The sequence below is a fragment of the Vigna umbellata genome, chromosome 3 (genome assembly GCF_029865625.1).
Source record: "Vigna umbellata cultivar VRB3 chromosome 3, Vumbellata_1.0, whole genome shotgun sequence".
Lineage (NCBI taxonomy): Eukaryota > Viridiplantae > Streptophyta > Magnoliopsida > Fabales > Fabaceae > Vigna > Vigna umbellata.
In genome coordinates, this window is record NC_142167.1 from 8218497 (window position 1) to 8362675 (window position 144179).

The window sequence follows — 144179 nt, forward strand, 5'->3', positions numbered from 1 at the left end:
TTTGAATAGAATTTGATATTAATATTTTAATGAGTTAGATTTATATTTTAATAGTGTTGGATTTATCAAGTAAAAATGAAAATTTTTACTTGATTTGTTTATTTATTTTTGAGTCACTTTTATTGAATCACTCAGGTAAATTTATGCAATTTACATTTCTTATTGTTACAAATCTATGTAATATATTTGTAAAAGTAATATTAATTTTGGATAAATATTTTTAGCCAAACTTCAGTTCTCTCATAAGATTATTAAAGGCCGAAAGCCCGTTAATAGGTGAATCAGAAAAAGTGATTTTAGATTGAGCTAAAAACACTTTTTGAACATGAGAAGAAGTGGATGGAGGTTGGATCTTATTGTATTTTTCACTCACATGTTTCTTAGTGTGTTTCACTTTTCCTTTACTTCCTTGATTATTATCCATACTAATATATTAATTATTATTATTACTATTCATATGTTTGGTAAATAATTAATATTAATGCTCATGTATATCAAGTCTTATTGTTATTTATATATATTAAGTAAAATTAACAGAATAATACCAATTTAACTTGGTATTTACTTGAATTTCACTATTTTTTTAAAAAAAATTCTCGAACTAAAATTTTGATTATACTATAAATTTCACTCTATTATTAGTTAAATCATTTTCTATCCTGTGTCTTTCAGATCCTTTTCTCTCTATTAATGGTAGAGCTAACAAGCAGTGATCAAGTTTGTTGTATAGACATAAAGGGTATTGGAAGCTTGAGTGTAGAACTTGTGTAAGAAACTTTAATGTGACTACTTTCTTATCAATTTAATCAACAAAACTTTATCATAAAATTCTAATAATTGAGTAGTAGGTTATTTATCCTTAAATGCATATATATATATTTGAAATAAAACGTCATTAAGCTTGTAATATATATTTGTTAAAGTGTTAATACATGGTCATCACATTTATAAAACAATAATGTATAGGTTAACTAGTGCAAAATAAATTAATGCATAAAATTTCATTAATGCACAGATAAAACATTTTTCTTATCCCATCAAAGTCACAAATTCTTTGTTTTACCTCATTAAAGACATCATCAAAAAAACTAGTAAGTGAAATTCTAAGACTCCAAAAATCTTTTATACCTAACAACTTGTTACTTTTACCTCTCTCATCTTTTTTCTCTCTTTTATTTATCTTAAAGTTATATTTAACTCAAGTTAACTCAACAACTCAAATACCAATCCTATTTATTTTATACCTCACCTTCATGAAACACGCGTATACAACATTAAACATACCTTTACATGATTTATGTAACATCACAATCAATAGAATTAACATTATTACATGATCAATCACATATTTAATAAAACTAAAACAATCAAATATAATGCATACATGAAACTATTATACTTATCCAATTATAACTATAATAGTAAGATATACAAGAAAAGGAAAATCCAACAATCTCTTTTGCACTTAAGAACAAAGTAAAGTAAGAAGTTTGTGTATATATATATATATATATATATATATATATATATATATATATATATATATATATATATATATATATATATATATATATATATATATATATATATATATATATATATATATGGGTTAAATATGTTTTTAGTCTCTCAACTATCAAGCGTTTTTATTTTTAGTTCCTCTCCTAAACTTTGGTACACTTTGATCCTTGTCCTTAAAGAAATTGTAATTTTTCGTCCTTCATGACTAACCGTGTTAATTTTTTCCTGACGTCGCTAATGGTGTGCCACATGGAAGGACAATTCAATTTTTTTATAACTCTAATTAAAATTAAAAGAAAAACCATTAAATTAAAAGGGTCAAAACTGGAATTCTTTTTTTCTTTGGGTTTTCTGGAAACTCTTTTCTTCCCCATCTCCAATGAGCCTAGTCAAAACTTGATAATACTTTTCTCCTCTCCTTCCCTCCCAGTTTCTTTGCAAGAATCCTCTTATCGTCATTATCTTCACCGTCTTCAAGATTTTTTCGTTTGATTGTTGTTTTCCTGTTAAACTCATGAGATCTCTAGGTGTTCACTGATGGTAGGGATGTTGTAGACATGGCAACAGTGACAAGAGAAAATCTTAACAGGCTTTTCATGTACATAGATATAAGTTTCCTTTGATCATTTCACACTCTCTTTTTGACACTTATAATACTCATGTAAGATGAGTGGTTTTAATCAGTATCTGGTGTTGGAGGGGCAGTTCCTTTCAATTTAGTAACATAAACTCCGAATGTCATTTGGTAAATTTAGTCCATAGATATAGTCGCAGTGTTGCTTCCCACGTCTTGCAAAAAAGTTTCCAGCCCTCTGTGGGTTGGTGCGGAAGATGAGTATGTGCTCATTTGTCTTTGTATATCCTCTACATATTCAATTGCTTGTTCAGAAGAGGTCTGTTTCTATATTATGTGTCTCAGAACAGTACATTTTCCATGGATCCCACCTAAATGCCTATTTAGCTTTGAATAGAGCAAAATCAGTATCTATAATGTGATTCAATTCTCTTCAGTATTATTGTACCAACGCATCATTTAATTCATTCATTCCACCATTAATTGCATTTTGTTTGAAACTATAAAATCATGAGAGAAAGGCTTGTCAGATCCACAAATTTTTTTGTAATTTTCAGAAATAAAAACTAATAGATAATAAAGAGTTTGTTAAAAAAGTGTGTTCAAAAGCAAGAAATTTCCACGAAATTTCAACCAAACTGCTCTTCTGATTCATAGCAGCTTCCTTGCAACAAGTTGTTTTTTTTATATTGTAATCATAAGAGGATTCTTGCAACCAATTCGAGAAAAGGAGAAACATTTTTTGCAACCAATTCCAGTATCCAATTCGAGAAAAGGCGAAACCTTTTCTGCAACCACTTCCAGTAACCAACATGAAGAAGAGAATGATGATAAGAGGATTCTTGTAGAAGCTGGGAAGGAGAGGGGAAAAGTATTACCAAGTGTTGACCATAGCTGATTGGAGATAGCTTATTGGAGATGGAGAAGAAAAGAGTACCCTTGAAGGAAGAAAAAAAGAATTCTAGTTTTGACCCTTTTAATTTAATGTTATTCCTTTTAATTTTAATTAGAGTCATAAAACAAAATTTGAATTGGCCTTCGACGTGGCATATCGTTAGCCATGTCAGGAAAAAATTAATACCGTTAATCATGGAGGACAAAAAATTGCAATTTCCTTAAGAACAAGGATCAAAGTGTACCAAAGTTTGGGAGAAGGACAAAAAATAAAAACGCATGATAATTGAGGGACTAAAAACATATTTAACCCTATACATACATACATATATATATACTATATATACATATATATATACACATATATATATACTACATACATATATATATATATATATATATATATATATATATATATATATATATATACATATATATATATACATACATATATACATACATATATACATACATATATATATACATACATATATACATACATATACATACATATATATATACATACATATATACATACATACATATATACATACATATATACATACATATATACATACATACATACATACATATATACATACATACATACATACATACATACATACATACATACATACATACATACATACATACATACATACATACATACATGCATACATACATATATACATACATGCATACATACATATATGCATACATATATACATACATACATACATATATAGATATATATATACATATATACATATACATATATATATACATATATATATATACATATATATATATATATATATATATACATATATACATATATATATACATATATACATATATATATACATATATACATATATATATACATAATATATATACATATATACATATATATATATATACATATATATATACATATATACATATATACATATACATATACATATATACATATACATATATACATATATACATATATACATATATACATATATACATATATACATATATACATACATATACATATATACATACATATACATATATACATACATATACATATATACATACATATACATATATACATACATATACATATATACATACATATACATATATACATACATATACATATATACATACATATATATATATATATATAATATATATATATATAAAGAAATCCTAATCTAATTCTTTGCTTAATCTCCACCACCTAAAAACTGATCTAAAGAAAGTTCCTCGTCTGTTCACATAAAAAATATGATCATTGCAAACTAGAGAACAAGCAATCACAAACTCAAAGAAAAAGATAAGCTAATGTTATCAAAGAATAAACATATAATCATTTACAAACATCAACTTATAATTTAATTATCAACAATTGACAATATTCATGCATATTTCACTATTTAACCGTAGATTGTCATCCAAATACATGTATTGATATCAAACTAGAGGGGCTATACCATGGAGGTGGAGCAACAACAACTCATTCCTCAACAATTACCACACTCAGAGGTTAATCCTTCAAGCATTAATAGCCAAAACAATTGACCATAAGACTAAGGATATCTTGCTACTCTCCACAACATAACTATCATTCTCTTCTTGAGACTGGAAGTTATTAAGAGCGTCAGAATAATCCTTAATTATTAGCATCCTATATCAATACATACACTTATACGCAACCATCTTAGGAATTTCTCCTTGAAACATCTTAAGAATTTCTCATTGAAATTCTTATAACATTTTATACATATCCTAAGCACACACAAGTCATTCCATACCCAATTTAAATCATAAGTCATACATAAAATATCGATTTTACCTTCACTACAATGCCAGTATAATAATGTAAACCTTCACACATAATATCTCAACAAACATCCTTTAAAGAGTGCACTAAGAACAGTTACATGGAACCTATATGCCAAAACAAAGAATTTAAAGACCTTAAAAGCAAGAAAATGTCAAAAAGGAAAGAACCAGTCAAAGCACATGGCGTTGAGCGGCACATCCCTACCATTGAGTGCCATTCTTCTCATAAATTTAACGCTTGAGCACCACCTGCGTGCAGCTAAGCGCCAAACCTACCGCCGATCATCATTACACAATTCAATCTAAATGGACTCTATACTTTCCTGAATGATCAAAGTAAGATCCTAAGCATGAAATTGATTTGAAAGAAGGTTTTCAACTAAAAAAGGGATACTAACTTGATCACTTGTTCAAGAATTTAGTTCATTAAATAAAATAACTACTCCAAATCACCACTAAACAAATTTCGTACATTTCAAAACATATTTTATGAACTAAGTGGCTAACATGTCTTAATTGACTCCAAATAAACACCAAAACCCAAGTTCCCTCCCAAAACACATTCCACTAGAATTTCACTTGTTAAAACCCCAATTTAGATAGAAAAACACTCCAAGACCTCCCTCTCTACTTCTCCAAAATTTACAACAACTTTTAACCCAATATGCACTTAAACATAATCATTCAAGTGATCAAAACACTTAGCATTCAGTCATTCAAAACCATATTTTTCTAATTTCAAATAACACGCATTCACATCCAATTAAAGCAATCATGCTATCCTATCATGAAATTCTTCAGCAGTTATATACAAACTATCTTCATAACTCAATCAATTATCTCAATTAACGCACACTAGTTCATATTTACAGTTCATATAAGTTTTATAAACAAACATATAACTTCCTTTACCTGTTGCAAACTCTAATCGCTCTACTAGACCAAAACTAGTCCTTCAACTCATAGAACTCTAATATATACCTTCATACATCGAAAACATGATTAGGGTATTAAAACCACTTATCAACAAGGGACATACTAGAAAACTGAAAAGGCACATGCAACATTAATGCTCACATGCATGAAGGAAGCGTACAACTCAAGAAAAGAGTAAAAACTATCTTACTCTTTTAAGAAAATCGATCGAACAGAGGTACTTTTTGATCTTCAAAAAAATAACTCAAGAGTTACAACTTGAAGAGAGAAGGAAGAGAATACTTTATGAATAAGTTCTAAAAAGATGACACGTGTTTTAAGTAACGAGACTTCTTAACAAAATTTCTATTTATACCTTTTGTTTTTAATATTAAAATAACATGATCTCATTATTTAAAATACTTTATCAACTCTTAAAAACTATTTTCTAGCTTCTTATATTATAAGGTTTGGACTTATAGTAAACTTAAGGCGTAATTGCATATTTTATTATTTAAATTTGTTTATACATTATTAATGACAAATCTTAATCAATAATTAAAGATAAAATTTAAAAATTTGTTATTCATTTCCTAAATTTTTAATTAGAACTGATATTTTTATATAAAAACATCTAAAAAAGACTATGAAAAATGAAAAATAACGAGGAAAATGTTAAAAATTTTATCATTTGTAATTAGGAATGAAACATTAGGTTCTGAATTGATTTCATTCAATATGTGGGTTTTGAAATCCATTTAAGTTAAATTTAATCAAACTTATTATTTCAAACATCCAAAATAGCCCGATAATTTTTCATAATTTACTATTAAAATTGATTTAAACAAATTTGATTACTAATGAATTAATTTGGCTCTACTAAATTTGGTCCATCTCAAATATTTTATTTTTTCTTAAAAGGATCGTATTTGCATTTTATTTAAACATATTAATGAACTATTACTATTATGTTTGTATGCCTTATAAAAGTAAAAAAAATGTAATATTCAAATTATATATATTATATAATATATATATATATATTAATTAGTTCTTAAAATATAAAATTATTTTATTATTGTTATATTTAAAATCTATTTTTCACCTTTATAAATTAAAAAAAAAACATGTAAATAGTTTTTTCTACTTAAACTTTGACTAACTAATTTACAAGGAAAAAAAATATGACATTATGTGTTTAAGAATAAAAATGTAAAATTAAAGTAAGATCTCGTGTAAATAATTTGTAATTTGTTAGATATCTAACCAAATTTTTAATGGTAAAAAGAATTTTTGTACCTAAACAACTTTTTAAATTGAAAATTTTAAGAGATAAGCATAGGTTTATCCTAAATTAAAAAAAAAAATCCTAGAAAAAGAAATATTACGTGGTCAAAATGGTTACGTACTTCCAATTCGCATTATTTATTTATGATACCTAAACCTTTATTAATGTACGTGTTATAAAAGAACTCAATTATTAGAATGTTTGAGATGTTATTGCTTTTGAGCCACACACGAGTTTATATTTGCACTTTGAATAACTAGAAAATAATAAATATTTTAAGCTAAATTTTATGTTTTGAGAAAACTAAAACAATATAGTAATGAATATTTTTTATTTAACTAAATTGGTTTTGATGGATTTATCTGTTTTTAATTGATAATTTTTAAGTTAATTTTATATTTTTTTAACCTCTTATTTGACTGAGTTTCTGATTTATAGGTCCTATTTTTTTCTATATTAACGAGATACAACATTGTCTACCACTAATAATAAATTTTATATAGGATAAAAAACATGATAAATTAATATGTAAAAATATAAAAAAAGTTTAGTAAAAATCGTTTAGTTATTCTTTAGTCTCTCTTTTCATTAAAAAATGTATAGTTGGTCCTTTTTTTTAGTGAATTTGAACTTATTTTTTTAAATTAATGCAATTTGGTTATAGTAGTTTGTAAAAAGTTAATGTAATTTGGTATTTTTGGTTAAATTTTTTGAAATCGATAAATGATTTTCTATCAATATTAACATTCATGTTATTTTCACGAACAAAACAAATTATTTTTATTAATAATTTTAATTTTTATGAAAAATCCTATCCATTTCAAAAAATTAATGAAAAAGACTAAATTGTATTAATTTTTCACAAATAAATATCAATTTATATCAATTTTTACAAATCAAAATCAAACTAAGAGTTACTGAGGATCATCTTACAATTTTTGAACAAAAACAAGAATTGAATGACTAATTAAACCTAAAAAAAAATATGTTCATAATAATTGACAAAATAAGTTATTCCTATAGTTTCCTTATTAAGTATTTGTTTTATTTACCTTAAAAATATTTATTATTTTACAAATATACTTACTCAAATTAATACGGACATTTCTTCCTGCACCCCTCTTTTTTCTTCTTATACACTCTATCTTTTAAAATCACACTTTTGTCCTTAGTGCATTAAAAACACTAATTTGATTCTTTCTCCCATCTTCTCCTTTCGCTGATCCTATATCCTTGCACCCATCTTCACCTTTCATATCCCAAGGAAACAAAAACACGCAAAACGTAGAAGAAAGAATGAGGAGTGTCCCCTGATTCTGTTCTGCGTGCAGAACAAAAAGATGGAGAATTTGTAGAAATTTATAAAATTCGTTTTAACCCAAACAGGAAATCAAAACTAATTGAATAAAAAAAGAAGGGAGGGTTTCGTGGGAGCTTTCAATGTTTTGAAAGATGAAGATGGTAATGTGGTTCTCTATGTGTGTTAAAATGGAGGGTGTGAAAAGAAGAAGAGGACGAAGGTTGTTGATGATGGTATAGGAGAAAGATAAGGGTAAATTTTAAAAGTTAGGGGTGCAAGAATAACAAATTGGGGTGCAGGAAGAAACAATCTTGTTGATACTATTTCTAAATTTTATGAAGTTTTTCACCAAATTAATTAGTTATTAAATTGTTCTCTTCCATTCAATTGATGTTAAAATTGTTTAAAAGTGTCATATATTAAAATCTAAATTTGTTACATTTGTCAAATTTTAAGACATTTTCTATTTTAGAGCATCTTTTATTTTAACATACGTGACACCTTGATAGTTGAATATAACCCAAATTCTGTTATGTAACAAACTCATATTTTAACACATTGATATTAATAACAATTTAATAAAAAAAATTTACATTGATATTGTTCCGTACAAAATATGGACCGAGCGGTTATTGAATAAGGCCGATCGGTCTATCCGCCATTGGTCAACCTGGTCAAATGGTTTGGGCCGTAATTGGGACTACAACGCTAATAAGCTACTTCAAATGGTAATTGGACCAACGCTTAAGTGGTTACTGGGCCAATAGTTTAGTGGATGATAAAATAATTAAAGATATCTGGTTAAAGATATTTGATAAACCAAATACAAAATATTTGGTTGAAGATATTGATAAAACCGTTTATGAGTAACTAACTGGATCTCTAAGTATAGTTGTTTTTATTTGATCTATGAAACACTTATAAATAAATTAACAGGGCCAAAAGCCAGGTACGTTCCACCTACGCATTATTCACTCTCCACTACTCTCAAATACTCAAACAATGATAATCATTTACTAAATATTCAACCAAGAGCCGAGGCTCTTCAACAAAACGCCTAACTTGAGCGTCAGAGTGTCAGAGTGCCTTTTGCAGGTACATCCCCCTCCTGGAGCACGAAGGCAACCGATCAGTCAAAGACCAATGTGACCGAACAGTCCAGACTAAAGAAAGGCGAGCGGCTCAGGCAATCCAAGCGTTCGAAGGCGAGGAAGACACGTCAGAACAGGTTAGTTTCTCGGTCCCGTAAAATCCTATTGAAACATTTTATCGCCCACCGTGGGGTCAGGGGCATCCCTTATAACCACAAGGAACTAGACAAGGATACAGTCTCACCATCAACGTCAACAACCTTCTACGACTTTACAGATAATTCTTTTGATATAGATTCATTTTATTATTTAATTTAAATATCTTAATTCAATATTATAATATTGTTCAAGATTTATTAATGCACTCACCACTTAGCCAAATTTGGCATCAAGTGTTCAACCATGCAACAGCTTGACCATTCGGCCTCATTAACTTTTAGTCATCCGGCTTCACAATGCAGGTGACAGGACCATGCAGACCAATCGTCTAAGAGGAGGGCAAAAACCGAGCGGTGATAAAAGTTCTAAACGAACTGTCACTCTCGTCAGCAAAACCCAGGGGCGTTATGTGAAAAACACTTGGTTCAAGTCGAGCGGTGATAAAAGTTCTAAACGAACTATCACTCTCGTCAGCAAAACCCATGGGCGTTATGTGAAAAACACCTGGTTCAAACTGAGCGGTGATAAAATTTCTAAATGAACTGTCACTCTCGTAAACAAAACCTAGGAGCGTTATGTGAAAAACACCTGGTCCAAACCGAGCGGTGATGAAAGTTCTAAACGAACTGTCAGTCGTAAACAAAACCTAGGGGCGTTATGTGAAAATCACCTGGTCCAAACCGAGTAGTGATAAAAGTTCTAAACGAACTGTCACTCTCATAAACATAACCCAGGGACGTTATGTGAAAAACACCTGGTCCAAACTGAGCTGTGGGAAACGTTCTAAATGAACGCTCACTCTCGTCCAAGCCAAACGGTAAAGCCCGTTCCCTAGGAAGAACTCCTAGGTCAAAGTCAAAACAAAGAGGTAAAGCCCTCTTGCTAGGAAGTTCTCCAAGAACTCCTAGCGCAAAGTCGAACGGTAAAGCACGTTCTCTAGGAAGAACTCCTACGTCAAAGCTGAACGGTCATTCACACCACAATCACTCAAAAACCCTAGATGGTAGGAGCGAGTGAGACGATCATTATTGATCATTTGCAACCGAACGGTCTTAATTACATGGTATAAGCATCTACTTTCTTTTGCTTCTAATTCAATTATTTTTCCTCCTTGGTACAAGTAAAGAGCAAATACAGCCTCCTAGGAAGCCGAACGGTAAAGCTCGTTCTCTAGGAAGAACTCATACGTCAAAGCCGAACGGTCATTCATACCACAATCACTCAGCAACCCTGGATGGTAGGAGTGAGTGGGACAATCATTATGGACCATTCGCAACCGAACGGTCTTGATTACATGGTATAACCATCTACTTTCTTTTGCTTCTAATTCAATTATTTTTCCTCCTTGGTACAGGTAAACAACAAATACAACCTCCCTCAAACTCATAAGTCCTATAGTTAATCAAGGCTAAAGCCGACCAATTACACTCGGACTTGGGGGCATGATGTACCTTATGAAATATGGACCGAGCGATTATTGAATAAGGTCGATTGGTCTATCCGCCATTGGTCAGCCTGGTCAAATGGTTTGGGCTGTAATTGGGCCTACAACGCTAATAAGCTACTTGAAATGGTAATTGGGTCAGCGCTTAAGTGGTTACTGGGCCAATAGTCCAGTGGATGATAAAATAATTAAAGATATCTGGTTAAAGATATTTGATAAACCAAATAGAAAATATTTGGTTGAAGATATTGATAAAGCCGTTTATGGGTAACTAACCGGATCTCCAGGTAAGGTTGTTTTTATTTGATCTATGAAACACTTATAAATACATTGACAGGGCTAAAAGCCAGCTACGTTGCACGTACGCATTATTCACTCTCCACTACTCTTAAATACTTAAACAATGATAATCATTCACTAAATATTCAACCAAGAGCTGAGGCTCTTCAACAACACGCCTAACTTTTCTTAAGATTTTGGCGCCAAATAGGTGTATGCATTAACTCCCAAAATTCGTATTTCATAATCGGATATGAAAATCTAATGAATAAAAGATCGGATATCAAAATTCAATTACCTTTATTGGATAATAATCGAATTTTGAGATCCGATTTTTTACCTCTCGCATTTCCATATTCAAAGCATAATTTTTTTCTCTTTCACATTTCCTTATCCGACAGAGGATACATGTTTTCTTAAGGTTTGTTTATTTTTAATGTTTAGATGTATTATATTATTTTAAAATCTAAAAGTTTATTAAATTATTTTAAAATGTTTAATTATATTATTTACAAATGTTTAATTAGATAATTTTAAAATGTTTAATTATGTCAGACCTAGGAAAAACCCCACCCAACCCCACCTGTCTAATCTCATTAAAAACGCACCCAAAACCCCTCTGAGCGGACGCCAGGTGTCAACCAGCGAAGTTTCGAAAATCAGATAGTGGAAGGCAGGTGTCAGCAGGAGAGCGGACGTCCGTTTGGATGGGGGAAAACAAAAGTGATTTTCTGAAAACTCGTACCCACTCTCTTCTGCATGCACCTTCTCCTTTCCAAACTCTGACTTTCCATTTCTCCTTCTTCTCTCTAGAAAACCCTCCCTTCTCTCTACGTTAACTCACATTTTCTCTGCTCCGATCAACGTTCAGGCACCATGGAAGCATTCCTGGTGTCCCAAGCTTCATCTTGAACCGAACAAGTTTCAAGTTTGAGCTGGTAAGTTTTCTCCCTTAGTCGTTCGTTCTTTTGTTTCATGCAAAACCAAGTTCTGGTTGCATGCAGGGGTGTAGTCTAAGTTATTTGGATGTTGTTGGTTTAGTTGGAAGAGCAAAGTGATCGTTGAGGGTAGAAAGTTGTAGTCGGGCAAACCAAGAACCTACATTTAGGACTTTCAATCACGTATCCAGGTAAGGGGAGCTTATTAATTTAATTTATTGACTATATGATGCATGAATGTTCGCTGTTTTGATTTTTATGATAAATGAAGGTGATATGTTATGATGCATGAAACGTATGAGATTTCTGTGATTTGGTGATATAAGATATGATTAATTGAATATGGTATGAATATAAATGTGTGAGACTATATGTTAAGAACTAAAACATAATAATATTGATTCTGATAAGAAATTTCCCTTACGAGTGTATACGTACGTTACTGAACAGTCCTCGACCGTTCGGTTTCCTAGTAAAATTGAATTGGTAGTGGATTCTTTCATTTGGGAAGGATTCTAGTTGAGGACGAACGTCCGCACTTCGGAGTACTGTGTATGAGCGTTCGGCCAAACACAGTTGGGCATTACCGTTCGGTTATAGATCTAAGAATATAAGTGATTGTATATTTTGTTGTTCGTAAGCACTACTTCAATAGTATCTTACTATATTTATCAAAACGTTTATTATAAGTTCATTAGTGCTCGGTCTTACACCAAGCGCTCATGCTGAGTAGTGCTTGGTCGTACACCAGGTACTCGTCCTATCACTTTAAGCTAAATTTCTTGATATGAGCGTTCTTTCAGGCCCTTTAGGGTTCGCTCACTGTAGTGACCAGTATTAAACTCAAATAAACAAAGTATTCACAAACGTTTGGTTTCTTCATATAAGACAATTCTAAGTCTTATCTTTCGTGTCTTGAAATATTCCTATTCATTGATTTCATCCTAGAGTCTACGTCTTTGGTTTGTTCTCTTTACGTTCTGAGTGAATTATCAAGAGTCTGTTTATTTAAATTGACTCAACTTGAAATGGACGTTCGCCCCATTTTCCTTGGAATCTATTACTATACTCACTATCTTTTCTTATTATTCGATGTCAACCCTTGGTCTTAATCCATTCTCAAATTTGGAGATCTCTCAGTCTCGTTCTATGTGTTCGGCCTAGTTTTACATTCGGTTTGAACGTTCGTTAATTGTAATCCTTATGAATCTTTGAACGAGGTGATTAAATGAGATATGTATTAGTGAGCGATGAAGAAAATGTGATATTGAAATGTTATGGTTTATGGACGAGCGCTTCGGGGAGGAACGACTCATGTATGAATATTGGAATTGGTAAAGTATGACTGTGACCATGCTAATGCTGGCTGTTCATCCTGATGTTTCGTGGGTACTCGTCCTCACGTAGAGGAGGGTAGGTCATGTGTGGAAACGACAGGAGGTCCCGTCCTTAGGGGTACTTTGGATGAATAGGACTAACCTTGGGTGGTAGCTGATGAGAGTATTCCAATTACTACATCACCCGGGTGCACGAACGCCTGTAGCTACACAGAGTTCATACAGTCCGGACGGTCGGTCTAGTGATAGGCGTTGAAATGATAATTATGTTGAAATGTTCTTGTGTTGGATTGTTTAACGTATATGTTGAATCATGAATTAAATTACATAAGCTTACCCTGTGTTTTCCTTGTGTTGTCTGGTCTTGTACGTTCGTGTTGTCGTTGCAATGATCATCCGTGTGGATGTGAGCAGAAGGAGACGCGCTACTAGAAGAGGCGCTGGAAGAAGGAAATTTGGAGGAAGAGAATCTCGTAGAAGTTGAAGTTAAGGCCGAACCGTAGAACGTTCGGTTAGTAGTATAGTTTAGTTAGTTCCAGGTGTTGTTCGATCACGTTTTCTTTTGGTACGAATGACCGTTCGGTAAACCCTTTTGTAAACCGTTCGGTCTAGTCTTGTCTATTTTGTGCAGTTAAGTTTTTAGCTCTATGTAAGGCCGTTCGGCCAAGTTTGTACGCTTGATTAGTGTAAGACTGAACTGATATATTACTAATTGTAATTATTTCTAATGTATGGTTTATTACTGTATTTTTTGGATGTTACAAATTAATTATTTATAATGTAAAAGTTTGTTTTTTTAAAATGTCATATTATATTTTTTTTTAAATTTAAAAGTTTGATTATTTTGAATGTAAAGTTTATTAGATTATTTTAAAATGTTTTATTATATTATTTTTAAATGTTTAATTAGATAATTTGTCCGAATTTATTTAATTTATTTAAAAAATATTTTTTTAAAAAATTAATATGAAAAATTTAAAATATTTTTTAGGTAGTGTTAATTATTTTTATTTTAGTGTTTTTTTAAGTATATTAGATTATTTATATAATTTTAATTTATTGTATTAGTTTATGATTTTATAATTTAATTATAAATTATTAATTTATTCTATAATATAATATTTGTATAGGTTTATTAGAATATTTTTAATTTTTTTTATTATATTATTTCTAAATGTTTAATTAGATAATTTGTATGAGTTTATTTAATTTATTAAAAAAATAAATTTATTTAAAATTGGTAAATTTATTTAAAATTGATATGAAAATTTCAAAATATTTTTTCGGTAGTCTTAAGTATTATTATTTTGGATTTTTTTAAGTATATCTGATTATTTATAAATATTTAATTTATTGTATTAGTTTGTGATTTTATAATTTAATTATAAATGATTAATTATTCTATTAGTTTTTATTTTATTTAATTTAATTTTTTTATAAAATAAATTGTATGACATTTTTTAATTTATTAAAAATAAATTGGTATTTAAAATTGATATGATAAATTTAAATAATATTTTAAGTAGTTTTAAGTTTATTAAAAAACTATAAAAAGTTAGACTATACAACCAAAAGAAGCTGGTATGAGGATTTATCTGGAGAAAGATGGAGAAAATGAAGGAGGGGAAAAAGCTAGAGAAAGCAAAGAGAGACTTCCAAGAGATGTTCTCCCTACACCTCTAAGAATTCTTCTTGCACCTCTAAATTTACCATATTATCCTTCTGAATGTTGCACAATTTACAAAAAGAATGAAAGAATCTTTTACTGAGATTATTTTTCAAAAATTAAAAGCCAAACCTTACACCCCAAAACCCATTCTCAGTCGTGTCTCAAATTTTCCCCTCCACCTTCAACTCCTACACTCGCTCTCTTGCTTTGTTGCTGCTTTGTGTCTCTCTTCTTCTCTCGTCGCTTTGTGTCTCCCTTCTTGTGTCGCTACACCTCTTTGTGTCTCAGTCGCGCTCTGCATTGAGGTTGGTGCTTTCGAACTACAACAAAATCATAACTGACATTCGAAATGTGATGGACCCTTAATCGACGTTTGAATGCGGATAAGGGTCGCCAGCGTTCGAACACCGATTAAGGTTCAGTCGTACTTCAAACTACGATGACCCTTAACCAGCGTTTGAACGTCGATGACCCCTTAACTGCAGTTCGAACGTCGGTTAAGGGTGTTCCAATGTTTTAACCTCAAACATACTCTTGAGATCCGAAACAGAAATAAAAGTACAAGAAAAAATTTCTAAGAAGGAGAAAACTAAATCAAAGAATCTGGTCAAATATTCTTTTCGTTTTATTAAAAATTAACGGCATTTTATAGGAGGGCATTATGGGTATTTAAGAAAATTTTGGAGGTTAGGATGAAACCCTTGGAGGTGAGTAGGGATGGAAAAAAAATCTGCGGACACGACTATCTGCGGGTAAAATTCACGATGGATAGTTACTATCCACGGATATTTACTATCTGAGGGTAACGGATAGCGAGTATTTTAACACCCGCTTCTAAATGGGTCAGGTACGGGTAGTATACTACCCGACCCGCGACTATCCGTTACCCGCAAAAAATAATAAAAAAGTTAATTTATATATTTTTTAATTAAATTTAATTAAAAATAAAATAAAATAATCTTTTATTAGGTTAAATTTAATTAAAATTAAATTTTAATTTATATTATATTATATATATTTTTGTAATTTTATTTAAATTTTATTTTTAAAATGTAGAAAATATTTTTTTTGCGGCTATCCACGGGTTTTAAAATACCCACGGGTATTTTGAAAACGGATACCCACGCGGGTAGCGGGTCGAGTAGCGGATACAATTTTATCTAGCGGGTTGGGTTGCGGGTAGGCAGTATCTATGCCCGACCGGACCCGTTGCCATCCTTAGAGGTGAGGGTGAAACACCAAAATTTTGATGAGGTGGTTGATGGGTCTATGATTCTATTTTGTCATCCTTGCTATTTATCGTTGAATAATTGAAAAAAAAATTCAAAACAACTAGTAGTTATGACTTGATGTTGATTTTCAAAAAATCGTGTTTATATTAGTGTTGTCAAAATGGGCCACCCGACCCGACCTTGGGTTGGCTCATAGTTGGTCACTTAATGAGCCAACCCAACTCGGCTCATTTATTAGCGAGCCAGAAAAATTTGAACTTGGCCCGAACCATCACAGGTTGGTGGGTAAACGGGTTGGCTCACTCGCTCATTTATTTACAATTCTTTTAAAAAAAAAATTACAAACTTTCTGTAATTAAAATCTAAAGAAATTTCACTCCCAAAAAATGATGTTAAATTGAAGAAAATTCAAAATAATAATAAAAAGTACAATACAATGCAAATGTCATTGTCGTAACTAGAATTGCAACGGGACGACGAACCAAAAAAAGACGGGTTTGGAAAAGATATTTTGGAGTCGCCACCATAGTTTATTGTGGAAAACTATGAAAAAACCATAAAGAAAGACACGATCTATGAAAACGAGATTCTAGGTTCGGGAGTCGTTACGCGTAGCGAAGGTATTAGCACCCTACAACGCCTGCCCGAAGGCAGTACCCTTAATTAAATACGCGATTGTGATGTAGTTTTCAAAATGTTTAATTGTCCCAAAAAAAGACACTCTAAAGGAACAAAATATATTTTTTAGTTTTTTGGGCCCGACAATGATTGACCTTGCTTCTAGGTATTCTCATTTAAAATGAGAAATCAGGGTTACATAGTTCTTTTTAACTCCAGATAATCTTTATTTACCAATCCGGACGAAATTATGTATTGACAGTCATCCAAAAACAAACACAAAAAATATACAAATAAGTTTCTTATATTCATCATTTTTTGTGTTCCTTATCCATTTACAATATTAGAATCTTGAATGGATAAATCCACAATATTTTTCTCTCTTGAATCATCTTCTTCTTTGTCCCCATCTACAATTCAATAAAAAAAAGTGTTAATTCATAGTACTAATAATAATGCTACCTATTAATTCAAAACCATGTAACCAATTTTAAGTTGAAATGAGCGCCTCAACATTCTATGGAAGAATGGAGGAACGATATTTGGTTAACACACAAGAACCAAGACTAAAGGCAGACTTACTAGCAACTATTGTGATTGGAATGCTAAGAATGTCACAAGCCATCTTAGATAAGTTTGGATATCGATCTTGACGATCCCTCCAATAACTTAATACATCCAACTTATCAAAAAATTTTGGATTAAGATTCCCTTCATCTAAATAAAGGTTCAATTTAGGCCTTCCAATGTCATTAACATGTTGGCTCAAATAATCCACATATTCCTAAAACATCATGAAACATATTTAATATGTCATTCATCATAAGTAAAAAATAAAATAAAATAAGTTGAGAACTAAAAACTTACATCAAAAGCATCCATCACCGGCTCATCATTAGTAAAAGAAGGTTGTTGTGTTGGAAGGGAAACTTGAGAACTTGAAGTGTTTGACTCAATTGAATTTAATTTGACATATTCTTCAAACAACTTATACATGTTATCCTTTAAAAATTTAATCTTTTCTTCACAAGTAAAAGGATTAATCTTTCTATTGCTCACTCAAATTTTATGCAACACCTCATTGGCACTAGCATTGTCTAATGTGATAGAAAAAAATCTTCCTATCTATTTCCCAATCAAGCAACAAAGCAAAATTTTTTTGTGCCAAATCATGACCAGTATGTTGAGATTCCATTTTACAAAAGGCAATAAACCTACTATTCAAGTTCCAATCAGCGTCAACAAAATGAGCAATCAAACAGATAAACCCTTCTTGATTTATTGAAGTCCAACAATCAGATGTTAAACAAATTCTATGAGATTTATGCATTGCAAGTTTGACCCTCTCTTTGTGTTCATGAAATTTCTTTGAAATATTAGAAACAATTGTATTCCTACTTGGAACTTTTACATTTGGATTTAGATATACAAGTAATTCTTTAATCCACTTATATTCAACAAAATTATATGGAAGCCCATGTTGAATAATAGCCATTGAAATAAGGTCATTTACAACTTTATGGTCAATTTCCCTAGATCTTAATTTCCTAGCATGATCAATTACCATTTTCTCCACATTATTGTATTTTAATTTCTTTAGGATCAAACACTTTGACAAATGATGCAACATTGATGAGGTCCCTATTTTTGATCCATGAGCAACATACTCTACACCACATCCATTGCACTTTGCCTTTTCTTTACCATCTTTAATACCAATTTTCGTAAAATGATCCTAAACTTTTGAAGTACTTATCCTAGGTCTCTTACTTTCTCTACCCAAATCCTTATGATACGTTGTTGTTGAAGCTATCAAATTAATATTACTTTTCAAGGCAACTTCAATATTGCCAAGTCAGTAGTCAAGAAAGTAGATATGGTTAAAGCAACTGTGAGTCGTCTCCCAACAAATACAGGATTGCTTTTCAATATTTGAATCTTATGAATGCTATGCAATGCTCAAGAATGACAGTAAGAAACTATACTAATGGAATTAATGTTTGAAGAACAAAGAAGAAACTTAGAAATAATTATGATGAAATAGGCTAATTCCACTACTTTTCCAAGATAGATTCATCATTGGTTATCCACAAATAATTCTTCAATTGATTATTGTTCAAGTTTCAAACAAATTAAAGTACATTCTTAATTAATTTGAGGGCGATCAAAGAAAGATGGTACTTTGAGATTTTGTACTGACTACAAGGCATTGAATGTTGTCACAATCAAAGACAGATTTCCTATCCCAACTGTGGAGGATCTACTCGATGAATTATTTGGTGCTAAATTCTTCTCTAAGTTGGATCTTTGATCAGGCTATCACCAAATCTTGGTCCATCCTGTTGACAGATTCAAAACTACCTTTAAAACCCATCAAGGTCACTATGAATGGCTTGTCATGCCATTTGGATTAACAAATGCACCAACAACTTTTCAAGCTCTCATGAATGACATATTCCAAGGCTTTCTAAGGAAATTTGTATTGATTTTTTTTATGACATTCTCGTATATAGCCCTTCTTGGTCTGCTCATCTTGGTCACTTGAAAACAGTTTTGCACATCTTGAAAGAAAACCAATTATATGCCAAATTATCCAAATGCTCTTTTGGTCTCTCTCAAGTGGATTGCTTAGGCCACATTAGCAAGGTTCAAGCTGTTTTATAGTGGCCATGCCCTCAAAACACAAAACAATTGAGAGGATTCCTTGGTCTAACAAGCTATTACAAACGCTTTATAAAAGGGTATGCTACAATAGCTCACCCTTTGATAAATCTCCTTAAAAAGGATAATTTTCAATGGACATCACTTGTAACTCAAGCTTTTGAGGCCTTGAAACAAGCAATCACCACAGCTCCTATACTAGCACTACCAGATTTCACCAAACCCTTTGTTTTGGAGACTGATGCATCCGGTTTGGGGATTGGTGCAGTTTTGAGTCAAGACAAGCATCATATAGCCTTCTTTTCCAAAAAATTATCTTTTAGGATGCAACACAAATCTGCTTATACGAGGGAGTTTTATGAAGTCACAGAAGCCATTGTCAAATTCAGACATTATTTGCTTGCTCACAAGTTCATCATTCGAACTGATAAAAAAAGCCTCAAAAGTTTAATGGATCAATCCCTCCAAACCCCTGAGCAACAGGCACGCCTGCACAAATTTTTGGGATATGATTTCACCATTAAATACAAACCAGGGAAAGATAATCAGGCCGCAGATGCCTTGCCCAGATCCTTCTCTATGGCATGGTCCAATAGAGAGACTACTTTGATGTCCAAAATTCAGAACGCAACACAACTTGATCCTCATCTTCAAGCTGTTATACAAGCCTGTGCAATAGGGAAACCACCTAATATTAATTACTCATACTCTGATGGACTTTTACATTGGAAGCACATAGTGGTAATTCCTAGAGATGAAGAAATCATACAATTGTTGCTCAAGGAATACCATAGTCCAAAATTAGAGGGTCATGCTAGAATAACTAGAACTATGGCTCGACTGTCTTCCCAGTTTTATTGGCCTGACATGCTCAAGGATATTACTCAGTATGTCCAAGAATGCCTTATTTGCCAAAAAGCTAAATCTGCCATCACCCTTCTAGTAGGGTTACTACACCCACTACCAATTCCAAATCAAGTTTGGGAGGATATAGCTATGGAATTCATTACGAGTCTTCCACCTTCCAATGGGTATACCGTAATCATGGTTTTCATTGACCGATTATCTAAGTATGCTCACCTTGCTCCCCTGAAAGCGGATTATACTAGTAAGATAGTGCAAAAATTGTTCATCCACATGGTTGTCAAACTGCATGAGTTCCCTAGAGCTATCGTTTCTGACAAAGATAAAATCTTCATTAGTCAATTTTGGCAACATCTCTTCAAGTTGAGTGGCACAACATTGAACATGTCTACGGCTTACCACCCGCAATCCGATGGCCAATCAGAAGCACTAAATAAATGTATAGAGATGTATATAAGGTGCTTTACTTTTGATAATCCTAAGACCTGGACTAGACTGTTAACATGAGCAAAGTTTTGGTATAACTCAACATTTCACAGCAATCCACAAACAACACCATTTAAGGTGGTGTATGACCGAAATCCACTGACCATCATGAAATATACAATGGATCCTAAAGATCCACCATCAGTCCAAGAGCTCTCAGGGGAAAGGGACAGGGCTTTGGCTCAATTGAAGAGGCAACTTCTTAAAGCACAAAAAAAGATGAAGAAATATGCAGATAACAAATGCATGCATAAAGAACTGAAGGTGGGCGATTTGGTTTTGATTAAACTCCAACCATAGAGACAGAATTTCATTGCCTTGAGAAAAAACTAGAAACTAAGACTGAGATATTTTGGTCCATTCCCAATCATAGCTTGAATTGGCTCAGTGGCCTATAAACTGTTATTGCCTGAAACGGCTAAAATCCACCCAATCTTCCATATATCTCAGTTAAAAGAATGCAAGGGTCCCCATGACATTGTCTATGTTCCCCCTCCCATTGACGACACTACCCGAGGGTCCTTTGTTGATGTCACAAGCTATCCTTCATAAACGAGACATACTCCGCAGGTCCAACCACATTTCTCAAGTCTTAGTCCACTGGACTGTGATTATCTGAAATAGAAGCCGCATGGGAAGACCTTAAAGAGTTTGTCCAAGCTTACCCTGACTTTAACCTTGAGTATAAGGTTAATGTTGATGGGAAGGGTATTGTAACGAGCGAGAATAAATTGGCCACTACAGGGGTAGAATGGAAAATGGAAATGGAGAATAAAGATGAGTCACATGGCCACATGGCACCTTCTGCAGAAGGTAGTGGCAGACAAAGACACGTGAGGGAGAGAAAGGAGAATACACGGTTGAGGGATTTTCTGTGGGAAAAGGATGGTTACAAAAAGGGGAATTAGTTAACAATTGAGGGGAGGCAATGATTGAGAATTCTTTCTCTCTCTCTATAGACGTATTCCTTCGTTGTTGAGAGCTTTTTAGTATTGTAGCTTTTGTTTTGTACACTGTGATACCATTTGAACTCACAGTCAGGAATAATACTTGAATAAACCAAAAAGCATCAGTTTGATTCATGTTTCTGATCTGTTGGCCTTTCATAAGTCATTATCTTTGTTTGCTACAGAACAATCCTCAATCCCAACAGTACAAGCATGTACAATAATTCTATATTATATGCAAAAGGAAGAAATGCCAAACCAACCTGAATGTAGTTGAGCACATCAACTATTGCAACCCTTGATCCTCCTTCTTATTGTCTCATAAACCACAAATAAATATTTCCTGAAATCAGAACATCTCGCAGCAAAAATATAAACGCATGGTCAAGACCCCAAACACAAGAGCGAAGCATATACTAGACACACGAATAATTATGCTGCAACTACAACTCGAAAACTAGAACCAACAAAAGTTTTGATTCACAACACAAAAGAAAATATATATAACGATACCTACTTGTAGTTGCACAACCAATCGACATACATGAAAGATGAGATAAGCAACAACACGATGAATATCACTAAAAATGAGGTCAAATAATGGAGTCAAAACAATTCCAACAATCAATAAGAAAACATTAGTTAAAAAAAGAGAACCAATACTCAACAAAATCAACAAAAAATTAATAGTTTAAACTGTAACACAATTTCCCAAATGCAAAGATATCAAAAGCAGCTCCAACTTGTTCAAATAATGTATACTCAAATTGTTTAACTAAAATGAACAAACTTTGATACAAGCATGTCAGAACAGGAAAAAAACCATTACACATCTTCAAATCCCCTACAATAGCTCTCGTAACGGACAAAGAAAACCATAACAAATAACAAATTCGTAAACCCCTATTTTCGTCATTATAGGGTTTTCGAAAAAAAAAAGAAAGAGAAGTGAGAAAACAAAAATGTTGAGAAAAGAGAAGAAAAAAGGAAGGGTGTTTTACCTGCTCCTTGAAGACTTTTAGTGAAGTGAGAGTGAGAGCACCATGAAGTGAGAGCACCATGAAGTGAGAGCAGAGTACCACGGTGAAGAGAGTATTTTATTTTTTAGGGTTTCATAAATAAAATAATAAAAAAAATAAAATTAGGTAGGTGGGTTGGTTGGCCAACTTGGCTCACCACGAGTTCAATCTAGATGAGCCAGATTTAAACGAGTCAGGTTGAAATCTGACCCGCATACAAAACTTTAAATTTTCAAACCCAACCCGACTTGAATTCATGGTGGGCCAAGTTGGCCTGCGGTTGTGACCCATTTTGACAACTCTAGTTTATATATTTTAAATTTGCACTAACATTGTTATTTATATTAAAAATTTATAATTTATAATTAATTAATGTGGATGAAATATTATAATATTTGTAATTTTTACTTATATTAAATTTTATAATTTTTTAAGTTAATTAACGTACTATATTCATAATTTCTTTCTTATATAAGTTTATAGAAATTCCAATTCCACTATTGTTTTGGGTATAGGGTTGAAGTCCCTTACTCAAAGCACTCCAGGTTTTCCTGAAGACCAGACGAGCTCCCTTACTCAAAGTACTTGTGAGGCTAGATGGCTGGATGGTTGACGCCAAATTTGGCTAAGTCCCTATGAGGTCGGATAACCGAGCAGTTGAGGCCAAATTTGGCTAAGTCACTGTGAGGCCGCATGGCCGAGCAGTTGAGGCCAGATGACCGGATAGTTGATGCCAAATTTGGCTAAGTCCTTGTGAGGCTGGATTGCCGAATAGTTGATGCCAAATTTGGCTAAGAAATTGTGAGGCCAGATGACCGAGCAGTTGAGGCTGGATGACCAGATAGTTGATGCCAAATTTGGCTAAGTCACTGTGAGGCCACATGGCTGAGCAATTATGGACGGATTGTTGATACCAAATTTGGTTAAGTACCTGAGGCCAGATGGTCGAACGGTTGAATGATCGACTTCCTGAGGTCGAAAGGTTGACGTCCTTTAGAGCACCACTCACTGGTTCTTTATGGCTACAATTGGGGATACTCACTCGGTCCCACGGTGGTCGCCAAAATGTTTCGGGTATAGGGTTGAAGTCCCTTACTCAAAGCACTTTAGGTTTTCTTGAAGACCGGATGGGCTCCCTAGTTGTCCTCCATCCTCCAAGTTACGTTGTTCGCTCTCCCTTCTCCTTGTCCAAGCCAAGTGGACGGGTACCTATCAAATGCACTCCGACACTCAAGTTAGTAATATAACCGAACGGTTAGCTATGTAAGTGATGCATATAATGTGCATCGTATCATAAAGTCATACCTGATACTTTTATTTATACTATTGTGATGTGTATTTACCTTTCGCTGGCTTAATGACGGTCTAATCAAACCTTAATCTGAATAAAGGGATTAATGAGTCATTACCAGTTGGCACGACCTAGATGGACGGCCATGAGAGGACGTTCTGGGAGGACGGTGGACCACCTAGGAGGTCGACGTAGAAGGACGACTATGAGAGAACTGTACAAGAAGACTGATGGGGAAAGACAAAAAAAAAATAACAATTTGGCAAAGAGTAATAACGCAACGGAAATTCAATCCCCCTTCTTGCGAGAATCTGTGAGGAGCACCGAACAAATAGAACAAAAATAGAATCCAAAGCACAAAGAGACACCAACAATTTTTTAACGTTAAAAACTCCTCAATGCAAGGGTAAAAAACCACGAGTCGTCCAGACCAAAGAAAAATTCACTATGATCAATAATAGGGTACAAAAGGGTCTCCAATAATAACACCAAATGGTGTGTTCAATAAGCCAATTTAAATAAGCACAAATGCTTACAAATGAGAACCAAGATGAAAAATCTCCAAAACAGGGCTGCAGGTGCGTGACCTATTTCTCCCAATCTAGATCTCCAATTGACGATCCGAACGGTCAGAATGAAGAACCATATGTCTGGAACCTACTGTCCAAAAATAAGCTCGATCCAACAATGAATGACTTCACAGCGACGAAAACACCAATGCAAGTTTAAGGTTATGCGGGAATAACTCTTTCTCTTCCTTTTTCTCTCACTTGGCTTTTGCCTCTCTTCAAATGACTCTAATGTGCCCTACTAATCTGACCCATCTCTATTTGACCTAGTGAGACATAAAGGTCCACATTATTTGGGCCTATTCTCCACATAGGAAGGGAGCCCAATAACCCAACAAAATCTCCCCCTCACGACTATGTGGAGATATCCTCCAAACCGGCAATCTCACAACAAACTTCAAACTTTCCTCTTGGCAATGCCTTGGTCATCATATCAGCACCATTATCATCTGTATGAACTTTAGCTAATTCCAACAACATAGCATACAAAACATCACGTATCCAATGATACCTCACATCTATATGTTTGGATTTATAATGAAAAGTTTGATTCTTACCAAGATGAATAGCACTTTGACTGTCATAAAACAACAAGTATTTCTCCTGCACAAAACCAAGCTCTTGCAAGAATTTCTTCACCCATAAGAACTCCTTACATGCTCCAGTAAGTGCAATGAATTCTGCCTCAGTAGTAGACAATGCTACACACTTTTGCAACTTTGATTGCGAAGCTAAGGCTCCCCCTACAAAATGAATCAAATAGCTTGAAGTAGACTTTCTGGAATCAATGTCTCCAGCCATATTTGAATCTGAGTAACCCACCAAAGTAGGCTTATCACCTCCAAAACAAAGCCTCAAACCACTAGTACCACGAAGATACCTCAAAATCCATTTCACAGCATTCCAATGCTCTCTACCTGGATTGACAAAAATCTACTGACTGTACCAACAACATGTGCAATATCAGGCCTTGTACATACCATTTCATACATCAAACTATCCACCGCAGAAGCATAAGGAACTTTGCTCATATCCATCTTCTCACCTTCATTTGAAGGACTTTGTTTAACACTCAACTTAAAATGAGTAGCAAGAGGAGTACTTACAACTTTAGCATTTTTCATTTGGAATCTTTGCAACACCTTTTGAATGTAGTGCTCCTGTGATAGCCAAAGTTTCTTCTCTTTTCTATCACGAGTGATACTTATACCAAGAATCTTCTTAACAGCTCCCGTGCTTTCATGGCAAATGACTTGCCCAGTTGCTTCTTCAACCTGTCAATTTTGGATACATCTTTCCCAACAATAAGCATGTCATCAACATATAACAACAGTATAATGAAATCATTCTCATAAAATTTTCTGACAAAAACACAATGGTCAGAAGTAGTCTTCTTGTAGCCTTGCTCACACATAACTGACTCAAACTTCTTATACCACTGTCTCGGAGCCTGCTTCAAACCATATAGGCTTTTTCGTAGCCTATACACATAGTTTTCCTTGCCTTCAACAAAAAAACCATCTGGTTGCTTCATGTAAATCTCTTCCTCCAAATCACCATGAAGGAAAGTTGTCTTCAATCCATCTGCTCAATCTCCAAATCTAGAGTAGCAGCTAAACTTAACACAGTTCTGATGGATGTCATCCTCACCACAGGTGAGAAAATCTCATTGAAGTCAACACCCTTTCTTTGTCTGAAGCCTTTCACCACTAATCTGGCTTTATATCTGGTAGATGTAGAATTGTTCTCTTGCTTCACCCTGAAAATCCACATGTTCTCTAAGGCTTTCTTACCCTTAGGTAACTTCACCAAGTCATAAGTGTGATTATCATGCAGAGATTTCATCTCATCCTGTATTGCATCCAACCACTTTTGCTTTTCTTCACTTTCAATGGCCTCCTCATAACATTCAGGTTCTCCGTCATCGGTCAACATCACATATCATTGGTAGAGTACTTCTTAGAAGGTTGTTTTGGCATGTCAGATCTTTTGGGTTGAGCTTCTGGTAACTCAGGTACATCACTAAGATTCTCATCTAGTGACACATCATGTTCCTCTTCATCAACATTATCAATAGGAACATCCAAGCTATCTTTAACCTGCTGATTATCAATATCACCATGTTGTTCATCATCGTGAACATCAATATCCAAATCATTAATAGACAACCGAATTGGATCAACATAGCCACATTACCATCTTCCTTAGGTGTAAACTTCTCCACCTTATCAATATCTTCAATGGTTTGATCTTCCATGAATTGCACATCACAACTTCTAATAACTTTCTTTTCAACGGGGTCATACAACTTGTAGCCAAATTCATCCTAACCAAAACCAATGAAGATGCATTGCCTTGTCTTCACATTCAACTTGGATCTTTCATCCTTTGGAACATGAACAAATGCTTTACAACCGAAGACACGCAAATGATCATAAGTAACATTCTTGCCAAACCAAAACTTGTCTGGAACCTCAGAGTTCAAAGCAACTGCAGGACTTTGATTAATAACATGCACTGCTGTAAACAATGCCTCACCCCAAAAATGTTTAGGCAATTTTGCTTCAGAAAGCATACACCTAACTCTTTCAATCAATGTCATGTTCATCCTCTCTGCTAAACCATTCAACTAAGGAGTTTTGGGAGGAGTCTTCTCATGTGCAATACCATACTGTCTACAATAAGCATCAAATGGTCCACAATATTCACCACCATTGTCAGTACGAATGCGCTTCAGCTTCTTGCCTGACTGCCTCTCAACCAAAGCATGAAATTCTTTAAACTTGTCCAACACTTGGTCATTTCTCTGTAAAGCATAAACCCAAAGCTTCCTGGAACAATCATCAATAAAATTAACAAAGTAAAGTGCACCACTAAAATACTTTACCTTCAATGGGCCAAAAACATCATAATGCACCAATTCAAGCAACTCTGACTTCCTGGAAGGAGGATGCTTCTTGAAGGATACTCTGGTTTGTTTACCAGCCATGCAGTGAGAACATTTCTCCAACTCTACACTCTTCAATCCTAAGAGAACATCCTTTTTAACTAACCAGTTAAGTCCTTTTTCACTGATATGCCCAAGCCTTCTGTGTCACAAAGATGACTCCATATACACGACATTCACACTATCTTTAGCAGCCAAAGCTTTTTTCCAGTAAAGCTTAGAGTTTTCCTCCCCTTTAGCCACAATAGTGTTACCTTTGGTGAGCTTCCACTTTCCAGAACCAAAGTGGTTATCAAATCCACCATCATCAAGTACCTGCACAAAAATCAAGTTAAAGCAAACATCTGGAGCATGTTTAACTCCTCTAAGCAACAACTGCATCCCCATGTTGGTTTGCAAGTGAACATCACCAACACCAATAACCTTAGACACTCCATCATTACCCATCTTCAATACTCCAAAATCACCAGGTGTATAAGATGTGAAGAACCCGTAACATGCAGTGTAGCACCATTATCAATTATCCACATGCTCTCATCAGATACAAATAAGGTCACCACATGTAGTAGTAGTAGTAACACGATCACCATCATCAATATCTTTTTTTCTTTGCTTACCCTTTTTGTCTTTGCTCTCTTTCTTCAACAAAAAATAGTTCTTCTTTATATGCCCTATTTTGTGACAATAGTGACACTCCGCATTCTTGTACCGAGACTTGGACTTGCTCATGCTTTTATCTCTACCACTATTTTGTTCTTTCTTCTGGCTTCTCCCCTTATTCACTGTAATAAGAACTTCTGAATGAGATGAAGTACCCTGTGTCTTCCTTCTCATCTCCTCATTAAGAGCACCACTATTTGCCATTTGCAAAGAAATATCACCATTAGGGGTAGCACTTATCATGAAAACCCGAAATATCTCCCACGAATCCGGTAAAGAGTTTAATAGGAATAAGCCCAATAGATCATCATCAAATTTTATACCCACTCCTGCTAATTGATCATAGCGTCCTTTAAATTCACTCAAGTGATTTGAAACAGGATTTCCTTCCTTGTACTTCAACTCCACAAAATTTTTCAACAAGTAGAATTTATTAGTTCCTAACTTAGAGGCATACAAGGACTCAAGCTTATCCCATAGGCTTCTCGCATTGTGTCTCATTAGCAACAAAATTATAAACATGATCATCAACAAACTGCCTGATAAATTCACATACCTGTTGATGTTCAAAATCCCATTTTTCATCTTACTTGGATTTCGGCTTATTGGAAGAAAAAACAGGAAGATGCAAATTTTTCACAAATAGCAAATTCTTCATCTTGCCTTTCCATAGGTGATAATTTCTCCATTCAGAGGAATCAATTTTGTATGTGCCTCCATCATTCACGCAAACTAAACAGTCCCTTAACCAAAGAGCTCTAATGCCACTCTGATGGGGAAAGACCAAAAAAAAAAAAACAATTTGGCAAAGAGTAATAACGCAGCGGAAATTCAATCCCCTTTCTTGCGAGAATCTGTGAGGAGCACCAAACAAAGAGAACAAAAATAGAATCCAAAGCACAAAGAGACACCAACAATTTTTAACGTAGAAAACCCCTCAATGCAAGGGTAAAAAACCACTAGTCGTTCAGACTAAAGAAAAATCCATTATGATCAATAATAGGGTACAAAAGAGTCTCCAATAATAACACCAAATGATGTGTTCAATAAGCCAATTTAAATAAGCACAAATGCTTACAAATGAGAACCAAGAAGATGAAAAATCTCCAAAACAGGGCTGCAGGTGCGGGATCAATTTCTCCCAATCTAGACATCCGATTGACGATCCGAACGGTCAGAATGAAGAACCATATGTCTGGAACCTACTATCCAAAACTCAGCTCGATCCAACGGTGAATGACTTCACAGCGACGAAAACACCAGTTTATGTTTAGGGTTATGCGGAAATGACTTTCTCTGTTTTTTTTCTCTTACTTGGTTTTTGCCTCTCTTCAAATGACTCTAATGTGCCCTACTAATCTGACCCATCTCTATTTGACCTAGTGAGACATAAAGGTCCACATTATTTGGACTTATTCTCTACATAGAAAGGAAGCCTAATAACCCAACAAAGACGACCATATAAGAGGATCATTTGTGAGGATCGTACTACCAAGAGTAAGGACCGTATGTACAACTATAAATAGATTAATTTATTGTATATAAATAAATATAAACATGATCTTATACATTGTTTTGATGAGATTGAATGGAATAAGATTTAAAGTTGAGCCTGTAACACAAATCTAAAGGGCTCAAGAAATGTGTAACAGTCTACATTAACTGACTAAAGACAAGAAAAAGAAAATTTGAATTGGTCAACATTTTCATGTCAGTGACTCTGGTGCTGTGCCTCTGATGCTCAATATTTTTGCACAGTAAATGATAAAATTTTAGTTCTATACATTAAATTTTATACTTTATGGAAATGGTTTGAATTCTCTAACGAAATCTGGTAATGTTGCATTTTTTAGCTATCAAGCCTCAAAGTGTTCATCTTCTGTCTTCTTTAATTCTTCCTTTCATTGTTTAATTACGTCTGTTCTTCCTCATGATTCTTAAATATAAAAAATATTCTTTAACACACCTATTTTTATATTTATTTAATATTATCTATTTTTACTTTTTATTCTGTATTCTTTAAAAAAATACAAAAAATTATATTTTTATAATTATTTTATCTTTATATTCTATATCAAATAAATGTAAAATGTTAAAGCATCAATACTCTTCTTAAATGATGAGAAATTTATGAAAAAATGAACAATATTTATGTCAAGAGGAAGAAAAAGAAAACAATATAATAGAATTCAGACAAAATTAAATGTGATCATAATAAAATTTCAGACTTCAAAATAAACAAATACAATAATCCATTTTAGTGATACAATAATAGAATTGTAAACTTCAAAATAAATAATATCTTATATGTATAATCAATGCTATCTCATAGAACTTGTTAGCTTCGAGATATCAATCCTAAGTCTCTTTACCATTTTAATTTTTGAACTTCTCTTAAAAGGTCTTGATCTCAGCTCAAATAAATTTTCTTCTTCAATATTCACAAGGGTAGGGAAAGTTGGGGGTGGAAGCCTAATGGATCTCAATAAAACAATGGTATTCTCCCAAAAAAGTATTGGATATCTTTCCAACCTCAGACTTCTTAATCTTTCTTTCAATTCCTTAAAACATTAGCTGGCAAATCCCTATGATTTACAATGCTGCCATCTTTCAACTTAAGCTTGAATTGGATATCACCTTTCAAATTGCAATACTTGAAAATGTCTTCTTGCAAAATAGGGACAAATTTCCCACAATGGCTTCAAACCCAAAAGAATCTTTCTACCCTTCACATGTCAAATGTTGGAATTTCAGAAGAAAAACCTGGCTGGTTTTGGAATCTTACAAAATTGTGTCTGAACTTGTTCAACAATCTTATTTCTGGTGTGTTGCCAAACTTATCATCAAAAGCATATGATCTTCCTCAGTTTGATTTGAGTTCTAATCAATTGAATGGTCCATAACAATGTTGTTGGAGAAATTCCTACTATTAGTTCATCGTTTTTTAGGTATTATAGTTGTTGAAATGAAATTACTTAATAAAAAAACAACCTTGTTTCTCTCAAAACAAAACAGCACGCCGTTGCCGGGGATCGAACCCGGGTCACCCGCGTGACAGGCGGGAATACTCACCACTATACTACAACGACTTGGTTGATTATGATTTGTCAACACAAAATATTATAACTGATAATTAAATTTTGTAATTTTAGGTCAAATTTATTTAAAGTTTTAATCATTCATCAAAATTCTTGTATGCTTAAAAGTAATCTTTTTAGTCCTTACACATACAATTTTTATCCTCTGACTAAAAGAGGCTTATAAAGTGAATATGTATATAATAAATTAATTACACGGATAAAACAAGCAATTGATCGTTATTTTTCGTTAGTTAAATGAAGAAAATATGTATAAATTACATAAATATATAGCATAATTTTAGTTTCTTATTTATTAGTTGGAAGGCAAATGATGAATGAAGAATATTGGATATTGGCAAGTTTTTTCCACAAGAGGGAATGACTTTTGTGTTCTCAACCAAACAATTATTCTCTCAACACCAATAACTTGGTCAAACATTGCTTAAATATGGTATTAGGGTTTTATCTTGACTATGTCTAGAAAATACTTTATTGGAAGATTGCAATAACCAAAAATGAAATTAAAATTATGACATAAAAAATGTGAATATAGAGATTATGTACCACATTCACTTTCATCCTTTAATCATGCCTGACAAAAAGACCTAATTAATCAATAAACTCCAATTGCAAAAAATGAATACTCATGAAAATGGTTTTTAAATTCAGCCATAGAAGATTTGTAAAATGGGTAATTCAATTTTTCATGGATTGAAAGAGAGAGGCTTTCACAATATTATTCTTTGCAAATTTGGCAAAATTTGGATTAGAACTTGTAGGCACAACAATATATTATATTATCATTATTATACATTTTATTATCATATTTTTATTTTCATATATCCCACTAATCCATTAAATACACAATGATACTGTATAAAAAGAAGTATACCCAAAAAAGTGATGTGTTTAAAAAGAAGGAAACAATATAAAAAAACACAATTTTACAAGTGGTAACAAAAAATTTGTTTTAATTTTTTGTGCACTTTTCTTTGATAAAGAGAGAAAAAGAAGACGACAAAATCTAGTAACAAAAAAAAATTACATACGCACGAAGCTTATGTCTGAAGAATTCTTTTTTATTTATTTAAATACATCTTAACATATTCATAAAATATGTACAAATAAAAAATAAAATATTGTAATTCAAGATGCGAAATAATTTTGAATGATAAAATCTATCAAATAATAGCAGTTGAGTGATAAAATATATAATCATTTTTTTACGTTGACTCTCTTGTGTGGTTAACGCTGTAACAGCAATTAAGTTATATTAAGACAATGTTTGAATTATTGTTAACTAACATACGTATGTATGTACCACCTCTCAAACAAATTTCCAAATCTCGTAATAAAGTTTCATAATGAGAAAGATAAATCAACATCTCCAACATTTTTATTATAATAACAAAGAATATACAAAAAATAAACAAAAAATAAAAAATAATATGTAAATTCTTATACAAAATATTCTTAGAATGTTTAATTTACAATCTAAAACAACATTATTTTTCTTGTCTTTTTTAATGAATAAAAATGGATCTCTTATTAACACACCTAAACTTAATTTTATTAAAAATAGAAATATAAATAAATGAATACAAGTTTTATTCTTTAAGTTAATTTTATAAAATTGAATTAAATTAAAAATTTTACATTATAATATATTAATTTATTTTAATAAAATTTATCAAACATATACAGTATTTATTATCAAATTGCTCATAAATATCTATTTCTCAACATAAAAAAGTTATATACACATAGCTTCTGAATCAGTATTAGTACACTAAGTTAAACTTAAAATTCTACTTTTTTTTTTACTGTTTAAGTAATTAATACTTTAAAAAATATTATGCATAGCTAAACTCTAAATGCTATGTTGAAATATAACTGAAAGTAATGAATGACTGGCCCCATTTCATTCTAGAACAGTACATGTTAGACGTATTTTTCTTCTACTTTTGTTCAACTCATTCATAGTCAAAGTCTTTTTTTTGTCAAATTATTAGTTATTCAGTTCTTAGAAAATAAGAGTGAAGAACACGTAGAAACAGAGGCAAACTTTAACTTTATAAATCTACAAAATCTATGCCAATAAACAGCATTTCAAAATCTAATAATTATTACTTTGTTACATCACACACACACGCACACTTGAGAATTGCAATCTTTGGTAGCAAACTGTTTCATCATGAGTTATGACAGACACTGGTTTAGTTTCATGTTTGGTTTATTTCTGTCATGTGCTGTGAATGTTCTGCTTGCTCAAAATTTGCCATACAAAGCTGTGAATCTAGGAAACTGGTTGGTTGCAGAGGGGTGGATGCAAGAACCGTCTCTCTTTGATGGAATTATCAACAAAGATCTCTTGGTATAATTTTAATTTATGATCCCACAGAAGAACCCCATCATGTTCTTTCCTAGATCATTCTGCATAAAAAATCTTAAAGTTTGCAAATTAAGAGAAAAAGTTGAATGATATCAGATCATGGTACCCTTTTTCTTTTTGTTTAATCTTTGAGGTAATGGAAGAGTTTTTGATATTTCAGGATGGAACTCAGGTGCAACTGAAGTCCACAAAGTTTAACAAGTATCTGGCTTCTGAAGGTGGAGGTGGAGCTGATGTTGTAGCCAACCGTGATTCAGCTTCTGGTTGGGAAACGTTCAAGGTAGATTTTCGACTTCAACTTCATCAGGATTCATCACAATCTTTTGATGTGCATTAGGAATCACATTCACTTGTTCTATGCAGCTGTGGAGGGTGAGTGACTCATCCTTCAACTTGAGAGTGTTCAACAAGAAATTTGTGGGGCTGGAAAATCATGAGGGTGGAAACAAAATTGTAGCAGTTTCAGACTCACCCAGCACACCAGAAACATTTGAGATTGCAAGGGATCTTAATGACCCTTTCAGAATCAGAATCAAAGCATCAAATGGCAAGTTTCTACAGGTACATGTTACTCATTGCAAATACACTGACAAGTAATTCTTAATATTTGGAAACCTTAAAAATTGTGCATTTTTGTATGTTAAGGTTCAATCCGAGACATCAGTGACTGCAGATTATGAAGGCACAAATTGGGATGAAAAAGATCCATCAGTGTTTCGTATGAATATTGTACCAGACACCACTTTACAAGGGGAGTACCAACTCACTAATGGTTATGGTCCTGACAGAGCTCCTCAAGTCATGAGGGTGAGAAATTTTGAATCTTTTGATAACAAATCATCATGAACATGCCTCAATTCATGAACTGTTAGCATTCCAAAAGACTATATTTTCATTCTTACGGAACTCAAGCTGTGTAATCTGGTGTTGTAGGACCACTGGAGCACATACATAACTGAAGATGATTTCAGATTCATGTCAGAAAAGGGCTTAAATGCAGTGAGAATACCTGTTGGGTGGTGGATAGCTAAAGATCCAAACCCCCCTAAGCCTTTTGTCGGAGGATCATTAGCAGCATTGGACAATGCTTTCATTTGGGCACAGTAAGTCTGCCAGTTTAATGTTGTAACAGATAAAATATGAAGCATTTAATTCAGCTTCGATCCACACCAGTTTTTCATCACTTACCAATAATCCAGTCTTCATGACTTGCAGAAACCATGGAATGAAAGTGATCATAGACTTACATGCAGCTGAAGGTTCACAGAATGGCAATGACCACAGTGCCTCAAGAGATGGATATACAGAATGGGGAGAATCATACATACCAAACACAGTTCAAGTCATAGAATTCTTAGCAGAAAGGTTCTTTTTTTATACTTTTTAAACACCCAATCANTCTCCTTTTGAAAAAACAGACCACAACCACTTCACACCAACATGCTAAGCTCCTTTTGAGTTGTTCACTCACTCTACCAAGCTATCAAGGCTATCCATACTATTTGGACTATCCATCCAGCTACTCGGGCTTCGTACCAAGCTATCAACATACTTTATCGAGCTCTTTACATGCTTTATTGAGCTATTTGAGTTGTTCGTTTACTCGCTCAATTCCTCCTTGACCTTCATCTTCCAATCCATAACTCGAGCATATTTGTCACACCATTTCCAAATTTGTTGCTTAACAAGCTTACCTTAGGCTCCACTGAGCTCTCTACATTCTCCTCTAAGCTCTCTACATGCTCCTTTAAGCTATACGAGTTGTCCAAGAACCTCTCTAGGATATCCAATTGTCTGGTCGGCTTATCCATATTGCTTAATTGTTCTACCGAGTTCATCGTACTACTTAGATCTCTTGCTAAGTTCTTCATATCCTCCACCTTGTCGTCTGGTCTGTCTACATATCTTACCAACCTCACCAACTGGTTCATATGTCTAGCAGATCTTTCCTTATTAATTGACAAACTTTCTAAGTTCTCTTTGCTACTCCATAATCCTGTTGAGTTCTTTTTGCTACTTGACAATCTTGTCGAGTTCTTGCTATTTGGCAATCTTGCCAAGTTCTTGCTATTCAACAAACTTGTCAAGTTCTTTTTTTTATACTGCAAACTTGTTGACCTCCTCAACCTTTTCCTTGTCCTTAACCATGCTAATTTTGCAGATCAAACTGCTCTTTGTCTTCTTCCTATTCATGGCTTCTTCTACCAAGATCTCTTCCAATAACCAAAATTAAATTTCACATGATAAAAAAAATTTACATCACCATGTCTATTATACACCTTTGTTAACTATTTAGACAAAATTAACAATTTGGATCTATTTGTTACACATTTTAAAAAATATTCAATTGAAACGACTCAAAATCTAATGATTGAATTGAAATTTTCAAACAAATATAAAGAAAAAACAGTGTTTAAACCAAAATAATATATTAATATATAGTATAAAGTTATAAAAATTAATATATATATATATATATATATATATATAGTATTAATATAAATGACTAGTTTATACATTTATTACGAATAATTTATACTTATTTATAATCTAAATTAAATACATATTTTTAAAATACTCATTAAACCCAATTTTTAGAACCTTTTTTATTATTCTTATTAATTTTGAAAGAAAAATTAGATTTGGACGCCATTATTAAATAAACACAGTTGACAACTTTATAGCCATTTTAAAATCATTTGGCTTTTATGAATTGTTGGATTAATTTTTTAAGAAATAAATTTAGCTGATAGGTCTAAGATTTCATGAATTTTGATTATGAGAGTAAGAATTTTTTTGTTTTTTTACTTAAAAAAAACTTGTTAAGATAACAAAAGTAACTTCAAAATAAAAGTATGGTTGAATAAATTCAATAGTGAAAATATTCTTTAAATTGGATATGCATGGTATATACTATTAATCAAAGGTGACCACTTTAGCTTTTTTTAATGGACAAAGGTTAAAGATACTTATATTAATTATTCAATATGGAAATGAGCATTAAAATATCTAAGTACACGAGTTTCATTTCCTTTGGAATCAAGTGTTTGATTTTTTGTGGTTAACATTATCTATTAGACTAGATTTTAATGTCAATCATGGAAATAAAATTATTAGTCTTTTATATTATGAATATCAATTATTTGATTCTAATAATTTTCAAAAATCTATTTAATAATTAAAATTGGTTTATAGAAGAAGAAGAAAAGATTGAGAACATGTGGGTGGCACACAATAGTTGGCTAGTTTCTAAGTAATGATTATGGTCACTTTCATGGTTTTCTCATATGATGACCCTCACTTACCTTTAACCTCTATAAAATATCTTTCAAAACTCATTTATGAAATGTGTGCAAATCAAACCCTAATTAAGAGATACTATCTTTTGTATTCAATTTATTTATTACTATCAACTACTTCTTCAATTCTTTTATCTATCATTTATTTTTAATTTAAAAATGATATTTTTTTTAATTATACTCTTAAACTAATTATCATGAAAGGAGAAAAATAAACTATAGTAAAAAAAACCATATTATAATAATTGATCTGTTTTAAATTTAAGTAAAGCTAAATTGAATTGTTAAATAGTGATATTATTAAAATTTTGTATGTAATTTGAATGAAGTAGTGACCAATAGAAGATTGACACGTGTAATAATTCATGTGGGGCCGACATTATGGAATGGACAGTGTGGAACTTGTGGGGCCAGGAGGCAAACATGTTTGGAACAATCATTTTCAGATAACAGTGTAAGCAATCATATTCTTTATCAATCACTTTGATTCATCCACACAAGAAAACTCACTATTCATTCATGGCATATCACTTTGATTCTGCATTACATGATCAGATGCAGAATGCTATGCTATCAGTGTTTTCTCTTCAACACTTTTTAGATACACTTTTATGACTACTCGAAATTCTTAAAATCCAAGTATTATTTGGAATACAAATATTCTATTATTTATGAACCTAAATATTATTTAGAAACAGTTATTTATAGCTAATACTTAGTGGTTTTTGGAATGCAGACATTTCTGACTAAGGATTTTACAATAAAAGGTGTGATATAAAAATCGTAAGGATTAGCTCAATAGATAGAGAAACATGTTTTTTAACAAATAAAAAAGATTTAAAATTGTGGTAACAAAAACTACCACCACGAGAGTGAGAGAAGAAGAATGATGAAACAATAAACTTAAGTAAATACAGAGGTCGAAGTAAATGCAATTTGGTAGCCAATAATTACTACTTACCTAATTTTTTATAATATTTTTATCTAAGGACAAAATTTTCAACTTAGAGGTGCAAAAGAAGGTTTGAAGTGCACGAAGAAACATCTTGTACTAAAGGAGTAGGTTTTTCTCACATTGGATTGAGAAACACCACCCATTATCCTCGTGTCACAAATAAATAAAAAAATTAGAAAATACAAATCCATTTTAAACTTCAAAATTTTAAATGGATTTCGAATTAACAATAAATTTTGAATTAATCAATATGAGAGTGCATTATATAGTGCTTAATCCAAAAATACATTTTGAATTTCTAATTTTGTAAGACTATTTGGATTGTTCAATTTGGGAGACATTCTAGATTGGTATAAAGAACCATTTGGAAAACTATCTAGATTGTTCGATTTGGGAGACATTCTAGATTGTTATACGTAACCATCACATGTACTTCTGGATAGCTCATTCCAAGAACCTTTTTGAATCAAGTAATAGGTAAAAGCTTTCTGGATCGTTCAATTTAGAACATCAAATCCATTTTTCTACTTCCAAAATCATTTATTCACATAAGATTTTCATATTAACACAATTTAGAAACTTAAAAACCCACTCAGTTTGAAGTCTCCACGAGAAAACCACAAAATAATACAATGGCATAATGATATCAACACAACTGGAGAAAGATAATAACTTGCAAGGATGATACAATGCTCTCAATGGTTGAAGGTGACAAAAACATGATTAGTACAAAGGTGTGAGAGGGAGTCAAAATAGGTTATCTTTTACCGACACAAAGAGGTATTCTCAACATTGTATATAATCGATAAAGCATGAAGGAACAAAAAGCAAAAGCCTCTAAATTGTTGTGCTTTTGCCACTATAGTTAGGAATGGTTCTTGTTATGCTTGAGCTGATATCACTAGGAGTGGCTCCAAATTATTGTAATGCTCAACAATTCAACTTGGAATTTTTCTTTTCATCTTTAAAATGAAATCCTCTCACCATATACACATTTTATTATAGCTATGGTTGAAAGTAACCACATATCTCAACTACATTTAACAGCTCAAAATCAATTCTAATTAACTTAAGATAATGCATTACAGACTTGCAGTTTGGTAGAAATAAGCATCCAAGCAATATAATTATCTATACCTCAAAAACAGTGTAAACTGATATCTGCAAAAATGGGTGGATAGCAGTTACATAGTGTTCTTGACATTCTCTACGCTATTTAAATAAGTTACCTCAATTCAGTATAGTCACACGGATAATAACACATACAGTTAATCCAGGTATGTCAACAAAAGCTAAATATATTGTTTGAGATATAGACTTGACAGAAAATTTAATGATCCAATGGTTTCTGGGATAAACGGCCTCTCTTCTCTTCAATACCAGATTGGGAAAATCTCAGCCGAAGAACCTGCAAAACATCTTCTATTTTGACATCTTTCTTTGCCAGCAAAACCATGGAATGATATAGTACATCAGCCATCTCTGAAGCAGTACGTGACTTGTCCTCATTATTCTCTAGTGTTTGACACAACTCATTTGCCTCTTCCCTGCGAGTAGAAAGATAGAGTTACAATCAGAGATCATGAAAAGATAATCGTTTAATCCATACTGTACCTTCAAGAAAAGTGAATTATATATAATCAAAGTGGTGTTGTAGGTAAAAGACATCTTATGCAAAAGCAATGGATCGGCTACAAGGCTTCTTAACGACTGGAAAGCATTTAGAATGTGATATTTTTGGGACAAAAACGTCAAAAGGGATATATTTTTCCTCTTTTATATTCCAACTCAACATAATAACATGCCAAGTTATACCAACCTTATTTTAGAGCACAGCAACTTATCGTTAAGCAATAGTCGCTTTGTCCATGAAGGCTTCTCATTTTCTCCAGTTAACTCTGTTTTCCGTTGTGAGATTGTTGACTCTAATGCATACAATGAGGTTAATGCCAAATTATCTCCTTCATCCTGTAACAGATAACCCAAAACAATTTGAATGTTGCTGCACTTCCTCTCCAACAAAAAATGGCAATTACATATACTTTTTATTTGCTTTTTGTTACCTCTTTCTGTTTTAACAAGTCAAAGACTGATGTATAATAACATGTTTCTGCCCCTGTGTGACAGGTAGGCCCATCAGGTTTCCCCAGGTATATTATCTGAGAAGTAATTACCAGGGAGAAAAGTAAACAACATACAGTATGAAACTAAAATCAAAAAGGAAAAACTAAACAATTCAATGAGAAAAAGGGAAGTGCTTACAGAATCACGATCACAATCAAGAAATACATCATGAACATTGATAAAATTATTAGAGGTCTCTCCTTTGGTCCACAATGTCGATCTTGATCGGCTATAGAAAGTGGCCCTTCGAGAAGATAGGGTTGTGGCAACAGCTTCTCTGTTTGCAAAACCTTGCATTAATATGGCCCCTGTGTCAACATTCTGAGCTATTGCCACAGCTAAGCCTTTGTCATCCCATTTTACACTGTCCAGTAACGAATCAACCTGAAAAGTTTAGCGCTTCAATGTAAAAACATGAAATTATACTATCAAAAGAAAAATACAATAAGAACAAAAATTGAAAACACGAAATGCTAAGAAAATCCACAAAGAATACAAAGGATGAATGTCCTTGTTAGAACAACATATTAGCAATACAATCACCATAATTAGGGGACTTGATCGCACGGAACAATATTGTCACTCAATTTAAACCCAGATATCTAAATCTAAAGTTACATCCACAATTTAATGAGAACTGCAACATTATATCGAAAATGAACTGCATCCCCTCAATTTAAAAAACGTCATGGGTAATTTCTTTTACACGAAAAACTACAAGTAAAACTTTATAATTTTGTATTGCATCTCCTCTATTCCTATATATTTAAACCCAGTGATTTCAGTTTCTATATTTTGTCTCCATAGACTCCGGGTCCTGGCTACACCACTGACTACTTGGGCTCTATGTAAACAAACATGTTTCTCTGATAAGCTAAAGTTAACTTATGCATGTGAACTAATTTGTATTAGTTCTATCACCTTATCTTCTCAAAAATCTGCTTTAACTTGTGCAATAGCGAAATTTAGTATATGGGAGAAAGCTAGTTCGTTTCTCCTTATTTTCTTCTCTTACAAGTATTTTATAAAGGAGATTATCCAAACTAGAATTAGATGACGAATTATAGGAAATTCCAGACAACAAACATCCGCAATAGACAGTCAACAACACAGAAATTTCTTTTCATTAGTATGCTTTGGGCCTTGATTATACAATGACAATAATCTCTCAATAACAGACATCTCCATGTGGGTGTAAGTCCACGTACAGAACTTCACTGTTTTCACCGATAAAACCATATAAGGAGAATGTGCAATGCAATCAACTTGGCAAACCAGGTCTTGAAAAACAGTCAACTTAAAACTTGGCAAAAAACACAAACTAGTTTCCTTCTTTTCACAAGTAACCATTTCCTCAAGCAACGAAATCCTTGAAACCATACTAGTTAGTCAGGTGACACTGAAGTACCTTAGGGTCTGACGTGTGCACAGAAGCAAAAACTAAACAGTTGGTCCTCCTCCCCTTGTAACTGAAATTGGCATATGAAAGGTTACCCTTGTGGAAACCCCTGCCAGGTTGAACCATGTGAACATACGAAACAGCCATGGATTCCAAGGGAACCTTCACCTGCAACAACCAATTTCTCAGTGAACCACTGATCTAACCAGATGGACATACAAACACAAAATTTCAAAAAATATTAGAGATAAAAAAAGTATTCTTCCCTACAAATTCATAGATACAAAATCTTAAATCTTCAATTTCAGGTTTCAACTAAAAACAGTTCTCATTGCTTAAAAAAAATTTGTCGTGTTTGGTGAATGAAACAATAATCAGTACAATTTGAACCTTGCAATAATTGAACGACTGAGAGAATGGCTGAGCAGAACCAACAACGTCACTTCAACAGTGAAAAGCAGAAAAAGGAAGGGTTTCTGGGTTCGGGAAAAGACCACTCACAATCACGGGCTTTAATAATCGACGCCGTTGCAAATGTAATTTGTAATCTATAATCTATAATTTATAATCATTAATAAAGAAAATAGCTTTAATAATTGTTTGTTATGTATGTATTCTTTTGTCTTTTACATTTCTTTTACACTGTATATTTGTCAACGAGTTTCTAATTGTTATACTACACTCTTGAAACGATGAAAATATTTTTATTATATGATTATAATATTCAATTCATACTGTAAAAACTCCATAAGAATACTTCCTTCACTCCTTCGAAGCAAATGGGATTGCACCCTACTTCGGTATCCCCTGCTTCAGCAGTATTAGCATTATTCTGAGCAAAAGCCATCACATCCTCTGGGAGTGGCCCTAAATTCTGCAAACCGTACCTCACAAACCGGACACACTCTTTTACATCTGAATGCAGATGCAACCACCTACTCAGGCAAGGCCAACAAAACAAATTGCCACAACAAGTCATTGCTTATGGGCCCAGTTTCAGGCTCGGGGCCTGGACCCAGATTCAAATCAAGGTTCATTGCATCGGAGGTCACTTCCTCCATCGCAGCTTCATTCACCAAACTGGAAAGACTCTTCCTTTATTGCAAATGTCAATTGCAGGGAAAGGGAAACAACAAAGGAAAGGGCAAGCGAAAACTTTTCCACCGAAAACCTCGAGTCCAACACAAATCCAAGAAAGCCAGGTAAGAGGGGAAGTCGGGTGTAGAAATTAACAATCAGAGGAGAAAATCCCCCAATCTTGAGGCGAAACTGGGCGCAAACCCTAGCTTCCTCGCAAACACGAAGGATCCCAGATCCAATAGAGGGTTGGCCACAATTGTAAGGAGAATCCATGGTGAACTACTCGAATTAAACACGAAATGAAGGGAAGCTGCGTTTAAGAGTTGCCCATTACGCAAGTACAAGCTTACGAAAAAGAGACGGATAATTTTTTTTATATCTGTAATCAAAAGAAGAAATAAAACAGATTGAAGGAACAAGAGAGGGAAAATGGAAGAAGGGAGAAGAAGATAGAAGACCTTGGAGGTAAGAGACGGTGAAATTAGGGTTGGATCATTGTGTTGTCGTGGGTTCGGTGCGGTGCTGTGCTTGCGGTTGGATCTAGTGAGAGAGAGAAATGGGGTTTAGAGGAAAGAGGAAATGGTAAGTGGGGAGAAGAAGGTAGAAGAAGAACAACCTCAACTTCACCTGGTATGGTACGTATGTTGTTGTGTTTGTGATGGTGATCAACGGTGTGATGAGGTAGAGGCACGAGTGGGTTGTCTGTGATATTCCCACGCTGCTCGCTGCACCAAAGCGCTATCAGAGCCGTTCTTGCGATGAATCAGAAAGAGACAATTCTCGTACCATTATTATCTCATCAAAAAAGCGAGATCTTTTTAAGATCATCTGCATATCTCATGTCTGAACTATATTAAACTTGGATCACGGTAAAGGAAAAGAAATCTCTCTACCTTTTTTGACAGAGATTTTCATTTCAACAATTTTAAAATTTTAAAATATATAAATTTGAATTATTTATAATTGAAATATATTTATTTCCTAATTAAATATTTCATTATTTTTATTTTTAAATAATTTATTTTAATTGAAATATTTTATATTTTAATTTTCTTATTTAGATAAAGTCATTTATTTTTATTTTAAGGCAAATTCAATTGTTGAATTAGTTGAACTTTTAATTATAGATGATTTGTATCGATTTTTAATCCTTATATACTCTAACAGATTCCACTTATACTAACAAGGATGGATTTTAAATTTAAATGGATTCGTTTCAACTTTTAATTAAGAAGCATTGATTTCAATTTTTAATACTTCCGTTCAATTTTTAACTTGAGCTTATTCAACTTGAAATTTCAACATAAGGTAACTTGACTCGACTACTGACTCAGTCTAACTAAATTCGATCTTTAATTTGAACCCACTCGATTCGACCTTTAGTATGGGCCTGTAACACCCCTTCTTGAAGTGTCACCGGAAAAATTTTCAAAGTATTCATTTACTATTAAAGATACAACATCTAATAACATTATAAAATAGTAACTTCAAAGTTGAAAGAACTTATATTGTAATACAAAATTAAAACTCGAAGTTGTCTTAAGATTTCAAACCACAATATAACATAATTAAAAATACAAATTAAAAAGTCTCAAATGAGTTTTTCCCTTCAAGGCATTCCTAGCACTAAACCGCTTCATCTTCACCTAAAACTTTATCTACTTTCGTATAACAATACGAGTTATACAATCATCGCATGAATACAACAAGTGGAGTGAACTAATCAAATACAAACAAGTCATAAGTTATAAATATACTCACTCACACATCTTAAATATTCACATCAACACATCAAGAATTTCATTAGGGTATCATCGAGGTCATACTACCTCTATTGTAACCAACATGAGATTATAACTACACTAGTTAGTCTATTCTGTAAATCACTCAAATCCCAAGTGAATTTAATCATGTGTTGTTCTCTCGTATCCTATCATGTAAACCATGACTACCAAATTAAGGAGACACGAGTCATCATCTACACGCAGCTTCGGATAGGACTCAGTTCCCGTTCCTCACACGTAGCTATCGGACTTATCGGTTTCTATCCTTCACACCCAGTTAATGGACACATCACATCACTAGTCATTCATATGCAACTATTAGACCCTGGATTCGAATCGTCCTTCACACACACCTTCAGACCTATCTCTTCTACTCAACAAGGACTTACGAGTAAAAATATTGGTGGAGTACATCCACTCACCAAGAACTATAATCAACACGAGTTAAAAATCTACGAACAAGACATATTTTCCTTTTCATCCCTAAAGAAATGAGCAACACTTGAATCTTCATCGCCTTACGCAGGCAAAAGAACCATAATTTATATCAATTTACCGAGATAAAGTATAAACCTGGTTATACACTAAAAGTCTAGAAAATAATGTCCTTATTAACCAACTATCATGATGAACCATTAAACTTAATCCTTCACACGACTATCTAATTAAATCCTTACCTACTGTCCAAATTAAAAAGACTACTTTTTCAAGTCCGAAACCACCAACAAAATGACTTTAAAATTGGCCTACTCTCGGTACAAAGGATGCCACGTCATTTCTCATAAAACAAAAGGACAAGGTCTTACCATGAGATGGTTCACACATTTATATTTAAACTTAAGAGGTGTGCAAAAACAACAGCAAGAACTAAAGCTACTGGAATGTCAAGCTTGATATAAGAACTAAAAAATGCACCAAAACTTGAAAACTAAATCTGCAGTTTGGATTTTCCCACGGTCCAGATCAAGCTATACTGGAATGTTTTACTTTAAGATATCAAAATTTGGGTCTGAAAAGCCTAGCATAAGATCACTAAAGAGATACACTATGAATTGCATACCAAGTCTGCAGCTAAGCTCACGGTTAACCACCTTAATCACGCATACCATACCATGCATGAACCACTTGTATGAACTTATTCTGATTTACCATGCTAATTACGATCAGTAGTAGGTTAAGTCTTTCTCAAGTTTCAATTAAAAACTGATGTTGATTCCAATTAAAAACTAAAGAACTCTTAAAGGAAAAAATCTGTAGTTTTTAATATGGTGACTAAAGATACACGTGAAATATGGTTCTGCACTCAAAGTCCAAGAAAGAAAATAAAAAAAAATAAAAACCTCTGCAGCTCCTAGCATGGGCACACAATATGGCTTTTCCCAACAAAAAAAGGTTGTCATATGTTAAGAATTATGGGTCAGACTTGTACCATGTCGTACAAAATGAATAAGATACTAACTTATTTTAAACCAGGTACAACTTTTAGGCCAATTCAGTAACTTCAGTAAAGTTTCTGTGACATGGTTCAAGAGAAAGATGGAATTCTGCATCTCTAGTACACTCCTGCCAGTTAGTTTAACAGGATTAGGAATAAAGAATATCAAATGGTTCAAAACTACTCCCCTTGTATGTTCAACCATGAATTTCAGATCACCTCACGTTCTCTCCTTATTTTTCTCATTGTTTCGTTAATGTTTGCTTAAGTTTTTCGTTAAGGAAGAATCCAAGGCTTTTATCCTTGTAATTCCAGAGCCTAAGTGTCGGATGTTCTCAAAAAGGGAGGAACCTATGTTCCTCAAAGTCTCCCCTAGCTTCATTTCAATGTCTAGCTTATGTTTTGTCTCTTTTGGTATATGAAGCGAAGAAGGTCAGGTGCTATGGTGGAAAGAAGAAAAACAACTATATATGTGGGGAAAAGGAAAGACTTTACGTCATGGAGATGAGAAGGAGAAACCAACGTGTACATTAGTCAAAAATGGATTATTTGCACATTAAAAGAAATCCTAGAATATATTGGAGGTGTATTGTAGAGTCTAAACAAAAATACCTACATTCCATTTGTAATTTATAAGAATGAGTAAAATAATATAATCACATCATAAAAACACAAGTACACAAATACTATTATATCACAAGAAATTATTACTAATTGAATTTTACATCACTTAAAAATGAAGGAAACAATTTATTGTATTTATTTTGGATTTTACACAGCTTACTCGACTCGCACTTTAACGGCTCGTACTTCGACACGGAAAACTCAGCTCGACCATCTACACGACACGACTCAGCTCTCCAAGACATCTTAGTTTAACCTTCGGTTCGAGTCGACTCGGACTTGACCTTCGATCCATAATAACTTGGCTCGACCTTCTACTCGAGCTGATTCGACTCGACCTTCAGTCTAAGTCGAATCAGTTCGACCTTCGGCTTGTGCCGCCTTAGCTCAACCTTTGATCTTGGCTGACTCGTGTTGACCTTCAGCTAGACTGACTCATCTCAATAATGACTAACTAAACTCGACCTTCGATTTATGTCAAATCGGCTTGACCTTCGTTTTGTGTCACATCGACTTGACCTTCCCCTTGTGCCAAAATGGTTGCATGTTTAGTCTGTACCAACTTAGCTCGACCTATGGTCCGAGCTAAAGAGAATGGGCCACACCAGAAATAATAGGCCCAATGGCCTTTAACCCAAAACGCATCCAATAAACCCAAAACGCGAAAATACTTTCGTTAGAGGCTGGAAGCTGCCTCGAGATCAGATGGCCAGTGGGTGAAAGTGCAGAAAGCTTCAAGTGGAAGAAAAGGAAGGTTCTAGGGCTTCCATGGAGACCCTTCGTCGGAGCAAGGAGTTGCCTTCACCGGAGACAAGAAAGAAGACCAAGAGAAGAAGAAGAAAGGCACGGTTAACAGGTTAGTGAAAGAATTCCTAACTTGATTTAGAGAAAAGAAAAAACAGATGTTATCATTTGAATGAGTGTGAAAATTACAAACCTTTGTGTGAGGGGGAAAACTCTATTTATAGAGTTCTAGAAGGAAGGGAATAAAAAACAGAAAAACAGAAAACTAAACCTAACAAGATTACTGTATTTAAAAACAGTGATCCATTGAATCTATAATACTTAATAGCCTCCCCTCAAGCTGGATGGTGTATAGTTGCCAGTCCAAGCTTGGGAACGATAGATCCGAACCGAACTCGGTGAGGAAATTTGGTAAATATGTCTGCTAGTTGTTCATCTGAGCGAATGGGGAGAAGATGTAGAAGATTAGCTTGCACCTTTTCACGAACAACATGGCAATCAAGCTCTATATGCTTGGTTCTTTCGTGAAAGCTCTGATTATGAGCTATATGTCTGGCAGATTTGTTGTCACAGTATAGAGCTGGGATTCCAGCTTCCTTAATCTGTAAGTCCTCTAATAGATAGTGGATCCATTGTAGCTCGCAAGTAGTGGCTCCCAGAGCACGATATTCAGCCTCAGTGGAGGACCTGGAGACAGTGCTCTATTTTTTTGATTTCCAAGAGATGAGTGATGATCCAAGGAAGACGCAAAAACCTGTAGTGGACCTCCTAGTATTTGGACAAGTTGCCCAATCTGAATCACTGAAGGCCTTTAGCTGTATGGGAGAGTCAACTGGAAAGAATAGTCCTTCTGAGGGTTTAGACTTTATGTACCTAAGGACATGTTGAATAGCCCGATAATGGTAGTCAGTAGGAGATTGTATAAATTGACTTAGCAAATTAATAGAGAAACACAAATCAGGTCTAGTGTTAGTGAGATAAAGCAACTTCCCTATCAATCTTCGGTAAGAGGTTGGATCTTTCAAATAGCTGTCGGTTCTGTACAGAGTACTCGTGTCACTCAAAAAAGGGGTTGAACAAGGCTTGCAACTCAGCATTCCCGTCTCCTCAAGTATGTCTAAGGCATATTTTCTTTGAGACAAATGAATTCCTTTCTTGGACCTTGCCACCTCCAGCCCTAGGAAATATTTAAGTTCTCCTAGATCCTTTACTTGGAATCTGTTATGCAAAAGACTCTTTATGTGACTGATTTCTGTCATGGAATTCCCTGCTAATATGATATCATCAACATAAACAAGTAAGGCTGTGAAACCAGTAGGTGTCCCTTTGATAAAGAGAGAGTGATCACTTTTTGACTGTATATAGCTAACAGAGGTGAGGAAAGTGGACAATTTTTCAAACCACTGCCTACTAGCTTGTTTTAGGCCATATAATGACTTAGTTAGTCTGCAGACTTGGCCTTCTTTATGAACATTAAGACCAGGAGGTGGCTCCATGTAGACTTCCTCATTTAGGTCTCCATGAAGGAATGCATTATTCACATCTAGTTGATGTAAGAACCAGTTTTTAGAGGCTGCCAGCGCAATGAGTAATCTAACGGTAGTTAGCTTGGCAACAGGAGAGAATGTGTCCAAATAATCTATCCCTTCTTGCTGGGTGTAACCCTTAGCTACTAGGCGGGCCTTGTATCTTTCTATGGTGCCATCAGCCCTATATTTAATCTTGTATACCCATCTGCATCCAATTGCAGTCTTCCCTTGAGGAAGCTGTGATAGAAACCACGTGTTGTTGTCCTGCAAGGCTTTAATTTCCTTGTGCATTGCCTCTGCCCATTCACTCACCCCTTTGGCCTCATTGTAAGAGTGAGGCTCATTGTTAGCAGTGATAGCCATGGTATATCTTGAATGTTTTTCTGTCAAAGAATCACAACATAATAGATCAGAAATGGGGTAAGGGGTTTTGAACTTATTTCTCACAGACAAGGATTGATTAACCTGGTGGATGTAGTCATATAGATATCCTGGAGGCTTTCTGATCCTATCAGATCTCTTGTATCCATGATCCCCTTCATTGTTATTGACTTCATTATCAATGTTATTCTCTTCAACAATGTCATGTTGGATCTCCTCTTCTGCACACCTTTCATCACTATTGGAGGCAGAACTGCCTAGGGAATCATTAAAAAAAGTGATTTTGTCAGCTTCTTCATCATTCACTCCTGGGTTGTTCTGCTGATGCTTCCAAGGAAAAATGTCTTCATAGAAAACAACATTCCTACTTATAAAAAGTTCTCTAGTGTTGATGTCAAGGACAATATAACCCTTGACTCCACTTTTGTATCCAAGGAAAATCCCTTTCCTTGCTCTGGGGTCAAGTTTGCTCCTGCCAGCTTCAAGGGTGGAAGCAAAACAGAGACATCCAAAAGTTTTTAAGTCTAAATAAGTGGGGGGAACATTATAGATACGATCATGAGGGGTTTTGTTGTTAAGAATGGGAGTAGGCAATCTGTTTATGAGATAGACAGCATGGCTCACAGCATAGGACCAATAGGTATTAGGTATATTTGACTGAAACATAAGACTACGGGTGACATTTAGAATGTGTTGGTGCTTACGTTCAACAACAGAGTTCTGCTCAGGGGTCTCCACACAACTAGTTTGATGGCTAATACCATGCAAGTCATATAAGTTGACACAGTTGAACTCGGGGCCATTATCAGTTCTAACAGTCTTAATTATTTTACCAAACTGATTTTGAATTTTAATAATAAAATTTTGTAATAAGTCTCTAGTTTGACCCTTGTTGTTCATCAAAAATATCCATGTATGTCGGCTATAATCATCAACAATAGTAAGAAAATATTTATGCCCATGAACAGAAGGAATAGAAAAAAGACCCCATATATCACAGTGAATCATTTCAAAACATTCAGTAGATAAGGAATTGCTTATAGGGAAAGACAATTTATGTTGTTTAGCATAGTGGCAAACATCACAAACAGTATCAGTATTCATTTGGACATAGGGAAAATGTTCACAAATCTGTTTGACAGCCTTGTGTCCAGGATGGCCTAGTCTATAGTGCCATAGATTTACATCAACATGTTTAAAAGAAAAGACAGATCCTGGAACAGGGCCCTGATCAGGATTCTGAAAAGTTTGTAGGTAGTAAAGACCCTTGTAAGAGTTAGCACACCCAATCATCTTCAATGTAGAGTTCTCCCTTATCTGACAAAACTCAGAAGAAAAAATTAGGCTACAATTCAAGTCTCTTATAAGACTTTGAACAGAGATTAAATTGAAAGAAAAATCAGGGATATAGAGCACATTAAAAATAACAAAGTCTTTAGAAAATTGAACAGTTCCTGCATGTTTGGCAGTAATAATAGAATTATTAGGCAATTTGACAGTAATGGGTTTAATCTTATAGAAGGTGACAAAATTCCCTTTCTCATGGGTCACATGATCAGTGGCCCCAGTATCAATAATCCAAGAAGGAATACCTGGTTTGTCCTCCTTGTCATTCCTCTGCATTTGATTGATCTTATGTGTAGGCTCACAGCTTTCTCAATCATTTTTAGAAGTTTTTCAATTTGCTCTGGGGTGAGTTTGTTGAAAGTAGTGCTGGCGTCTCCCTGATGTATATTCTCTGATCCAGAACTGCTTTGGCAGACATTAGTAGAGTTCCAGCCATTTTTTCTCTCTTGATTGCTATCATTCTTTTTGTACCAAGGTGGAAAACCATGCTTGGAGTAGCACTCATCCACAGTGTGATTCATCTTGTTACAGTAAGAACACTGTTTTCCGTAATTAGGATTCTTTCCTCTCCCTCTTCCCAGACCATGTGACCCAGCACCACGACCTTGATTTTTTCAGGTCTGGTCTGTTTTCCAACTGCTGTTCCTGTTAGTAACATTGGCTATGACTCTACTGGTTTCAGTAGAGTGATTATGGCTTGCAGTGCCAGATTCAGACCTTTCTTGTCTCTCTTGTTGCATAATGAGGGAGAAAACACGATTGATGTTTGGCAGAGGTTCCATCAACAGAATCTGGGTCCTGACAGTATTATAGGCATCATTTAACCCTTTTAAAAAACATATAACGTGCTCTACTTCTCTATATTTTAGAGAGGTTCTTGAGAGTTCACAGCTGCAAGGGATTTCGCAGGTGCAGTTGGGTATGGGCCGAAGAGATTCCAGTTCTTCCCAGAGGATTTTTAAGTCAGTAAAAAATTGATTAACAGTTCTTTCCCCTTGTTTGATTGAATGAATGTCTTGGAGAAGATCAGAGATTTTAAAATAGTCACCTTTAGAGAATCTCTCCTTTAGCTCATCCCATAATTCTTTGGCTTCTTCAACATATATTACACTTTATGCAATTTCTGGAGAAAGTGTTTTTATAATCCACGAGAGTACCATCATGTTGCATCTTTCCCATGCGTCAAACGAAGCTTCATTTTTCTTGGGTTTCTTGATAGACCCATCAATGAATTTGATTTTGTTTTTGGATAGGAGTGCTCTTCTCATGCTTCTGCTCCAAGAAGAGTAATTATTCTCACCCAGGACTTGAGAGATGAGGGTTAATCCTGGATTCTCCCCTGGGTGTAAGTAGAAAGGACTGGCAGGCTTGTCTGTAGTATCCATGGTAAAAGGAAGCAAGAAACAATGCAAGAAACTAAGCAAGAATCATCAAAGAACGAAACCTGGGCAGCGGAAGTGAGGTGGGTATGATTTCTGCTCTTGATACCATAAAGAGAATGGGCCACACCAGAAATAATAGGCCCAATGGCCTTTAACCCAAAACGCATCCAATAAACCCAAAACGCGAAAATACTTTCGTTAGAGGCTGGAAGCTGCCTCGAGATCAGATGGCTAGTGGGTGAAAGTGCAGAAAGCTTCGAGTGGAAGAAAAGGAAGGTTCTAGGGCTTCCATGGAGACCCTTCGTCGGAGCAAGGAGTTGCCTTCACCGGAGACAAGAAAGAAGACCAAGAGAAGAAGAAGAAAGGCACGGTTAACAGGTTAGTGAAAGAATTCCTAACTTGATTTAGAGAAAAGAAAAAACAGATGTTATCATTTGAATGAGTGTGAAAATTACAAACCTTTGTGTGAGGGGGAAAACTCTATTTATAGAGTTCTAGAAGGAAGGGAATAAAAAACAGAAAAACAGAAAACTAAACCTAACAAGATTACTGTATTTAAAAACAGTGATCCATTGAATCTATAATACTTAATTCGAGCAACTCAACTCGACCTACGGTCTGACTAACTTGACTCGACCTTTGGTTCGAACTGACCTAATTTGACCTTCAGCTCAGATTAACTTATCTCGAACTTCAGCTTATGCCAAATTGATTTGTCTTTCAACTTAGGTCGACTTGATTGACCCTTCCGTCTGAACTAACTCAACTGAGTTTCTAGTCTGAGTTGACTCAATTGAGCTTTTAACTTAAGCCGACTTGGTTTTTACATACCACTTAATATCAATGATGAAACAACACTTAAAATAGTTTTTCTCTATATTTTTGCGTTTTTACACATTTTAATTTAAATATAAAAGTTTGAAAATTTGTAAAGATTATATTTATTTTGTAAACATTGAATTTAATAGCTTTTTTTATGTAAAATATTTAGTGTAAATAAGTAAGAATTGTGAAAGTATTTCAATATATTGATAAAAATATATAATAATATTAGTTTGGTAAAGTTACTCCAGATATATAGTCTAACTTGTTTCTGACTGATAATTTAAAATTTATTTCACCACCTAATAAATTGTTTTTGTTGATAGTCTAAACATCATCACATGAAATAACCTAAAATTTAAAATAGATTATTTCAAAAAACTCACAAAATTTATGCTTCATATTTATTCTCATCCTTTGATTACGGCGAATGAAACATTGACGTTAGTGACTTTTGGCGACATTATAGTACAATTTTGGAAGCTCTTCACAGTAACATTATTAAATTATTTGTGAAGTTGAAAGCATTCAAATGCGTGAGAATCATTGGAATGTTGACGTTGTTGTCCTTAAGCATGTTGAACGGACACTCCAGCTCCACTACTGCATTACATCTTCACTGTTCAGAATCTCTTCTCTCTTTGTTCCAACCTTCATTCTTCTTTGGTCGTGTTTCACCAAGAGCAAGACAACCATGTATTTCTCGCATTCACCTTCAGAATTTCAAGCTCAGAGTTCTCAAAGCACTACTGTAATCCCCCCACATCTTGTCAAACGAATGCAGCAAGAAGAATGCTTCAATTGTCACCAACTTGGACATTGGTCTTGGTACTGTCCTTCCAAATCCCCCAATTCTAAACGCGACTCACCTTCTCCCAACGGTGTACAGTGCAGTTGTGGGCATGGCGCATGCGAAATCAAAACCTCACGCAGTGGGAGGAACTTCTATACCTGCCCCATCAAAAGTGTACGCTTCTAACACTTGCAGTTTTGCATCTTTCTCTTGTGATTATGATTTTAAAGATGATGTTGGTGGTTATGTTAAAGGGGGTAAAATGTAAGGACTTTGTTAAGTGGTGCGATGAACCTGTTGCTGAGAGAGATTTGCAGCCTCCAAGGATAAAGTATCCTGAGTGTGCGTGTAAGGCTGGAGTTTGTAGAAGGGTTAAAAGCAAAGAGACAGATGGGGATTTTAAGTACTATTTTACTTGCCCTGTTAAACAGGTATGGTTCATGACCTTTATTTTCTGATTGATGTTATGGTTCTTTTTTGTGTATGTGTGTGTTATTGGGTTTTTGGGGAAAGATTTATGTTTTGTAGCATAAGAGGGATGATATTGGATTTTTGGTGCCTATAAGCTGTTTGATGTATATGGCAAGTATCCTTTTGGGTTATCTTGAAAATGTATCATTAAACTGATAATTGTTATATAGGGTCATGGATCTTGTGGATACCGTATTTGGGAGGATGAGATTAAACTGCTTGATGGAAAAAGCATTGTTCCTACACAGCGAAGCAGCCAAAGGAGTCTTCATGATTTTTGGGAGGAATGCCAAAATGATGAAACTGATAATGAGCTGGGAAGTAAACTCAGTGAAAGAATGAAAGTTACAGTCTATTCTGAGGATCCCTTGGCTGTGCCAGACAAAGAAGATAGTGGTGCAGTATTAACTGTAGCAGATTCGAATCGCAATGGTTTTCCAGATTTCATGGTTGATGGTGATGATTCCGAGTTTATAAACTCGGTATCGTGGGATACTGTTGAGGAAGAAGCATTTCTATCACTATCTCAAATATCAATACCTTCAAGGATGCGTTGGCGACAAATTATGTTTGAGAGGCGCATTTCCTCCAATGCTTCATTTGGTAATATTTTCTTTCTTTGTTCTCGGAGATCTGTTTCTTTCTTTCATTTTTCCTTTATGTTTCAGCTGCAACTTTTGGAGCAAAGTTACATTAGTTTAATTATTTTTACTTGATTCTTTACAAATTTAATCACAGGTCATTATTGTTACAATCAGTTTAAGTTTGAACTTAAGAAATTGGATTGTGTCATGTTTGAAAGCAGTTTAATCTTATTTAGTCTTAAAACTCTATTTGAGAGAGAAAACCTGTGATTTAGTCATATTTAGTCTTAAAACTCGATTTGATCTTATTGCAGGTTCTTGTCGAATGGGTTGGCTTGGCCGTCTTATTTTCTTCCATCCAGCTCAAAGCTTGAATCTCCCCACGCCTAAGCCATTTTTCTGCTGTATAACTTCATCAGTTTTTTTATGTGTTTATGTGCACTTTGATTTAGAATTGTGGTTGATTGTGTCTCATCCTTACAGGCATTTTCCCATCCTTTAATCCAATAATTGTCCCTAAACAGAGGAATGTTTCTGATGGTCCTTGCAACAAGCTTGCTATAAAAAGTGTTAGTCAACAACATGCCCAACTTTCAACTGGTTGCCATACTGAGGCTTCTGGACATGTAGTTAGTCCCAGCAAATCACCAGATGGTGAAAGAAAGTCAAAGGCATCAAGGCATAGAGAAGTGATCTTGTTCACACAGCAACAACTTCTAGCTGATCTAGAAACCTTGGCTCCTCATGAGCATGAGTCCATGAAAGAGGCAGCAGAAACCACTTTTGCAATATTAGATGTTTTACAGGTTGACTACAAAAAGTTTTCTGATCATGTCTTGGACTATATCAATTTTGCATCATCAATTGCAGAAATAGATAGATCCATGGAAAATTTCCTTACTATGGAAGATCTCAACAAATTCTTTGAGGAGGAGAAAATGAGATTAGTTCAACTCCAAGATGATCATGTCAAGACCAAAGCTTTGCTTGAAGCATCAAAAAGACATGGACAATTGCTATGTGAACAGGTCTCTCATCTCGAGGCCATGCTCAATGCAAAACAAAATCAATTAAAGTTTTGTGAGTTGGAGACCTTAAAGATTGAAACTCGCCTTGGTCATTTGGAAAGGAATATATTGGCGACTGACATAACGCTGAAGCAAACGAAAATGGCAAAGAAACAAAGTGAAGAAAGACAGACAAAGCAAATTGCAGCTCAGGAAGTTATGCAGAAGGCAAAACTTGAATTGGAAAATTGGTAACTCAGAATTGAAGTGTATATATAGCACACCTTTTGTGAATAGTGCATATATTTAAGCTCACTGTTCTTCTTCCTGAGCTGTGTAGGATTGTATCAGGTGTTATAATTGCAGACTTTTTGTTTCTAACACTAACAGTGTAATAATTCATCCTAGAACCTTTTATGTTTACATATGCTTACTTTAAGGTATCTATTTGTTTAGGCGAGTTCATACTCTACTCTTGCTTTTTGGCATATTATTTCCTTTGGGTTTTCCTGATGTCATTACTATAGAAGATGACAATGCCATTGCAACAAATTAATCAGATTATAGCAGATAAATTGTCGTTAGTTTGTGAAAGCTTTGCCGATTATCTATCAAGATGAACATGATTTTAAGTTCTTCATTGCCATATATCATCTCCCCATCATCATCTTGATTCTAGTGGTTGGTGTTAGACTTTACTAAAACTTTTAAATTAAAAGTGATAACAATTTTTCTTAACCACTATTTTGTTTGTTCTTCCCATTAATTTTTCTGGTTGCCATTATTTCACAATTTAGTATCTAAAAATGGGCCAAAATCATGTGATTTCGAACAGTGTGGTTGCAGTGTTTTTATGTTATTTTAAGAACGTAACTTATAAAACAGAAGTGAAACCTTATTTTATGATATTTTATGATTTTTTAATAACTTAAATAATCCTTATAACTTTAATATATTTATATTTTAATAATCATTATATTAGAATTTTTACAACAAAATTATTCTTTAAATTACATAAACAAAATATTAAAATAATATAATTTAACATATAGAAATTAAGTTATCAAATGTATCCACACTTAAACTTTTGCATTCTTGGGCAAAATCAAATCTAAACAACCTATGCACAAGACTCATCCTAGCCAAATAAGATGAACAAAGAACTCAAATAACTCAATCGTGAGTACACGTCTTAAACATGTTCAAAACATTTACCACATCTGAAAAAAAAAACTAACAACATTGGTCAAAGAAAACTAAATCCATGTTTTTTTAAAAAGAGGACAAAATTGATCAAAGTTTGAAAAATAAACAAAACCCAAAATGATCAAAAACATTTTTATCCCTTTAAATTACCGTATATCAAATCAAGGACTAGTACATGCACTTCCATTCATTTGCTCATAAAAAACATGTACTTTTATCCAATGTTTTCTTTTTGTTAACAAAACCATTTTGACAAATTAATAAATGAAATGAATTTTAATACACGATTAATTGAAGAAACAAAACAAGGCATTTACTTAAATCTATATCTTAATAAAATATGAAAACCCAAAAAGGTTTGTAATATTGAACAATAAAATCAACTAACTCAATGTACTCCCCAAAATTTTCATGCATAAAAAAATAGACCAGCATGGTATAATCAAGTCGAAAACATAAAAAAAAAGATGGTAGTAAGAAATGGTACAAAGCAACAATAACATTGAGAATACAAGCATCTGCACAATTTGCAGCTTACATGAACAAAAAAAGACTTCAAAGGGGGATCAAATGAAAATTTTGTTTAGACTTCCCAGAAATGGGTGTGCTGATAAATGAAAGCATACTTGGCAATTCTCTTTTGAAAAGAAAACATGTAATCTAACTGATGAACCAAACACAGACTACAAACTTGCTTTGATGCTAGACATATTAGTCCTAGACTACAAATGCTCGATATCCAATCTTATCTTCCATAAGGATGGTATCGGCCAGCACCATAACCACCTCTACTGCTCCCATAGAAGGGACCCCCACTAGTCCCTCCATATCCACCTCCTAGGCTGCCATCATAGCCACTTTGATAGGCACCGGCACCAGCACCACCAGAAGAACCACCACCCCCACCATATGCCCCATAATTCTCACTAGGTCCACCATACCCACCAAGATCATACCCTCTACTAAAGCTTCCACCATATCGACCAGCATAACCGAGGGAGGGATCTCCTCTGTACGGTCCCATCGCACCAGCATATCCTCCATAACCACCAAATTCACTTCCATAGGCACCATAAGCACCACCCCTACCGCCACCATAAGCACCACCTGATCTATAACCACCCCCAACTCCAAAATTGCCACCAAATCCATCATAGGCATCTCCATATCCAGCACCACCGTATGAAGATCTTGAGTCATTGTAGCGCTTGGATGATGGAGGTGCCGAGTTTGGCTTCTTTGGTTCAGCCTTCTTGATTTCCACCTACATAAGAAAAATGACAAGTTTACTTTATTGATGAAAAAGAATGTAAATAGAAAAAATGCTTCAATAAGGTTCTTGATCTGTTAAATTGCAAATCCATCCAGATACTTTGAATGCCAATGACTTCGTGTATTTGGAAGTAGGATACAGTAGTAAAACAAACATGCACACACTAAGAAACACCACTTCAAGTGATAGGTTCGGTATAGTTTATAAAAGAAGGAAAAGACAAGGTAGTTAGTACAGCTGTAATTAAATAGCTGTAAAACTACATTTTAATCACAAAAGATGGCATCATGTATCGGTAAAACTACATTTTAATCACAAAAGAATAGTAGATTTTTCTAATTAATACGCTTGAACTATCTTCCCATATATTTTACTCTCTACTGCAGCTTTTGCTTACTATTCAAAGCAAAGTAAACCTATCCTGAAGAAGAATAAGATAAGTTAACTAAATTTATCCAAAAAACCAATACAAACCCTCTCAGACTTCTGGAGGCACTGGTAGAAATTGCAACACAAACAGATATTCCCTCGTTCAAATTAGAACACAATTACATGAACACAAATTAAAATGCACGGGAAAAGTCCCAAGCCTAAATATCAGATCCCTTGCCCTTTCTTCCAACTGGTTATCTCTCACTCCTCTCCTTTTCCTTTTCAATAAGCACTATTTTCTTTCTAGAGTATTCCAAGGTCTCAGCAAATAACTGATTTGGCCAACCAGTTGACCCTTATTAATTTCCAATGTGGATTCTTGTTAGAATATTTACTTTGATACTCGGAGCAATAACTTTCACTAAAATACAGATAAGTATGATGATATGGAACTATGGATCCGATAATTTGATTTCAGAACAATGCAACTGGTACATTGAACTTAATAAAAAGGTGAGAAATCATTGCTACTTGATTATTTTCATTAAATTAAGAGTTAAAGTTACAGATTACTCATGAGTTATATTCTTTGAACAAGAGAATCAGAGCCAATAATGAGTCTCCACCTTGAAGATTAAAACCTTTAAAAGATATTTTTTGCAAAGGCAAACTCTAAAATATAAATTTCATGGCGCAAACAAAATCAAGTTGCCAATATTTCACTATTTTCAATTCCATTCAAAATAAACTTTCAGCCAAGAGATTTAAAATTTTATACAATCAACCCTCTGGATCTGGATGTCAGTTACACAAGTCAAGAGTAAAACAATGTAACACATGTACTCGGTTTTAGTAAAAGATTCCTCACCTGAGCTCCAGCAAATTCAATTTTGTTCCCCATGGATAGAAGATCATCAACTGCTTCTTCAGAATCAAATGTGATAAACCCAAAGCCACGAGATCTGTTGGTGGAGTGGTCCCGCATTATTTGGTGATCTTTTACTTCACCATAGCGAGTAAAGAAGTCTCTGAATTCATCTGCACAAGTGCATCTTTGATTAAAAACTACCAACCAAAGGAACTGCCGTTCACTGAAACTATTCAATGATTAATGAGTTACTTTGAAAATCAAAAACTGTTTCACTGTCTAACAGTCTGTTGAAAGTAAACTGTACCACAGATTTAAAGGGACAAAAGGGAATCATAATGAAAATAGTCAATTTACTTACACACCGTCAAACAAATAAAAACACGTCATTCACATCAGGACAGATGTAAATTACATGTGGCCAAGTGATTCATAAGAATTTCTAGGAGAAGAAAACTTGAACATACAAGGTACAACACAATAAGGGAGTTCTGTCTGTCTATAATATCAGAGTAAACCTCTGCAGATCCTAAACAGTACTCTCAAATATAAAAACAGTATTTAATTCTAGGATCTGAAACTTAGATAAATTTTTATGCCCATACTGTCCTCAGTTCGAAGGTTGCTCTCTCAAGGTGTTGCAATGTGTCCCCCTTGTTGACACCTCAGTCAAGCAGCAAAGAATTTAGCTAACTAAAGAGGTAACCTACCTTCAGTCACATTTGAAGGAATTCCACCTACAAAAATTTTCTTTGTCCTAAAATCCTTAGAGCCAACAGCTCCCCTTGGTATCGTCCGCTTAATCTCAACCTATATATGATGATCCCAAAACCATAAGAGCCAGCAAAGTATCCATTCACTAATCACTATAATCAAAACAAAAAACAGGTAACATGACATCCTTAGCCAAGACATCATCAGATTCAAGTCATACTTGTTTTCCATTGATGACGTGAGGATCCTCAATGACTTTATCAACCACCGAGGGATCGGCGTACGTTATAAACCCGAATCCGCGAGGTTGCCCAGTTTTCCTGTCCTTCATGATGACCGAATCCGTGATCTCACCATATTTCCCAAAGTGCTTAATAAATTGAGCTGCAACAAATTACATAAGTCATACGGGTAAGGTTATGAGAAATCAATGCTCAAAGCTACAAATCCACACAATTCAGAGAAAGGGTTGCCACACCCCAAAAATAACAATTACGATAATCATAAACAAAGGCAAAGCAAGCACTAACCAATGGTCGTTTCTCTCGCTAAACCACCTATAAATATCTTTCTGCAAATTATGGGTCGAGTGCAATTAGAACCAAATCTAAGAACATTATTATCGTCTAATCTAAATACCAACAAATTGAAAACCCTTTTTCTAGGAAGTGCAGAAAGATTGGTTCTTTTCATGAGCTGCTTTTGCCGAATTGCTCCAATTTAAAAAATTTCCGAAAAAACAAAAGAAACTACGATAAATAAATGGAAAAGGGCATATTACCCGGGACTGGCACCGTCGCCGGTGAGGGGTTGGGAATTGTGGGGTTCTTCTCTGTGAGAGAAAGGTGTAACGACGTCGTTGGGGTCAGCGGCATCCACCACATGCTCGTTACCGGGAGATTCCATAGCTTGCGAATTCAGAAGAGCTTGCGAAAGCGAAAGCGAAAGAGAATGAGAAAAGTAAAAAGAGAAACCCTAGATGGATATTGCTTCTCTCTCGTGTTTAAATTTTGTAAAACCCTTTTCTATTTTTTTTATTTTTTATTTTTTTTATTCTGAGAGTGAGTGGGGCTGATGTCGAGAATAAAGAAGAGAAAAATGCTCTTTTTTTCTTCCTACACCCCGTATAATTTCTAACTGTACGTCATAATTTTTAAATAATTATTTTATCCTTCATAAAAGTGACTTGTGGATAATCTATTGTGGAAATGTTTTGCAACAAGTTTTTCCAAATTTTTAGAACATAACATGTATTATGGAATGAGTTTTGAAAAATAAGATTTTTGAAATAGGCTTGTAAGAGAATATATGAGACGGTTTTCATAACGAGCTTCGTAGAAGAAACTTTCTAAAACATATAAGTTGTGTTTTGGAATAGAATTTGTAGAATCTTTTTCACAACATATATGATATCATAATTTACAAAATCAAAGACGCTTGACATGGAAATCATGGAATTAATTATGTTTGCGAGAGAATCAATTATTTGTATTTGATTAAATGATCATATACATTATATATATATATATATATATATATATATATATATATATATATATATATATTATTTTTTCATTCTCCTCTCCTAGTATTTAATTACAAGTATCATATAATCTATTACAATATGTATTATCCAATTAGAAGTCGTCTTGTACCAAAATAACTTTTAATGTCATTAGACTCCCCAACAACTTTAACTTAATTTAATTGATTACCTATGCATTATAATCGATTACATCACATTGAAGTCATTGAAAGGACTGACAACTTCACTTTTCAACGGTGTCAGAGTAGAAGTCACGTGGACATACACGACTTCTTCATTTGAAGTTGTGTAGGAGTTGCACGACTTACCTATTTTCATAATTTTTTTTAATTTTTCCTAATTCCATAATTTATGTGTGAAAATTTCTTATCTCAGTAAAAAAAAATTATACAAATCACATGGTTTACAATTTTTGGGACCTAGTCACCTAAAGGACAATGTTAATAAAAATGTGTGTTAAAAGAATAGTACCTTCAATGGACCATTTATGAGAGAACATAATGGATTCTTAAGTGGTAACAATATACATATATCATATGACAAATTAGTAAGGTGGTTATGTTAGAATTTAAATATGGCATATATTATTTTGTTTCCAATAATATATTAATTTTTTATAATTGTAGTATCGTGGAAGCTTGAAGTTGGTATGAAATGGACACAACATGAATAAGTTAAATACACCACACCGCCATATGTATTTGAGTAATGTAGATTATTACATGTCATTTTGCACTTTTGGATATGAGGTAAGTGCAAATGCTTATTGTCTATCTTTATTTAGAGGTGCCACAAAAATATCAACAATTTTTATCTATCAATGTGTGAGATGGCTATTACATTAGTTGATATGTCATCATTGTACATACTAATTGCAATCTAGCCTGTATACACATAATTTGGTGCAATAATTATGAAAATAAGAAAATTTAAAAAAAAGATACGATAATAGACAAGTCATATAACCTCACAAAAAATTAAATGGAAAAGTTGTGCAACCCCACACGACTTTTGTTTTGATCGCGTTGAAACTGAAAGTTGTTAGTCTCCCAACGACTTTAAGGTGATGTAATTGATTATAATGAATATTTACATTACATTGGAATCGTTAGGGGACCTAACAATTTCAATAGAAAGTCGTTTTGGAACAAGATAATTTCCAATTTTGAAAATGCAATTGGTACATGTAATTGATTATAGGCTAACTTCGCGGGTCAATCGGGCTAGCCGAACATCATTAAAAAAAATCAAACTTATGCCACAATACTTCATGTTAACCTAACCCGACACATCATTAAAAAAAAATCAAACTTATGCCACAATACTTCATGTTAACCTAACCCGACAGTCTCACTAAGGTCTGATACAACTTAACTAAGGTCTAATATAGGTTGACCAATATTTGAAACAATCCATATGATAATTCGTTTCAATTTTCATCCCAACAACCCGTCATCTACTTGTTTTCATGTAAAAATTCAAATTTCAATTTGTTTCCATGTGATATTACACTTTCGATGACAAAAATAAAAAACTAGGCATACGAGCCCAACAAATTGACAATTAGTCGAGTTGAGTTGTAAAGGTCTTGATCAAACTATATCAAACCTTGATCAAACTGTGTTAATATGAAATGTCGCGAGACATTCAAATTTTATAACAATTTAAAGCAAATAAATATAAAATTTAAAAACAATTTTAAATAAAGGCCTTTTAAAATAGTGAAATTAAACGAAGAAAATTTAATGAATAAAAAGACAAAAGGTTATTAAACCTTGAAAGAATGATAAAGCGTGTATCAATATTAACAAGTTTTAACTTCTTGTCCTCGAAAAACAATTATGAACATTAAGATTACACAAGAGCAACATCAAGCAACCAATTATGCTAAAAACTTGTCCACGAATTATGTTATATTTAAAAATCATCCTAAAAAGGTATTAAATATTAAAACACAACATACATTCCTAAAAAGTTATTTGTTACAATATTTCTTCCACTCAATTCTATATTTTCTATCAAATATAGTACATACAATAAATTAAAGAGTTGTAAAATAAACAAAAATATAAAATTAGAAAGTTAGAAATCCTTAATCGAATTCATAATTAATTATTAATATCCAAATAACAAAATGGCATTTTGAATCCATTCTACTTAGTTATATTTCAGTCCACCGTTTCATCATCTACCACCCTACAAATGTAATCCTATTTTACAAGCGACATTGCATTACCATCATTTAAAAAACAAGTTACAAACATGGTGAAGCAATAAGGTAGAGCAATTACAAACATCCCTAAATGGTAATGAAACTGCAGCACTAGCCTAAGAACGAGACAAATATGCAACGTGATGATCAAAGAATGATAACACATTCCTAAATTTGCACAGCTAGATGTAGATAACAAAATTCTCAGGTTTAGAAAACATACAACATTAGTCAGGTCTTATCAGAAGTGAGAGTAGTGGAAGAGTCTAAAACGTGTTCTGTGGATTAACCCTTCTTCTCCCTTCTCGCTTATAATATGGAGTTTCGTCGATGGTTCTCCTCACATAGTCTACAAATGGTTGAGGTGTTCGCGGAGACATTTCATTTACAGCAGACGGGTTGCTTCTATCAGGAGTTATGGGAGCTGCAATGCTTGTAGTTGTAGTAACCGAGGAACTTGTTTGCTGAGATCTCTCTGGTTTCTCGAAGAAACGTGTGAAGATAACGATTGATAAAATCAACAGCAGAAAACATCCCAGAATACTTCCCCAGAAGGCTTTATTTATGGCTATGCTGGATGGTGCTGTTTCCTCAGGTTCATGGTTGACGTCTATTTCCACACTCTGGCCTGTAATAAAACAGGGAAAAGGAAGATTAAACTTTGGGATGAATATCCAACGTCATCATCAAGAGGCTGTCACTTTAATCTCTATAAGTATTAAAATTCAAGTAAGCTCGTGAAAGTGCAATCTATCACCCACTTTAGTCAAAGATGCAATCTCTATAAGTATTAATATGATTTCAACGACTAAGGTGACATTAAGTGGTTAACTTTAGGGTAAAATAATAGCTTAGAGACTAATGTGACCGCACTTTTATGCTTTCAGAGACTAGAATAGTGAACTCTAACAGACTTAAAATTTGTTTGAATAAACTTCCCTACAAGTACATGTATATGAAAATAAATCGACCAATGAAACAAATTTATCCCATAGGCTAATTTGGATAGGCTTATTTCATTTAGTATCTCCAAAAGTTGATTTTAACTTCTGGGAGAAGTTTGTTTCATTTTACTTATTTTCTTCTCCATAAATGTTTATAAAGAAGTTTACCCAAACAGTGTTGAGTTTATTCCCTTTTGAGAAAAAAAAAATTATAAATGCCGAAGGTAATTAAGTAATATTAAGCTTCACGAATACGTAACCATTAGCTGGAAGTGTGATGCGGATTTTGTCTCTGAATCTCTTGGCTTTCAGAAGTTGAACCTGGAGACATGGACAAGAAAAATAAATTCGAATGTATTTTAAATCCAAAATCAGCACATTTATTGCATGTCTAACAACGGGATTAGTTCACTTTATAGCTCTGCAACTTCTCAGATGATACTTTAGCACCGGCTTGCAGTACGCATAAAAGAAATGCAAAGCTCAACTCAAGGTATTAAAAAATCACCTAGTTTCTGTAACTTCAAATTTAGATTTGACCAGTGAAGAAATCCATTGAAAGTACTCACCTCATACCGTGCATACCCACGAATGCCAATATCTTCTCTGTGGATGAGACTGATCATAATCAAATCTCGATGATGCCAGTGAATTTCAACATCTATAACAAAAAGGCCAACGTTTAACCTTACATATTGTAGACGACAGCAACAATTTTTTGTGGCAACTATGTTCTCAACAATTATCAAAGATGACAACCGGGAACATCTCCACGGGACCCATCACAATGATTTACATCCCCACCAGACCACAATATTTTTATGAAGATCAACTTCTGACAAAAGTATTGGGTGATCAAGCAACAAAATGATCATAGAAGAAAAAAAACGAAGATATGTCATCTTACCAGTATTTCCCAATATGGTAATGGCAGTTTTGTTTGAGCCTGGTGTCAGATTCAGCAGCAACGGATTCTGAGGGTATGGGGGTAACATATTAACATCATAGACTAATTTTCATTTCACAATCAGGTTGGGGTGAGGGATCCAATGTATTTGCAATTTGGCACATCACAAGCATAAAGGAGATTAAAATGGTCAAGAATCCAGATCAAGAAAATCACAGGCACTAAACTTCATAAATCAAGCACTCTTGCCTAATTCTGAAATGTAATTTGTAGCAATAAAACGAGGAAGAATCAAAGATCCACACCTTGCTCATCTCCATTATAGAAAATCCGCCAATAAAAAGTGCTGAAGCAGATCCAGATATATGTTCATTTTCAAGAGAAGCAGAAATGGAGACTGATACATCTGGCCTCATGCCTTCTAACTTAGGTACTGAGTGCACCAAATGCTCCGGTGAGTAAGGGAAAAATAAGCAATATGAATTGCCAGATTCCTGATCCAGCCATGGCTTCACGTACCTTCAGTGAATGGAGGTAGAAGATATATCTAAGAATGAATTGTTCACTTTAAAGAATCAAAAGAAAGAAATGGTTAAAGATCTATACCCCACATATGGTGGATCTACTCTACAATTGAATAAAATTCTCGTGTTTTCTCCAGGTGCACCAAGGGATTCACTGTAGGAATTACTATACAATCTAGTCAGTCAGAAAAGCAGGTTGCTTTCTTCAAACCAAGTTAAAGTCCATAGAGTTATAATTCACAAACCTGAATTTCACGGAGAAGTTGTATCCTTTCGAGGGGTATGGGACATTAGTTAACATCTCCTTTGGGCCAAGCAAAGAAATATAATCTCCTTTCAACACTGTAATTGTTGTTTGCAGTTTTGATCCTCCATAACGGAAAGATACTGCTCATAATAACATTCAGTGAGGGAGTAATAATTGTTTATAAAGCAAAAACTCCAGAATGACATTTAAAAGGTTTATTTTCAGTACTAAAATCTAGCACCTTGGGCTGAACCTTGCCCAATAGCTTTGGCCGTCCCAGATAGTGTATCAACGGATACTACACTTCTATTTGTAGTAAACCACTGTCCAGAAACTGTATCACTCAAACCTGAAACTTAAAGGTAAAATCCATTACCACTATGGAATAATTTGGTAAAAGGAAAAGATGAAATGCCCTGAACTCAAAACTCAGTCAAGCAATTGAAATAACTGTCTGCTCCAGTGCTGGGTTAACAAAGTAACTCTAGAAATCATGTTAGACAAAGCTAAATCTGATAAGTACAACCTTTTAGAAAAGAAATTTTTTCAAGAGATAAGACATTGATAGAAAAATAAATTAGTAGCAACCATCCAAAATGACCACACCTTTTATGCTTAGGTTAAGAGGACTTCCTATGTGAAGAACTGGATTTTGCGGATATATATGGGCACCCACTCTAATCTGCAAAAGGTGGAAAAACATACACAGATTCAGATATTGGAAGAGAACACAGGAAGTGATCTAGCAAGTTGAATGAATAAAAGGAAGAATAGTGAGTGTCACATGTACAACTTGCGCAAGAACAATTCATTAAGTGACAATGAATACATGGAAAAAAGCATATATCACGTATACAACTCGTTGCAAGTGTTACAAACTGTTGTAAAACAGTAGTAGGATGCTGGAATTAATTATTCTCTCATTCATACTTTTGAAACAATACATAAGTGTTTAAAAAGAAACAAACTATTGTCTAATTAAGGTAAAAAATCTCCTGAAATAAAGTCTCTAAATCAGGAGATATCTACCCAATAATACCTGATCTTAATAAAAGGAAATCTGCCCAATAATTACTAATCCTAATCCCTTAATTTTAGGGATTAGACATAATTGCAGGATTACACATAATTGCTATATTAATTGCACAATAATTCACATATTCTGACACCCCCCCTCAAGCTGAGGAATAGATATTGGTCATTCCCAGTTTGCTTATAAGATCTTGGAAGATAGGGCTATTGAGACCTTTTGTTAACACATCAGCTACTTGTTGCCTGGATGGGACATACGCCATGCATAATAGACCTTCGTCTACTTTTTCTTTGATGAAGTGTCTATCTATTTCAACGTGTTTTGTCCGGTCATGTTGAACCGGATTATGTGCAATTTCTATTGCTGATTTATTATCACAGTACAGTTTCATGGGACCCTTCAAATCAACTTTCAAATCATCCAGAATAATTTTTATCCATAATAATTCACATATTCCTTGAGCAAGTGCTCTGAACTCTGATTCAGCTGATGATCTAGACACTACATTCTGTTTTTTACTTCTCCAAGTTACTAAATTTCCACCCAGGAAAGTACAATATCCAGTAGTCGATCTTCTATCAATTAGAGATCCTGCATAGTCTGCGTCGGTGTAGGCTTCAAGGTTCAATTTTTCATTCTTCTTGAATAGGATTCCCTTTCCAGGAGTGCCTTTTAAGTAATGTAGAATCCTATAGGCAGCTTGAAGGTGAGACTCCTTTGGTTCATGCATAAACTGACTTATTACACTTACCGAATGGGCAATATCTGGTCGGGTATGCGCCAAATATATTAATTTTCCAACCAGCCTCTGGTACATCCTTTTTTCTACTTCTGGTTCATCTCCAGATTTACTCAGTTTGTGATTGGGGTCCATTGGAGTTGTTGCGGGTCTGCATCCAATAGTCTTCGTCTCAGCCAACAAATCGGTTATGTATTTTTGTTGGGATATAAAAATTCCTTGGGTAGAGTATGCTACTTCAATTCCTAGAAAATATTTCAGTTTTCCAAGCTCTTTGAGATCAAATTCTTGGACTAGTCTTTGTTTCAATTTTTCCTTTTCTTTTTCATCATTCCCAGTTACTATAATATCATCCACATACACCAAAAGAACTGTTACCTTCCCCTTTTCTGAATGTTTTATGAACAACGTGTGGTCTCCTTGGCTTTGTTTGTAGCCAAATCCCTTCATAACTTTTGAGAACCTCCCAAACCATGCTCTAGGAGATTGTTTCAGTCCATATAGTGCCTTCTTAAGTCTGCACACCTTATTTTGTCTATCTCCTTCAACCCCCTGTGGGATGTTCATGTAGATTTCTTCCTCTAGGTCTCCATGAAGAAAGGCATTTTTAACATCATACTGTAGTAGTTTCCAATCAAAATGAGCAGCTAAGGATAGAAGAATCCTTAGAGTATTCATTTTAGCAACTGGTGCAAACGTTTCTTCATAGTCTATTCCATATGCTTGAGTGTATCCTTTGGCCACCAATCTTGCTTTGTATCGTTCAAGTGACCCATCAGCATTATATTTTACTGTGAATATCCACTTACAGTCAACAATATTCTTTTCTTTGGGTTTATCCACAATTTCCCAAGTGTTATTCTTCTCTAATGCTGTCATTTCCACTTGCATAGCATCTCTCCACTCTTTCTTTGCTAGTGCTTCAATAATATTATTTGGTATAACCACAGAATTCAAGTTTACAATAAAGCTTTTATGATTAGCTGATAATCTATCATAAGAAACATAATTTGAGAGAGGATAGAGAGGTTTTTTAGTGCAATTTCTAGTACCTTTTCGGATGGCTATTGGAAGGTCAATCTCATTTTCTGGTTCAGGTATTTCTTCATTTTCTGGTGCAGAACTTGGATTGGATTCATGGACTTGCATCATCTCTGGAATTTGCTTTCTCCTGGTGTAAACCTTGTTAAATCTCGGAGGATTGTCAGCTTCTATTCGAGTTGCTTCAATGGGGAAATCTGTATCCATAGCTTCTGATCCTCGTTCAGAATTATGTTGTATAGTTGGAGGCTCAGATCTGTTGGTTGTGATATATGGCAGAGTTAAGAACTCAGTATTTTCATGAGGGTCTTCTAGACATTGTTCTGTAGGATTGGTTTTGTTAAAAAAAGGTTTAGTTTCAAGAAAAGTAACATCAGCTGAGATATACCATTTTTTAATGATAGGATCATAACATTTATACCCTTTTTGTGTGGCTGAATATCCTAAAAAAATACATTTAACAGCCCTGGGATCCAGTTTATCTCTAGCTTGAACAGGGACATGTGCAAAGGCTGTACATCCAAATATTCTAGGAATCAATCCATTTGATTTCTTAAAGTGAGGAAAGAAATTATTTAGGACTTCTATTGGACTCTTATTACTTAGGCCATGAGAGGGAAGTCTATTAATAAGATATGATGCAGTAAGAACAGCTTCTCCCCAATAATTTTTTGGAACATTCCCTTGAAAAAGAAGAGCCCGAGTTATATTGAGTAAATGCCCATTTTTTCTTTCTGCCACTCCATTTTGTTGTGGGGTATAAACACATGAAGAGTCATGGATGATCCCATTAGATTGGAAATACGAGGATATGGTTTGGTTGAAATAATCTCTAGCATTATCGGTCCTAAACCTTTTAATATTAACTCCAAATTGAGTTGTGATCATTGAGTGAAATATGGGAATGATAGTGCTGACATCAGATTTTTGTTTAAGCAAATAGAGCCAAGTAACCCTAGTGCAATCATCAATAAATGTTACAAACCAGCGGGCCCCAGAAATATTTGGTACTGTAGACGGTCCCCATATATCACTATGAATCAATTGAAAAGGTTGAGAGCTTCTATTATTGCTGTTGGGAAAAAAAGCACGAGTATGCTTCGCTAACTCACAAGTTTCACAATGAAGCTTTGAGATATCTAAGTTTTCATACAAATGAGGAAACATAAATTGTAGCACCTTAAATGATGGATGTCCTAGACGATAGTGATACAACCATAGTTCATCCTTATTTGTTATACTGTGAAGGGATTTTGCTTGGTTGGTTTGGGATTCTTTAGATACTTCCAAGTAGTAAAGACCATCTTTTTCTTTAGCAAGTCCAATCCTCCTCCCCGAGTCCTGTTCCTGAAAAACACATAGAGATGGGGAAAACATTGCAGAACAATTGAGATCAGAGGTTAGTTTCTTTATGGAGAGAAGACTGGCTGAGAGTTTGGGAACATGGAGAACGTTTTTAAGCATAAGGTTCGGGTTTACTTGGATATTACCATATCCTGCAACAGTAGCTACTGACCCATTTGCAACAATAATTTTTCTATTACTTGGTGAGGGTGTATAAGAATGAAACAAGTGGAATAAATGTGTCATATGATCTGTAGCTCCCGAATCCACAATCCAAGAGTTCACATTATATGAGGTATTCATACAAGAAGTTTTACCTGAGAAAACAAGAGAACATGATCCAGAGGGTTCCTCCATATTCCCCAATAGCTTCTTCAATTTCTTTATTTCTTCCATATTGAAACTGTCTACTGCTGGAGATTCTTTAATCTCTGTTTGTGTTATGTGCACTTGGGACTTTTGTTGTCCTCCACGATTCACCCACTCCTTTCCTGGAGGTTTGCCATGCAATTTCCAACATTTCTCCCTTGTGTGTCTCGGTTTCTGACAATAGGTGCACCATAAATTATCTCTATTTCCTTTCCATAGAGAATTAGGAATTTGCTCATTTCCTTTCTGCACCAGTTCAGGTTTGGTAAGTAGAGCAGACCCATCCATTGGTTGAGACTCAAGCATTACACTCCTTCGACTTTCTTCTGCACGAACAATAGAGATGGTTTCTTCTAGTGAAGGAGTATCCTTTCTCCCTAGAATTTGCACTCTAACTTGATCAAATTCAGGATTTAGTCCTGCAAGAAAATCATACACACGATCCTTCTCTATGAAATTCTTCAAGAGGATTGCATCCTCAGCACACTTCATTTCAAAAACTCTGTAGTGATCAAGTTCCTGCCATAGATTCTGCAACAGTGCCGCATATTCTGTGATTCCTCTGCTTCCCTGTTTTGTGGCTGCAGTTTTTATTTTGATTTCATATACTTGGGCAGCATCATTGGCTTTAGAATATGTGCGGTTTATGGAGTCCCAAATATCTTTAGCTGTATTAAGAAACATACAAGTGTCGCTGATGGTAGCTTCCATGGAGTCCCACAACCAAGACATAATCATGGAATCTTTTTCATCCCATGCTGCAAATGCTGGATCCTCCATGCTTGGACCATTTTCAAGGAGATGAACCAGGCATCCTTTTCCCTTGAGATAGGTTCTAACAAACTGGGACCATTTGAGAAAATTTTTTCCATCCAACCTGTATGACGCTCGGAGACCTTGGAGTTCTCCATTTTTGTGTGAAGGACTAGAGACTTCTCTACTTGATGTAGCACCAGACATTGTAATCGGATGTTAGGTTAACACAGCGGAAAGAATAACAGCAGCAATTAAGGCTGCCCCTTTTTTTTTTTTTTTTTTTTTGGACGAGAATGGCAATGAAGGCCAGCAATAGTTGAGGAACGGCAATGAAGGCCGTGAGACAAAAAACAAAGACCAGGGCTCCAGGAAAAACCTAGAGCTCTGATACCATGTTGTAAAACAGTAGTAGGATGCTGGAATTAATTATTCTCTCATTCATACTTTTGAAACAATACATAAGTGTTTAAAAAGAAACAAACTATTGTCTAATTAAGGTAAAAAATCTCCTGAAATAAAGTCTCTAAATCAGGAGATATCTACCCAATAATACCTGATCTTAATAAAAGGAAATCTGCCCAATAATTACTAATCCTAATCCCTTAATTTTAGGGATTAGACATAATTGCAGGATTACACATAATTGCTATATTAATTGCACAATAATTCACATATTCTGACATATCTAGCTCACTTTCTTAATATATATATACTCTCTCTCTCACACACACACACGCACTGTATTTTTTGTTCATTTTCTTATATTTACACACTCGTTATCTCAAGTTCACAATAGCGATGTTGGATCTAACCTTTGATACTATTTAATTTGACATTGGGGCATTATAAAAACTAAATAAAGCTCACACTCACATAAGCATGGAACAAGGAAGATAATTTCTTAAAACTTTCATTCAGTAGCTCATCATTGTCATTCCAGAATGCATGGCAATGCCTTTTATATATATAGAGTTTGCAAACATAGAATAAATAACTAACAAATAAAGAAAACATAACCACCACATAAATAGAGAGGAAACCACAAACAGTGGAGGAAACTGTTGCGTCAAAACAGTGGAGAAAAAATGAGGTTACTTTGTATGCAAAACTTGATTAATTTCTATCATGTAGCATAAATATAGGGCTATGAAAGTCCTAGGTGTTGAACAGTTCCAGTTAATTGGTGAAATAGTGTTCCCTTAGTCTCACATCACATCACCAAACATCACATTTTTCCACCAGAAGATGACGCATCTCTTCTCTTTTCACTAATATAAGACCTCTTTAAAAATGGAATAGAAAACTTTCACATAAAGGAACTCCACGTGTGACATAAAGAGAAAACTATATTTCTAGCTAGCTACCTTAATTAGAGTAAGAAACTGGGTATAAGAAAATTTTCACATACTGGAAGTTGGTATTCTGTCTGAGAAATTCTGCGACCCCCTTTTATTGCAAAGTGAGCACAACCAGGATACTTTCCCTTTCTCGAGTATAAATCGAGGTATAAATATCCCAAGTCACCCTGCAATGAGTTTGAGTATCAGTGTCTTTGGCAATACATAAATTTAGTAAGGTCCAAAAAAAATAATATCTTGGTAGAACAAAAAAATAATAGGACAGCAGAAATATTTAATTAGGAAAGCAAGAAAACTAAAGGAGCTCAAAGAGAGAATGGGTGAAAGTAATAAAAAATGACATTATGTACTTCAGCAGTGGTTTGATAAATTACCACTCCTCCCAACTATACTTTGATGCAGAAGGCCAAACATCAATTTACTTTAGAGTGTGACAAAATTGAGTTTTGACTGAGAAAGAAGAAATAAAAGAAAAGGTTTAATCATTTTCGAGGTCTTTATTTATACAGAAACGTCTCAAATAAGTCTTTCAATTATTTTTTAACTCAATTAGGGTCCCTATTCATGTAAAATTGATTCAATTGCATCATTGCCATTAATTTAAGTAAATGGTGTTAAGAATGCACTCATGTGGCATGCTGACTTTGCAAATCTGAACCATGTGGCACATTGAGGGTGTTAGTGACGTGGGTTTTGTAATTTTTAAATGAAAAAATTTGGGATTTTATTAAATCCCTAATTTGAGAAAATCCCTAACTAAAGGGTGTTTGTAAAAACTACGAAGAATGGAAACAATTTTGGGGTTGGGATCTCTACATCGAATCTCTTCAAACAAAGTTTTGGCCTCTTCCATTTTATGTTGTTTACAAAACCAATTAATCATAGTGGTCCTCGCCACATCATTCTTTTGCAGCATTCTCCCGAACACTTCTCGTGCTTCTACATACAACCCATTCTCCAGCAACCCCCCATTGATCATCACATTCCACATACCACGTTTCTATGAGACGTAGCTTCGAATAACGCCCTCGCGCACCAAATCGCACCCTCCACCCTGGCGTATGCATCCACCATGGCAATATACGCACGACATTCGGATGCGGCATCTCTTCAAGGAGCCTTTACGCGTTCCTCACACATCTGAACCTTGCTAGTCCCGAGATCACGGCGTTGTACGAGGCGTTCTTCCCCGGCGCCGCGGCGAAGTAGCGAAATGCGTCATCGAGGTCATCATTTTGGACGCACGCGGCAATGATGGAGTTCCAGGAAACGACATTTCGCAACGGCATGGAGTGAAAAAGTGATTTTGTAAACAACTTCGAAAAACTCAAGCACCTTTAATTAGGGATTTTGGAAAATTAGGGATTTGGATTTTGACAAATTAGGGATTGAATGAAATTCAAAATTTTTTAAACTTAAAAATTACAAAATCCACGTCACTAACATTCTCAATGTGCCACATGTTCAGATTTGCAAAGTCCGCATGCCACGTAAGTGTGCCACATGGTTCAGATTTGCAAAGTCAGCATGCTACGTGAGTGCATTCTTAACGCCGTTCACTCAAATTAATAGCAAAGGTGCAATTGAATCAATTTTATACAAATAGAACCTAATTGAGTTAAAAAATAATTGAAGGATCTAATTGAGACGTTTCTGCATAAATAGGGACCTCAAAAATGATTAATCCTAAAAGAAAATGATGGAAAGTGTAAGAAGCATGAGAGTATTTCTGTAATTTGTGAAAGTCCTGTTTTTGCTAAATTAATAAATAGATTTCTCCTTTTATATTTTCAGATGAGAAATAGAAGCTAGGGTATATGATCTTATGTTAGTATAACAATTCTGATAACACAATTGACTATTGTTAGTTGTGTGATTGTGCACCTAAACATGAGATATGCTCTCCCATTTAGTATAAGCAAAAAGAAGGTAATGGCAATGGTCGGAGAGCTGACATTCTTTTTTCAAACAAAGGTAGAGAATGTGATAACTGAACCCTTGATTTTTAAGATTATAGACAAACAATACTGAAATTTGGCCCAAAAATCAATATAGAATTCATATTCAAAAGTACAAATTAATACAAAAGTTAAAACTCCAGCAATATAATGTATGACATAAAAATTTCTTTGCACAAAATACCTCTTCGGGATGATGAAGAGATAGTTTAAGCACATGTGGATCCCAAGACTCATTAGGTGCTAGAGGTATGCTATGAAAGGTTGCACCAAACAATGACTGCACTAGCACCTTCAAACCCTCAATACAGTTTGAGAGAGAAAAATAGGAACCTACAACCTGCATACATGATTTTTGGATTTATATGAAAAATACTAACATGGATATGTAGAAGTATTGATGACAAACAAAACATGTCACATTTTACCGAAGCATCCAATTTATAAGCAGAGGACTTCATCATTGTCATGTAATAGGTCTCATCCCATGGCCTTAAATCTCCATCACTTTGACCACATTTCTCTCTCTTGAATTTCGTGAGTAACCTATGCTCCTAAGATCATAAGATAAGTAAAAGAGAATAATTCTCAGTTACAGGCACAAGCAACTTTAGCTATTACACCCTCATGCCCAAGAAAGTATGCCTTGAACGAATCTATACCTCTCTAGTCTTAGGCTTGACCATCTTGCTCATTTCGAGTAAAAATGACATTACAACTTTTGGTGATAAAGCCATGTTAGGCTTAATAGAAAATTCAGTATAAGAACTACACCCCATTATCTACATCAAATGATCACACAGAAAAATCATTCTTATAAAGTCAAAATAGAAAAAAAAATAGCTGTCATTAAATACCTACAAAAATCATCAAGCAAAGTAAAGACAAATAAACATCCTACAGTTTTTTATTGAAAAATAAAATTTTGACCTAAGAGAGTTCAAACCTTTCTCAATTGTTGGAGCATACCATAGATTTCATTATTTCAGTTTCCATTAGTGCAGATTTATTACCCTATAATTTATTTTTCTTTTTTAATAGTAATTATGACATGTAGCATTTAAATAATATGATTTGTAACCAAATATAATTATATCCACCAAGCACTCACTATCAGAAAGTAATATTCAGCTCTTAATCTCCTTTTTCCAAGTATAATTCATAAAACAGAAATACAACATTCTATTAGCAGTGGGCAAAAGTCTTGTACGCTTTTACTATAATCTGTTCATTTCGCTTCTGATATTGATAAAGAATGTGGATGCTTGTCTCCTCAGGTGTATTTATTTGTAAATCCAATTTTCAGCTCATTGCCCATTATCCTATTAGAGATACTTTTGAACTGTTCAACTCTAGAGAAGACAGAAACACTCAGGTGAGTGTGTTTCTTAATCAGCACAAGTGCTTTATTTATATTAAGAAAAAGGAATCATACTATTGAAAATCTCACATCGATTAGTGATAAGACCAGTTTAAAATATATAAGGGAGTGCAAACTTCACCTTACAAGCCGATTTTGTGAAATTGGACTAAGCATAAAGTTCACATTTTACCATTATATCGTTTAGAGCCTATCTTAGAGAAATTTGTTCTTTGCTAGGTATATTGTTTCACCCGCTATCAGGATGTTATTGGACCATCCAATAATGTCTAGTTTGACACACGTGATGAATATACCTCAGTGTGAGGGAGATGTATTAGAAGTCTCACATCAACTAGTGATAAGGTCAATGTAGAGTATATAAGTGGGTACAAACCTAACCTTACAAGCCAGTTTTATAAGGTTAAGTTAGGCTTAAAATCTATTTCTTAAGACATACAATAAATAGTGAAAATTTATTATCCTCTAATAACATATATGATATGAGAATAAATAAAAATATTCCTAATAATACATATATAATCTAGATATTCTGGATTATATAGGATCAACTACTTATTTATGTAATTAATATTATATTCCTTACTATACAGAATTAATTCCTTATTTCTATAATCATAACACTCCTCCACAAGTTGGAGCATATAGGTTATACGTGTCCAACTTATTACAAATATAATCAATCATATGTCCCCGTAGAAACTTCGCGAACATGCCAGCCAACTATTCATTTGAGATGACAAATCTAGTGGTAAAATCAAATCCATCTAAAAATCCCATGAATCACGGGAAGTCAAATACTTAGAACTGCTTACATGTTACATTTGCGGAGACCTCACCCTGTTTTGTCTCCTAACACAACCATTAGCTGTACTTCTACTTAGGAAATGGGTTAGGCATTTCGAGCTGTCCAGCATCTACTTTTCTTTGTAATAAGTTGCTTGGGACTTGGAGAATATTAGGTTTGTCCTAATAAATTGCAGGATCAGTTCCTCTTAATGTCAGAGGTTCTGGTTTGCTGAAAGAGGTGAAATTTTTGTTGCAATGTTCTGTCTTTGCAAATTTGTGAATATTACCTAAAGAGAAATGCAGGAATTTTGGAGTACATTTCACCAACTATAAACTTTATCTGCCAGAGGGTTACATTTTTGGCCAATATTTGGTGTTCAGCTCCTGGTGTATTCAGAACAGTTTTTTGTTTCAGACAAGCACAAAGAGATATGCATGCCTAGTTACAATGTGATAAGACCTTTAAGGTGTATGTTAGGAAGAAGGTTCAAAATAAGAAGTTTCATGACAATTAACGATGGTTGGGCAGTTTAGGGGTAGTTAGAGGTAGTTATTCAGTTTAGTAAGGGTTATCTTTTAAGGAGGAAAAGGTTCCTTCTGGTGGGTGTGTTGTATTTTCTTAAGTTTGGACAGGGTTTATCCTGTATGAAGGGATTTATTTCCCTTGGATGCCGTTGAATGTTCCCTTAATTACGTTTTCCATTAATGTTAATGTGAACTTATGTTGAATTGTCAGTTTTGAGTGTTTAATCCTAATATATGATCTATAGATTGGTTTCTTACTCTTAAGAAACCTAACAAATTGGTCTGACCTGCCAGATCAAAAACACCAAGAAAGTCATGGAGAGTAGAGTGAGCACGTTAGAGAGGGCAATTGAGGAAATGAGGGAAGAATCCAGAGCCAACTTTCAAAGGCTCAGTGATATGATGGAGGATGTTATGCACAGACTTAAGAATATTGAAAAGGGCTCTGAAGGAAGCAAAGATTTTGTAAATGGGGATAGAGTAGGAAGAAGAGAAGAGGTGGATGAAGAATGGGAAGAAGAAAGAAGAGAAAACTAACGGGGATGGATGAAAAAAGTAGAATTGCCTTCGTTTGAAAAATGGATCCTTCTTTAACCAAGAGAGTGGTGACTCCAGCAGCTTTATTAAAAGAAAAGGAGATTGAAGTAGTGACATTAGTTTGGAAGATGGGTAATGCCGAATTGGAGAAGGGATGTGGGGAACAAAACCAGTTAACAACCAAGCAAAACAGAAAGTTGCAGGATTTCTAGGTACTTTTGAAGGCATATTCAGTACACCACAGGAGTTACCTCGCAAAAGGCATTTCAACCATCTCATTCCTATTAAAGCCGGAATAGATCCAATCAATGTGAGAAAGCCGGAATAGATCCAATCAATGTGAGACCTTATAGAAATTGAGAAACAAGTGGCTAAGATGTTCCAGGAATTATTAGACCCAGTAAAAGTCCTTTTTCCACTCTAGTGATTTTGGTTAAGAAGAAAGATGAAAGTTGACATTTTTGCATTGATTATCAGGCTTTAAATAAGGCTATAATTTCAGATAAATTTTCTATCCCAGTGATAGAGAAGTTGTTAGATGAATTATACAGTGCTAGTTACTTCTCCAAAATTGATTTAAGGGCGAGGTATCATCAAATAATGATGGAGGAGAACGATATCCCTAAAACGGCGTTTAGGACACATCAAGGACACTGTGAGTTCTTGGTGATGTCATTTGGGCTGTCAAATACCCCTGCCACATTCCAAAGCATCATGAATACCGTTCTGAAGGAGTTTTTAAGGAAGAATGTACTTGTTTTCTTTGATGATATATTGGTTTACATCCACCAAGTTCTTAGTACTTTAGGACAAGTACAATTGTTTGCTAATTGGAAAAAATGTGAATTTGGGAAGAAGCAAATCAGGTATTTGGGTCATGTTATCTTAAGTCAGGGGTACAAATGGACCCAAAGAAGGTGTTGGTTGCTCAAGATTGGGCTGTCAAATACCCCTGCCACATTCCAAAGCATCATGAATACCGTTTCTGAAGGAGTTTTTAAGGAAGAATGTACTTGTTTTCTTTGATGATATATTGGTTTACATCCACCAAGTTCTTAGTACTTTAGGACAAGTACAATTGTTTGCTAATTGGAAAAAATGTGAATTTGGGAAGAAGCAAATCAGGTATTTGGGTCATGTTATCTTAAGTCAGGGGTACAAATGGACCCAAAGAAGGTGTTGGTTGCTCAAGATTGGCCTCATCCACGGTCTATTAAGGCTCTAAGGGTATCTTAGGCCTTACGGGGTATTATAGATGTTTCATTAAAGATTATGGAAAGATTGCAAGGCCTTTGACAAATTTATTAAATAAAGGACAGTTTGTATGGTCCGCTGAATGCACCGAAGCTATGAACATCTTGAAGACAACATTAACAACAACACTAGTACTTGCTTTACCAGATTTCTCTCAAACATTTCATGTGGAATGTGATGCTGCAGGTAGGGGTATTGGCAACTCCATAGGATATCAGTCTCTCAGCTTCTTATTCAATGGAATTCGGAAGGACCCGAAAGTGCTATGCGGGAAGATGAAGGGACCACTCGTGATCAATTCCTAGACTTTCACCTTGAGGATAAGGTTGTTTGGAATGTGGGGAGTATTGATAAGACCTTTAAGGTGTATGTTAGGAAGAAGGTTCAAAATAAGAAGTTTCATAACAATTAACGGTGGTTGGGCAGTTTAGGGCAGTTTAGGGGTGGTTAGAGGTAGTTATTTAGTTTAGTAAGGGTTATCTTTTAAGGAGGAAAAGGTTCCTTCTGGTGGGTGTGTTGTATTTTCTTAAGTTTGGACAGGGTTTATCCTGTATGAAGGGATTTATTTCCCTTGGATGTTGTTGAATGTTCCCTTAATTACATTTTCCATTAATGTTAATGTGAACTTACGTTGAATTGTTAGTTTTGAGTATTTAATCCTAATATATAGATTGGTTTCTTACTCTTAAGAAACCTGTTAGATGTTAAGTTGTGTGTTTATGTTAATTGGGCTCAGCCCATTCTGTATTTAGGGTTTAACCCTTATCTTACATTATAAATAAACTACCCTATGTGTATGCTAAACACATAAGGGAGATTTCTCCTAATCTTCTCTACTATTTCATATGGTATCAGAGCTTAGATTTTGTTCCAGCTAGTTCCACAGTCTCCAGTACCCATCGCCGCCGCAGTCGTCGCCGCTGTCGGAGTTCCAGAATCGACCAACGACCATACCATCCGGATCGTCTCGGCCGGGCGACCACCGTGGTGCAAAGATTGCGGCGAACGAACCATCCACGCGCCTCCACGCGCCACCGCAATAGTCACCAGATCCGCCGCTTGCCGACGCGTGTGCCAGCGCGTCGCCGGCGAGATCCGCCGCCGACCAGGACCGTCATGATCGCCTCCTCGTCCTCTTTCTAAATCTTTTGTTGTTGCGTCAATCGGAGCACTTTGGATTTTTAGGGTTTCTCCCTCTCCATGGCTGCCCAACGTGATGATCGGAGTCGATCTCGCCAGCTAGGTAAAGAATGTCCAAAATGTGACCACTGTGGCAAGCTAGGCCACAATATTGATAGATGTTATGCGCTTCATGGACGTCCTCCTCGACCTATAGCAATGGCTAATTCTGATCCACCTCCCCGATCACCTTCTGCAGACTATCCTACTTCATCAAATACCATAAACAACCCTGCACTCTTTCAAGAATTTCTCAGATGGTATGAGGACCGTCAGCACTCTAGTTCCACTACATCTGCTTCTGTTATATGCACAGGTACTCCTTTTGTTGGTCTGACTCATTCTCTCGGATCTTGGGTCCTTGACTCAGGCGCCACCAATCATATCACTGGTAACAAGTCCTTGTTTTCTTCCTTGCCATGTCTGAATGATTTACCCTCGGTAATCAATGGTTGATGGGTCTAGAGTCTCATCTCATGGTATTGGTATTGTTCATATTTTTCCGTCCATATCCATTGATAATGTACTTTATGTCCCTGGGTCTCCTTTTAATTTATTGTCCGTAAGTCGTCTAACTCGTTCCCTTAATTGTGTTATTTCATTTACCAAAGATTCTGTTTGGTTACAGGACCGAAGTTCGAAACACATGATTGGCATAGGATGTGAGTCTCATGGCCTATATCATCTCCGCCCTTCTCCACATGCTGGCGTAATCATGGAGTCACCATCCCTTCTTCATGCTCAGTTAGGTCATCCCAGTCTTGCCAAACTGCAGCAACTTGTTCCGAGTTTGTCGAAATTATCAAGTTTGTCGTGTGAGTCTTGTCAGTTAGGTAAACATACTCGTAGTTCCTTTCCTCGTAGTATTTCACAACGAGCGTCATCCCCTTTTCATTGGTTCATTCTGATATTTGGGGACCTAATCGTGTTAAGTCCACTTTAGGATTTCAGTATTTTGTTACCTTTATTGATGACTATTCCAAATGTACTTGGTTGTTTCTCATGAAGAATCGTTCTGAGTTGTTTTCTATTTTCTAATCATTTTTCAATGAAATAAAAACTCAGTTTGGGGTTTCTATTCGCACTTTACGTGATAATGGCCGTGAATACCTTTCTCAATCGTTTAAACATTTTATGGCTTCTCATGGCATTCTTCAACAAACCTGATGTGCTTATACCCCTCAACAAAATGGGGTGGCTGAGCGCAAGAATAGACACCTTATTGAAACAACTCAGTACACTTCTAATTCATGGTCAAGTACCCTCACGTTTTTGGGGTGATGCAGTTCTCACGGCATGTTATCTTATCAACCGCATGCCATCTTCCGTCCTAGATAACAAAATCTCTCATTCTATCTTATTTCCTCAAGACCCTCTGCATCCATTACCTCTTAGAGTTTTTTGGTCTACATGTTTTGTTCATGATTTTAGTCCTGGTCTTGATAAGTTATCTCCTAGGTCTCACAAATGTGTCTTCTTAGGATTTACACGGTCACAAAAGGGCTATAAGTGTTTTTCCCCTTCCCTCAATCGTCATTTTATCTCTGTTGATGTCACTTTTGATGAATCTTTTTTTTACTTTTCACATCTATCTTCTAGTTCTGTACCTCTACCTGCTACTGTTGATATTCCTATTATCTGTGATCCTCCTGGTGATGCTCCACCCATTTGTCTCCTCCTTCTTTAGACTCTCATTCACCACAGGATCGTCCTTCACCACAACCCCTTCAGGTTTATAGTCGCCGCAATTGTCTCCCTCATGACTCACTTCCAGTGCCGCCTCCTGTGTCTCCTCCGGCTCCAGCAAATGAGTCTGACCTGCCTATTGCCCTCCGTAAAGGTATACGCTCTACCCATAACCCTTCCCCCCATTATATTGTTCTTAGTTACCACAAATTATCTCCATCTTTTTACACTTGTCTCTCATCCATTTCTTCTATGTCAATTCCCAAGTCTGTGGGTGATGTCTTAACTCATCCTGGCTGGCGTCAAGCTATGCTGGATGAATTAAGTGCTTTACAGAAAAGTGGAACTTGGGAGCTTGTCCAATTACCATCTGGAAAGTCTGTTGTTGGTTGCAGGTGGGTGTATGCTATCAAGGTTGGCCCTGATGGCACAATTGATCGTCTGAAAGCTCGACTGGTTGCCAAAGGCTACACACAAATTTTTGGTTTGGATTATGGTGATACTTTTTCTCCAGTGGCAAAAATGACCTTTGTTCGCCTATTCATTGCCATGGTCGCTCTTCGACAATAGCCTCTTTACCAACTTGATGTCAAAAATGTTTTTCTTAATGGTGATTTACATGAAGAAATTTATATGGAGCAACCGCCTGGCTTTGTTGCTCAGGGGGAGTCATTTGGATTGGTATGTCGTCTTCGCAAATCCTTATATGGCCTAAAATAGTCTCCTCGAGCCTGGTTTGGTAAATTCAGTTGTGTTGTTCAAAAATTTGGTATGTCTCGCAGTGAAGCGGATCATTCAGTGTTCTATCGCCACTCAAGTGCTGGATGTATCTACTTAATAGTGTATGTCGATGATATTGTTCTCACAGGAAGCGACTATCTTGGCATCTCTCAGATGAAACAACACCTTTGTCATCATTTTCAAACCAAAGATCTTGGCAAACTCCGGTACGTTTTGGGTATTGAAGTAGCACAATCCAATGTTGGTATTGTCATATCTCAGAGGAAGTATGCGTTAGACATCTTTGAGGAAACAGGGTTAATGAACTGTAAATCTGTTGAGACACCTATGGACCCTAACATCAAACTCCTACCAAATCAGGGGGAGCCTTTCTCAGATCCTGAACGGTACAGAAGATTAGTTGGTAAATTAAACTATCTTACTATTACGCATCCTGACATTTCCTTCGCAGTTAGTGTGGTGAGTCAATTTCTAAACTCCCCTTGTGAAGACCATTGGGATGCAGTTGTTCGCATACTGAAGTATATTAAAGGATCACCTGGAAAAGGTTTGCTATATGGTCCTAACAACGATACAAAAATTGTTTGCTATTCAGATGCTGATTGGGCTGGTTCCCCTTCTGATAGGAGGTCTACTTCTGGATATTGTGTCTCTATTGGTGGCAACCTGATATCTTGGAAAAGTAAGAAGCAAAGTGTTGTGGCAAGGTCCAGCGCAGAAGCAGAATATAGAGTTATGGCATCTGCTACTTGTGATAATCAAGCTGCTCTTCATATTAGCTCTAATCCTGTCTTACATGAGATAACCAAGCACATTGAAGTTGATTGTCATTTTATTAAAGAAAAAATCATATCCGGAGATATCAAGACTGAGTTCGTTAACTCAAGCAACCAGTTGGCAGACATATTCACCAAGTCCTTACGAGGACCTAGAATTGACTATCTTTGTAACAAGCTTGGAACATATAATTTATATGCTCCAGCTTGAGGGGGAGTGTTAGATGTTAAGTTGTATGTTTATGTTAATTGGGCTCATCCCATTCTGTATTTAGGGTTTAACCCTTATCTTACATTATAAATAAACTACCCTATGTGTATGCTAAACACATAAGGGAGATTTCTCCTAATCTTCTCTACTATTTCATAAAACCTAACACAATGTTACACATTCCAAATTCAAATTCCAATCTCTTATGTTTTAGTCTCCCAATTTGTATTCTTTTCTTGAGATTCTCTTTCTACAAACTATTCTCTTCCTCCTAAATAAAATTCATCTCTACCCAAAAACAGAAAGTAACAGCTGATTCAAATATTTACAGAAGCATACAAATGCATGATGGGGATCCAGAAAACATGTTGCATCAAACAGTAACATAGAATAAGAGAGAGAAAACTTATGTTATGGCACAAATCAAAAGTGCTTAAAATGAGTCGGTGTGCCTCATGATGATAAAGACCTGAGCTAGCTCATGTCGTGCAGATATAAGCCTTTTGAGGACATCAACATTTGCCTGTGGAACAGAATTTCCTCGTATATATACCATTTTCCTAACCTTAAAATACCAAGATAAATTGACAGATGTCCATTAGTTAATTACAGTATTAAACTAGTTAGCTTGAAGAAATAAAGCACGTTGCCGATAAATAAGAGGGGAAGTTGAGAACAATATTTTTAAAATTGAATTTATTATTGAACAGGTTAAAGTACTACTTCAAGGTTCAATGGTCAAACTACTAGAAATAAAATAATGGTTTTACAAAAACTATAATGTGGGAATAAAAAATATATAACAACTCCATATTAACCATTCCAAGTCTTAATGTTTCACACTAGTTAAGGCCTCAAATGTTTGAAAATGCAATAATGTTAAGTTTATTCAACTATCACGTTTTTTTAAGTTGAGACTATTAAAATAAAATAATTTTTATTGACTTGGCTTTTTGACTAGATTTGCCAGTTTTTGACAGGTCATTTCTGAGGTTCAAATGGATTAACATGACCAGTTCACTTATTATTTTATTTATTTGGCCAATCTAGTCCAATTTTAAAACGTAGGTTAAGAGAGACATCATCCTCTCAATCGAGAGGAAACTAGAGCCTTTGGGCATTAAAAGGCTCAGCCCCTTTGAGTTCTGCAGAATTTTATCTGTGCAATTGAGTTTTATACCCATTAACTTTTTTTTATAAAAAGTGGGTGAGAATACCAACACATTGCGAGTACACTAGAGTATTAATACTAGATTGCTTAGAAGATGAGATGTGATTACAAATGCTTTATGTTCAAATGAATTTATTGCACAGTCCTTAATAGGACTTGTGAGTAATTCTTACTACTAGTACCAATATACTAAACCTGTAACTTAAAAATCACCGAATAGAAACTACCTCATCATCAGATGAAAATTGTAGTACAGAAGAAACAGTTTGTGGGTCTGTTGTAATCCGAAATCCTTTCTCTTTGAGGATGCCCCTAGACCCTGATAAATCCTTGGTTATTAATGATACCGACCGATGTATAGGCTTTACAAGATAATGCAAATTCCTGGGGATGCGAGAAGAAGGATATATATCAACAGTTCCTGGGTCCATGACAATATTCTCATTGTACCTAACCAAACCAATAAATTGTGAACCGATCAAGATCACAAAATAAGTAAGCCTGATGATTTAAACATGCAACAGATTACCTTTGAGGAGAATATTAATTGCAGCATAAATCTAGGGATTCTGACATCATGGCACAAGTTTACCAAAATAAAAAAAAAAATAAGGGGAAAAGACAGTAGAAATATAAATTCATGTCCAGGGAACCAACTGCTTTCACTATAAAAGAAAATTATTCAGTTTTCATAACAAGCAACAGAATAGTCAGTGCAACCAATGCATCTATATCAGTTATAAACATACTCTCTGCATAGCTGAGAAATTTCAATATTTAGCGTGTTCACTTGATCTAATTTCCCTGCAAAGAAAGTGCAACGCATAAGAAACAATTTAGAGATAAAAGGTTCCCTACATCTTTATTGTGAGTAAAAGATGAAATTCAGACTAAAATAATTACCGGAGCAGAGATTAATTCCACCCCTTTCAAAGTCAGCACGTAAGTTTCTAACTCCCCTCTTAGCTTCCTCAGAAAGCATGTGACATTCTTCCTCGGCTTTCTTAATTGCGTCATATAGATCATGATTCGTGTTCAGATACTACATAGCAAAAAGAGAAAATAATGAGCACAGGTGTTGGAGTTATAGCTCTGTGTAAGCTGAGTTTTCTCATTTGTTGATATAATGTCTGCATCTTATTTATAGAACTACAGTGAAGACCAGATCTTCAAAGATTAAGTTTCCCACATTATTTTTTTCTCAAGTCGTGATTGATTAGCAAGTTTAATCAAATACTATACTTTTTGGTTTAGTGGGTTGTGTGATGTCAAATTGGTTGCTAATCAACTCTGAAGTCTACACTCATTTCTGTCTTGATTAAAGATTTACATGCACTCATCTTCAATTTAAAGTGCTTCTTCAGGCTTTAAGGCCAGACATAACAAATCTGTATTACTTCAGCACTTCCAACCAGCTATAATTTTGTCCTTAATGCCATTTTATTGCTTACATATAGTGTTAGGATCTAGGATGTTAGGATAAATTGGGTTGAGGACTGAGCGGTTAAGGGTGTGAGGGTGTTGGTTGTAAAGGGGGAGCGAGTCAAAGCTGCTATAAATAGAGCTCTTGTAACTCTGTAGAGGGCATCGAGTATATTTTGTAAAGTCAGGTCTTTAGTCTGTAGAGGGAGGTTATACTCTCAACCAGGGAGGTTATGCTCCCAACCCATCCTTTGTAGAGTGACGATTCTACAGTGTGAATAAGAGAATTCTTTCTTTCATCTCTTTTATCTGCATCGAGTGAGTGTTATTGTTAGGTTCCAAACCCAAGTACCTAACATATAGACTTCACAGCAAATAAGCATTTGATCCGATTCAATTCAGATAATAATCCCTCCAACAACCTAACCAAATGCCATAGAGATCATATTTCCTTCCTCTATTAAATCAAACTTGTTGTCCACAACAATAAAACATGGACAATGATAGATAAATTAAAAAGTAATATCATAGTTACCCCGTACTGTTATGCTATTTCCTCAATAATGCTACTTAACGTCAAAAACAAAAATAATTAAAATGTGATCTTTGCCTTCAGAATTGTGGGACTATAAAAAGTTTAAGAGATGTTTCTTTCCCATTCTAGCAAATATAAAGAAAATATCTTACAGAGAAAGATAGCAATACACTTTCTAACATATCCTTTAGAACACAATCCCATTGATTGAAATTCACTCGAAATCACAAAATTGTGTGAGTCCACTCCTGTCATCTGACTAGGTTCACTAATTATCTGCAGTTTTGAGTAAATTTTCACTAATAGTAGAGTGAGTTTCTGAACATAGAAGGAACATATAACCAAAGTACATGGCTATGCTCATGCACACACTCAAACTTTAAACACTTTATGCAACAGAACAACCACAGCACATAATTTTTCATTTTTCTTAGGCTACGCTTTTGTTAAGTTAATTAACAACAAATATAAGGAAAAACAAGCAGTGAGCATCACCGGTCACCTCACATGTAGATATTCATTAATTCTCATCGATGCCTTGCTGGCCTCCTCAACAAACTCTCTGATTTACCCAAAAAAAAAACAGAAACATAACTTCAATCATGACAGAAGCATTACAAAATACGATATCCAAAGATTTCATCAGTCATTTACAATAGAAAAACAACAATGTGCATTAATTAGAAACAGAAGCCAATTACTACAACCACTAATAATAATAATAACAAAAATTTACTCTATTTTATTAATTGGAGTTCACAACTTTTAGTGTAGGACTCTCATTCTCTATAACAGAGTTTCTCAATATATTTTGCTCTCTCTCTTTCAGAGGTGCATTAACCAAAATTTCTTTCTCAACCAACAAGTCAAACTAAAACTATATCCTTGTTATATCCCAATTCTATTTGCCTGTCTCTTTTAATCTATCTTCCTTTATCTCCATCTTTGAATTCAATAATATTTTTAAAGAAACTGACAATAGTTTAAAAAACTTATATCAGAGTTTCAATTGTTTATTGTAAATCTAAAATATAATTTAAATAACAACTATGTCTTATTTATAACGAATTATAAATGTTAAGTATCAACACTATCCTGACAGGGAAGAAGCTAAAATAATAATAATAATAATGGTAATGAGAAGAGAACCTGTCAGGGTGGGTATGCCTACACAATTCAGCAGAGTCAACAACAGAGCATACCTGCGAAATGAAGCATGCAAATTGCAATACATGCATACGATAGAGTAAAAGAGTGAATAAAACAAGTAAAGTACTTATTCTCAATAGTTGAATCAGGATACCAGGTGTGAAATGAAAAGCCTAGTTTTGAATCACAAAACCATACTGTGAATATTAAGATTCATGATCAATAATAAAATAGCACACATATACATGCAAGAATGTGTTTGTATAAAACCAGAAATTCACAAATAAAGAAAGCACAAACCCATGACCAATAACTTAAAAAACATAACTATATAGCATCACTCTAACAAAAAGAACACAAAGATGAAAAAAAGAAGCATGCATATTAACAAACTCCATGCCTAACTGTTGGGATTTCTTGCGTAAAATTGCAGACCAGTGTACATAGCCTAAACAAAATAAAAAATAACAAACAGAGGAGTAGTTTTAAAATCCCCATGACACCACTTAATCATCTAAACATGAGTTTTAAAAAAAGGCAATGTAAATTTTGAAAGCATCCAATTCATAGCACCAAGCTTCCAAATCTACAAAATTGGTGGAGTTTATCAACCACCATGCTCGGTTATTCTCATTAGAATAACTTACAGTGTCAGAAATCTCATCCATTGCCCGCATTACTTCACCAGCGGGCTGTTTCTTGCAAATGTAACTGATGAGTTCTCCAGACCTAGCAATCCACAAAAATAAAAATCAACCATGTGGTTATGGCACCATTAATAGTAACAGTCATCATGAGCAAGTGCAACTGTTTAACACTTTGGTTGTTAACCAACAAAACAATTGTGCATTTATCATTACAACCAGATAGAAATGCGTGCAGCAATTGACCGTTACAGAAAATTATCAACAATTTCACAGACGTCAGTGCATAATGAGAGAAATTGTTTCAATACACTCGCTCTGTATCAAATCTAGGAAAGTTTTTTTTTTTTATATTCACTTGTCATTTTCAAAAGTCAAGACACAGTTAATTACTCTTATGACAATTACATCCTTCCTCTTCACCTAATTTTTAACTAATTTACATACATAATAAAAAAATATTTCAATTCTTCGTTTGTACAACATAACCTTAAACCATACAAAAGAACGGAGTGATCGTATATCAAATTTATAGCAGTAGCAATAGTAATTAAGTGTAGACTACTTTACCTTATATAGATTAAACAATGAAACAAATGCCCATTTATAAAGTACATACGCTCGACAATTAGGCGGTACAATGAATTATAACAATTTAACACAGTTACATGCATAATAAACTTATATCAAACCTGGCACAATACAAACGCTGAAACACACATGCATAAGTATCAGTTTAAACAGTAGCAATACATTAATTGCGTGAGGAAGATAGATACCTTTGAATGGCTTCATCGACGAAGGATTGAAAGCCTTTTGCGGTCTTCAAATGAGGCAAGCCATAGAGACCGGTGGAGCGGAAAACGCACGAGCAGTAACGGAGAGAGCATTCCGTTTTTTCGAATGGAAAATCAACGAACTGCCTCTGCTCACCACCCTCCACATCGCACCGTTCATGCTGCTTGCTCACTGAACTCGTTCAAAGCGCTGCGCACGCACCTGCTTAAATATGCCGACTGTAACCGACGCACTAAACCCAAAACATTTGACCCGAACCGAACCCGGACCCGGACCGAAAGTCTGCCAAACAAAATAAACTAAAGAATAAATTATAAATATTATCTTACTTAACATTGGATTGGATCCCATACTACTACCAACTTCAAAATTCTGAGCACAAAATACGGTAACTACTCCATTTAATTTGGTTTATTCCTTTAACCTTCTGTTGTCATAATTAGTGATATGTTAATTATTTTTTATTAATTTTAAATTACTATATTAATAATATTGATGATAATGAAATTTGAAATTATATATTTGAAAATAAAAATTTGTGCTATTATTTGTTTTCATCTCATCCACTTTGAAACTTTGATTTCCGTGATGGTTTTGTTTTTAAAAATTACTGGAGTATTTAAATTATCATCAAATTGACATATTTACTTAATCATCATTCATCAGAAGCATTATCTATTTTAAAGCATGAAATTTGGTTTTATTTTTAAAAGACATATTAGTAATCTCTATAAATTTCACACTTTGACTTCATTATGTTTTATCACACTAAATTGATTATTATTAGATATCATTATCTAAACCTATAGTAAGAAATGCTCTTTTGGTTCATAATTTTATCTATTATTTTAAGTATTCAGTTAAGTTTGGGTCATTCAATTAATATGGTGTAACGGTATATTGCAACTTTAAACTATACTGAAATTTATGTTCAATATAAACATAAAAATATGGCATAAAGAATAGAATTAGACATTAAATTATGCAGGAATCTAGACTTAGAAGCAAAAAAATTTTGCTATACTCTAAGAGAGAGATTTTTAACATATATTTTCTTTTCATAGAGCAATTTTTATAGTAATTCATATTTGGTAATAAAAAAACTACACATTGAAAGAACAAAATCTCAGATAAAATTTAAACAAATAAAAATGATTCAATTTAATTTTTAAACTTAAGTACAACATCAAAGCTGAATTTTTCCCTTCTACAAAAGTACTTTCAAGATCTTCAAAGCTTTGCTCAACTCTTAGGTCCTTGCTAACTGTCAAACGCTCCTGCAATTATTTTTTCAAGAAAATTTGGTATTAACAGATAAATAAAAAGGTTTGAAGTTCCTATCTAACAAAAAAGATATTAGAAAGAGAACAAGGTATATAGTTTACAAATTATAAATTTTAAAATCAAGGTGGTGTAAATTTGACATTGGTAGTTTTCATAAACCAAAAATTGTTTTGATGTTATACACTATGGCATCAACTCCTCCTTAATTAAAGAAAAAAGGAATTAAACCATGAAGAATATGTTTTGGCAAATTTCTAAGTAAGAACTTCTAAAAACACAAACAAGAAAAAAATTAAATAAGTTTTTTTCGTACGTTAAATTAACTCATCTACAAAATAAAAATGTTAAAAAAATACAACTTTTACAAATTATTTATGTATAAACTAATTTTGGTTTAAGAGGAAAATCATTTAATCGTTTTTTCTTTTCTTTTGGAGTGCGTAGGAAGAAACTTGTCCAAAGCTAACATAGTATAACAATAAGAAAATTGTGAATGTGTAAACACCTACATTATCAACTACAAAATTGAATCCATTAGAACTAATTAGATTACATGTATTGTTTTGGAGTTTTGGGGTTTTAGGATTTTGGGGTTTCAAGATTACAGGGTTTAAAGTTTAGAGTTTCGAGGTTTCTGTGTTTCAGGGTTTCAAGGTTTTAGGATTGTAGGATTTCGGGGTTTCTGAGTTTCATAGTATAACGGTCTCAGGGTCTCAATGTCTCAGGATTTCAGGGATTTAGGATTTTAGGGTTGTAAGGTTTCTGGGTTTCAGGATTTCAGAGTCTCAAGTTTTCAAGATTATGTGGTTTCAAGGTTTCGAAGATTCAAGGTTCTAGGGTTTAGGGGTTTCAGGGTTTCAGGGTCATAGGGTTTTAGCTTTTCAGGGTTTTAGGGTTTTAGGGATGTAGGGTTTCACGGTCTCAAGTTTTTAGGATTCCAAGGTTTCAGGGCTTCGGGGTTTCAAAGTTTCAAGGTTTCAGGGTTTAAGGGTTTTAGGGTTTCAAAATTTCAGGGTGTCGGGGTTTAGGGGTTTTCCAGGTTTCACGATTTCAATGGTTTAGGGTCTCAAGGTTTCATGGTATCAGGACTTCGCGGTTTTGGGGTTTAGGATATAAGGGTTTGAAGGTTTCGGGTTTCTCAGTTTCGGAGTTTATAGGTTTTAGAATTTCAAGATTTTAAGGTCTTAGTGTTTCGATTTTATGGCTTTTAGTGTTTCGGTGCTTCAAGGTTTCAAGGTTTCAAGGTTTTACGGTTTCGAGATTTTTGGATTTCAGGATTTCAAGATTTAAAGATTTCAAGGTTTCAATGTTTCGAGGTTCCAAGGTTTCGTGGTTTCATGGTTTAATGGTTTCTAGGGTTTTGGATTTTAGGGTTGTAGGATTTGGATGGTTCAAGGGATCGAGGTTTAAGGGTTCAAGATTTCAGAATTACAAGGTCTCAAGGTGTCAAGGTTTCAATTTTTCAAGGTTTCAGGGTTTAAGAGTTTCAAGGTTTAAGAGTTTCAGAATTTCTGGTTTCAGGATTTCAGGATTTCGGGTTTTCAGGGTTTTAGTGTTTCAAGGTCTCAAGCTTTTTTCAGGGTTTCATGGTTTCAATGTTTCAGAGTTTCAGAATATCAAGATTTCAAGGTTTTAAAGCTTCAAGATTTCAAGGTTCCAAGATTTTAGGGTTTCAGAGTTTCACTAGTTGAAGCTTTCAGAATTTTGGAGTTTCTATGTTTCAGGTTTCAAGGTTTTCAGTTTTCAGGGTTTCAAGGTTTTCAGATTTCATGGTTTCAAGGTTTCGGGATTTCACGGTTTCAGGATTTTAAGGTTTCAAGATTTCAAGATTTCATGGTTTTAGGGTTTCAAGGTATCAGGATTAAGGGTTTCACGGTTTCAGTGTTTCAGGATATCAAGGTCTCACAATCTCAAGGTTTCAAGTTTAAGAGTTTCAGGGTTATAGGGTTCAAAGTTTCAAAGTTTCAAGATTTGAAGGTTTCAAGGTTTGAAGGTTTCGGGGTTTCAAAGTTTCTGGGTTTTAGAGTCTTGAAGTTTCTGGATTTCAAGGTCTCAAGCTTTCGAAATTTCTTGGTTTCTGGGTTTTTGAGTTTCAAAAATTTTGGGGTTTCAGGGATTTAATGTTTCAGGATTTCAAGGTTTCAGAGTTTCAGGATTTTAGAATCCTAGATTTTAAGGATTCTAGGGTTTCAAGTATTTAGAATTTCGAGGGTTTCAAGGTTTTAGAGTTTTAGGGTTTCGAGGTTTCATGGTTTCAAGATTTCAATATTTCAGGTTTGTTGGGTTTCAGAGTTTATAGGTTTCAGGGTTTTAGGGTAATAGGGTCTTAGTGTTTGAAGGTTTCAAGGTTTCAACTTTTATGGCTTTTCGTGTTTCGGTGTTTCATGGTTTCAAGATTTCATCATTTCTGGGTTTCGTGGTTTGAGTGTTTTACTTTTTCAAGGTTTCAGAGTTTCAGGGTTTTAGGGTTTCAAACTTTAAGGGTTTCGGGTTTCGAAGTTTCTGGGTTTCAGAGTCTCTGAGTTTTGAAGTTTCAGGGTTTTAGGGTTTCAAACTTTAAGCGTTTCGGGGTTTCGAAGTTTCTGGGTTTCAGAGTCTCTGAGTTTTGAAGTTTCATGGTTTCATAGTTTTAGGGTTTCACAGTTTTAGGGTTTCACAATTCCAGGGACTAAGGATTTAAGGATTTTGGGGTTTTAGAGATGCTGTGTTTTGGGGTTTTGAAGTTTTAGAGTTTTGGGCTTTCAGGGTTTCAGGTTTCATGGTTCTAGAGCTTCAGAGTTTCACGCTTTCAGGATTTCAAGATTTCGGGTTCTAGGGTTTTGAAGTTTCAATGTTTCAGGATTTTAGGTTTACAGGATTTTAGGATTTTAGGATTTCAGGGTTTCGGAGATTCGGGGTTTAGTTGTTTCTGGGTTCAACGTTTCTCGTTTTAGGGTTTAAGGGTTTGAAGGTTTTAGGGGTTTAGGGTTTCGATGGTCCAAGGTCTCGAGGATTATAGGTTTAAGGGTTTCAAGGCCTTAGGATTTTCGTTTTCCAAGGATTTTAGGGTTTAAGGGCTTCAATGTTTCAAAGTTTTAGGGTTTTGAGCTTTCACGGTTTCATGGTTTTGGGGTTTCAGGGTTTTAGGGTTTCAGTGTTTCAAAGTCTCAAGGTCTCAAGGTTTCAAGGTTATAGAGTTTCAGGGTTTCGTGATTTCAGGGTTTCAATGTTTTAAGGTTTCAAATTTTTAGGATTTCACGGTTTTTAGGTTTCAAGGTCTGAAAGTTTGAGGGTTTTGGGTTTTGGGGACTCCTGGTTTCGGACTGTCGGGGTTTCGTGGTTTCGGAGTTTCCTGGTTTCCAAGTTGCGAGGTTTCAGGATTTTATGGTTTCAAAATTTCGGGGTTTTAGGGTTTTAAGATGTCAAATTTTAAGGACTCTAGGGTTTCAGGGTTTCGGGTATTTAGGATTTCAAGATTTCAGGGTTTTAGGTTTTCAGGATTTTAGGATTTTGGGGTTTCAAGGTTTTAGGTTTTCAAGGTTCAAAATTTCGAGATCTCAGGGTTTTTGGGTTCTGGAGTTTAGAAGTTTCAGGGTTTCAGAGTCATAGGATCTCAATGTTTGAAGGTTTCAAGTTTTATGGCTTTTAGTGTTTCGGTGTTTCATTGTTTTAGGGTTTCAAGATTTCGGGGTTTCATGGTTTGAGTGTTTCACTGTTTCAGGATTTTAGGGTTTCAGGGTTTTAGGATTTCAGGGTTTTATGGTACAGTGTTTCAAGGTTTAAGGGTTTAATGGTTTCGGGGTTAATGGTTTTTGGGTTAATGATTTCGAGGTTCAGAGAGTCAAGGTCTCAAGGTTTTGGGGTTTCTGGATTTCAAGGTTTCGGGTTTCAGATTTCTGGGTTTCAGGGTTTAGGGGTTTAGGGGTTTAGGGGTTTCAGGTTTCATGGTTTCAGGGTTTCAAGGTTTACGGGTTTAAGGGTTCTAAGGTTTCAGGCTCTCAAGGTCTTAGGGTCTCAGAGTTTTAAGGTTTCAGGGTTTCAAGCTTTTACGATTTCAAGGTTTAAGGGTTTCTTGGTTTCGGGGTTTCAGGCTTTTAGGGTTTCGGGTTTTAGAGTTCTAGGGTTTCAAGGTTTTGGGGTTTCAATGTTTTAGGATTTCAGCGTTTCAAAGTTTTAGGGTTTCGAAGATTCGAGGTTTCAGTATTTCTGGGTTTCAAGGTTTTGAGGTTTTAGGGTTTCAGTGTTTTAGGGTTTTGGGGTTTCAGGGTTTTAGGGTTTTAAGGTTTTAAGGTTTCAGGGTTTTAGGATTTCATGGTTTTAAGATTTCAGGGTTTTAGGGTTTCACAGTTTTAGGGTTTCACATTTTTAGGGTTTCACATTTTTAGGGTTTCAGGGTTTTGGGGTTTCAGTGGTCCAGAGTCTCGAGGGTTTAAGGGTTTTAGGGGTTATGGGTTTTAGGGATTATGGGTTTCAAGGTCTAAGGGTTTCAGTTTTTCAGGGTTTCAAGGTTTTGGGGTTTCAGGGTTTTAGAGTTTCAGGGTTTTAGGGTTTTAGGGTTTCGTTCGGGGTTTAAGGTTTTCAGGGTTTATAGGTTTCAGGATTTTAGGATTTAGTGTCTCAGGTTTGAGTTTTTCAGGGTTTCAAGGTCTAAGGATTTCAAGGTTTCGGGGTTTCAAGGTTTCGGGTTTCAGTTTCAGGATTCCAGAGTTTCAAGATCTCAAGGTTTTAGGGTTCGGGGTTTGAGACATGAATTATTAAATTTGCACAATCATAATCACTCCCAAACAAACTATTCCCTTGTGTACATTGTCTCCTTTGGAAGAATGTGAACAAGTTTATTCGAAGTGGCTGAGGATTCCATAGATGGATCTTCCCACTAGCTATCATACTAAATTATACTTAATTTTCCCCTTTTGTATTTTAGTAGCTATATAATATCCTTGAAAGACAAAATTAAGAAAAACTAGATTTCACATATGACAAAATACCTTCTCTACATCTTCAGCTACATATAATATCCTTGAATGACAAAATTAAGAAAAACTTGATTTCACATATGACAAAATACCTTCTGTACATATTCAGCTACATATATAATATCCTTGAAAGACAAAATTAAGAAAAACTAGATTTCACATATGACAAAATACCTTCTCTACATATCCAGCTACAGTTGAGTTGATTATCTTCTTGATAACTTCCTTGAAAACTTTGGAAGGTCCAAGCACCTCTAATAAAATGTGTTTTGGTATCTGTTAAACAGAAAACATAATACAACCATACATTGAATTGATATCCTTTATATCAAAGACTTCAGCATTTCAATTTGCATATATGTATTTGAACTAAATTTGCATACATGTATGATCCTTTACACGATGCTACCGGATAATAAATAATCACAGGAGCAAACTTTTCACCCTTTGAGCAATCACAATGAGAGAATAAAATAATAACATCCATTAAAAATATAATAGGAATACACTAATAACAAATAATCTCAAAAATATTGTGGTTAATGATGTAAATTGTCTTGTCTTTGTGTAGAGAATATATGTGACGATTTGAATTGTTCTTTTAATATATCAAAATTTAACTTTCTCTACTTTGCTTAGTGATTGTTTCTGAACCTCCCATGATCGTATTTTGACATGAGAGCAGATGACTATATTGTTATAGAGGTTCTAGAAGACTCTAGTGGTACAGAGGTTCGGGAAGGAAAGCTTAGGAATGTCCTTGAACCATTTATACTTTGATGTTTGTAAATATAATAAAATATATTTTGGGGATGTTACAACTTCAGAAATAAAAAAGACATAATATAAGTCTCATTTGTTTCAACCTATCTATATATAGACCTAGAGTGGCACTATATATACCTCTAGTGGTAAAGGAGACAGGAAAAACTAGAGTATTTATGAGTATCAAAAAATTACATGACAAAAGATTGTGAATAAGATAGATATCAGAAACTTACATCTGGTGTTTTCCCTGGTAGTCATCAAGTTGTTAGTGCAGCAGTTGGCCATCAAAAAAGCACAGGAAAATGTCAATTTATTGAAATAGAAGTTACATACAAAGTACTCTCATATCTCAGTACAAATAAATACTCTACCTCCTTTTACTCTTCGAAATCCTGGGATTGGTTGTGCAGCTGCAACCATTCTCTTAAAAACATCATCAAATATCCTTTGAGTTTTGTTTCCAGATACCTCTACGCTTATCTGGACAGAAAAGTTAAAAGAGGGTTCAAATTTTATAAGAAAATCTCAACCATGAGTGTTCCAAAAATTTTGAAAAGAAATCAACAGAAAAATTATACATGCTCCATCTTTGTCAAAACACTTAGCTCCAAATGAAAACATATTTATGTTTCAGAAAATTCAAGATACTGTCCACATTTATTGTTGATGTATATACCATATGTACACAACTAAACTATAATTTTACCACAACTGTATTCTCTGTGCAAGTAGAGCCAATAAAGCTGTTCAACTCACTTATGTATTCCAGTTCTAGAAGTTTTCTCTCATATCATTCATTTAATGCATCCTCCGGCATTTTTGGTTAAGCATGTTTTCAATCACAAGATAAACCCAGCCAGTTTATTGTTCTCTCAACTTTCAAAAAAAGGCACCTATCTTTTTCACCAGACACCAATCAACAGTTTTCATTTCAATTCTGAAAATGCTACTTTCATTGACATTATCCTATTTTACACTACTACTGCAAACTGTTTTTATCTGCTGATGACCTCCTATTCCTCCAATATGAAATTATTACTACTGGGTTAGGATCAGGATGATATCATTCTGCCCCCCTCTAGTTTCTACAAGCGTTCCTGCTGACTGACCCTTCTGCTTTAGTGCCTCTACCTACCCACTTTGAATCTATTCCAATCCTATAATGCAATAGCTCCCAGCAAAGGTATTGATTTGATCCATAATACCACCCCATCATCATTTTCTGAGCTATCATTGTGTATCTCCTCCATGTTACACCTTTGCCTCTCCTTTTTTTCTATTCTCTATGGATGTTTTCACTTTTTTTTTTTTATTATCAATTAAATATTTTGTGATACCTTTAGTTCTCTGGTATCATCCTTCTCGGCAACAGAGACAGAGAAGTCCTCAAACTGATTGGAAGATATTTCGGCACCTACAAAAATGAAATCAAATTCCTAGACAAATTACTTATTTATAAACCATGATTTATGATTGAAATAATCATGCAGCCAGAAAAGAAAAAACAGCACCTGATAATACACCAGCAGCTGGAAGGCATTTAATATCTTGCCTGTAAAAAGCAGATGATGTTTTGAAATCAATTTGAGTCATTTAAATAAATTCAGTCAAAAATCATAAGGACAACTGCTAGAAAACTAGCAGCACTGAGGCAATAGACAATAACAACTACCGAAGCCTTATCCCACTGGGTAAGGTCAGCCACAAGAATTGCATGACACCATTGAACATGGTTAAAGACCAAATTTTCAGGAACATTATTCACTATGAGACCCTTTTCAACTATTCACCAAGACTGGACCATAATCGTTGAACAAATTCTACACCAAACTCTATCAAGTAAACAGAGCAACAGATACTATAATTAAGGAAAAATGTCATGATGCCCCAAGCTTTGCAGTGTAATCATCATTTAAGGAATTTAAATGCTTGTTGATAATAAAGTTTAGACTCAAATAACCTATGCAATTTGAAATATAATTCAGAAAGCAGAAGTGCCTTTTTAAAATATTTCTTGCACCAACTTTGAGTTTCCATGAAAGACCAAAATGTTCATAATTCAGGATAGGCACAATATACTGTCCTACTCTCTGCTTGCACCTGATCACCTGAAAACAAGAATTTGTGTTACCAAAGAACAGGCAACAAACTACCATTACTGAATTAGCTTCTTTCAAAAAAGAAAAAACAAGACAAAGGGAAAAAACCAAAAAAATCAAATGAAAATGGGAAATGGATTAACCTGTGGAGTGAGATTTAAGATGAAAGTTTGAGATGCGGCATGCATTCTTTCTTTCAATTGAGACCACAGTACTCTGATTAGAATCCAGTCTTTTTCTTTGTCCAAGTGGGAAGCCTCTTTTGGTTTCTACATACGACAACCACTCCCAAAAGAGAGGGTGTGCCGGAAAGAATAATAAATATGCCCCACAGTTCTTGGAACCTGTAAGATTTATTTTCCCTCTCTAAGGATAAAAAATGCACACAGTAAGAATAAAATCTCAGGTAATCATACAGATACTGCTCCTACAAAATTATCCATTAAAAAATCTGACAACTCTATATTCACATAATGATCCCTTTTAAAACATCAGGAAACCTGAAACCTGATGGAACCATTATCTTCTACTTGAAACATCAAAATAAACTAAACGAAAAAAAAAATGTTTATAGTCCCCATATATTTTGTCAAACAAAGTCATAGTTTTTGTACTTTCAAATGATGAATTAGTTTTTAAAACTTCAAAAAAAATACGTTAATTTAGTCTTTTCTTCAACTTTGTGACAATCAAGATTTACAACAAAATCTTAAGTGTAAGCATGAAATATGACTAAAGTCTCTTATTTTCAAAAGCCGGAGGACTAATTAATCAATTCAAAAGTACACGAACCAAACCCATGTTTAACAAAGGAAGCATACATAAGCTTACATAAGGAAGCATTAACTATTGCTAGATTATCTTTTGAACACATTTCTCTTCTTGTTGGGTAAAATTTTTTCAGAATTCTCACTAATAAAAAGTGAACCCAAATGATGATTTAGTGAAGCCCGTAAAAAGTTTAACCAAACAACAACAATTGTTGAAACAATGTCTTGTCTCTCTTCCTTAAAACATAATTTAAATCTCAATACAGAGTATGCAAAGATAAAATCCATGAACAGAACCCCCTGATAGTTCTTTGTTTGTTCTTTGAAACCATTTGAAATTTCACACCGACGTGTTGTAACAGTGAAAGACAGAAGTTATCACCTGCGAAGGGTTGCGAGACTCTGCTGATGCAGCTGTAGCACTGCCTTATCTCTGTTTAGCTTTCGGAAGTTCCAATTTTAAAAACTTTTTTTATGACTTAACTGCAGAAAGAAAGAAAACGTATTTTTGTTAGAATAGTTTTCTTTAAAAAAAATATTATATCTTTTGAATTTTTTATTAAAACACTTTAAATATTTTTTTAATATACTCGTTATATAATTAACTTTAATTTATATTACATAATATATACAGCATAAACAGATAATTTTAATTTATATTATACAATACTAGCATAAATACACGCGTATCATTTTTTATGATAATAAAAAAATATAATGAAATAATTAAATATTATAATAACTATTAAAATAAAAATAATAGTAAAATTAATATTGAAATAAATAAGAATTTAAGAGATTAAAATGTGTATGAAAACGGTTAAAAAGTTGTTATTAATAATAGTTAGGTGAATATTTTATAAATAATAAAATAGATAAAATTGGTTGTATTTATAAGAGTAGTGTGTAAAACAAAATAATGGTGACAACAATTTTGATTAATAGTTATAGAACTGGCCTAATAAATGTGTCCGCATTTGTGCTCACTGTCCACACTTTTTTCACTATATCTAATGTATTTTAAACTTGTCTTATTATATTTAAAAGGTATTTACTTTTTAAAAAAAACTGAGTGAATATTTAATAATTAAACATATTGATAAAAATATCGTTCAGCATTGTTACTTCACATTAATACCTAGTTTAAGCATTAGCTATTTTAAATTATATATATATAATATATATATATATATATATAATTATTAAGTATGAACTCTATTCATTATTTTGAAAGGCAAAAAAAGTTAAACTCTGCATTTAAACAGGACAATATTTAAATAATAGCATTCGATTTGAACGTGAAAACTAGTTTGAATATGAAATTACAATTTTAAAGCATTCAATTGTCATATACAAATACAAATATTATACATTATAATCATATCACAGTAAAACATATAATAATTAATATTTCAAATTAGATAAAAATAGAGAGAAACAAATGCAAGAACACTACAAGGTCAAATTTAAATAGAATCTCTAGTTACTTCAGTTTTGTCTCCATTTTTTTTCCTCTCTATCAGTGTAACTCTCTGATGTATGGAAGTTGAAAAATAATTAAAGGCTAAACACATAAAAAGAAAAATGAGTACACTCCTTATGTAGTGATAGGCAAAATGAGTGTGTAGAGATTATTAACAAAGAGATGAAGAAGCATTCTTGGAAGGATTTTTAACTTATTGGCAGCCGTAAATCATGGCTTAGCATACGAACAATTCAAGTAAATGAACCTCAAAGGTAAAAAAGATGATACTTCCTCATAATTCTACACTTACCTAACAACTTTCACATTGTGAGACCAGTCACTGTTTTATACAGCAAGTTTGTTATAATTTTATAATTCTGAACACTGGTGAAATAAAAAAGATATTGTCCTTAATTATTTGAAAGTTTATTAGCATGTTTTAAGGAGAAAATGTTTCAATTCATTGTTTCACTCCCCTTCTCTCTCCTACACCTTTCACTCTGTTCATCTTTTCTTCCCACTCATCAGAGAAACACATGGTGTGACGGTTTACTAACCTAACCTAAGTGGGTTGTTTTCTAAAACCACATTCCTGGCTTACACACACATCCTTTATCTGATGACTACAACCTGCAATCGAATGTTAACCATATATATAAAATAATAGTCTATAGGAAGTGTTCAGCTAAACCTTTTTTTGCAAATTACAGCATCCACCAGTTGACTGAATTTCTCAAATATTGAGTAAAATACCCTTATGATTTGTTTGAGGGGCAAGATTTAATTGCACCCAATTTGATTTGCATATGGGGTTAAATGTATGGATGAATAAAAAAGCTACAAGGAATCAATAACAATAATAATATCCCACTAGGAGAGTATGCTACATGAAGTCATTGTCCCTAATTCCCAAGGAAGATTTCAACTTGTTGGCAAGATGTGGCAGAGTCTCGATACTCTCCTGGATTGCTTTATCAGCACAGGAAAGCAAATCATGCTTAGCTTCAGTACGCTGGAGCTTAGCTGCCTCATACTTATCTTGGCACACCATCAGAGATCTATTCAACCTTTCCTGCACCATGTTGAAAACACTGTCAGGCCAAAGAGAAAGGTACTATATGTCAAAATGCTTTCAGGAAATAGAACATGGTGCGGATATCAGATAATGAATTCATATAAACAATTCGGAGCAACGACTAGCACAGCAGATAACCTAATCGGGTGTGTGGATAACACCAGAATCCATTCTACCGCACAAAAATCACAGTAATACCATGAAAAAGTAGAAGCAAATATTTTTTGCACTACCTTTACCATGAAAGAACAATCGATTATTTGTCATCATGAAGATACTCAATAACACTATAAGCAGCTTGAATTCACAACTAGTTAAGGATAAAGCCTACATGTTGATGCAATGGACAATTTTGAAATGAAATAAGGATAAGAGAGTCCTTATTCAATAAAAAAATGTGTAAATGCCACTGGCAGGAAGTCTTGTCTTTCCTATGCATATGGCCCAAGATCTTGAGGCTATCATTCTCCAATTTCATAAGACATTCCTCAACAATTTTATACATACTAAGGAAGTTTAAATAATAAATTACAGATAATAAAACCTACATACATAGAGTAAGATAACAAAAATATGGGTTAGCTCACCTGAAACCTTCCATCTCAGCATCAAATGTCTGTTGAGCATTATTAAGAGGTATGTTGCAATTTTCGACACAATTGCTTATCTCCTCCTGCCTTTTGCTTCTATCAAAGCACTCGTGCGCACATTTAAAATAGGCTTTCTACAACAATTCAACCAAACAATGAACTACATGGAATTGAAAGTATGCTTTATCACAGAAACCAATTACCACATACACCGATTGTCTGCAAAACTATATCAATCTGGTAGAAAGAAAAATATAGGACTCAAGGTACAAAAAGTCAAATTCTCTGTTACCAAAAATCCATGTCAATTAATGTTTTGCATTTATGACTCATTAGACCAGAAGAATATCATGGCATAATAATTTGAACTAAAACCAGAAATGAAGATACAATGTGAAACAAAAACAGCTAATAATACAATTTGTGTTATCAAGACATAAAACCTTTTTCAAATCTTCTGATGAAATATTCAGTAATGCCATCAAATAGTAAAAATAAATACTGAATTACTTGTTACAGAAAAGGAACAGAAAGAACCTGAAGACTAAAATTGACATGGTCTTGCACAGGGGCGAGATTAGTTTGAGCAGCCACATTTACTTCTTCAAGCTTTTGCCTCATTCTCTGGGAAGCAAGTTGCTCTTCGTGTGCTGCAAAGGGATCCATCTGCTATTCACTGTCAAGTCAGCACCCTTAGTTTGGGGATGACAAACTACTAAATTTGGTTTGATTTGCATTTTAAAAGGGATGTCTACCATAGGTAAACAGAAATTCCTAAAGCTAGGCTTCGTAATACGGAATGTAGAATCATGTCATACACCACAGTTTTGCACAAAGTAAAGACATACTCCGATAAACTTCTCTGTAAGCTCTATACGATAAGAAAAATAATTAAATTAAAAACAAAAAGAAAACTTTTTTCTTCTTATTTTCTCTAAAAGTCCAATTCTGTTTGTCCTATTTTCTCGTAATGATATTATCCAACTGTGTATACTCTAAGAAAAGAAACAGTATTTTAAGACCTACAAATATAGTTACACGAATCTCAAACGTCCCTGTAATCTGTCTTCTCTGTGCATTTACTTTTTTCCAATCACCTAGTCAGTAACAACATGCAATTATAGAAAAAAAAACACAAAGCATGATTGCAAGAACATGGTCTCACTTTCAGCAAACAAGGTTTCAGTAAATGATCGGACGAGGAAAAAACGAGAGAGGATGAAAAAATTAGGGGCAAGGAAGAAATCAACAAATCCAGCATCACAGACCATGGATATAATTGAAGCTCTTGCAATCATCAAAAAAATTAAAAAAAAAATGAAATGGAGAAAAAAAATGGTTTTAGTGTAATGAAGAAGAGAATAGAAGAACGAAACAGGGAGCGATGATAGTCACCTGAAAACGTGGATGGCGTTGGTTGTTGCAAATGCTTGAAATCAATGTTATTTATTTATTTTGGCGAAATCTCTGAATCTATCTATGGTGACTATCGAAACTGTTTTACAATTCCATTTGAAAGGGTAGGGCTGTTTAGGGTTTATGGTTGTTTAGGGTTTATCCTCACGAAATACCCTTAAAATATAACAAAAAATAATAGTAAAATTATTAAATAATAGTAAATTATGAAATTAATGATAAAATATAATGCAATATTTAATTAAATTTATTTATTTAATAAAGATAATTTAACCATTTTATAATATATTTTTATATTTTTAAAATTTATTATATTAATAAAATGCTTACAATTTTTTATATTTCTAGTTACCTTTTAGTCTATTCCCCTTCCTTTAAAACATCTCCATTAAAGTAATAACGGGAAATGTAAACTTTTGTATTTCTTTTTTCCAAATAGGACATGGGACTCTTTTGCTTTAATTTTAAAAATTTATTAAAATTATTTTTGTCTTTGGTGAAGTAAAATTTATGAAAAGAAACACATTATTTTAGTATAAATTGCACCGAATTTTATAATATTAATAATTTTATATAGGGTTAAATATGTTTTTAGTTCCTAAACTATCAAGCGAATTTGGTTTTAGTCTCTCTTTCAAAGTAAGGTACATTTTAGTCCTCCTCTTAAAAGTTGATGTGGCTAATGTTGGCCACGTGTGTTCACAATTTTCCTTCCTAACTTTTGCCACGTGTGTGTGATTGACGCTTGTTGCCGCCGCGGGGAAGCCATCGGAGTTTCCCTTCCTTTCTCAATCTCTGCAACACTCATCAAGAATGATAGAGGCACCATCACGGTCCACTCCAACCAGATTCACCGGGGGTGGCATATGGAGCCATCGGGGGTGTCGCCAATGTCAGCGTCTTCTTCGTTTCCAAAACCTAATCCTCTTGTTCCACTCCGACCGCTGCATCTCCTCCTCCTCGAACCTAATCCTCTTGTTCCTTTCCTCAATTTCCTTGGTTTCCAGAACTCCAATCTTCCTCTCGAAATTCTTAATCCTAACCTCACCCTCTACCTTCACCTTTTTTAAAGACGTCAGTTCCTTCTCCAAAGACTCAACCAACGACTCTTCTCCCCTAAATTCTTCATCAATTCAGAAGCATCCGCCCTCGCCTCCTCCGGTGAGTTCCCCTCCTTCCTCCGCCACCAGGGCAGCTTTTGTCTCTGCCACTAACATCATCTTTATCGAGATCGACGATCATCCCAAACCTGTCCCTAATCCTCCCCAAAACACAACCACTTTGCCCAATGCCCCTGTTCCCAAAGATGTTGTCTTCGCCAATTACTTTTGCACCTATTTTGGATTTAATAGGTTTTGGAGGATCAGTTGATGCTGCAGCAACTTTGGATTTTGTTGATTTGGGTCATGATTTGATTTTTTCTGCTGATAAGGAAGGGAATCCAAAACGAAATTAAGAAGAAATTTTCTGAGTTTATGGGTTTGATTTGGGGGTTTTTGGGTTGTTGTGTTTTCTGGTTTGAGGATCTGGGTTTTCTGGGTTTTGAACTGCTGCGTTTTCTTGGAGGATGATGGCGGCCTCGCGATGATGAAGGGAGAGTGGTGGCGGAGAGATTGAACTTGTAATGGCACTCCTCGCGTTGGGTGGTGGCGTGATGAGGTTGCTCGCGTGATGAGGTTGCTCGCGTGGTGAGGTTGCTCGCGTGATGAGGTTGCTCGCGTGATGAGCACTAGTGCAAAAACAATGTATTACGTCGTTTATTTTTTGCTTTTAATGACGAATTTGAGACCGACGTCATAGCGGACGACGTAACTTTTACGTCGAAGATTACGAAGTGACATTAATAACAATTTCACGTCGATTATATTGATATTTGACGTAAACCTAACGTCGACATTGTGCAATGACGTCAGGTTACGTCCTTTAGCAAAGAGATTGACGTTTCAATATTTAAATAAATATTTATATTTATAGTAAGATTTGTCTTCTAATGTAGTAGGGAATATACGTAAACTTAACATCCATGCGGCTGATAAAGGACATAATTTTTACGTCGAAGTTCAGGGAAGACGTCAATTTTTGAGTAATATTGAATAAATATATATATTTAAAGGAATATTTGACGTCAAGCATAAGGGGATGGACGTAAGGTTAACGTCGAAGTTTTCTATATATGACGTTATTGTTGATGTTTGAAGGTCAAATAGTGTATACTCGACGCTACCTTCAGTGTTTTTTTTTTGGATTTGATTCGGTTTAGCTCATTCAACCAAACTTGAAATACAGAAACCAGTTTTCCAATTCATATATATTCACAGAATTAATTAATTTAAACCATGTTATCATCAATTCATCAATTCCAATTAAATAGTAAAACTAAAAGACGCTGATGCTAACATCAAAACTTTAAAGAACCCAGTTTTTCATTCATTTAAAAGCTGCACAAGTAAGCAAATGCTACTATCATGAAAGGAAAAACCTAAAGCTATATAGCTATTTAAAATGTTTATTCAAATATCGTGCCCAATCCTCTCTTATCGTCGTTATTACTGAAGTGGACAATGGAGAGGTAGTGTTGAACCACTACATAATCAAGAAACTTTACTATATTATATTCATATTAATGTCAAAAGTTTATTGATATTTCTAAATTTTTAAATGTAAACTTTTACCTCAGTCCTTTCTCCTCTGATTTCTGCTCGGATGATTGCCTTCATCCATAACATGATATAGTAGCCACATGCCCAGGAAAATGTTTATTACACTAAACATGTGAAAGAACTTAGTCAAATGTAATGGTTTAAATTTGACTACGAAATTAAAGGTTAAAGATAAACGAATTCCAACCTTAAGATATATAATTTCAAGTTGTTGTCCTCTGGTCCTAGTCACAACTCTAAACAAATTTGAAACATTAGAAACATAAGTTAATATATTAATATCATAATGAATTGATAAGAATGAATGTAATACTTACGTTTGTATCAAGGACTTCAACTCCGCTTTAATCTTCTTATGAAGAGAACAAAACCATACAACGTGTGCTTTTTTTGGAATGATCACCATGAGTTGCCAATGGCCCCTGTCATGTACCAACAACTAGTGAGTTAGTTTATCGATTAAAATTTGATAAAAGTTGACAATATTGGGAAACACATACGCATCAATGTATGACACAATATATATCTCTCTGTTAGACTCAGTCATCCATGTTTGAATATATGATTTTCTAGAATCTAATGTGTTTCCTGATGGTTTGAATGGTCTGAGGTTCAAAACCATAAACTGACGCCCGACCTGATTCAACTACGACGGTGTCCATGTACCTGTAAGAATAAAGTTAAGTATATTTATTAAAAATTAATAATACTAATATACAAATTGGAAAATAACCATAAAAAAATTACATGCACCATAGTTGTATGCATGAAATGTTGAGCATTTTTTCTCCACCAATGATCTCATATGCATCATCGAAATTAATATATAATGGAACATGGTACTCGAGGCCAAATGTTCTTAACTCCCACAACATCTCTACCGGTCATTTTCTCAACGTATTTAATCTAGAGGTCAATATGGATATAGCATCATGGTCTTCTGATTCCTCGGAGCCTCATTCACAGGTTGAGCAATTGGTTGTTTCTCAGGACGGCAGACCTACAACTCACATTTACAAAATTAGGAATTGTTTAATTATAACTTGAAGATTTAAGATAATAAAAAGAAGAATATAATACCGCTAGTGGGCCAAAATATGGCATGATCATAGCCTTAGGCCAAGCTATAAATGTGCCTAAGGCCTCCCCACGAATTGGATTTCAGATGTAGGCACCGGCACTCGAGCCTAGGGGTCTCTTGGATCATCAATCATTACCCGCGCGTGAGTGGGCAATAAAGGAGCACCATGAATGTTCTGGCCTCCTGCAATCTATCGTCCCACGACCACTACACGCGAAAGATCCTCATCAACCAAAAACTCATACTGAATACTGTAATCAGTACGATCTATAGTAGAGCATGAGCCTTTGGTGCTCACACGAGGTGCAGTAGGATCATCTATAGGGGCCTCCTCCTGTTGTGACTATTGTTCTTGCTCTTGTTGTTGCTCTTGTTGTTGTTGTTGTTGCTATTGATATTGTTGGGTGATTATCGCAAGTTTTTCTTTGAGCATTCTGAAGCGTTCACCCATGCTTTCCTCTAATTCGACTTGCACCTGTTGCTTGATGCTACTAACCATTTCTTGAGTCACGGCTCTGTGCTTCTTGGTTTAGGGTCAAAGTAGTCCCTCAATCCAATAGCTCCTCCAACAGCACGCACACGACCTGGACGGTTTAGCCGACCTGTGGCTGTACTAGGAGGTCCTCCCTACCTTGTGCCACAAATGTGCCTTGACTCTGTTGTTCAACCAAGTCATCCTGCAGACACATTAAAAAGTTTGTTACATAATTATTTTATGAACTATGGTAATTAATGCTGCAAATTCAAGTTTTGTGTAAAAACAGGTTACCATTTTTCTGTTATTGTACTGTGTGCATGTATATAAACCTTACGACTCTGTGAATAAAGTTAGTGATGTTATGTTTCTTCATTTTCAGTCTTCGTTATTCTGCTAAGAATAAACTCTTCCTTAAACTTCATTGCTTCCAGTTTCAATAGTGGTATCCAGAGCCAGGTTACAGAAACCTAGGGTGTGTGCGTTTTTGTATCAATACCAATTGTTACCAAAAGCCTCCACCCGGTCCGTTGATGATTGATTCCACCTGTTCACAATGACAAACATGAAAGCAGTGGATCAAACAAGAACAATTAAAAGTAAAACAAATTGAGGACTTTCATAATTTGTTGATTTGTATTTCAATTTTATCGTTGTTGTCATTTTCGAATATTGTGCGTGGTTATACGGCTTTGTTATGTAGTACAATTAGTGAAGTACTAAAGTTAGCTTCATGAATGTGTTGTTGCATTAAGTAGTAATGTAATGTATGTTATGTTCTAAGTTTTATATGATGCTGTGATATAAAAAAAAATGCCAAATTCTTACAGTAACTGGTTAAAGTGGTTATATATTAAAGTGGTTTTGTACAACTGATGAAATGATTATTAACGAAATAAATTGTCACCCAATGTTGCAGTTGAATAACTCTTAAACCATTGCACAACGAAGTACAATGATTAAAGCTAATAATTATGAACACCCTGCAAAAATTAAAGATAGATGGCATAAGTGAGTGAAAAACTGATTTCACAAGCATTGGTCCAGTAAGTGGTTATGTCATAAGTGTTATGTGGTTATTTGTTAAGATAGTTATGTACAAATAAAAAAAATGGCGTACAACAATAAAAGTGTAAACTTTAATACCAATTATCACATTCATTGGTGTAGTAAGTACTTATGTACTCATGCTTAAGTGGTATTTTACTTAATTGCTTACGAATAACATATGTTTGTGTTGTTAAGGATACATTTTATCAAATTTATTGGTGCAATAACAATGAAAATGGTTAAATTCAATAACAATAATCACATTTCTTTGGTGTAGTAAATTGTTATATATTAGGTATTATGTGGTTTTATACTCAATTGCTTATGAACAAATGTTGGTTTTGAGATTAGATTTCATCAAATATATTGGTGCAGTATGTGGTTATCTACTAAGTCCTATGTGGTTATTTCTGAAAGAGGTTCTCTACAACAATAAAAGTGGTTAAATTCAATAACAACAATCACATTTTTTTGGTGCAGTAAATTGTTATATATTAGGTCTTATGTAGTTTTATACTCAATTGCTTATGAACAACAAATGTTGTGGTTTAAGGCTAGATTTCATCAAATATATTGGTGCAGTATGTGGTTATCTGCTCAGTTCTATGTGGTTATTTTTGAAAGAGGTTTTGTACAACAATAAAAGTGGTTAAATTCAATATCAATGATCACATTTTTTTGGTGTAGTAAGCGGTTATATAGTGGGTGTTATGTGATTTTATACTCAATTTCTTATGAACAACAAATGTTGTGGTTTTTGAGGTTAGATTTCATCAAATATATTGGTGCAGTAAGTAGTGATCTACTTCGTCCTATGTGGATATTTCTGAAAGAGGTTATGTACAATGATATAAGTGATTAAATTCAATATCAATGATCACATTTCTTTGGTGCAAACATTGTCCCACCATCCTTATTTCATCATATCTGTCAAATATGACCAAGATGAAATTCATTACCATGAATCATTATCACCTTCTCTTGTAAATGTAAGGACTACTATATGGTTGGCATCCAAACTTTTATATATAACCAAACTTATATTTTAAACCATGAAACATTTTATATTGAATCATTAGATTCATAAACATTAAACAATACAACATATTCTTCATTACACAAACTAAACAACCTGAAAACCAATAACATAAATTGTATCCTAATAAATCATATTTCATGGACATTGTGTTCAATATGTATATCAATCAAGTCATGTTGACCTTCTATTACAATTTCTTCCCCACCTTCAGTGTATTCAACTTGTTCATGTTCTCCTACTTCATGATTTCATCATTGCCTATAACATCCCACATTTCTTCAATACCCTACTTCAAAGAACATTTTCTTTCTTTGTGTCTGACAAACCATCTGTTGTCGCAAAAGTTGTAATTGTTCCTACAATAACATTACTCTTGTTAAATATTACAGTTAAAAGCCTCTTATCATAAATCATATTCAAATAAACATATACATAAATAATACAAATCGTTGTGTAATCAAATAAAATTATTAATTAACATACCGTGTAATGTTCCTATATTTGGATGTTACCAAATTGCGGCAAAAATTAAAAAGTTTACATCAATATGTAAAATTTGTCATGTCTCAAATATGTAAATCAATTAATATTTTAAACAATATGATCATTTTGACTATTTTAGCCAGTAATTCTATTATACACTAATCAACATAGAACATCACAATTATACCATATAACTCCGTAAAACCATACTAGCATAGCATATAATAACATCATGATCCCACTACAAAAAGAAGGACATTACCGAAGGCCAGAAGCCCTCGAAAACAGCCCAAAACCGTCGGTAAAAGGTAATTACCGAAGGCTTATCGACAGCCAAAGAGCCCTCGGTAAATCCCTTGTCGCTAACATTTACCGAGGGCCAAAAGCCTTCGATAATTATCGAGGGCCAAAAACCCTCGGTAATTACCGAAGGGCAAAAGCCTTCGTAATTACCGAAGGGCAAAAGCCTTCGTAATTACCGAAGGCTTAGCCTTCGGTAATTTCTGAAGAGCAAAAGCCTTCGGTAATTTCCGAAGGGCAAATTTTCTGCTGTCCAATAACCAATTATGGTGCAGTTTATGATCTGCTTTGGTGCTAATTTCGTGTGATTTTTTATTACTCTCCTGCATTGTGGTTCAATCCAGTAGCTTCAATGTTACCAAAACAGTGTTTCTCAATCTATTTTGAAGTACCATCAAAATTACTTTAAACTTTCAATCATACAAGTATATTAGATGTTTTTTGTACTTTAAACTGAACACAACATGTACAAGAATAAAGCTGGAAAAGAAAACTAAAACTACAAGCTACACTAAGAAGAAAATTTGTTCAAATAGGCCACTCTTTTCTTATAAACTAAAACTAAAACTACAAACTACAAACTAAAACTACAAGCCACTCTTTTCAGCAGTGTCTCCATGGCTTCCTTGCCTTCCTCCTTCCCAGCTCTCTGCTGCAGCAACATCTCTCCTTCCACTGGCAGTTGTTGTGTGTGTGGCACTAGGCTGGAGATCTTTCCAAACCTTTCTGCACTTTCCTCCTCCCAAATAACTGCCTTAGTGTTTTTAGCATTCTTTGCTTCCTTTAATTCTGCACAACAATCAAGTTCAAAGTTAGGTGCATCTGTTAGGACTCTTAGTTCTGGCTGTGCAACAGAATTTATCTCAGTGCAAATGGAGCAAGAACCAGATTCACAATCACATCTGAAATTTTCAGAAAACTGTGTTAGATCAAAGTTTAGTCCTAACTTTATAAGGTTCTCAGATTCCACAGTTTCCATCTCAAAATCAGTACTAACATATGCATCATCAGCAGAATCAAAGGTTAATTCAAAGCTATTATCACTCAAATTTCATCAAGGCAATTATGTAAATTTGACTTTAAAACAGCAATTATACCAATGGGTTCAATGGCTGAAACTTAATTAAGAAAGTTTAGCATTATCATTCAAAACTGTATCAGTTTCAATCATAGACTCTATAGCATCAATGTGCAGCAAATCACAGGAATTTAAATGCATAAACAGCTCAGGCAAAGCAATTGGAATTTCAAAGTTAGAATAAACCTGCGCTGGCTCATTGAAAATGTCTTTACTAATAACAGCAGATTCATCAATTAAGTCAGCACAATCCACAAAACTATCATCAAGTTCAGTGCACACATCATGAAGAATATCAGAAGTTTTAATATGTTCTACAACCAGGTATAATAGCAATTCAGAACAACCAGATATAATAGCAAGAATATCAGGCAAGGGTTTCTCAAGTTCAGCATGCATGAGATTATCAAAACTAGTTTGCGCCTCACTAGCTGCATCATCATGATTCTCACCAATGGCATCAGAGAGTGTGGGAAAATAAGAGAGTGTGGGAAAATACGAGATGAAGAAAGGATAACCATAAGATATACAAGGGAGAAATAGAAAAGAGAAAGAATAAATTAAGTGAAATACAAATACAAGTAAGGTCAGTGGCAGTGTGATAATAAATTGGTCATGAGTTTAAATGGATTAAGAAGAATCAAGATTAGTTGGACGTTATAGGGTCCAGTTTGACTTTTATTCAGATTTTGTGCAATAAAATTCAAGTTTTGGCATTTTTAGCTCATATCACCAAGGCTAGACATTGTATCATTTCCTTATAAGTTAATATCTTGCTACACAACCACCTAAACACGGATTGAAAATGAAAATTGAAAGCTGGAACAGATTCACACAATTGACAACAGAAGCAAAAACACCAATCATAACAAATAATTAAAATTCAACCTCAATAGTCAAGCATGATCAAGTTCAATAATGCAGAGCTGGAATGGTAGGAAATTCATTATGAATGACATGAATTAAAAAAAAACTCACAGGTTGTAGATTTTTGAACTGAAGTTAGCACTTACAGCAGCTGAAAGTTCCCTATTCAACCAATATTCTGTTTCAGCTCCTCTTCCTAAAGATGCTACCTCAAATGAATAAGGTCTCTAAGTTGAAAACTGCACCACAACACTTAAGATCAGCACAAACCAACAATATAAACATCAATCCAAATCTTAACACTAAACCAATAAACAGTTAAGGCAATAAAAAATGTAACACTGTAATAACTTTAAGAAGTATTGAGAAGGATCAAACTAGCTGTTTTGGTTTAGTGTATTGTTGACAATCCATGCTTGAACAAGAGGAGAACCTATATATAGACGTTTATTTAAGAAAATCTTTAGAAAAAGAACAAGAGGAGAACCTATACGATAAATGTGAGATTAATATATATATATATATATATATATATATATATATATATATATATATATTGGTGGGTCTGATTTCAAGTGAGAAAATGCATTGACACCACCTGCAATTATTTTGAATGAGTCACCTTAATTTCAACATCAGGTGAGAGAAAAATGACTACCTTTTATCTATTTTTTACATGCAAAAAAAATAGAAACTATAATAATTTTTTAAAAAAGAAATAAAATGAGGATTATTTTTTTAAATAACGTGGACAAATTCAAGACCATCATATGTATTAATCAATATGAGAAAGTCATAATGAACAACTTCAGAGATATGGAAGGATCTATTACAAGCTTTAGAGAGACAAAGGTCTTTCATCCATATTTAAAGGTTAAGGGTGGCTATTTGGAAATAAGGTAAACAGTCTGGGGAGTGTTTGAGTAGTACATTTTCCTATTACTTTCAAGTGAAGTACAAAGAAAATGGATAATGGATACTAAGTGGAAAAATCCCTTTTTCTCTAGTCCCAAATCACCTGGAAGATAAGGGCGGGCAAAAACATCAAGACAGCCATCAGATGGTAGTATTTCCTCAAAGAATTCTCTCAATCTTACTGTTCTTGGAGATGTTATAGAATTGCAAAACAGAAACACAAATTATACACATCCAGTAAATACACATAGACAGCCTTTTGGATGGCTCCGAGAAAACAAAGGAAATCACCCTGCAATGACATGTTTCAAACGTGAATATATAGTATCTTTGGTTCTTGAAGGGCTGCTTGTAATTTTCTGGTGCTCTTGTGATGAACCAACAAGGGAAACATGATGAATACAAGAGAAGAATGAAAGAAGAAAGAAATGAGCTTTTGCTGAACTCCCATTCTTTCAAGTGCAAACTCAAACTCAATCTCAATCTCAGACTCCAATTCCAAATTTTTACTTTTAACTCATACATATGCAAAGTCAATTTCATTTTTATTTCATAATTAATTATAACAAACCTACAGTTTCACAACCACACACTCTTGTCTATTCTTCTTCTGTTTTCTTCACATCACCACCACACCGTGGCTCTCCTATTGAAACACATCACCCACACGTTACAGAAATAAAATAAGAAATCCTTCCACATGCATGCTCTTTTCTTTCTTCCTCGTAAAGCTTGTAGGACCATCCTTAACTCCTATTCTTAACTTTCTTATTTCTTCTACATTCTAAAAAGTTGCACAACCCTTACTTATGCACAGACCTGAAACCATTCATTCCTTTCTTTAACTCAAATAACCACTTTCTTTCTTTCCAATATCTCTCTCATATTCTTCTAAAACCAGCATACATAACCTCTTTATTTCCTCTTCTCTCTTCTTCCACGTCTTATATCATTCATACTCTTCTTTTCTCCTTCACCTATTTCCTTCATCACCAATACACCCTTTTACTCTAAACCTCCTCACTCATCATTCAACTCATTCCCACGCTGCATTCTAACCTTTCTCTCTTGATCCTATGAACACGTCACACACTAGGTTTACCGAATCCAGACCGAGAGTGGATCTCGTGTCTGCTTCTTTCCCAATAAAAATACTCTCCTCATTCACACAATCACATTTTACAGATAAAAGTTCATCATATCAATGTCATTTGTTCCCTCATGCATATTCATACATAAATCAATATAAACAAAGTCACTCTCATTACATAGAAATTTTCCAAACACGAGAGAAAACACAAAAAGTACCATAAAACATCCACCCAAAACTCATTCATTTATGTAACCCATCATGCATTAGATATAACTTTGTTCTCCCCTTACCTGGGCTTTTCTTGAGCTTGCTAACCACTTTAACCTCTTACGGTTTTGATGGTAAGAGCATTGCCGCTTCTCCCCTCTTGCTCGATCAACCACTCTTCCACCAGCCTTCAACAAAAAACCTCAACCGGAGGACCAACCCTTCACGAAAATCCTCCAAAAGAGATCTCCTCACATATAGGGAAGGCCTTCTATGATAGCAGAGCACCGATCTCCTCCATGAACGACTTCGAGAAGAAGAGTGATTACAAAGGGACGCGCTGGTTCGGATCTAAAGCCCCATCGGCGGTAGAGCCGAGAAACATGATAATCGCGAGAGTCACCTAATTGCGATCTTATCCCCTTCGCAGACCGACAGAGCCACCACAAAAACAGCCGTAGCACGTCTTGCTACCTCCATCACCATCGCAATGCTATTCGCTCCAGATCTACCAACCTTCAGTGAGACTGTTGTTGCCGCCGCGTTCCGGACATCTCCCACGAACCCCGAAACCTGCGTCAACGAACCTAGCCGCAAAACCCCCAAATCGGCGTCGACCAACCCAACCGCAAAACCACCAAACCGGCCTCAGCGAACCTAGGCTTAGAACCCCCAAACCGTCATCTTCAATCCCAGCCAAAGAATCCCTAAACCAGTGTCAACCAACCAACCCTCACTTGTCCCAGAATCGCTCAATATTGGAGGGCACATTGGAGGGCACGAGCAGAATAGGGAAGGGAAGGGGAAGCTTCAGAGAAGAGAACAAAGGGGAGGGAAATTGGAAAATTTGGAGAAAACGACGAAGTGTGAAGAAAATGAAATTAGGGAACGAAAATTCCAATCTGAGACTTAAATTAGAGAGAATGTTACCGACGGCTTACAAGCCTTCGCTAATCATCTCAATACCGAGGGCTTCAAAGCCTTCGGTAATATGCCGTCTGTAAATCACGTTTTTCCAGTAGTGTCCATTCTCACATAATAACCTTTAATTTCTAGCATTTCATTTAATAGATGCATTCTTTTGGTGCTGCTATGTTGGTCTTATTTATTATGGTCGTTACTAATGGAGCTAGTGCTAGTTTGTAGGTGCGCTAGTTTGGATGGAGATGCTAATCGGCTAGTTTATTTTATTGTACCACCTGAAAGCAGTGGTAGGATTGATCTTGTTGATGGGGACAACATGCTATCCCTGTTTACCGTATTTATTAGGAAGCAACTGAGCTTTCTTAATGAGAATGAAGGCATAAAAAATTCCCACCAGGCCCGTCTTGGTGTTGTACAAACTGCCTATGCAAATGGGGCATCTACTAATCATCTTAAACACTTAGGACTAGAAGTTAATTTTACTCCAACTGGCGTTAAATAACTACATGAAAAAGCTGCTGAATTTGATATTGGTATCTAATTTGATATTGGTAAAATAGTTGAATTATCAACATTATTAAAAAAACCTATACCAACATATGTCACTTATTACTACTGTTGTTGGGTTGCGATGTCATTATATTATATAAAGAACGACACAAATTCATACTTATGAGGCTATACAAAGAGTCTACTTTCAGGCATACCAACATAGGTTCTAGGGAATTACCAAAAATATAACGTTGGACCCACTAAAGTAAAACCGAGAAAAGTGAAGACAAATGTCCTCTTCAAGTCCAGTGACTGCACCTGATATATTGCAAGCTGTAGAAAATAAGATTAAATTTATTAAAAAAAATTAACATATATGAATGAAAGCATAGGCACGCAATGCTACAAAAGTAAATTAAGGATTGACCCAAAAAGTAATCCTTTTAGAATCCATATAAAGGTAATGAAAAATAAAGCTTGATACCATTAGCAATGAGAATAGACCCAAAATGCCTCGAAAGGCAAGAGATAAATTTCAGAAACAAAATTGAAAATAATCTTCCTGCAAGAGATAAAAATATAATCTAATTGTCCTGCAAGGTCATTCCATCTTCAGAAACCGATAAATAATCTGGGATTCTAGCAAGCATACCTAGTATCTATACAACACACAACACTTGTTGCTTATTTGAAGGGAGAAGCTCAAATTCAATTTGTACAGAAGCATATATAAATTACTTTTTCCACACATCCAACATTTATATATCAACTATTTTCATTTTCATAATGGATTTGATTCATCGTTACTTGAAGTGCCTTTTCTCTAACCAATTTGTTGAAAGGCCAATGAGTAAGAAGTGGTTTCGGCCAATACATACAAACCATCCCATATTAAATCTTGTATCAGAGGACGAGGAAAATAAAGATCTTCCTGTAGTGTGTAATATGAACAATTATCTTCTATACGCACAATATAATGAAATTATGTATATAAATATATAGATCTAAGAACATTTGTGATATTTTACCTTTGCACATTTGTGTCGTGCTTTCTTCCAATTGTTTTGTCATAAGGTTGAATAAAGAGTTATTCTCTCAAACATATCACGGCCAGATGTGGATGCATGGTCCAGCTTGTATTACCTTTCAATCTGCAAGAGCCTTTTAATTGCCAAAGTTCTAGTCAATTCTTAAGTTTTTTTTATTATAAATGGCATCATTGTATTTTAACATCTTAGTTAGGTCGGCACCTTAAAATACATCTATCATTTGTCATCACATGACAAATATTATTAAAAGAAAATGAGAAAAAAAAAATAAAAAACATTGGCGGTCAAACCAAACCCATGACAAAAAATACAAGATTAAAGTTGAGATATATGAACTAATTTTAATTTTTTTCAAAAATTTTCTTTATTTTACTTTCTTTATAGAGCTTGGTAAGAAGTTTAGTCAAATTAACCTATCTGCAACATATAAACATTAGTTTAATACGAACCTGATGTAGCACATTGGAGGAGAATTCACAAGCTCCCTTCCAAGAATGATTCCAGAAGAAACATCTGCTGCAAATGCATAATTAATAGACCACAATAGCTTTTGCCAGCCTTAGCAAAACCTTACCATGGATCTTCGTGTAGAAGAAAAGATAAAACATGGTTGGTAGGAGGACACAGTCTATAAAAAAATAGTCAAATCTTACAAACCAAGTAAAATCATTAACAATAATAATTGTTATGCTTATAATCATATTAACAAAAACCCAATTACAGTACCAATATTCTCCAAAACTTTAATGATGACATTTGAAATTCTATATCCCATAAACTACACTAAAACCCAGAAAAAAGGGCAACGTAGGCTTGCAATTCTAATGAGCACATCCACTACAAGCAACTAATCAGACTCATTATATAAGAGACCAACAAAGTAATTTTTTTTTTCATGGCCATGTGTCAACATTTTGCTTTTGTAACATAAAAAGACAATCGTGGAATATTTCAAGACATGAAAAATGAAAGAACCATATAACAGTGGAGCTTTCTCAGTCATTCTCTCCGCATCCAAAACTTTATTCAAATACACAGTACATTACAACAACAATAAACTGAAGAACTCGATTAAATACGTGTGCAACTAATAATCAAAGTAAATATTAAGCACGATGAAACTGGGGCGAAAAAAAAAAACTAACCTTTTCCTCGAGAAGAGTGTTGACCCTCGCACGCGGGGCTATCATCGAAATTCTTCGATGGATACTTCGCCGTGACCATGCCGACCTCGAAGACGATATCGTCGCCGGAGGAGCGGATTCCGGTGATCGACCACCACTTGAAGAATGTGCGAACCCTAATTCCGTCAAGTTCCGCAATTTACCCCTGCACGATTTTCCAAGAGATGGTGTCGGAGTAGGTGGCAACGTAGTTGTCCGGAGGGAGCTTGATTTTGCACGCGCCACCGAGCTTGACGGTAAACTCACCGCTGGTCCGGTTCACGGCATATCCCAGGACGGTGGTGGCGGGAAGAAGACCGGAGGGTAAGCCGTAGCTGACGAGCTCCACGTGAGCCTGCAAAAGCGTTGATTTTTGGCGTTTTAGGGTTAGGTTTTTGGAACGAATTGGCCACGAGCTTAAGAAGCAGAGCGAGTACACACAAGATTTTGGGAGCGGCACAATGATGCTAAACCTTCACACCTATCAAAGACCTTCACAATCGCCGAACAAGCTTTTTTAAATGGACATCGAAGGCGCCAATGAAAAATGATGGAAAACAATACGCCAGAGAAAGCAAACCTAAATGGCCTAAATGGATATTCGAACGAACCCCTAATGAAAACTTACCCAAATTTTGGTCTTTCCCCTTTTACCCTTATTCAGTCTGCATGTTTTTTTCAAAAACGCTGACGTGGAGCGTGTCCAATGAATGTAAGCTCCACGTCCTCTTGTAATGTCTTATTGTAATCGGAATCTTCCAACTTTTTGTGTAACCAATCCCTCGAAGATGCTCCTAGTTCCTTTTCAATATTATACAAACAAAAGCATATGTTGAACTGATAAGCAAGCTGCTCTCGTCATTCTTTTTATATATTATTTTAAGGAACCATATATGGGTTGCTACTTCTTGGTCTTCCTTCATAGCAAGCCATTGTTTGGAGAAAAGAGTAACAAAAAAATAAAAGAGATGTTGAATCTGTTGATGAGAGAAGAGGTACTATTGGTAGTGCAGAACTGTTACCACATAATCTTGGTCGCATTATTCACTATAGGAGTAACATATTTCGCTTCAAAAGCATGGAAGAGAGCTACAACAAACCACAGAGAAGAGATTCCTGGAAGATTGGGACTGCCTTTTCTCGGGGAAACTCTTGCTTTTCTTTCAGCCACTAATAGCACAAGGGGATGCTATGATTTTGTCAGACTTAGGCGATTATGGTATGTCACTACTTACTTTTCTCTTCCTATATATACTTGTAAATTCTAAGTGCTTTTCTTTCCAACCAGAATCTGGTCTTATAACATCTCTTTTATTTTTTTGTTACTCTTTTCTCCAAACAATACATAGACTCAAGTTTAATTTTTGGAAAACAATACAAAGACACGTGAATGGAAGTTTTTAAGTTTCGAGGAACTTGATAAAGCATACTGTAAGCTATATTAAAGGCGGAAAATGTTTTTTTCATATAATCCACTTTTAAGGATAAAATAGATATTAAAAAAAGTAAATTTTGGTACTTGTAAAGAAAAAGAGATTGAAGGATAAAAAATGTAAATGTCAAGTGCTTAAAAAATTTTTAGGTATCAAAATAAGATGTTGCATTAAAGTTGGTATGTATTGAAATAGGAATGGGAGATGGTTTAAGACAAGGCTGTTTGGGAAGATCCACGTATTTGTTCCTAATCCTGAAGGAGCAAGGACCATATTTGCCAATGACTTTGTACTGTTCAACAAGGGTTACGTGAAATCAATGGCAGATGCCGTGGGAGAGAAAAGCTTATTATGTGTACCCGTTGAGAGTCACAAAAGAATAAGGCGTCTTCTATCAGAACCATTTTCCATGACTTCCCTATCCGCATTTGTCACCAAATTTGACAAACTATTGTGTGGAAGGTTACAAAAGCTAGAAGAAAGCGGGAAAAGTTTCAAAGTGTTGAACTTTTGTATGAAGGTAAAAACAATTTTTACGACTTTATCTTCAATACCTAATATAGATTTTATATTGTAAGCTTATCAGAAATAATGATAGATATTTACAATAATGACAATTTATTATTAAATGATAACGTATTTCTTTTTTATATTATCAACATATAATGTGCTCCGAGTCCTAACTCCCATGAACTGTTTGCATATAAAGATGACATTCGATGCAATGTGTGATATGCTGATGAGCATCACGGAGGATTCATTACTACGACAGATCGAAGAAGACTGCAACGCCGCCTCTGACGCCATGTTATCCATTCCCATCATGATTCCTGGTACCAGATACTATAAAGGCATCACGGTTAGTGATATCTTTTAAAAAGTATATAAATATATACACACACTTACATTACAAGTTCTTCAATATAAATATTTGTTCTTTTAAAAAAAATTACCATAATAGACGTACCTAAATTTCTATGGCCTACTTGTTAATTTGAGTAAAAAAATAATAATCAAACTTCTTACTTTTTTTTTCTTTTATTGTTTTTTTGCGTCTGAAGTTTAATGGGTAAAATAATTAAGTTTAGTGGTTGATGAAAAAAATCAACTGTTGATATCACGGCACAACTTCGTAATAAAAGAAATTGTTGAAATATCAATTTTTTTCTCATAAAAAATTAAAATCAATTTCTTTATTTATTCGATCTTGAACCAGTGAAATCCAAAAAATTGAATAAAATATCAATTCAGTCTTTAAAGTAATCACCCTCTCTCCTAAGCAATCTGTAACCTAATTAAATTATACAAATAATTACGAGGTTTAATCTGTTTAAGGACTCCTCAGGAGAGAAGATGATACTTAAAAACTAAATTGAAAAATGATTCCTAAGGTTTTATTATGGTTAAGCAGGCTCGTAAAAGGCTCATGGAGACCTTCAGAGAGATCATTGCCAGACGTAGGAGGGGAGAAGAAACTCGAGAGGACTTTCTTCAGTCCATGTTGCAGCGAGACTCACTCCCACCCAGTGAAAAACTTGATGACTCGGAGATAATGGATAACCTGCTGACATTGATAATTGCTGGACAAACGACCACGGCAGCGGGAATGATGTGGAGTGTAAAGTTTCTACATGACAACAGAGAAGCACAGGACATACTCAGGGTGAGATGCTGCACATATTCTAGTCAACTAAGATTAATTACCAACCATAAGTATTAGCATTATATTTAACCGAATCAACAGTTGAATTTTCTGTCATATCCGGTATTGTTGTAAGTGTCATTTTGATGCTATTTGGAAGGGATAACCCCGTTTTTCTTTCTCAAGGTGGTATTAGGTACGAGAAGGAAGTTCATTGTAGAAAACTATGTGCTCACTTGCACAAGAAAAAATGACCAGAGTTTCATCTTGACTTACAGGAAGAACAGTTATCTATAACCAATATGAAACCAGACGGAGCTTCACTTAACCATGAAGATCTAAGCAACATACGTTATGGTTTGAAGGTTAGAATTATACTTTAGAAATACGCACATGCCATGAAATGATTGCTTGTCTATCTAAACTGGAAGCTCATACGATAAAAGTTCAAAGTTAAGAATCAATTCGTGTTCTATCCAGGTAGTCAAGGAAACATTGAGAATGTCCAATGTCCTGCTATGGTTTCCTCGTGTCGCACTTCAAGACTGCACGATCGAAGGTGAGTTTACTCAACTCCTTTGAAGATATCAAGACAATTATGTTCATCATGGTTTGCTTAATTATAGGAGGGCGTCATTAGTTTTTCTGGCCTTCTATGACTATGTTACTAACCATACAGGGTATGACATAAAGAAAGGTTGGCATGTTAACATCGATGCAACTCACATACATCACGACTCTGATTTGTACAATGATCCGTTGAAATTCAACCCACAAAGATTTGATGTAATTAGCTTTCTCTCTACTTATTTTGGCTCTTTCTCTGATTGTTTTTTGCCACGTCCTTGTGTCAAGAAATTACTTTTCGTCTCATATCTGCAGGAACATCAAAAGCCATACAGTTTCATACCTTTCGGATCAGGGCCTAGGACATGCCTTGGGATCAATATGGCAAAAGTGACAATGTTAGTCTTTTTACACAGGCTTGCTGGTGGTTATACGTGAGTATTTTATGTCATACCACGATTCCTATTTTTTTTTTTTTGCTTCTATAAACGACAATTAAAAGATACTCCTTCGTAGGTGGACCCTTGATGATTTAGACACTTGCTTAGAAAAGAAGGCACACATACCCAGGCTAAGGAGCGGTTGCCCAATAACTTTGAAGTCCTTGAGCAAAACTATGCTAGAGTCATAAAAGAAGGTCATGGAGAATCACAAGAAAGGGAAGGCTTGATAAGAACAAAGCAGCAGAGAGTAGTCTATATCTGCAGATTTAACATCACATGAAATAAATCCGTGGAAGAATTATATATGCTTATCAATCCAATTACCACACTACTTCTAAGAAATGGTAATCCGAATCTATTATCTGCATACTATTAATGAATAGAGTTACGAATTGCATGTAAGATTACCTGGTGGTAGATGATGTGTGTCCTGTTCAAACTTTGGGAGAAATCACAAGAATAACTAGCTGCTGCTTGTTGGAACAATGCGTGGGAAGAAACCTGTTACGTACCTGAGTACGTAAACTACTCAAATATAACTTTTCACACTCTCTCACACTTAATAGAACAATAAACGAATAACAATGGATGAATGAATCTCTTTTATTAATGGTAATATCTGAATAAACAAGGGTAAACAATAATTGGGAGCATAACCTCCTTCAATTACTTTGACAGCATAACCTCCCTCACAAGACAATAATGTCTGTCACAAAACTCAATAATCAAAAGCATCCCTTAAACCCTAGGTTTCTCCTTTATTAATACTAATTACTCCTTCCCGAAAAGGTAAAGAATAATAGTAATTATGCCTATTTATTATAATTATCTGGTAAGAATATTTTTATCCTTATTTACTATATTTACTTCTATGTAATAATATCCTGAGTTACGTCCTTAAATTCTAATGAATTTCCCGTCCATCCTAACTGTTGTGTCAGTTAGGACGCTCGTCGTTGCTCCCACTCGCTCAGGACGTTCGTCGTTGCTCCCACTCATTCAGCCCTCTTTTTCTCTTCCTTCTACCGTTCGGTCATCGTGCTCCCCCCTTTCAATCGTTCGGCCCTCGTGCTCCCTGTTATTAACCGTTCGGCCATCGTACTCCCCCCTTTCAATTGTTCGGCCCTCGTGCTCCCTGTTATTAACCGTTCGGCCATCGTACTCCCCCCTTTCAACCGTTCCGCCATCGTGCTTCCCTCTTTCCACCGCTCGGCCACTGTCCTCTACCGTACGGACCCCTTCTCTTTCTCTCCTATATCTTCTTCTCTCGTAAACTCGCCAGCCCCTAACACCTCTCCATGCCTTCCACCGTTCGGCCTTTACGGTCAATACCGTTCGGCCTATACGATCAATACCGTTCGGCCTCGCTTTCCCTTTTGTCCACCGTTCGGCCTAACTTCTCCATGCCTTCCACCGTTCGGCCTTTACGGTCAAAACTGTTCGGCCTCACTTCCCTCCTACCTTTCTTCTCCTTCTCATTACCTCCCACATTATACCCTAACAAACCAACCGCTATACCTCTAACAAATTTCGCGTATGGTTTTATATGAAACAACCACAGTATATATAGGTGGAGGGTAGGTAGTCTTGTGTCTTTTTTAGTGGCCCACTACAATAATCCACACAAAAGCAGGAAAGTGCTTATGAAGCAACGAGAGACAAGTACACAACTGATAACTATTGGGATAAACTGATATAATCCAAGTAATTTGACCTCTATCTAATCAGAGTTTTACACAAGTAAAATTACTATTTCAGTCAACAAATAGCAATATATCAATCTGTGCAAGTCCCCCACACAATACATGGTTGATCCCACAGTCACTCTTGGCTACGTGTGTTGTGTATCAAGATCCTTTGAAGTGCAAGGTGCGCTTTCACAAGTAAAAAGTAGTGTTGATATACGGGTTATGCATAACAAACTAGGAGTTTGTTATAACCCGTTCAAGAATATCTTGTCAATGGTAATTACTTGAACTTCAAACTGCATCCTCTGCACTTTAGAGTATAAAAGAAAACGGCTTGAACAATACTTGTGATTCATTATTTCCAAAATTTTATATCAGTAAATCCTATAATGTTCACAAACTCTATGCAATGACAAAAAAACAGCCACATTAGCAATATAACAAACAGAAAACTGACATGAAAAAAGTACAGACATGTTAAACCTTAATGAATAGAAATTAACTTGTACTCTTTAACTGTATTTGTAATAGCCTGCTCTACCGGAAGTCTTTCCATACTTGAAGCCCCATAAAACCCATGGACTCCTTTGGTTCTCTTTAATATGAATTCCGCTTCCTTTGGACCAGATATTGGACCTGCATATTCCAAGAGATTATTCTGAGCTGGGACTATAAGTTGACAAACACAAACAACTACTCTATTAAGGACAGTGAACCGTGAATTCAGTGAAGTTCAATAACCACATCAAGAGCCGGCCTCTTTAGTAGCCAAAAGTTACTGGTAAAACATTCCCCCACAAACTAGAAATTAAGCACACAAGGCAAACAACAAACATAATTTAATGGGCAATGATGATAAAGCTCACATCCCCCACCACAAAATTTACCATCAACAATAAACAAATACATTCACTGTTCTCAACGAATTTCTCACACCAAAAACCAACATACTCAAGAACAACTCGCTAAAAAGTCATCCAAGACAATTGCATAAAATTTTCTCACTGGATGTCGCATTCATCACTGAAAACTTATCGTGCAGAGCATCCAAACACTTTGAAAATTAAAGCACATCTAAACATCGAGTCCAATCTTTCTTTGCTTACAGATCAAAGCCTTTTCCATTCCTTTTTACTGAAACCCTCCTTGACCGTACCATTTTTTCTTTTCTTTTCTTTTGGTTTAACTTTGTCACTCTTTTGGGTTGACCATACACAAATTAAGCCAAATAGAAGTTTTTCAATATGAACAGGAAACATGAAAAGATTCAATACATGGCTCCAACATAAGATATAGGAAGATGCTTTTCAGTTATCTGTTAATAAGCATTCTACACTTCTGGTCTAGGCCCAAATAATAATGATTGACCAGTGAACACTTAATTTAATATTTAATCTTCAAATAGTGCATCCATAAAACTTCAAATATACATTCATAAAACTTTTGAGGTGACTTGCATACCTCCATGGGACAACACGATGACATTGGGATTGATCCTGTGTGGTGCTTCTGCAATAGCTTGTACACGAATTACACTTTCGTCAAGTGAAACAGCTGTTTTTGCACCTATGGAGCCTGTTGTAGTTAGACCCATATGGGCAACTATAATAACAGCACCGACTTTAGCCATTTCAATAGCTTCATGTTGATTGAATGCATATGGAGTTGTCAAGGGACCCATTTTATGGGCTTTCTGGATCATCTGAACTTCCAAGCTGATAATTTAATAGGAAAATGAAATAAAGTTGGGAGAGATGTAACACTCTAACTAATATGATATGAGAAATTGTTTTCCAAATACCCACCTATATCCCATTCCCGTTTCTTCAAGATTTTGTCGAAAATTCCCATCAAATAACCCTACTGTAGGAAAGTTTTGTACCCCAGAGAATCCAGTGGACTCCACCTGTCTAAGAAAGTAATCCATTCTGCGGAAGGGATCAGTTGCACATACACCAGCAAGAACTGGAACCTTCTTTACCACCTGAAAACAAAATATAAGTCAAACATAATGGAAAAGAAAGAGATATAGTACTAGCATGGCAAGGGGATTTCATAATTACATTAAGTTACCAATTTTTATTCAAGATGGGTACAGAGGGTTAATACTTTATTGCTAGTTAATCTGACCTCAAGAATTAGTATTTTCAGTTTCTTTAATGTCGAAAAGCTTAAGTTATTAGGTGAAAGTGCATGAACAACCTTTTTACTCTCGTAATCGATTACAAGAGAAAAAATGTCATTTGTACAGAAACTTCAACTGTACTCTCTAGTTATATGAACAACACTCCCCAAGGTTATTTTTCTGTCCCGGGTGATTTATTTCTATTTTTTTCTATTTCTGTCCCTGTAATCGATTACCAGAGACTGATTGTTGATTTGTACGAAAAGTTACATGTTACTCTCCAGTTCGAAGAACTTGACTCCCAAGGTCATTTTTGTGTCCTATCGATGACTTTTTCTATTTTTTTGCATGGATGTCTCACGTTGCTCATCATTGATGGTGTCGAAGTGTATCAAAACACAGTTTGTCCCACTCAACTGTGGAGGAAAAAGCTTTTATAGGTGTTTGAACCAAGGTAGTTCAACTAGACTCCCCAGGATGGTTTTGCCTGTGGCTTTAGTGACTTTTTTCAATTTTTGAGATGGATGAGTGAGTTTAATGGTCATGTGTATCAAATCCATTAACATTCCATGATGAAAACATATTTTGGTTCAATCCATGAATATTAACATTGAAAAAACATGTTGTTAATTGGAAATGTTCGATACAATCCATTACAATAATTTTTTAAAATATTAACGTCAGCATGATTGGAAAGTGGACATTCCATAATTTTATCAAGTAGACATTCCATAATTTTATCATGTAGACATTCCTCTCCTCATGAGTCAATCTTCCATACAAAACATCAACAAACTTGGTTTTGAAAGAATGTTGCACACACAACTGCATAAAAACAAATTCACGTTAGAACAATCCAAAAAATAATTAACGAAACAAGAAACACAAATTGGCAAAGAGGAAAGGGGAAAGGCTAAATGGAAAATGGGAAAGAGGAAGTCGAAAAGGGGAAAGGGAAAACGCGAAAGAGGAAAGGGAATAGTGGAGATATCTTGCTCTCATTATCGAAATCAATGTAAAGGAGAACATGTTTCTCGCCGGGTTGCTTCGCCGAAGAAGATGAAGCTAAAATAAAGAGAAACGAGAGATAAAAGAGAAAGCTTGAAGGGAGAAAGGAGCGAGCTTGAAGAGAGAAAGGAGAAGGCTTGAAGAGAGAAATGAGTGAGCTTTAAGAAAGAAAGGAGAAAGCTTGAAGAGAGAAAGGAGAGAGCTTGGAGAGAGAAAGGAGAGAGAACGATGAAAGAGGTTAGAGAGAGGACGATAATGGAGTAAGGAAAAAGGGAAAAAGGGAAAAAGGGAGGGGAAATGGGAAATGGAAACTGAGAAACGGAAAATGAAAAAGGAAAAGAAAATATCTTGTTACCGGAGCTTTCCATTGCTTCACCAGAGTCTCGCCAGAGAAGATGAAGCTTGCTTCGTGAGAGACAAAGAGAGAAAGGAGAGAAAACACACACAAAATGAAAACCAAAATGTAGAGTGGAGAGAGAATGAAAACAAAAATGAGAGGGACATTTTCGGAAGCCAAATTCATTGTCAACTTTAACGAAAAAAAAAATATTTTAAATGACCTAATAGCCTTTTGACACGTAGGGTTGTCAAATTTGCATTGTTAAAATATCGCGATCCTTTAAGAAACCCTAGATGTAAACTTCTTGCTTATGCTTTCCTAGTCATCAATATCGTAATGTTGATGAACTCAGTTGTTGATGGACAAATTTGTAAGCACCAAAATATGATGTCACAAACTTGTTTCACAATCGGCAAGTATGACCGAATCGTTTCAAGTAATAAACTTGGTAAGACCAAGTATCGTTCTCCCAAAGGACTCACGGCCTAGTTTAGTTATGTGATCTGTTGATTAGCTAAGACTTAAGAACACAATAATTGAAGTTTAATATGCAAAGACGAAAATTAAATATGTATGCATGAATTGATCAATGACAAAGACAAAAGATAAACACTTTCAAGGAAATATATGAATGAATATGTTGTTGGGGGTCAATTTCATCTCATCCACTCTCATATATTTTAGGAATTCAACATTCAAATCATCATTGTTAATGCCACTCTCTAAAGTACCATTCTAGATGGCTTCTCCCTAATCAAATAGTTCATACAATTCCTAGCATTCCTAATGATTAGTTTATTTTGCGCAGGAGCTTAAGGCAACCAATATAATATTGTCAGTATAATATTGGGAGAAATTCCCCGGATCTAGATTTCCCCGTACGTGTCCGTATCAACAAAACCAATAATCATGCATTAGAATGAGTTAAACAATGCAAGCATTGAGCAAAGAGGAAAAACCCTAACTAATGATGAAAGAAAGCATATGTCTTAATTCAAAGATGTACTCAACAAATCCATATATGAGAGCTTCAAGAGATTACTTTGATTCCCCAACAAACATACAAGGTTTAGTTCACCATATTCATGGTGAACCTAGATGAATTACAATGAAAGTATGAAAGAATAAACCCAATAAAGGTGAAGAGGTAGCCTGAGCATCCAAGATCCTCCTTCAAAGGGGTGAAAGAGAGAGTGTTTGCCTCGTTTCTGCCAAAGATGCCTAACTATAGGACGTGCAAGCCCTTATATACTAATCTAGAGTTACAAAAGATTACAAAAGTCCAAGCCCAAAAAGTGCCGCTCAGCGGTATTTACCGCTCAGCGGTGATTGCGCGTCTTCTTTCTTCCCCTCAGCGGCCATTTTGCCCCTCAGCGGTTCCAACGTCACCTCTTGAGTGCCGCTCAGCGGTAGTTTGCCGCTGAGCGGTGCCTTCGACTTCTCCTTTTTGCACTCTTTCTTGTCTTTTCTAATGTCCTCTCTCTTATTCTTCACTTCCTTCACCAAATTCACCTCAAAACCTGCACAAAAACACTTAAATCAAGCATAAACCTGTCCAGCTCTCTTATTTCTGAAAATATAAACAAAAGGCATGATTTCAAGCTAGTTTCTAAGTCCAAAGGTTGCTTTTAGTATCAACTTTAAGCATGAAAATAACAGTTTTTCAACTGTTATCACAACCCCAAACTTAGAACTTTGCTTGTCCTCAAGCAAATAAAATGTAACTCCATCTCCAACCAATTCATATGATGGTTTACTCATTCAAAATCCTCTTTTCAAGATAAGTAATAACTTCACTCAAACTTAAGACCAAGAGTTCAATCAAGATATGCACATGCTTTAGTGTTCACAAAGTCATTTAAATTCCAACAAATGCTATTTTTCATGAATGATCAATCAATTAAGCATGGATGTTCATGTGCTTATGGAATATTTCCTCACTAGGTAAAGTGTTTCACTCAACACACAAGTGTATAAGAGGTAAAGTGTTTCACTCATTCACTCCACTATCACAATGTCACATGAATCAACTTTGCCTTTCATTTAACCACAATCAAATACATTCACAAGCATGCATCATCACAAGGACTTTTCAATGGCTTATAATGTGGCTGGGCTAACAAGAAAATTGGTTTTTCTGGATCACAAAATCCTTGAGTTAAGAGAATCATAACAACACAATCTTCTTATTCATTCCCAACTTTCTTTTGCCTTTGCTTTTGCATTTGCATTGAGCTTTGCTTCTTTTTCTTTTCTTTTCTTTGCATATTCTTACTTTTTAGCTCTTAGCTCAATGCTTTTTTCCTTTTTCATGTTTCCCCAATAACCCCAAACTTGAACATTTAACAATACCACACAAGATCTTCTACTTAACTCAAGGTAAAGATTTTCAATCAAGGGTGTTCAGTGTATATTTAAGGCTAAGGGTTCAACGGATAGAACACAACGTGTTCTCTTTTAGAAGGCTAACTTTATGAATGTGGCCAATAAAAAGGGTTTCAAAAACACGGCCTTTGATCATATGATGCAAAACAAGCAATTGATTCAATCATAGAAAACCTGGGCAAAGTCATTCATGCTTTCAAAGTAATAGCATTCAACAATAACAACTCTGGAGCTCAAAACCTCACATATAAGCTCATTCACATTTGACATGTACATCCTGCTTAATTTCACAATCACAATCATGATATTATGCATTTGTTCACAAAGCTTGTGAATCACCTGTATAAGCATTTTAATGTGCACATCATCTCAACATCAATCAATCATAAGCATCATTCAGCATTACTTATCACACAATCACAGTTAATAGCAAACCATCACAAGAAACCAGGTTTCACATAGAGTACATTGAACCCTAATCTAAAAACAAAAACAAATAAGTTCAGAAAACTTAAACCACAAAAGCATAATCATATGATAGCATTCATCAGTAAATGCTATCTCAGCTCCTCATCAGTCTGAGCTCTCTGTATCTTCCTCTTCCTCTTCATCATCATCTTCATCAAATGCATCCTCCTCCTCAGCTTCATCTTCATCCATGTCTCGGGCTGAAGCTTCAGCTGCTTCAGCTCCTCCATGCCATGGTTCTTCTGGCCAAGCTACCACATTATGGAATTCATCCATAGTCCACCTGTGTGCTGGAGGGGTATCATACATCCCCACTATCATCTCAGCCGTGGCCACCTGTGTAACACCCGAATATTTTAAAGGGTATTACTGATAGTAGAGACTAAATTAATTTGATATCTCATATAAACAATCAAACTTTATTTCAATTACTCCAAGTACAATACCAAACTTACAAACTTTAAACAATATAGTCTTCACCATTGAAATTTCAACTTATAAATTTTACACAACATAATCTTCCCAATACAAATTTATTCTTTTTACAAAAATCCCTGAAAGTTTTTCCCCGCATCTCTCTCATCTCTAAGCTTTTTCAACCGCATCTGCAACATTATCTAATCACATATAACATGAGTTATATGATCATAGTACAAACAAATAAGGGTAAGCCAACCATATCATAAAATCATTAAACTTGTAACAAAAATATTAAAATCATGTATTTCTGCAATTGATAAAATATCATTATTCCGATGTCATTAATTCATCATTATCAAAATCATCTTTCTCATTTCCATAAATCTTACAAGTGTACCATGCTTACTCATGAAGCCTTATGGTCAGACCGCTCTCTGCCTGCTTCCTTAAGCCTCACTTACATACTATGTCTTACTTTCTGAAGCCTTATGGTCAGACCCCTCTCTGCCTGCTTCCATAAACCTCAGGTGTTACTTTGCTCATACCAAACCCTCATGGTATAACTCGAACATACTACTCCCGGTAGTAAACATCAGTTCATAAGTAATGATTTCTCATATCCACTCCAACATTTCATAGAAACCAACAATTCATACCCTCTTATCCACCTAACTCAATCATGTTCATTCTTTAATCATGAATTCATAATAACCCGTTTTGGTATCGATAAATTAAACATATTGCCAGATATCATGCTTCATATTATAAACTCATTTTGCCCATAACGAGTATAACTCAACATATTTTCACCAAACAAAGATCATGGATCAACCAAAATACATCAACATATCTTAGTAACTACATATTAAAGTCTGGCTCAATGTAATGATAAATAAAATATATATGAAATTTTTACCATGATAATATTATGCATCTACAATCAACTTGTTTTATTTTATTTTCATCCTAGTAGAGATTTTTCTTTACCCCAATTGGTCACCGGAGAGGACCCAGATGTCTGAACGCATCAAACTCACCTTCGACGCCAGCACATATGACTAGTCACAACTGACTGGACCAGGCCAGGGCTGCTCTATGATCAGGGATGTGCCAACTCAGGTTTTTTTAAGGTTCCTCTATCCTACCAACAAAGGGAGGCCTTCAATAATTAACAATTTATTTATTTAATTTATCTACCTTGTTTTCTTATGCTCTAAATCTTAAAATGCCTAATTTTACTTCCTCTCACAACAACCTCAAACACTGTATATATTTAATACCCATATACAAGCTATTACATAACCCTTATTCCAAACCTTCCAACAAGATTAATTTCAGCCAACAAACTTATTCAATAAAATCATCACAATAAACATCCATAATAGAATTCATACAAGATAATTATAAACAATTAACAATAATAAAACATTACTATAAATGGTCATAGAAGAATACAATATTTGACAATCATAAAAATAATCTTAATATAAAAATTCATGGGGAAACAAGAAGTTGAATCTGGCAGAGCCGGTTAGACAACTTCTAATCCATCCATCAATACAATATAATTAAATAACAAGAACAATACATGTATGGGGAAATAAGAAGTTGAATCTGGCAGAGCCGGTTAGACAACTTCTAATCCTTCCAAAAATGCAATAAAATAAATAAGTAAAGCAATAAATAGTTTGGGGAAACAAGAAGTTGAATCTGGCAGAGCCGGTTAGACAACTTCTAATCCTTCCAAAAGTGCAATAAAATAAATAACTGAAGCAATAGAAAGTTTGGGGAAACAAGAAATTGAATCTGGCAGAGCCGGTTAGACAATTTCTAATCCTTCCAAAATAAAATAAAATTAAATAAGGAAAACAATAGAATGTTTGGGGAAACAAGAAATTGAATCTGGCAGAGCCGGTTAGACAATTTCTAATCCTTCCAAAATACAAAAAAATAAACAACTAATAACATACAAGTGGCATAACATAATCAACATTACATTTTACAACTATCACACTTGGATATCAACACAAAGCATACTCTCATTTAAAATTTAAGATCATACAGAAGCAAAATACTCCATATTCAAGATATAAGATCAGAAAAAGCAAAATATAGCATATCCAAGACTCAAGATAATACAAAAGGAAATACTCAAAGTTAGCTCCCCTTACCTCTATTACAGACTTAATCTCCTCGTCCTCTGAAAATTTCCAGAATATCCCCTTTGCAAAAATTTGAAATTCTTCCAACTCTCTTCTCTCAAAAATTTTCTAAGTTCTTTGGTGTAAATTTTCAGCCTCCCCCCCTTGGCTATTTATAGCAAAAAAATTTACTATTCATTTTTTACTATTCATTTTAACTATTCATTTTTTTATTCATTTTACTATTACAAAAATAATTTTTTATTTGCAATTTGATAGATTCTGATCTCAAAGCTACGTGGAACACTTATCCTTTCCAAAAATATTTTTTTTTTTTTATTTTTTTATTTTTTTTTTATTTTTTTTTTTTACTATTCACTTTTTACTATTCACCTTTTACTATTCACAATTTACTATTCACTTTTTTTTTTTTTTTTATCTAGTATTTAACTTACAAATATTTTTCAAGGATCTTACAACCTGCCCTCTGTGGATGGACTGCAACTGAGCACCTATAAGAGACATATACATGTCCCTCATCTGGAATGGTTCTGCCTGATGAGTATCAGCAGAAGTCCTGCTCTGTGCTGGCCTTCTCTCTCTACGAGCCTGGCGTGGTGGCACTGGCTGGGCTGCCTCCTCACCTCCACAGTACTGTCTGTAATAGGCCTCATCTATAGCTTTTCTTGGCCTCTCAAATGGTGGAACAGAAGTGTCCACCCCAGCTAGCTTGCAAAGGTGAGTGATCAAAGAAGGATGTCCCAGTGGTGCTTTGTTGTTTGAGGTGTTAGCACACACACTAATCTCATCAGCTATCACCTGCCCAATATTAACATTCAAGTTTCTGATAGCACAGTAGATGAAGAGTGCCCTGCTGAGAGTAATATCTGACACATGTGAACATGGCTGAATGTTGGCATGAGAAAATGCCATCCAATACTTTGCAAGAGGAGTCAAATCTGTCCTCCTAATATTAACCACTGAGCCAGATCTATTCCTTTGGAAGTGTCCTCCAGGTATGCACAATACTCTCTCAACATCCTCAAAGTCAACACCTTCCTCCATGCTAAGAGCAAACTGGCATTGCTCACCAGCCCACACAGTATCCAGAAAGTTATTGATGGAGTCAGGATCATACCTGATAGCATGGCCTCTAACATAGCCCAAATAATTCTCAGCTGGATAATCACCAATCTTCTTTGCATTTGTGTAGAATTCTTTCACCACAGCTATGTTGGCAGGTGATGGATAAGTGGCTAGCTTCCCCCAATCATTCCCTAACACTTGCTCTCCAAATTGAGGAGCAAAGTTAGGTATCATTCCAACCTTTCTCTCCATTAGAAGTCTCCTGTCCTGAACCACCCTAAAGTGCTTCTCATGTTTCCTAGAGAGGAACCTGCCATTATGGGGCTGCTCTGGTTCCTTTTCCTTTCTCTTGGTTGCCATGGTTTTCAATCTCTTTCCTGAAGAGGATGCCATTCCTGCATTCAAACATAAATCCAAAACCACAGAACATGATGTTAATCATTAGTAAACACAAAACAAAACTCCTTTTGAAGCTAAACCACCGCTGAGGGCCAGAATTTCCCCTCAGTGCTACCAGTGCCACATTCAAACACGCAACAAACCAGAAAAAGCAAATCTGGCAGAGTGCCGCTCAGCGGTAAATGCCGCTCAGCGGTAACTCTGCAGATTTTTGAAAAATCAGTTTTAAAGCTTTCTTAACTCCACCCAAATGCAATTTTCTGTTTTCCAGTTCATAATCAAGCAGTTTAATCGGTTCAAACATCAAATATATCATCAAATCATGCATAGAAATCAAAACCCCTAAATATTCATGCTTTGACAATCACAGTCAATTTCAAGAACCTTAGAATGAACAAAATGCATTTTACTTACTTGGGTGGAGATGCTAGATGATATGAGAATGCTTCCAAACTAGAATGCTCTCTTCCAACCCCAAACTTTGATAGCACACTAGTGTAATATTGAGTGGAAGAGAAATTTTCTAAAGAGGGAAGAGTAAAAAGATGTGGGAAACCTAAGAGGAGATATGTGGGAGTCTTAGTGCAGAGAAGAGCTTGAAAGAATATAAAAACGCGCAGGTTAGGGTTTAAAAATACCCCAATGGGCTCGGGTTCCGCTAAGGGGAACTTAAGCCCATCTGTGATAGTACCGCTCAGCGGTAATTGCCGCTCAGCGGCACTTTCGTGATGTGCCCTTCTCCTTCTTTTCTTGACCTACGTGCCTTCCTAGCATACCCCTCATAGGTTCCCTGCAATTCAATGTTAAAAATGCTTATGCAAATCCTAAAAATAAACAAACAGAAAACAATCAATCAACTAGGTTGCCTTCCAGGTAGCGCTTGTTTAACGTCACGAGCCTGACCCAAAATCCACCAACACCCATCAGTAGGTGTTTCAAACTTACCAGCACCCATCAGTAGGTGCAAAATCTTCTCACCAACACCCATCAGTAGGTGTTACAAACCTAACATCCTTCAGTAGATGCTGGATCCAACAAAAATATTTACAAAACTAATGTTCACAAATTAAAAATTACAAAACCAAATCAAAAGTTTTTAAATTCACTGGGTTGCCTCCCAGCAAGCGCTCTTTTAATGTCATTAGCTTGACCCAGTAAAGCTCAAGTTCCTTCTTCTTTTTCTTCTTCTTCCTACTGAACTTCTTCAGAAATTTGATCGAACCAGGAACCTGTTGCAGTGTCTCAATCATAGGAACTTTAATCTCCAATTTCTTGAAGATTTCCATAAAGCACTTGAACTTCTTTTCCTTCCTATGATTCTTCTTTAGATGAGGATGTGATTTTTCATGTGATTTCTTCTTCTTTCCTCTCATCTTCTTTTTCTTCCTTTTTCTCTCCCTAAATTTTCTCTTTTTCTCTTCTTTTATTTTTTTCTTCCTTTCTCTTTTTCTCCTCAACTTCTTTATCTTCACACAAATTTTCTTTCTCTCTTTTCTCTCAACCAATTCTTTTTCTTTTTCTTCATCTTTATCTTTCTCACTCAACTCTTCTTTCTCTTTTCTCTCTACCCTTTCCTCATCTCCCTCTAATTTTTCCTCATCAAGAATCTTGTCACTTTCAGTGATAATGACTTGCCCTTCCTCCTTAAGGTTAACATCAGTATTAACATCATCATTTAATATCTGACTAATGTGACGAAGTTGCATCTCCATTCTTTTACATGATTCTTCAATGCTTTTCTGAGTAGAGTCGGAATTTTTCAAAAATCGTTGAAGGGTGTCCTCCAACCTATCCAAACTTCCTGATAGAAAGGGTTGTTGCTGCCATTATTGTTGTGGTTGGTTCTCAAATTGTCCAGCAGCTTGCCAAAATTGGCTTTGATCCATGCTTGAGTGAGGTTCCCACCATTGGTTGAGATTACTTTGGTAGAATTGAGTGCCCCTATAGTTAAACTCTTGACCAAATTGCATTCTGCAGACATTAGGCACAAAACCTTAAAAACAATTGTTAGCACAAAAAGATAGAGAAAAGAAAAAAAATCAAAGGATATAATTGAAAAGATAAGAAGATAGGAAATAAAAACAGAAAAATAAAAACATAAAATAAAATAAAATAAAATAAAATACAAACAGAAAATAAAATAAAATAAAATATAATATAATCTAATCAAATAAAATAAAATCAAATAAAAACCGAAAAATAAAAAACAGAAAATAAAAACAGAAAACAGAAAAACAGAAAACAGAAAAAATAAAATAAAATCAAATAAAATACAAACTGAAAAATATAAACAGAAAAATAAAATAAAATAAAAATTCGAAATTAAAATAAAATCTAATCTAAAAAGATAAAAATAAAATCTAACCTAAAGGATAAAAATAAAATCTAAAAAGATAAAATAATAAAAACAGAAAAAATAAAAACAGAAATTCAAAATTAAAGTCAAAGATAATCAATAATCACACAAATTAACCAGTTAAACCACGAATCCCCGGCAGCGGCTCCAAAAACTTGATGGACAAATTTGTAAGCACCAAAATATGATGTCACAAACTTGTTTCACAATCGGCAAGTATGACCGAATCGTTCAAGTAATAAAACTTGGTAAGACCAAGTATCGTTCTTCCCAAAGGACTCACGGCCTAGTTTAGTTATGTGGTTTCTTGATTAACTAAGACTTACAAACGAAATATTTGGGTTTAAAATGCAAGACAGAAAATAAACATGTATGCATGAATTTTGATCAATGGCAAAGACAAAAGATAAACACTTTCAATGGAATATATGAATGAATATGTTGTTGGGGGTCAATTTCATCTCATCCACTCTCATACATTTTAGGAATTCAACATTCAAATCATCATTGTTAATGCCACTCTCTAAAGTACCATTCTAGATGGCTTCTCCCTAATCAAATAGTTCATACAATTCCTAGCATTCCTAATGATTAGTTTATTTTGCACAGGAGCTTAAGGCAACCAATATAATATTGTCAGTATAATATTGAGAGAAATTCCCCGGATCTAGATTTCCCCGTACGTGTCCGTATCAACAAAACCAATAATCATGCATTAGAATGAGTTAAACAATGCAAGCATTGAGCAAAGAGGAAAAACCCTAACTAATGATGAAAGAAAGCATATGTCTTAATTCTAAGATGTACTCAACAAATCCATATATGAGAGCTTCAAGAGATTACTTTGATTCCCCAACAAACATACAAGGTTTAGTTCACCATATTCATGGTGAACCTAGATGAATTACAATGAAAGTATGAAAGAATAAACCCAATAAAGGTGAAGAGGTAGCCTGAGCATCCAAGATCCTCCTTCAAAGGGGTGAAAGAGAGAGTGTTTGCCTCGTTTCTGCCAAAGATGCCTAACTATAGGACGTGCAAGCCCTTATATACTAATCTAGAGTTACAAAAGATTACAAAAGTCCAAGCCCAAAAAGTGCCGCTCAGCGGTATTTACCGCTCAGCGGTGATTGCGCGTCTTCTTTCTTCCCCTCAGCGGCCATTTTGCCCCTCAGCGGTTCCAACGTCACCTCTTGAGTGCCGCTCAGCGGTAGTTTGCCGCTGAGCGGTGCCTTCGACTTCTCCTTTTTTGCACTCTTTCTTGTCTTTTCTAATGTCCTCTCTCTTATTCTTCACTTCTTTCACCAAATTCACCTCAAAACCTGCACAAAAACACTTAAATCAAGCATAAACCTGTCCAGCTCTCTTATTTCTGAAAATATAAACAAAAGGCATGATTTCAAGCTAGTTTCTAAGTCTAAAGGTTGCTTTTAGTATCAATTTTAAGCATGAAAATAACAGTTTTTCAACTGTTATCAGTTGTACACTTAGTCATATGATCAGTCAGAATTTTCTGGCTTTTGCACCAAACTAGGCATATTTGCCTAGAATATTACGTAAATGGGCAATTTTTGACCAAATATGAAGTCGTGGGGGGCCAAAACGACTTCAAATGAAGAAGTCGTGCCCCCCTGCACGACTTCACACTGTTCATTTGACTAGTGATGAAGTCGTGCACCCCAAAAACGACTTCTGGGTCCTGCAATCGATTACAAGATCCTGTAATCAATTACACAATGTTGAAATCGTGACCCCCCTGCACGACTCCAGTGTAGTAGGCAAAAATGATACTGGTAATCGATTACGACACTTCTGTAATCGATTACCAGTGTTTTAAGTGTGCAAGAACCACCCTAGTAAGCGATTGCAAGCTTGTTGTAATCGATTACCAGTGTGTTGTGGTTGGTTTATGAAAATTTCTATTGTGTTGTAAAACATTATTTGAAGTTAATTATGTGTAATGATTTGAATATTTGTAAGCACACATTGTTGTTGATGACATTGTGATGTATTGTTATGTATAGGAAGAATAATTAATTTAATGTAAATAGAACAAAGAAAGTAAAATATAAGACAAAATCATAAATGAAATTTGTAGTCTTTTATTGAATTCAAAATGCATTACAAAAGGAAGAAGCTTAAATTAAAAAAGAAACGACAGTACACATTGAAAGGTATCTAGGAAGATGATCCACCATGTGGACCAAAATGACGACACAGATAGTCAATATCGTGCTCCACATGCTCAACTCGAGCATCAATAGTATCAAAGTGGTCACCCATGTTCAGCTCCAATTGTTCAAATCTTGCATTCATGCTTTCATTCAGTGTATTGAAGTTGTCCCCAACAAATGTTCGGAGATCGTTAATCCCCCTCATGACATCATCAAATGAAGTAGTTTGTTGTTGAACAAGTGGTGGTGGTGGTTGTAGTTGAGGAGGTGCTTGATTTTGATGTTGAGGTGGAGGAGGAGAATTTCTGTGAACCCATCTGTTGTCAGCGTTTTTGGTCAATCCAAATGACTGTATCATTCCTCCTGATATTGTGGTATGCCTACTAGGTGGGACAGATATTTCATCCTCCAATTGAATTTGAAAATGTTCTAGGATCCGGGTGACCAAAATTGGATATGGTAAAGGAGCACCTGGCCTCAAAGCCTTCTTCATCCTATGTCGGATGAGATGGGTCCAGTTTATCTGTTTTGTCGTCATTATTATCCACATTAACAGAATATCTTCCTCGGTTGCCTGTGCAAAGTTAGAAACACGTGGAAACAAAACACGACATATAACATAATGTAATATTCTAGCCTCAGCTGTTATATTGCCGGCTAGAATTCTACTCGTAGGAGGATTGTGTGGCAAACAAATCAATTGTCTTGCTACGTCGATATTGTATTGATCAACCCAATCCTCCAATAATTTACCTTCAAAGTTCAACCCAACAAAGGAGAGGTTGGCTATGGAAGCAAAAATGCTGGGTTTGATAATCATTTTGACATTGTTGACCTCAGTTTTCATTGTTCCATTATCAGAAAATTTGAGGTTACTATAAAAGACACGTACCAAATTAGGATAATAAGGCGCAACATCGCAGACAAAATCATCCAATCCCATATTTTTTAGCATGCCAAAAAATTCAAAGCTGTGATCTTCGAAATATTGGTCATCTAGGTGTTTTGGGTCAATGATTTGACGGTCATTAAAAAGTGAGAAATACCTTTCAGCTAGTGCAGGAGTGGAAAATTGAAGATTTTGGTGTGTTGGAGTCGGTGACGGTGGTGGTGAGGGTGAGGGTGAGCTTTCAGGGGGTGAAGGTTGACGGCAGCGACGTCCCGCAGCTGTAGAAGATGAGCCCCTAACTCTTTGCCTCTTTGAAGATTCCGCCATTTGAGATTTCAATCGGTGCAAATTGAAGAGAATTGAAAGGAGAGTGGAAAAATGTTGTTTAAAAGTGAAACTAGTGAAAGAGGAAGTGATTTTTGAGGTTGGAGAGCTGCTGAAACCGTGGGGAGGCGCTGCAGATCGAGTGGGAATGGGTGTGTGTTCGTGAGGAGAGAGAAAAAGTTGAATTTATAAGGTAGGGTTTGGCTGGTAATCGATTACAGAAACCCTGTAATCGATTACAAGCCACTCTGGTAATGGATTACAGCAAAACCTGTAATCATTTACAGGGTGTATCTATAAACTGTAATCGATTACCAGTGTCTTTTGGTTGAAAATTTGATTTATTTGTTGCTTTAGTTTTATTCAATGCATTATATATTAAAATTGATTTATATATATATATATATATATATATATATATATATATATTTGTTTTTACATTATGTGCAATAAGAAATGAAAAGGATAAAAGTTGTTAATGACATAAATATTTGTGATTAATTAAGAAAATATAGACAAAGTACATAATTATAAATAAATTGAATTGGAATCTATGTCCTCCAGTCCCACATGTTGGTCTTCGTCGTTGTCGTTGGCCTCGCCTTTGTTGTTGTGTTGGTGCGGGACTCTGCGTGTGTTGGTCTTCATCACTGGGATGACTTTCAATGGACTGTTGAAGGTATTGGAAATCAAGGGTCGGTCGATACACGTTTTGTGACGAAGAAGCGTGATGGTATGAAGATGGTGGAGTGATTGTCGAGGTTCCAAAATAATTGGAAGCACCTCCACTAAAAGATGATGCACAAAGTAACCTTCACACTTGAAATTTCATTATATATATGAATCTTTCAGCAATCCATCTTCTCATCCAAATTCCACTACCAACAAATCTCATTCTACTCCAATCTTATTTTTTCTCCCGCACATCTATTTCCTTATGACATCGGGGAACTTTGCACCATCTTCATCATCGCAAATCATTGACGAACAACCTTTGATATTAGATAATGTTGATGAATTCAGCACCGATGATGAATTAGATAACATACTTCAAGATGACAACAATGACGACGACCACGTCACACAATCATCTAAACATGTCATTCCAGAGTTGAATGAACGTATGCAGTTCCAGTCAAATGAGGAAACTATTGCTGCAATCAAACATTATCACATCACCAACGGTTACAAATACACCGTTGTTGAATCGAAGCCCAACATTTATGTTATTCGTTGTGTGGAATACCACAACGGTTGTTAATGACATTTGAGGGCAGCTAATAGCAAAGTCCGTAAATATTGGGAAATCAAGAATATCGACAGACAACATTCGTGTTTCTCAACCATACTATCTCAAGATCATACAAATCTTGATAGTACTCACATTGTCGCGATCATATAAAATTCAGTCCGGACAAACTCATTCATTCCAATCAAGAGTTTGATTGCAGATATTAAAGCTCGATTCGGATATTCTGTGTCATACAGAAAAGCTTGGATCGCTAAACAAAAGGCTCTTGCTATGGAGTTTGGAGACTGGGAAGACTCTTATAACCACATGCCAAGATGGTTGCATGCCGTGAAGGAGGCAAATCCAGGTACAATTTTACAATGCACTGGTTCTCCAGTGCAGATTGATGGACAAACTGACAATAATTGCTATATTATGGAAAGAGTTTTCTGGTCTCAGGCTTTCGATGAAGGGAGAAGATATGGACATATGACCACTAATCTTGCTGAGTGCACCAACTCCATTTTAAAGGGAGCACATTCATTACCAATATGTGATCTCATCATAACAACATTTGAGAGGACACAATCATGGTTTGTTGAACGAGGATTAAAGGCGAACTATATGCTACAAGCAGGCCACCAATTTCCTGAACAAATCGCCGACATCATTAGGAAAAATCAACAACAATCCGCATTTTGTCATGTTCATCGCTACAACCATGAAAATTTTGAATTTGATGTTCAAGAAATTTCAACACCTCACCAATACCGCCCTGTTCCACTTTCCTATAAGGTCAGCCTAAATGAATGGTGGTGTGATTGTGGTCACTTCTAAGCTACTCGTCTCCCATGTCATCATGTCATTGTTGTTTGTGAATTTTCGCATATCCCACTAACCCAAGTAGTCGATCCAGTGTACAATCTTAACAACATTTTCAAGGCATATGAAGTACAATTTCACCCAATCCAAAATCAAGATTATTGGTCTGCGTATACAGGTCCAAACTTCATACCAGATCCTAAAATGCGACGCAAGGCATCCGGAAGACCATCTACAAATAGGATTCATAATTAAATGGATCAATCCAATCCAGATAAGCCAAAAAATGCTCTTACTGCCGCAACGAAGGTCATCATAGGGGAAATTGTCCATTTCGTCATTAGTTATTTCTTAATCTTACCCAATTGTAATCAAATCAATTATTAATATATTACTGTTAATATTTCTTATTAATATTTTTTTTCTCTTTTCTTCAAATTTGTCTCCATTTATTAAATAATAACCACAATTTCTTTTTTCGTATAACACAAACAATACATAAAATATGTAAACTGCCAAATAATTTTCATAAACCAACCAAAACACACTGGTAATCGATTACAATAAGCTTGTAATCGCTTACCAGGGTGGTTCTTGCACACTTAAAACACTGGTAATCGATTACAGAAGTGTCGTAATCGATTACCAGTATCATTTTTGCCTACTGCACTGAAGTCGGGCAGGGGGGTCACGATTTCAACATTGTGTAATCGATTACCAGTACCTTGTAATAGATTAGAGGACCCAGAAGTCATTTTTGGGGTGCACGACTTCACCACTGGTCAAATGCACAGTGTGAAGTCGTGCAGGGAGGGTACGACTTCTTCATTTGAAGTCGTTTTGACCCCCCCCCCCCCCCCCGACTTCCCCATTTTGGTATTTTGAATTGAATTTGCCTATTCTCGTAATATATGATCTATTTTTGCCTATTTTGGTAACAAAGCCAAATTTTGATGT

At 34.8% G+C, this 144179-nt stretch overlaps 8 protein-coding genes, 1 non-coding gene and 3 pseudogenes across 16 annotated transcripts; 3 read left to right on the top strand and 9 right to left on the bottom strand.

Moving 5' to 3' along the window:
* Positions 1–17425: 17425 nt before the first annotated feature.
* Positions 17426–18665, bottom strand: LOC148201551 (uncharacterized). Its single transcript, XM_088109429.1, is given in 4 exon segments — positions 17426–17508; positions 17561–17882; positions 17966–18156; positions 18275–18665. Coding segments are annotated over 4 exon segments (987 nt in total).
* Positions 18666–31559: 12894 nt separating this feature from the next.
* TRNAD-GUC (transfer RNA aspartic acid (anticodon GUC)) lies at positions 31560–31631 on the bottom strand. The gene has a single exon. It is a non-coding gene; the product is annotated as a tRNA-Asp (tRNA).
* A 2024-nt stretch (positions 31632–33655) lies between these two features.
* On the top strand, positions 33656–36237 carry LOC148201552 (uncharacterized). Its single transcript, XM_088109430.1, has 7 exons — positions 33656–33996; positions 34175–34294; positions 34378–34575; positions 34660–34821; positions 34948–35117; positions 35230–35379; positions 35865–36237. The coding sequence occupies exons 1-7, from the start codon at positions 33817–33819 to the stop codon at positions 36235–36237; spliced, it is 1353 nt and encodes a 450-aa protein (XP_087965556.1). The 5' UTR covers positions 33656–33816.
* Positions 36238–39381: 3144 nt separating this feature from the next.
* On the bottom strand, positions 39382–43672 carry LOC124828947 (histidine biosynthesis bifunctional protein hisIE, chloroplastic). 4 transcript variants are annotated; one of them, XM_047302356.2, is made up of 7 exons: positions 43499–43671; positions 43330–43411; positions 41801–41959; positions 40531–40776; positions 40332–40427; positions 40088–40236; positions 39382–39815 (listed from the first exon to the last, which is right to left on the bottom strand). In XM_047302356.2, exons 3-7 carry the CDS (start codon positions 41936–41938, stop codon positions 39599–39601), a joined length of 846 nt encoding a protein of 281 aa, XP_047158312.1. In that variant the 5' UTR covers positions 41939–41959; positions 43330–43411; positions 43499–43671; the 3' UTR covers positions 39382–39598. The 4 variants fall into 4 exon arrangements, with proteins under 4 accessions (XP_047158312.1, XP_087966659.1, XP_047158329.1 ...); XM_088110533.1 differs by lacking the exon at positions 43499–43671 and adding an exon at positions 42182–43250 and having other exon boundaries at positions 43330–43479; XM_047302373.2 differs by lacking the exon at positions 43330–43411 and having other exon boundaries at positions 43499–43672.
* Positions 43673–53432: 9760 nt separating this feature from the next.
* On the top strand, positions 53433–56197 carry LOC124828983 (uncharacterized). Its single transcript, XM_047302392.2, has 5 exons — positions 53433–53886; positions 53967–54143; positions 54354–54786; positions 55082–55171; positions 55251–56197. The coding sequence occupies exons 1-5, from the start codon at positions 53452–53454 to the stop codon at positions 56027–56029; spliced, it is 1914 nt and encodes a 637-aa protein (XP_047158348.2). The 5' UTR covers positions 53433–53451; the 3' UTR covers positions 56030–56197.
* Positions 56198–57461: 1264 nt separating this feature from the next.
* On the bottom strand, positions 57462–61206 carry LOC148201553 (uncharacterized). Its single transcript, XM_088110453.1, has 6 exons — positions 60989–61206; positions 60738–60778; positions 60428–60591; positions 60204–60303; positions 59494–59663; positions 57462–58244 (listed from the first exon to the last, which is right to left on the bottom strand). The coding sequence occupies exons 1-6, from the start codon at positions 61111–61113 to the stop codon at positions 57726–57728; spliced, it is 1119 nt and encodes a 372-aa protein (XP_087966579.1). The 5' UTR covers positions 61114–61206; the 3' UTR covers positions 57462–57725.
* An 11077-nt stretch (positions 61207–72283) lies between these two features.
* On the bottom strand, positions 72284–90142 carry LOC148201554 (mitochondrial intermediate peptidase, mitochondrial-like; annotated as a pseudogene). Its single transcript, XR_015784841.1, has 12 exons — positions 89965–90142; positions 89189–89270; positions 88542–88594; positions 87900–87954; positions 86339–86477; positions 86185–86239; positions 85663–85885; positions 84734–84829; positions 75848–75967; positions 75614–75739; positions 75370–75525; positions 72284–73394 (listed from the first exon to the last, which is right to left on the bottom strand). The product of XR_015784841.1 is annotated as a mitochondrial intermediate peptidase, mitochondrial-like (transcript).
* Positions 90143–91017: 875 nt separating this feature from the next.
* LOC124831071 (uncharacterized) lies at positions 91018–100352 on the bottom strand (annotated as a pseudogene). Its single transcript, XR_015785086.1, has 9 exons — positions 100242–100352; positions 99233–99455; positions 98989–99098; positions 98502–98542; positions 98328–98404; positions 97362–97470; positions 97224–97237; positions 96397–96498; positions 91018–91260 (listed from the first exon to the last, which is right to left on the bottom strand). The product of XR_015785086.1 is annotated as an uncharacterized LOC124831071 (transcript).
* A 1652-nt stretch (positions 100353–102004) lies between these two features.
* LOC148201555 (uncharacterized) lies at positions 102005–104519 on the bottom strand. Its single transcript, XM_088110219.1, has 4 exons — positions 104385–104519; positions 103527–103665; positions 102987–103123; positions 102005–102415 (listed from the first exon to the last, which is right to left on the bottom strand). Exons 2-4 carry the CDS (start codon positions 103653–103655, stop codon positions 102208–102210), a joined length of 474 nt encoding a protein of 157 aa, XP_087966345.1. The 5' UTR covers positions 103656–103665; positions 104385–104519; the 3' UTR covers positions 102005–102207.
* A 7353-nt stretch (positions 104520–111872) lies between these two features.
* On the bottom strand, positions 111873–120214 carry LOC148201556 (uncharacterized; annotated as a pseudogene). The gene is made up of 7 exons (XR_015784958.1): positions 120170–120214; positions 119264–119748; positions 118568–118746; positions 118098–118230; positions 117308–117402; positions 113550–113677; positions 111873–112282 (listed from the first exon to the last, which is right to left on the bottom strand). The product of XR_015784958.1 is annotated as an uncharacterized LOC148201556 (transcript).
* LOC148201557 (abscisic acid 8'-hydroxylase 3-like) lies at positions 120181–123582 on the top strand. The gene is made up of 9 exons (XM_088109214.1): positions 120181–120500; positions 120910–121234; positions 121424–121573; positions 122126–122377; positions 122635–122721; positions 122837–122915; positions 123036–123142; positions 123239–123357; positions 123440–123582. Exons 1-9 carry the CDS (start codon positions 120250–120252, stop codon positions 123552–123554), a joined length of 1485 nt encoding a protein of 494 aa, XP_087965340.1. The 5' UTR covers positions 120181–120249; the 3' UTR covers positions 123555–123582.
* A 195-nt stretch (positions 123583–123777) lies between these two features.
* LOC124821412 (toMV susceptible protein tm-1(GCR26)-like) lies at positions 123778–127072 on the bottom strand. 2 transcript variants are annotated; one of them, XR_015784935.1, is made up of 5 exons: positions 126860–127072; positions 126516–126769; positions 125538–125690; positions 124873–125364; positions 123778–123867 (listed from the first exon to the last, which is right to left on the bottom strand). XR_015784935.1 is itself a non-coding variant. In XM_088109215.1 (3 exons), the coding sequence occupies exons 1-3, from the start codon at positions 126979–126981 to the stop codon at positions 125539–125541; spliced, it is 528 nt and encodes a 175-aa protein (XP_087965341.1). In that variant the 5' UTR covers positions 126982–127072; the 3' UTR covers positions 125389–125538. The 2 variants fall into 2 exon arrangements, 1 of the variants encoding a protein (XP_087965341.1); XM_088109215.1 differs by lacking the exons at positions 123778–123867; positions 124873–125364 and having other exon boundaries at positions 125389–125690.
* Positions 127073–144179: the final 17107 nt, after the last annotated feature.

Excerpts from the sequence above, each read along its gene's own strand:
- LOC124828983 (XM_047302392.2), top strand. The coding sequence starts at position 53,452 with ATGCGTGAGAATCATTGGAATGTTGACGTTGTTGTCCTTAAGCATGTT. Across the intron at positions 53,887-53,966 it reads ATACCTGCCCCATCAAAAGT|GGGGTAAAATGTAAGGACTT; the intron begins GTACGCTTCTAA and ends GTTATGTTAAAG. Across the intron at positions 54,787-55,081 it reads TTCCTCCAATGCTTCATTTG|GTTCTTGTCGAATGGGTTGG; the intron begins GTAATATTTTCT and ends ATCTTATTGCAG.
- LOC124821412 (XM_088109215.1), bottom strand. The coding sequence starts at position 126,981 with ATGGATTACTTTCTTAGACAGGTGGAGTCCACTGGATTCTCTGGGGTA. Across the intron at positions 126,770-126,859 it reads GAAACGGGAATGGGATATAG|CTTGGAAGTTCAGATGATCC; the intron begins GTGGGTATTTGG and ends TTAAATTATCAG. Across the intron at positions 125,691-126,515 it reads CATCGTGTTGTCCCATGGAG|GTCCAATATCTGGTCCAAAG; the intron begins GTATGCAAGTCA and ends TGGAATATGCAG.
- LOC148201552 (XM_088109430.1), top strand. The coding sequence starts at position 33,817 with ATGAGTTATGACAGACACTGGTTTAGTTTCATGTTTGGTTTATTTCTG. Across the intron at positions 33,997-34,174 it reads TTATCAACAAAGATCTCTTG|GATGGAACTCAGGTGCAACT; the intron begins GTATAATTTTAA and ends TTGATATTTCAG. Across the intron at positions 35,380-35,864 it reads ATAGAATTCTTAGCAGAAAG|ATCTCTTGCTAAGTTCTTCA; the intron begins GTTCTTTTTTTA and ends CGTACTACTTAG.
- LOC148201557 (XM_088109214.1), top strand. The coding sequence starts at position 120,250 with ATGTTGAATCTGTTGATGAGAGAAGAGGTACTATTGGTAGTGCAGAAC. Across the intron at positions 120,501-120,909 it reads GTCAGACTTAGGCGATTATG|GAATGGGAGATGGTTTAAGA; the intron begins GTATGTCACTAC and ends GTATTGAAATAG. Across the intron at positions 122,916-123,035 it reads TCAAGACTGCACGATCGAAG|GGTATGACATAAAGAAAGGT; the intron begins GTGAGTTTACTC and ends CTAACCATACAG.
- LOC148201553 (XM_088110453.1), bottom strand. The coding sequence starts at position 61,113 with ATGGAATCTCCCGGTAACGAGCATGTGGTGGATGCCGCTGACCCCAAC. Across the intron at positions 60,592-60,737 it reads AGCGAGAGAAACGACCATTG|CTCAATTTATTAAGCACTTT; the intron begins GTTAGTGCTTGC and ends AATTTGTTGCAG. Across the intron at positions 58,245-59,493 it reads TTGAATTTGCTGGAGCTCAG|GTGGAAATCAAGAAGGCTGA; the intron begins GTGAGGAATCTT and ends TTTCTTATGTAG.
- LOC124828947 (XM_047302373.2), bottom strand. The coding sequence starts at position 41,938 with ATGGCTGTTTCGTATGTTCACATGGTTCAACCTGGCAGGGGTTTCCAC. Across the intron at positions 40,428-40,530 it reads TTGATTGTGATCGTGATTCT|ATAATATACCTGGGGAAACC; the intron begins GTAAGCACTTCC and ends ATTACTTCTCAG. Across the intron at positions 40,237-40,331 it reads ACTTGTTAAAACAGAAAGAG|GATGAAGGAGATAATTTGGC; the intron begins GTAACAAAAAGC and ends TATCTGTTACAG.
- LOC148201555 (XM_088110219.1), bottom strand. The coding sequence starts at position 103,655 with ATGGATCCCTTTGCAGCACACGAAGAGCAACTTGCTTCCCAGAGAATG. Across the intron at positions 103,124-103,526 it reads ATGTCAATTTTAGTCTTCAG|AAAGCCTATTTTAAATGTGC; the intron begins GTTCTTTCTGTT and ends GAATTGTTGTAG. Across the intron at positions 102,416-102,986 it reads GCTGAGATGGAAGGTTTCAG|TGTTTTCAACATGGTGCAGG; the intron begins GTGAGCTAACCC and ends TTGGCCTGACAG.